This window comes from Eublepharis macularius, chromosome 1 (assembly GCF_028583425.1).
Source record: "Eublepharis macularius isolate TG4126 chromosome 1, MPM_Emac_v1.0, whole genome shotgun sequence".
NCBI lineage: Eukaryota > Metazoa > Chordata > Lepidosauria > Squamata > Eublepharidae > Eublepharis > Eublepharis macularius.
Window position 1 is genome coordinate 206,500,401 of NC_072790.1, and position 144,179 is coordinate 206,644,579.

At 41.6% G+C, this 144,179-nt stretch overlaps 3 protein-coding genes across 4 annotated transcripts; all 3 read left to right on the forward strand.

The window, feature by feature from the left end:
• The first annotated feature begins 5,583 nt into the window (after positions 1 to 5,583).
• Positions 5,584 to 17,076, forward strand: VSX1 (visual system homeobox 1). The gene is made up of 5 exons (XM_054999506.1): positions 5,584 to 5,962; positions 8,340 to 8,418; positions 10,469 to 10,592; positions 14,288 to 14,468; positions 16,805 to 17,076. Exons 1-5 carry the CDS (start codon positions 5,584 to 5,586, stop codon positions 17,074 to 17,076), a joined length of 1,035 nt encoding a protein of 344 aa, XP_054855481.1.
• A 19,980-nt stretch (positions 17,077 to 37,056) lies between these two features.
• ACSS1 (acyl-CoA synthetase short chain family member 1) lies at positions 37,057 to 86,270 on the forward strand. The gene is made up of 14 exons (XM_054997639.1): positions 37,057 to 37,446; positions 46,388 to 46,484; positions 54,970 to 55,169; positions 56,753 to 56,928; positions 61,517 to 61,669; positions 65,458 to 65,605; positions 66,526 to 66,663; positions 68,523 to 68,615; positions 74,896 to 75,008; positions 77,283 to 77,409; positions 79,557 to 79,684; positions 80,594 to 80,657; positions 85,059 to 85,177; positions 85,845 to 86,270. Exons 1-14 carry the CDS (start codon positions 37,104 to 37,106, stop codon positions 86,019 to 86,021), a joined length of 2,076 nt encoding a protein of 691 aa, XP_054853614.1. The 5' UTR covers positions 37,057 to 37,103; the 3' UTR covers positions 86,022 to 86,270.
• A 10,064-nt stretch (positions 86,271 to 96,334) lies between these two features.
• APMAP (adipocyte plasma membrane associated protein) lies at positions 96,335 to 123,482 on the forward strand. Of its 2 annotated transcripts, none has more exons than XM_054985506.1 (9): positions 96,335 to 96,496; positions 99,600 to 99,716; positions 109,065 to 109,180; positions 110,205 to 110,297; positions 114,323 to 114,433; positions 117,962 to 118,136; positions 120,105 to 120,239; positions 120,671 to 120,863; positions 122,125 to 123,482. In XM_054985506.1, the coding sequence occupies exons 1-9, from the start codon at positions 96,405 to 96,407 to the stop codon at positions 122,332 to 122,334; spliced, it is 1,242 nt and encodes a 413-aa protein (XP_054841481.1). In that variant the 5' UTR covers positions 96,335 to 96,404; the 3' UTR covers positions 122,335 to 123,482. The 2 variants fall into 2 exon arrangements, with proteins under 2 accessions (XP_054841481.1, XP_054841473.1); XM_054985498.1 differs by having other exon boundaries at positions 96,336 to 96,496; positions 114,317 to 114,433.
• Positions 123,483 to 144,179: the final 20,697 nt, after the last annotated feature.

Below are 144,179 nucleotides of genomic sequence, written 5' to 3' on the forward strand. Positions count from 1 at the left end.
ACAATTGACATTAGACAACATAGAACTACCCAGTAGGGTCATACTTTTTATTGATATTGACTGTACTAATCTCGCACTGTGTAATCCGCCTGGAGTCTCAGTGAGAAAGGTGGACTGTAAATGACAAATAAAAATACTTAAAGCAACAGATAGTACATAAGGCAACATAGTGGGGAAGTCTATGGTACCTACAAGACCACCTCCCTACAATACAGCCTTCCTCTCTGAGTAAAACGCCGTTTTGAAGATGCCTTGTTTCGATTCTCTATTATTTACTTTTTTAATACCTCGCCTTTCCTCCACGATGGGGGCCCAAAGTCGCCCAGCAAGCTGCAACTGCAGAGCTGGGATTCGAGCGTGGGCCTCCCAGACCCTAGCCCGACGCTCTAACCACTACACTCAGAACAAGTTCACCGCTTCTTCCTTTGAAAAGGTTACGGTTCAAAGGATAACTTGAATAAGATTTTTAACTATAAGGCTGCCAACTTTAACCTGTAACTGAATCAACTAAAATGTAGTTAATTAATTGGTGAAGTCCAACGGGGAAGAGAGGCTATTTAAGTGAAGATATCTTTTCTCCTGAGAAAGTAGTAGTTTATTAAAGTAGTATATTAAAGATTTCCGTTCTTGCTGACAACTGAAAGGTGGTTTTTGTTAAGTGAGTACATCAGCTTCCAGGTCTTTAAAGTACACGTATTTCTGTATTGGTACTGTGCAAATTCATACCGATCCGTGTGAGTCCTGTATTTGAACGCATAGATGCCTGGTAGGAGACTATGGGAAGGCGGGGGGTGGGCTGGTGATCCCTGCCGATCATGCCGTCTCCGCTTTCTCTTCAGGGACCGCTTCTTGCCACCCACCCATCTGCGCTGCTTCTTAAGTAGGCGCTGCGATTTTCTCCGTCTTGGTTTGGGGGTAAGAAGAGCTCTTTGCAAAATCGCCCGCAGCCCTAATAGCCTTGTAGCCAATGAGCCCCCCTGCAAGCCCCTCCCTCTTTCTTTACTTTTACACCTGGATGCCTCACAACCAGACCCCAGCCTTTTCCTTATAAACCAATAATAATTGTGATCCAAAATGTAATAGTCCGGAGCAAAACCGTTCGAATCACACAATTACCCTCAATGAAAGTTATTGTTCTGCTAATCCCAGGAACAGCTTGCAAGGGGAGATTTGGGTCTTTCTTTAATAATGTCAAGTTAATGCGCATCTCTCTTGTAATTATCTTTATCAGAAGACCCTACTTTAATCTGCTTGTTTAGCAGAAGAGGACCAAATCCCCCCCCCCCAAGCGATCTGCTTTTAGAGCACTCAGTGTAAGCGGTTTGTCAATGGTTTGCATAAACAGATAAAGCGGAGAAACGCAATCCCGGCGCAAGAAAGGGAACCCGAGGGACAGCGCTCCCCCTCCCTTATGGTTTCCTTTTTTTCTTTTTACACTTGGAGAGGGGAAACACACCCACGCGATTTCACTGGGGCAGCGACGGAGCCGAACCCTTTCCTGATTCGAGCTGCCCTCTTAGATTCCAGGGAAGCTAAAAATAAAGCTGACCCGGAATCCCGGCTTGAATTCGGCCAAAGAAGTTGCCAGGTGCCCGCGCGTCCAAAAGGGTTGGCTGGCTGTCTTCGATGGGCGGCCAATCCCATCTGCAACGGTTCGCTTCCTCAGTGAAGCTTCAAGCGCCTTTTGCCCTGCTGGTGGGGGTCACTTGGAAGCCCGGCTGGAACGGCAGAGGAAGCGGGAGCGCCAGTTTTCTGAACCAGATGTGCGTTTGATTCTAGCCAAACCAAGTTTCACCGTATACTTTCGGCACGAGGACTTGAATCACCTGTGAAATGACCCCAGAAACAACATCTTCCTCTCTAGAATATATTGATCTATTATTTACATTTACCGTTCGCCTTTCTCACGGAGATTCAAGGCGGATGACATACTGTAAATCACTGTGATCTACACGCTGGGAAGAGAAGAACAGCTAAGGGCCGCTTAAAATGCAGGGACGTCCCAACTTCTGCCTGAGAGCTCGGGTTGCCAACAGGCCTGTAGAGAAAAAGTCTTGTCCCTTTGATAGAGGCGTAATGGGTGGCAATGGACAGCTGAGGCGACTCTTGCTGTAAACGTAAATAATATTGCCTGGTAAATAACATCTCATCAAGCCTCTATTAAATGGACGGGACACTTTTTTTCTGCAGGCGGTTGGCAACTCTGCTGAAAACTCCCCACTAGCCAGGGTTGTGTAGCGGCTAAAGTGAGGATCTGGTTCGATTTTCCGCAGCGCCGTCGAAGCTCGCCGGGTGACCTTAGGGCAGTCACATATTCTCAGCCTAACCTACTTTCTAGGGCTGTTGTGAGGGCAAAATGGAGGATAGGAGAATGATATAACCTGCTTTGGGTCCCCATTGGATAGAAATGAAGTAACATTTTAAAAAATACTCCCTTGTGTGATTACCAGGTGGCAGTATGCAGGTGCTCTTTTTGCCACAATTACATTTGCTTAAAAGATGCTGCGCTCCCCCCTTCATTTAATGAACTCCTGAGCATTGGTCCTGGTTTTCAGCAAGTGGAAGAAGGAAGTGTGCTCATCTTGGTTTCCCCCGATCACACAAATGCAGATGGACACATGAATGAGTTCTTCGCTATCTTTTTTTGAAAGAAGTTTGGCATCCATTAATTAGCTCCAATTCTATTCTTTTCCCCATAAAACGAAAATGGGAAATGGATGGGGAAGGAGAAGGGACAAAGATCCAACAAGGCTGAATGCAAAAAATACTGATGCTTCTACTTAAAAGGGTTTGTAAATCTAAGGCAGGACAAACTGGCTCACCTGGCGCCTGGAATTCTTTTATGGGACTGGGCTGATGGTTGCTGGCCGAAGATAAAAATGCAATGGCACACCAGCTGGGAAGCAAAATCCGCAGTGGTTGCTGGCATTTTCTTGGGGTGCTTTCTGAACCCGTTGAGGCGTTTCCTGATGATGGTTGTTGTGGGTTTTCCGGGCTGTCTTCGATGTTTCCTGATGCTTTGCTGGAAAAGATGAATGCATGAAGCTTCCTTGTCAGACCATTGGTCCACCAGGTCAACCTCGTCTACTCTGACCGGCAGTGGTTTTCCAGGGTCTATTGGAAAGCCTACTGCCTGGTACTTTTTAATAGGAGATACCAGAGATTGAACCTGGGGCCTTCTGCATGCCAAGCAGATGCTCTGCCACGGACCCACCGCCCTTCCCTCCTTTAGTGTTTGAAGAAAGCCTCCAACTCTGAGGCTCTTTTGTGCTGCTCACCATTTCTACAGCAGCTTCAATGGACGTTTTAAATGTACAAAGTCACCCACCACCAGTCCGTCTATACATCTTATCCCATCCTTCCTCCAAGCAGCTCAGGGCAGCGTGCGTGTTTTTCCTTCCCATGTTCTCCTCACAACAACCCTGTGAGGCAGGTTAGGCTGACAGCGTATCTGACAGAAAAGAGCTCCATAGATGGGCAGGGAGGGACCTGAATCCAACTTTCCCATGCTCTTGTCTGACATTGGAACCACACTGCCCCTCAATATTAGAATATTTTCCTCTTCTTCAATTGCTACCATTACTCCCACCTCACAGGTGAAGGCAGAAGAGGGCAATTTAATGGCTGAGGTGACGTTCAAATGCTGGTTTTCCATATCTCAGTTGCGTGCACTATCCGCTTTCTGTTCTGTGAAGGGCAACAGATAGCAAAATGATTGCTGGCATTCTTATACTGCCCAATTCCTTGTGTAAAGATACAGAGTAAGGACCCATTTAGGATCATGTCCGTTATCAGACATTGGGTGCCATTCTACGCAGAATCAAAAAGAGTCCAGTAGCACCTTTAAGACTAACCAATTTTATTGTAGCATAAGCTTTCGAGAATCAAGTTCTCTGTATCAGGCATCTGACGAAGAGAACTTGATTCTCGAAAGCTTATGCTACAATAAAATTGGTTAGTCTTAAAGGTGCTACTGGACTCTTTTTGATTTTGCTACCACAGACTAACACGGCTAACTCCTCTGCATTCTACGCAGAGTCCCTGTTATAGTCACTGGGCTTAACTTGGAGTCAAGTTTGTAACAGTGCTATCCTAAACTGAGTCCCGCTCTTCTAAGTCTTTTGAAGTCAATGGGAGTAATTATGTTGAAGCTTGCCCTGTTAATCTCCTTTGCCTGCAATGCGCTTGTCCTGCTTCCTTGTTACTGGACGTCTTTAGAATTCTCTGTGTTCTTGAAAGTGCCTAACCCTGATAGCATCTGCATCGGGGAAAGCTGGAGAAAAGATCAAACGGCGGGCGGGGCGGGGCGGGGCGGGCACACACATACATCTGAATTGTGGCAAGCCATTTCGAATAAGAAGAGGGTCCTTCACAATTCCCAACCACCCTCATTCATGTTCTATGTATTAAGGACACATATTAAGGCGTTTTATATGACTGTTTCTTCCACCGCAGAAGTTGCCTTTTTTCAGTCTGTTAAACGGAATGGGGAAACGCTCCAGTGAGTTGACACCTCATCATATGGGGGTGGGGGTGGGGGTCACGAAAAAAAATTGCTGTCAGGAAGCAGCAATTCTCAGTCTGATCGAGAAGGGTTCGATTTTGATGCATTCACGGAGACGGTTTGTGCGGAGGATTTCACATCACCCAAATCAGCGCTGCAATATCTACATGTAACATGTACCATGAATTTTACACTGGCTCTCGCTCAGTTTCCTAGACTTCCCTAAAGCAATCCAGACCGGGTGAGAGAGGCTCGAAGGAGCGTTGAGAGGGAACGTTTGGTAAGAGGGGATGGAGCTGAACGCTTCACTGTGGGATGGATCCCGCCCCCCCCCCCGGCTCTTCTGCTGATGAAAAAGGACGAAGGGGAAGCGAAACCGGCTAAACTGGGACTCTTGGCTCCGTTGGACAGAAGGGAACTGGGCCAGAGGGGAGTGAGAAAGCTGGCTGGGCCCACCCCTGCGTAGCTGAAGAGCAAGTTCCGAGTCCAAGGTGCCAGCTTTCGAGCTTTGACTCTGTCATACCCTGGAAACCTCTGTGACGCTAGTGGGCCGGGATCTTGCTCTTTGCCGGCAGGGATGCTCAAGGGAAAGATCTTCCCGTTGTTCTCCCATTGTGGATACACACGCACTGCTAGGGAGACAGAGAACACTTAAGAGCACACGCAAAGTAAGTCCCCTGAACGTCCTGTGTAAGAGGTGTGGAGAGATCGGTGCGTATTTAAGAGGATGTTTGGTTAGGGACACCAAAGCGCGAGAAGGGCTGCGATGCCATGCCATGCCATGCCATGCGAGCAGGTGCCGCCCGCGTATCCCTTTGGTCTAGTTGCCCCCCGAGCCCCGCGCCGACCCCCGTTCCAGGCCGAGGAGCCCGAGAGCCCCGCGCCTGAAGCGGCCGCAGCGCGTGGGAGGGGAGGGGGCGCGTGGCGCGGGCGGGAAAGCGGCGGCGCTGGATTCGTCGCCCCCCAGGCCAGGCCCGCGCCGGGCCGCGCTGATTGGAGCGGGCGGCCGCGGGGCGCGGGATAAAAGGGCGGGCGCGGCGCTGCCCTCCGAGTGCGCCAGCCCGAGCGGCGGTGGCGGCATGACGGGCCGCGAGGAGGGGGCCGAGGGCGGCGCGGGCAGGGGCAAGCTGGCGGCGGCGGCAGCGCCCAGCGCGGAGAAGGCGGCGGCCCGGCCGGCCAGCGGCAGCCTGCGCTCCAAGGGCTTCGCCATCACCGACCTGCTGGGCTTGGAGGCGGAGCTGCAGCCGCCCGGGCCGGCCGCCTCGTCGGGCGGCGAGGGCGGCGGGCCGGCCGGCCTGGGCGGGGGCGCCCTGCCGCTGGGCTTGGGCTTCCTCTGCGGCTTCGCCCCGCAGCAGCCCGCCGGGCCGCATTGCCTGCTGCCGGCTCACCTGCCCTTCCTGCAGCCGCGGCCCGAGCCCTGTGGCCCGGGAGCCGAGAAGCGCCGCGAGAGCCTCTCCGGTAAGAGGAGGGACGGGCGGGGGGGGGGGCCTAGACTGCCTCTGGCCAGGGAGGCTCCACTGGGCGGACGGGCCGGGCCGTGCCGGGGCACTCCTGAGCACAGCTACGCAGACCTGAGTCCGGCCAGCGCCTGGCAGGGAAACCTGCGTGCAGAGAGCCGCGGACAGAAGTGCCCTGATGAAGGCATAGGGCCGAGCCCACAGATCGTGAGAACCGCACACGGGTTGTTGTTTGGGTTGACCCGTAAGGGCAGGCAGGAGAAAAGCGGCGCTCCGCGGCGCCTTAGAGAGGAACTGGATTTGTTTCCGCGCAGCGAGTCTCGAAGGTGCCCCGCGCTGTGCTTTCAGCTGGGCGGCTCCAGTCCGGACTGCAGCGGCTTCGGGTCTGGGAAGAGGTGAACGGCCTGGGCGCCTGTGCTCTCAAGAGCCGCATAGCCGGCAGAAAGCGGCGCAGGAGACTGGCCCGGCTATAGCTGCACCGGCGCTAAGCTGGGAAAACAGGCGCCCCCTTTCGATGCCCGTCGGCGATGCGTCGCTTCCAGATGCTGCGCGGCCTTGCACGCAAAACGGCGGCCGCCTCTTCTTGGATCCCCTTTTGCTCCGCAGCGCGCCGGCTGGGGAAGTCAGTCCGGCTGGGGAGTGGGGGGGCTGCCTTGCCTGCAGAGCCAGAAGGGATTTGCTTGGCGGTTCCGCGTTTTACTGCAGCCTGCTAGCCTCTGCACCGCACGCTCAATTCAAACGAGTATAATGCAGCGCTTCCATTAGAGGAAAATATAGCTTCTGCAGTTGGTGATTTCGATGCCTCCTTAAACCCAGGAGGTGAAAGGACTCTTCAGGGGAAGCAGTGGTGGAAGGGTTACCCTCTCTCTCTCTCTCTCTCATCGCCGCCCTGCTCTGAAAAGTCTTTTCGTTATCACAAGCAACAGTTAAGACTTTGTTACCTGTATTTGCAGTTAAAGTAAAATTTGTAAACAGGAGCTATTTCACGTTCCTTTTTAAATAGATGGCACCGGTATCGTCCCATTTCAGGGCTTAATTAGAGCCATCACTGAGCCATGGTGAGACTAAGTAACTTCTGTATAATTTTGAGTCTCAGCACCCTGTTCCAGCAGTTGCTGATCCGCTTTGCCCTATCCTGACAGGATCTAGAGCTCAGCTTCAAGCTGTGGGCCAAGCCCTCTGACCTAGAACTGAAACTAGGTGGGGGAACTGGCTGAGGGGGTACGGGTGAAGGGAAGACTGAGGTATTCTCTTTTGTCTCGGGGCTCAGGTGTGGCACTGCAAATGGGTACCAGAACTTAATCCCTGCTTTGAATAAATCATTGCCTGGCAAGTGTAAGCAGGCACCTTTTGTTTTAGATGGATTTCATGGTGTGGTAATAGTTAACCACTTCCATGGAGCCTGTGGGCAGCCTCACCAATGACCTTTGGAAAGCTTAACTTTCAAAATGTATCTTCAACATTCGTCTCTGTATATTGGGAGATCATGCAGCTGAGAGCGGTGACCTCTAAACTCATGTTACACTGCTAAGAAAGATGCTGAGGGATTCCAAAATCAGCCCATTAGAACCGTTTGGATCCCATAACTTCTTCCGTGGGAATGGATGTGTCCCAAAGTTCCACACATGAGCAGCCTCTCTCGGGCTCTCTTCATGTGTACACAAAACCAAGTTTAGCAATCACTCTTTTGTGCCTCCCCCTCCAGTGACAATGTGTGAACAACACCATAACCAGATGGGACAGGCTGATCTTGGGTTTGTCCTACCTGAGTGGCATCCTGTGAAAAGGGATGGTGCCAATTTGGTATGAGATTCAAGGTGGTTGAAAATCAGGAATCTGCCTACAACAAGGGACCTCTGGTAACTTTTACAATGGTTCAAAGAAGACTTCTTATTGGGCAAATTAGATTTGCTTTGGCTAATCCTTGCCTGTTCCTATCGGTCCTTCAGTAGATGAATTGGGCTGCCTCCAATTCTCCTCCTGCCCTAGCCTTGCAGAGAGCTGTCCATCTGTTCTAGCTGCTCTCCTGGTGCTGAGAAGTTGGGGTCTGTGCCAGCACTCCTCACTCTTTCTTTGGCTTGACAGAAGAGATGGACAAAGCTGACCTATATTCCTGAGGGCTGGGAAGAGCAGTTTTAATCAACTCTGGCCGCTTGCCAATCCTTCTTGCTCTCCTGGCTGGCCATCATCTGTCCCCTCTCCTTGGTTCCTTTGTATGGCAGGCATCCTTGGGTATGTCCTAGTAACAAGGTTGCTTGGAGGCACAGGTGAACTTCCTGCTGCATCCCCACCCATGTTTGAAGATATCTTTCTTATTAGAATCAAACTGAAAAAAAAGAGATTTGATCAGTTTTCTTTTCCTTCAAAATATTTAACAGATGAAGATAGCTTGTCGGGGGACAAGAGTGACCTGAAGACTTCTGGCTCCCAGATCAAGAGAAAGAAACGACGGCACAGGTAACAATGCAATTAATATAGGATATTACCTGGAGGGAGCCCTACCAACCTCAAGCTGTAATGCTAGATTTCAAATGAATCTTCCTAAGAAAATGCCATGCTCTCTTTGACTGCTATTTAGTGTTTCTGCATTTTTAGGTGTTACTTTAATTTGTAGATACTGAAGAACCAATTACTTGCACGAACTGTCCAGTGCTTAATTTCGACATTGAGTCGTTTTGCAGGCTCAAGATAACACGGCAGCCAAGTCATCTATTTAGGAAGCCTTAAGGGCTAGTTGCATTTAATCAATGACTAACCATATTCAGGGCTGCATTCTAAACAGTGAAAACTGGATCCAGGGCTAAACTTAGTTTGGATTAAATTTCAACTATGCAACTTCCAGTTTCTTAGCAACATGGAATCTGAGTCAGGAGCACCTCAACTTATTTAATCACAAGTCTGGAAAGAAAAGTGGCGTCTTGGTTATGGAAATCCTTCCCACAGCTGCTCACCTGAAATCTATTTAATTTAGTTACCAGGCTGAGGCATTTGGTTGATTGTGGAGTGTGTGCATGTGTGTGTACTCACATGTGCTTGCAGTGTTTTTTAAAATGACATTTTCATTGCTGGGTGTCGATATTTTTATAGTATTGTTTTTAACTGTTGATTTTATGTGGAAATTACTTCAAAAGCCTTTGACGAAGAGGTTAGATATAATGTTTAAAAAATGCAGTTACCCTCTCAGATTTCCCCTTACTTGAGAAATATATTTCAGGCCAGTGAGAGGGAGACAGGGAGAAGGGTACAGTGAATGAGATGAGGAGAATGCTGTAGTTGTGGCAACCAGTATTCCACTGGGTCAGAGCAAAGTTCCATCTAATCCAGCATCCTGTTTCCCATGATTCCCAACAAACTGCCTTGGAATTATGGTTGTTGTGGGTTTTCCGGGCTGTATTGCCGTGGTCTTGGCATTGTAGTTCCTGACGTTTCGCCAGCAGCTGTGGCTGGCATCTTCAGAGGTGTAGCACCAAAAGACAGAGATCTCTCACTGTGACACTGAGAGATCTCTGTCTTTTGGTGCTACACCTCTGAAGATGCCAGCCACAGCTGCTGGCGAAATGTCAGGAACTACAATGCCAAGACCACGGCAATACAGCCCGGAAAACGCACAACAACCATCGTTCTCCGGCCGTGAAAGCCTTCGACAATACATGCCTTGGAATTCACCAGCAGGGCATGCCATTAGCTGCCATTGGTATTCTGAGACATATGGCTGCTGGCTGTAGCATGGGTTAATGATGCTTTCTGTTTCCATGCTGGATACTGGGATCCACTTAGCAGCTGTGTTGCTTGGTGTATCCACTGCTTTGACACCCAATAAAGATGCTGGCTCTCCCTTCCCTACTCAGCAGCATGGAGTGGCAGAAACTGGTAGACATTCAAGGAATCTCCACATGAGCCATCATTAACTGCCAGTCAATCACACTGGGAGACCCCTAATTCTAGTATTATAGGAGAGAAAAATTCCACCTATCTTTCCCCATCCCACTCACAACATTATGCAATTCTATTATATTCTCCAAACCCTAAGCTACAAGTTGCATGAAGGGTTTGGCTGTCTCACCCCTTCTCTCGTTGCCTCAGAATGGGAGGAAACCTATTTGCCAGCCAAGGTTTAAGAGAGGCCTGTATAACGTGTGGCCAAACAAACTGAACATAGCAATGCATGAGGCATGTCCTACCAGGGGATCAATATATCTCCTGCTTTTGCTGCCTTTCTGGAATCGCAAAACCCTGGGGGGCGGTTTGTCAAATGCTTAACAAGCTTTAATACATTTGTCTTGGTTGGCCATTAGTTGTGTAGGTCTTAAACAGTGAGGTTTGTAAGATAGCAGCACAATTCATTCTGCCCGCTCACAAGCTTTTTATGTAGTGGCTATTTGTCATGACCGTGGCTTGTGTGTCCATATGTGCGGACATGTGGAAAATATGTTATTCACTGACACCTTTCTTTTGAAAGATGCAATATGCTACCATGACTGTTTTTTTAAATCTCCTGTACCTTCAGGACAGTATTTACTGCCCACCAATTGGAGGAACTGGAAAAGGCTTTCAATGAAGCTCATTACCCTGATGTGTATGCCAGGGAAATGTTAGCAATGAAAACTGAGCTCCCTGAGGACAGAATTCAGGTATGTTGCTATATACCTCATAAACTACACACAGATGATCATAGGCAATACATTGGCAGCCCTTATTTATAGTTAAAGATTAACAGTAAAGGTAGTCCCCTGTGCAAGTCATTACTGACCCATGGGGGGATGTTGCATCACGACATTTTCTTGGCAAAATTTTTTCAGGATGGTTTGCCATTGCCTTCCCCAGTCATCTATACTTCACCCCCAGGAAACTGGGTACTCATTTTACCGACCTCAGAAGGATGAAAGGCTGAGTCAACCTTGAGCTGGCTACCTGAACCCAGCTTCTGCTGGGATCGAACTCAGATCGCGAGCAGAGCTTGGACTGCCGTGCTGCAGCTTACCACTCTGTGCCATGTATATAATATCAACATTTTCTTTATAGCAGTGGTCAGATATTAGGCCCAGGTGGCTTATTCTGCTTTAGGGGCTTCCTATGTAGACTGTAGTAGCCCTACCATGCATGCCACTCATATAACTGAACCATGCTTTGCACTTGAGAACTAATGCCTTTAGTAGGGATGATTCACCAATGGCTGCTGCAAGCAAATTTATTTATTTATTTATACTCTTTCTCTGTGAGATTCAAGGCAGATTACACAGTGCAATTCAATACAATCAACAGCAGGGACATTCAATAAACAATACAATAAGGTATAGATTGCAGAAATTTGAAAACAAGTAGAAATCTGATACAGAGCTAGAAAAAACAAGCAATTTGACATACTTAGGAACATACTTACAGTAAAAGACAGTGCACTGTAGCATAGTCTACAGTACCTGTCTCCTTATCAAAGCATCCTTTTGAACCATTTCGTTACAGCATGGCCTTTTCTCCAGTAAACAGTGATGGACATGATCCCTGGTAGGATTTTGACCCTTCAACCCATTTGAATTTTACACCCATCAGCTGAGGACTGATTAAGTATTCTAAGGAATTATTTTATCTCAGAAAATCCTGTTACAGCACAGGTGGTTGGCCTGTATAATTATTCTGCCATCTGATTCCAATTCAGTGCTATTAAATTGTTTACATATTGTGATAGGCTACTGAAATAGGTATAGAGAAAGGTTATCTATTTTTAGTTGCAAACTATCACCTCTTTATTCCAAGTCATTTCCAATTTTTTTTAAAAAAAGAATGTAAATGGATTATTGATTGAAGCCTATGTTGCTGCTTTGTTGCTGGGGTGGTGGCCGTGCTGGTCAGATCCCTCTAGACATTCCACAGGGGGAAAAGATAACATGCGCCCCTCCAGAAGGCACAGACTGCAGGCACACAACTATCACTGCTCCAAGCTACACTGCCCCCCAGAAAAGAAAGAGAAATGAGAAAAAAAGAAGCCAGCCTTAAACCCTCAACCCCCACTCCCAAGACTAGCAACCTAACCACTGGGCAACAAGAGCAGATATAAAAGCATGACATCAGGCATTCCATTGTAGCTCTGATGCCACAAAATTGCACAGCTAGGCATGGCTCATTGGAAAGGCACTGGGATAGCATGGCCAGTGCTCCTGGTCTGATACCCACATAGGGAGAGGCTGGAGGGAAAAGTTTTGATGCTGACATTTTGCCCCACAAACAGCAAAAGGGAAAACAAGGCAGTGCCACTGATGGGCCACCTTCACAATCTGTCCATGCTCTGCTCTTGCACCCAGTCCATCCTGAGCCCCCTGTGCATCTGCCCCACCAGCCTGCATGGCTTATCAAATACTAGCAGTGCTTTGAGGAAGTGTGAGACTCGGAGATCTCCCCCTCCCTTGCTAGAGCAGACACATCTCCCCTCAAATCAGCCCCAGCTTGCCCATGGTGGAAGCTGCACATGTGTGGGAAGGGAGCAGGAATTGCAGAGGGGTAACTCTATCAGTCGGTTGAAGAGGTGAGCTGCAATGCATGAAAGCTCACAATGAAGTTCATTTATTCAGTCTTTAAGGTGCAGCTGGATTATGTTGTATCTTGCAGCTAACTGAAAGAGATGTCCAATGGCACCATGATGATTGACAATCTCAATCCCAGCATTAGCTCCCTGAGTCAGAGCTCACCCCTCAGATGTGTGAAAGGGAAATCATTCCAGGAGGCACTAAGGGGGAATCATGGAAGGAAACAAAGAATGGCTTACTGGACACAAATGTTGGTACAGGGACAGGGACTGTAGACTATACTATTACTATACTGTAGGCTATACTACTGCTACCTACTATCTGTTGCTGTAAGTATGCTCCTGCTGGATAGTTCCACATTGTTTAGTATATCATACCAATCTGCTTATGTTTTGTTTCTGCAATGATTTTCAACTCTGTATGGGATTTCTGCTTGTTTTAAAATTTCTACTATCCTTATCGTATTGTTGTTGAATGAACTAGCCCTTGATTGTATTAATTTCTACTATGTAATTTGCCTTGAGTCTCAGTGACAAAGGTGGACTATAAATAACAAATAACCAAACCTCATCTAGTCAGCAACAGACAGGAACAGAATTGTAGATCGCTCCAGACTTCATTAAACAGTCAGGTTTGGTGTGTGTGTGTGTGTGTGTGTGTGTGTGTGTGTCTGTGGGGTTGTTCCCGGGTATAGCTGGCCGAGGGAGCCAACTTACTCCTGCCATGCTCCTAGCCCACCCCTTCCCCAGTGGTATTCTGGCAGGGGTCTGTGGCATTGCCACTCCAGCAGCTGGTTGGCACTCTGAGTGCTTCTGCATCCACCCCCACTTCGGATTTAGCTGCTAGTCTCTATCCATTCTTATAAGTCATTAATATTTCAAAAATGAAATACATTTAGATTCAGTGCCAAAGAGTGACTTCCAATTAATTGATCAGAACCCAGCCTTGGAGCAACAGAAGCCTTGTGGGTGGGCTGCCAGTACACGTACAGTCAAAATGGCCCACTACGCTGTGTAAAAGTTGGTCTTTAAGAATCTGGAGTATAATTGCTCTAATCCCCTACCCCCTTTATTTGTGACTCTGCACTAGATCTTGATTTAATAAGATGGAACAATTTTTCCTAATGTTAGTTACTATAACCAGTGTAAATTTGTACTAACAATGTATTAGCGTGATATAGTACACAGAAGTGTCAAGAAGACTTGTCATCAAAGGGCAGAATGACACCTTACGTGCAGCTCCAAGACTCTCTTCATGAGGTCATTGTCCAGTGCAGATAGGTTGAGGGTGACTGGAGGGCTGGTGTAGGGTGGGGCAAAAGGGCTATTTAACCCTTTCCTATTCAACTGTTGGTCTACCCAGAATTGCCACCCCAACTGTTTTCCTGTCTTTGAGATAAAAGATACAGGTCCTCATATAATTTATCTCTGGGGGATGGGCAGCTTGGGGAGGATTTTGAACCAATGGCTATGAAGAACACTCACAACTTCTCTACTTGCAAAAGAGATTTGGGTCATGAAATTAGCAAGATAATCAGGCCACATGTGAAGGGCTGGATACAGGCTTTAGTCTAATAATGGGAGTGACTGAAAGGAAAAGAAAATGGACTTCAGCAGGATCAAAACTGAGGTGCTGTTAATTTGAAAAAAACTCATGCATCGAGTGCTTCTTTATTACCTTACCTTTATCATCCTTATGCCTTGACTTCTAAAACTAAACATCATCAGTTGATGATCTCTTCATTGTGTCTGTTTCAAACATACAACTGCAAAAACATTGCTGTTATTAAACATGCTCTCCTACAACAGGTCTGGTTTCAAAACCGAAGAGCCAAGTGGCGGAAGCGTGAGAAGTGCTGGGGTCGCAGCAGTGTCATGGCAGAATATGGCCTTTATGGTGCTATGGTGAGACACTCTATCCCACTACCTGAATCCATCATCAATTCTGCCAAAAGTGGGTTAGTGGGCTCCTGTGCTCCTTGGCTGCTTGGTAAGAAAAACATGTAGTGCCAGGTGTGAATTAGATGTGCTAAAACTCCCTTAAGTAACAGGAATGGTTTTAGGCGTGAAGCAGTTATAAATGTCTATTCCCTCTGTCATTGGAGATATGATTGAAGTCACCAATGCAGAGCATAACTTTAGTCCCCACCCTAATCTCTTTAGCTTTCTTCTCTAAGAGAAAATAGTGCTGCACTATGGGATACTGTTTCAGTGATGGAAAAATATGCCACCCCGAACTCCCTGACAGGACCTGCACTTCACTGATAGGCACCCCACAGTGCATTATGTGCATGCACAAATACACGTGTGTGAGCATGAGCAAGCACGTGCGCGTGTGTGTGTGCGCGCGCGCGCGCACGCACGCACGCACACAATTGTAATATTCAAGCCTTTCTTCTACATGTATCCCGTCTATTATGATGGGATATGTAATAAATATATGTAATAACTACATATAAAAATAATTTAAGGATGTCAGCATCTTCATTATTTCTATATTTTAAAATTACGACTTAATATTTATTTGACATTTAGTTTTCATTTTTGAGAAAAAAGAAAATTATTTCACTGCTTTATACATGTCTAGAGAGAAATGTCCGATGTAATTACATAAATCTGAATTTGTCCTTCTGTTAAGTGTAGACTAACCTTTGTGTTGATTTTCTCAGAGCTCATGGGTGGATCCTATCCCTATCCTATCACTCAAATGAACAAAATTTGAAGCCTTCCTCCGACGTATGTCTCTCTTCCTTTGAAGAGGAGCTACTTAAGTTGGAGGAAGGTCCTTTGGAGGATGGTTGAATCTACCCCAATAAAATGACTCCTACTTCAATCCAATGCTCTATGCATGACAGCTATGTTGTAAACATAGAAGAGTTGACCTGCTTATGAAACTTTCAGTGAACATCCCACCTGATATACATAGGTAATGATGTGTCTGAACAGCAGATCTGCTTAGCCATAAAACAAGCTTCTGCATATGCGGAAGTGGGCACAACATCAATTTAGCTTTGGTATCCATGGGGAGGACCCCAAAACAGATGTAATTGTATATCTGCACCCAGGTATTACACTAGTCCTGTACCCAGTGCATTTTGCCCACATTTATGTTTGTACTGTGCCGAATTTAAGGAATAATATAGCACAGTAAATTTAATACATCATGGGACTTAATTGTGGACAACTATTGTTTGAATTTTCATATAATCCCTAAACAGAATTGATTTTTTCAAGTTCCTGTGTAGAATAGTGAACATGGACTTGTGCCAAAATATAGGGTTGGATCTAGACTAAATTTTCCATGCATGCAAGATACTTATAGCAATGAAATAGAATGTTTCTGCCCCCCACCCCCTGCAGCCCATTTTTCTTCTCAAGATGCTGCCCCTTGGGGACAGGGGACCCTCAGGAACAGCATAAGAGGCAAATTGGGCATCCATAGCAGGAAGAAGGAATTGGTAGAAATTACCCATCCTTTGATTAGTAGAAATTTTAGTCTGAATGTAACACATAGAGAACTTTTTGGTATGCAAGTAGTAGGTTGGCTTTGTAATATTTTTGTGGGAGGGGGAGAGATCTCTCGATTGGAGCAGGAAATCGCTTCTTCCTAAAGTTAATAGAGAAAAGGAGGCTAGGTGAGGCATGGTCCTGCTAGTCCGGTGTTACTGCCACCTACTTTGGTTTGCAGCCCTATTTCCAATCCAGCACTGTCCCTATGGATAGAAATAGCACAGCATTGCTCCCCTCCATTAATCTTCACTACATACTGTGATTGTATGTCATGTACAGCATTACTGTTAGGAGAGAAGGAAAAAGATGAATAGAAAGAAAGACCATCAGAGAGGCAATCATATATGAGATAAAAATATTATTAGTGGGCTCCAATTTCACACAGAAATAAATGTGGCCCAGTTCTGGAAAGGCTGAAGAGTATATACAAAACAGGAAAATAAATTATCTCTGATTCTTATTACCAGTTTTTACACAAAATTCAAGGTGAAAGGTTACCGCATCCATTTGTAACAGATGAATTTGCACACAATGTAAGAGGAATACATGGTGATAGAAGACGTACTTAGAAAAAATTCATACCAACAAGAAACCTGGCTTCCCTTCACCAACTCCCAAACCAAAAATTAAGACAATGCAGGCATTTATAGTTGTTTCAGTAGACCTCAGATGTGCCTTTAAAAAAAGAAGTAGAGAAAATGATAAACTACCAATTAACGGTGATGTATTTAATGACGTTGCAATACTAGTATATTCTATCATGGTTTTATCAGTGTTCTTTTTCAAGCTGGCGTCTTTCATTTTTATTTTTTGAAGGGATGCATAAAAAATCAATGGATGTTTCAAGAAAGCCTGAGACTGAGGAAAAGGGGAATGGTGGCTGGAAATATGAATATCCTGAAGAGGAATTCAAATATAAGCAGACAGAGCAGGAGAGAAACTCCAATGACAAATTCCACTCAATGGACAATTCTGAAGATACTGCAATTGACCTCTCAAGTACAGCAAAGCATGAGAAAAAGAGCAGCACTTTGAGACAGTGTCTCAAGGGAGGGCCACAGCCCAAAGTGAAGGACAGTGAGCACTAAATATGGGAAAGAGGGCATGCAAAGCACAGCTGATAAAAATAAACCTTCAATACTCTGGGGAAATATTAATATTTATTTTATATTAATATTTATTAGTATTTTTCAACTAACGATACAGTATTTTACATTAAAATGGGAACTTTCTAAGATGGGGCCCATCCAAGATACTAATTTATTTTTTCAACTTGAAAGTTGTTTATATGTAAATGAGATCATATTTAGGGATAGCGGAAATGTTTTCTTAATATGTTCCACTAAGTCACCTTTTTTTTTTAAGCAGCTCTAGAAAAGTATCAAAAATTTCTGTAACAGAAAAAAGAAAGAGTTTTGCAAGCTAAACAGAGGAAATGATTAAATTGAGCTGGGTTTTTTTTTCTGAAGTGATAATCAAACCTGGTTTCAGGGATCACAAGAACTGTAGAACAAAAATGGATAACATATATATTTGCAGGCATTACATTTTCCAGGGGTGCCAGAACATTCTAACATCATTATAGATTAGGGCTGCCATTCCCCCGCCCGGGGTGGGGGATCCTCTGCTCCCACCTCCTTCCCCCTGACCACACTTACCTGGCCAGTGGGGGGAGTGCCCCCCGGGGCACCCCCCTGGTGGCATGGCATGCTCCTGCGCCCTGTTGCTGTGCATTGCCACACCCCCATGTCCCGCCGTGGCATACTCCTGCACCCCACAACGGGCCTGTTTCTGGCTGAATTGGGCCCACAGGGGGGAGGAGTGCGGGAGAGCACACCAGGCTGCTCTTTGACTCGTGATGATGTCACTTCCTGGAAGTGACATCACCACACACGCTGGGAGCATGAACTCAAGGACAGACTGCAAAGACTGTGGAGGATGAGTTCGAGGTTCCCAGTCCTCTGCCGGGGGTCTCCAGGGACCTAGCAACCCTATTATAGATGGGCAGGCTCTACTGGAGAATAATTTTGCTTAACAAATGATTTTGCTTAACAGGGCTTCACAAATATGGAGTATATTAGCATAACATGCACATGAAGTTTCATTACTTCTTTCTAATAAATGAAATTATGATCATTTTCTTTTGCTATACCACTGTTAACATTTGGTGGGGCCAAGTAAAGATACTTCAGATGCTAGAACTAGCCTACAGGCTACCAGTTGGTTATTTGTCCTATATTAATAGCTCTATACCAAACATTAATAATAATAACATTCAATTTATATACTGTCCTTCAGGACAACTTAACACCCACTCAGAGCGGTTTACAAAGTATGCTATTATTATCCCCACAACAACAAACACCCTGTGAGGTGGGTGGGGCTGAGAGAGCTCCTAGAAGCTATGACCTAAGGTCACCCAGCTGTCTTCAAGTGGAGGAGTGGGGAATCAAACCTGGTTCTCCAGATTAGAGTCCCACACTCTTAACCACTACACCAAACTGTTTGCAAGCCATCAGACAGTAGATGGATATAATTTAATTTCAGGGACTTTTGCCCACCATGGCACCACTGAAATGAATCGTCTTACTCATATTCAAAAACTCTTAAGTACACACTAAGCTAGATTTTTATGTGTGCCAGAGAATGTTGTGTGCAGCTCTAGAAGACATATGTTCTATGTATGTTTCCTATTGCACATCTGAACTGTTTCTTGACCTTGTGGAAAATGGAAGATCTGCATGTACAGAGCTTTGTGTTTATATCAAACTCCCTTGGTTTGCATAGGAGATACATGCTGCATTGATCCAGAGGAGTTAGCCGTGTTAGTCTGTAGTAGCAAAATCAAAAAGAGTCCAGTAGCACCTTTAAGACTAACTAATTTTATTGTAGCTGATTCTCGAAAGCTTATGCTACAATAAAATTAGTTAGTCTTAAAGGTGCTACTGGACTCTTTTTGATTATGCTGCATTGAGGTTCACATGTTTAAAATATGCAACCACTCAGCTGCCTGACAGAAGCAGAAGGCTTCCAGAGTGTGGCCTATATCCTTAGCCACTGTAAATTGTTACAGATGTCTCTAGAGCTGTAGCACATTACGCTGGATAAGGAGTTTGTCCTTCTAAATATTTATATCAGCCTGAGAAATTATACCGTTTTTCTTACTACAAATTTGTATTTGGGAAAAATATGCAATACCTTTACATTTTGAATGTTATTTGGCTTGCTATGCATAATAGAATGCAAATCTGTAAAAAAATATCGAGCCATAGAGCCCAGAACTATAATGTTGCAGTTTTGTAAAATGCCATAGTAAAATATTTTGTGATTATTATGTCTGTAAAAGTATTAAAGTTTGACCTTTCTCTTGGTCTTTTTCTATCTGTCTGAAGGCACTTTAGATACCTGCATTTTTCTGAATGTTACCTGACCGATTTGGTTTGTCTCTATTTTGTGTTCATAAATAAAAGGTCTGTGTTTCTTTGTAAGTTTCTTTTTGTTTAGGGGTTAAAGTAGCAACTTTATGATCACACAGTCATTTGTATTACAAATGCTTGTGCTGGTGTAGAACTTTGAGATGTGGCACTTTGGGGGCCTGCCTTTTTGTGAGACTCTTCCTGCCATCTTTTGGCTGAGCTGCTATGAGGTCATGGAAAGTTTACAAACATGCTAAAATTTTAAGTTGACTCTGATGGAAATTTTTGATAAACAGTACTATTTCTGCAAAGAAAATGAAAGATTGGGTGGGCTGAGAAAAACTCACAAATGCCTTAGAAACCAGAGGAGCTCTATGAGCAAGATGAAAGCTGGAAGCAATAAAACCAGAAGAAAGACCAGAAGCAGACATGCTAAGTGACAGATACATCAACTGCAGAACACCTTTAAAAACCTGTGGAGTTGGCAGAAGGTTGAGAAATGGGAACAATGCAGATGTCTAGGGGCAAGAAGGTCAGAGAGCAAAAGGAGCTGAATTAAGGAGGGTTTAATGCAGTTTCCGAACATTTTTTCCCCATGGAGGAGCTCCTAAATTAATTTTTTAAATCCTGAGAGACCTCTACTTGATGATGTGTGCATACACACACACACCTATCAAGTAGCCAGATATTGTTTGGTGATATTCAGGTCTTGGAAATCATATTGTACTGTAAACTATTTTTTTTATTTGTTCCATTCTATGCTTTGAACTTTCTTTTTAGTGCAATGGTGTTACATGATTGGTCAAATGACTGTAAATAAAGAAATGAAATGGGAGACCCTTAGTTAGAGTCCAAAAGACAGGCAAGTAGTTTCTCAGTGCATCAACAGCTTCCAAAAATGATTTTTTTTACACAAAATTAATATGATTAATAACTTCCTCCCCAAAGGGCTGAATGTCTAAACATGACCAAAGTACAGGCTTGAGATATGCATTTTGTGAATTACACCGCCAACAGTTAGACACTGTGCTTAAACTGTTAGTAAAAAGACACTGTGGTGTCCAATAAACCGTAAACATATTTTTTTTGCTGAATAATTTGTAACTTTAGATCTATAGTAGCAACTGATATATGGCTCAAGGCCTTATCACATTGCTTTAGCAAAATGGGATGCTCCAAATCATTAGTCCATTAGTCTGTGTAACATATTTATTAACTGACCTCAGATATTTATATACAAATATTGTAGATTTTGCTTTCTGTATTGATTCAATGAGAATCTCCAAAAGTAGGGGAGATTCTGAAGCACTCAAAGCTGCCAGACCATATTTGGACACCAACAAATTTTGCAATTGTAAATATTGCCATTTGGCAGAAATTAGCAAATCATATTTAGACCTCAATTGGAAAAATGACAAGAATTCATCATCATTATCTATTGATCTAAAGTAAAAATTCCCTTGTACAAGCCTTCTATAAGAAAGATTTCTTCCCAGTTTTTAAATCTGAATTTGACCATAATGTTAGTTTAGCATGTTAGAATGGGTCAAATTGATAGTGTCATCATGATATTATGTGCCATACTTCTCTAGCTGCAGAAATTGTTGGAGGAACAAAATCCATTTTAACATAAATATACTCAAATGCATTCCACTTAAAAAGTTGTTCCAAAAAAGAGACCTCCAAAAGAGCCCAAGATGGATACTCCAAATGAGGGGAGGGATCCTAATATGCTAACAAATACGCCTAATGATTACTAAGGTCCAGAAAGCCAAGTCCTCCTTTATTAATTAAAAGTTGCATCCTCTTTAAAGAAATCTTGGATGGTGTTGAACCCCACGTAATTAATGTTTTGAGTATATCTATTAGGTATATAAAAAGGGATTGTACACATAACAATATATAATACAAGGTATAATATTCATATAATATTCATTTTAAGTGCATTTACTTTACACCATAATGACAGGTTTAGGGTTGCCCATCTATCCAAATCCAAGGATATATCTGAGATCAATTTATTAAAATTCAACAAATTCATGTCCTTAATATTCCTTTGAATCAATATTCCAAGATAATTAATAGCATCTGGGCACCATTGAAAATGTCCTTCAGTAATTACTCTCTATGATATATTGTCTCCCAATGGCATCAGTTCTGAATTTGTCCAATTAATTGAATAACCAGACAGATCACCAAAATTAATAATCAAATCCATTAATTCAGGAATGGAAGACTGTTCTGAAATAAATAATAAAAGATCACCTGCATATAAAATAATTTTAAACTCTAAAGACTTATGTATAAAGCCATGTTTATTATTTTGTCTAATAGCGCATGCCAGAGGTTCCGAACATAAATAAAAAATGAGAAGAGAAAGAGGACAACCTTGCCTAGTACCTTTTTCAGTAGGAAATGGTACAGAAAAATAGTTCTACAGAATGAATACAGAATTCTAATCCATTTCAAAAATTCATAAGGGAAGCCAAATTTAATCATTGTAGAGAAAATAGATTTCCAATGTATGTTGTGAAATGCTTTTTCAGCATCAAGTGAAAGAATAGCAACTTGATCAGATACCTTTCTATGTAATGCAATCAGATCAGCAACCAATCTAAGATTATCAGATCCTTGCCTACTTTGTGTAAATCCTACCTGGTTTACATGTACCAAAATTATAATAACCTTTTGAAGTCTGCTAGCAAGAATGGCAGTCAATATCTTAGCATCCACATTCATCAAAGAAATAAGTTAAAAATTTGCACATTGAGTGTGGTCTTTGTCTGGCTTTGAGATGACAGTAATATAAGCATCCTGCAATGATTAAAAATCTCATTGTACAATTGATATCATTTTCAAATTTTAAAAAATCTGAAAAGGTTTTATAACATTTAATAGGGAACCTATCCAATCCTGGAGATTTGCCAGTGCTCATATTCATTATCACAGCCTTAATTTCATCAGTATGCAAAGGCTCAGCAAGTCGCTGTTGCTGAACCATATTTAAATATGGAAGATCAAGGTGAGAGAAAAATCTTTCCAAGTCTTCTGATGGTTCTTTCCCCATACTATACAATTTAGAGTAAAATCTTTGAAACTGCAAATTTATTTCAGTCAAGGTAGTATGCATTACATTCTCTTCATCTTCAGTCATAGAAATATATTTTTTATTTTTTCGCTGCCTTACACAATGGGCCAAAAATCTGCCAGCTCACTCTCCTCGTTCCCAATATGACTGATGCAAGCATGTCAAAGCGTGTTCTGCTTTCATTGACAATATATTATTAACTAATATTTAACCTTTTGCAACTCTAGATAGAGATCTGGATTGAGAGAAGTAGCAAATTGAGTTCTCAAATATTTCAACTTATTTTTCATGTTCATTTCTTCCTTTTCTCTGAGCTTTTTCTTGTGAGATGCATATGCAATAATTCTTCCTCTGATAAAAGCTTTACAAGTTTCCCATGAGTATTCGCAGTTCCTTGGTTAATATTAAAATATTCTGCAAGTATTTCCCCTGTCCTTCTTTGCATTATCTTATCTTTCCCCCTAAATATCAAAATCAAATAAAGTTCACATCCAAAGTATAAGTTTTACTTTCAGTGCAATATTTGGGCACACACCTGAAGAAGGGAGCTCTGACTCTTGAAAGCTTACACTCTGAAAATCTTACTGGTTTCTAAGGAGCCACTGGATGAAAATCCTCATATATCATGTGTATGTTTTCTTTCCATATCAGATAAAAATAGTCCGCAATCATGTTCTACAAGACAAACTGAAATATTTCCATTTTTTTCATACCAGACAAATTTTATCTGTAAACAATTTAAAGGTTTTATTAAAATGTAGGAAATTCCACTTTTGAAAGATTCCTAATAGAGTTTACCATGTGAACAAAAAGATAATGATGTCCTTATCTGGCCTTGATGTAACAGGAATTGCAGTGGTATACATAAGCAAACACATGTACAGAGAATTCTAAATGACCTCAGCCAGGAAAGTAACAGATGATAATATTCAGAACATAATAGTTAAAATACTCTGACAAACAGATTTTTCTCATCTCTATCCTAGTACAAATTTTTAAAATACTTAAAAAAAACCTGATTGGAGTATGCAAGAAAAAAATATAGTGATTAGGGAGAAAGTATTTGTGGGAGACTCAGATGCTGATTTCCTGAAATTGTGAACATGATACATAATAATTGCTTAGTGCTTATTTAATCTGAAATTAGGCTTCATGGGAGCCGAGGTTTGGCACATTTAAAGCCTAATCCTGATTCAGCAGCATTTGCAAACAAATTTATCTGGGCTGTGGCACTAGCATTTTGTTGCATTTATGACTATCTCTTGAATGGCACAGATGTTAATATATCTCTTTAGTGATCACATTAAATAACAGCAGCCAGCTATTACCCAAAAAATAAAAGTGAATAAAATGTAAATATAAAATGCAGAAATCCCCTTTTAAGTATCCTAAATCATCCCGACTGAAACCTATCCTACTATTCGATTTTCCTGCTTGCCCTATCATGTTCCCTTTACTTTTCTGTTGCTTGATTCTCTCATTTCTCTGAACCAACCTTCACACACGTAGAAATTATCAACTTTCCACTCTGCAGAAGACCTTCCTTTCCCTTTCCCCAAGCATCATCTCTGTTACATATCTTGTCACTTTATTGAAGCTTAAGGCAAGACTCAGCCTTCTTCTCATCACCATTTGTATGAGTTTACATAGACGCGTCTATCATTTGTTTACTGCAGCAAGTAGTGACTTGCACATTTCAACGAGCCATTACAGATTGATCACCACAGACAGAACAATCCTGTCACCCAACAGCCAGTACAACTCTCTTCTATGAAGATACATGCTTGGCTTAGAGTCACTATGCTAACTAATGATGTGATAGTTGTGCATATCACTGCCTTTGTTTTATACGGATTGTTTTTGCATTTTTTTCTGTCTACCAAACATTTAAACAGCCCTTCCATATGGTAGCAACTGATCAGTTTGAAATATATTTCAGAATAAATTAGTATATGCAGATGAGTCATGGGTTTTTTCCTTTCTGTAAAGAAGTATCTGACAATGTGGTATGTTAGGTAATAATTCCACTGAAGAATGTTGTATGACAGCTTTTAAGAATGGATGATGTTTCCATCAGATACAGCTCCCAGATGTGATGCTGTGTCCACGTTCCTGGCTAAGGGCCAGCTCTGGCTGATTTAGGTTCTCCCAGGCACATGCTGCACAGAGGAAAGCCAAGCAACCAAGTGGCTACTCTGGACCAAATGAGAATTCAGAAGGCTCCTACTGCCATAGCCACTTGAGCGCGATTAACAGCAAAACAACACTACCACAGTAGCTCCTCCACACTTCTATTAAAACATGTTTATTTGGACTCTTCCCAGAGAGGGATAATTAACATTCTATTGTTCTGTTCTATTGGACAGAATTGCCATCATTTAGGGTAGCTATGATTCACCTGTCACAGGAAGTAGCTCAATCCCTTAGTCCAGGGTGGACAGACTGTGGTTAATATTTTGCACCTTTGAAGAGGAAACCTAGAAAAGGTTAGTTGGCAGGCAATCACTAACCTCTTAGCAAAAAAGCACCGGAACCATAGACAATCCATACCAGGTCATAAATTTGGAACATAAGAATACTTTGAAGCTGTAGTGCCTGATATGACATCCACGAAGTCCTACTGAAGTGTGATGTGTGGAGATACACATTGGTGCTCCAGAATAAGGAAAAACTCTTGTCTATGCTCTGTTTCAACATTGTTAAATCTTTAAACCTTTCTTTTCATTCTTGTAGTGATGTTAGGGTTGCCAGCTGCAGGATGGAAAATTCCTGGAGATTTGGTTGTTGAGAGCCTGGGGAGGGACCTCAGCAGAGTATAATGCCATTGAGTCTACCCTCCAAAGCTGCCATTTTCTCCAGGGGAAATGATTTATGTAGTCTGGAGATCAGTTGTAATTCCGGCAGATCATCAGGCCCCACCTGGAGGTTGGCAACCATAAGTGATGTTGACTGATGACTCTTGCTTGGGTGATTAATGTGAGTAGGATGGCTCTAGTAAACAGTAAGAATAAATGGCACAAGCTGATTCCAGAAACCACTGCTGCTGGAAATAGATGCATGCATAATTCAGTACGTAATTCCACATTCTTTTTAATTTATCTGGGTTACCACAACATTTTCTGTCATAGTTACATCTTTTCACTTTTGCCATATGGACAGTTAGATCCTAGGATTTAAAAGTATTTACAGAATTAATAATTTAAGATAGGAAGGGGTGTGTGAATGTTAAACAATGAGATTATTTATATTTTAATTTGGAGAAAGGGAAAATTCCAAGACTGACTGGCTTGTGTTTTTCTTTAGCTTTCATAAAAAAGACTTCTCCTGTCTTTTTAATAATGAGTGACTTCTGTGTCTGAGTTAGTATTTTCTGAAAGGGAAGGCTGCTTGTTTTAGAAACATCTGTATTCTGCCATTACTGAATGGCTTAGTGATATTAATTTTTAACTGGCATTTTATCTAGGTTTATCCCATCTTGTTGCTTGATGGAGTTTTAGATTGAAAGATTAAGCAAATGGAAGTTTTAAGAGATTGCCCTCCAGAGGATAATATAGGTTATTGCACTTGAGAATGTGGGGCATTATTACTAAGAAACCTGCTGAAAAACATGTGATCTGTTTTTTTCTACAGATCCAAGTATGAGCTCTAGGATTTTATCCAGGTGCCTTTTCCTTGAACTGATATTTGCACTGCTTGCAGCAAATTTGCCTCAACTTTCATGCTCTTCTTATGCTCCTATATCTGATGTGGATTTTCTTTTCCATATGTTCACATAAGCAATTCACTCTACTGAAGGCATATGTGTATATGGACAGGCATGGTTTATAATTTGTATTTCATTTTCCTTTTGCTGACTTCTGGGAAACTGAGAATAAACTTCATAGAGTCAGTCTCCTTCAAAGAAGAGTACACCTCTTATTTATTTATTATATTTGTTTCCTGCTCTTATATCTATATATAGCATCCTCAGAGTGGATATCTTTGGTTTCCAGCAGTTATTATTATTTATGTCATTTATAGTCCACCTTTCTCACTGAGACTCAAAGCAGATTACATAGAGTGAGATTAGCACAGTCAATATCAAGGACATTTCAATAAACAATGCCATAGGATAAATAAATGCAAGTTTACAAAGACATAAAAATCCAATACAAAGTTGAAGAAATGTTGAAACAGAGCATAAGCAATTCTACACAGAACTACCCAGTAGGGTCATACTTAAAGCAACAGGTAGTACATAGGAGCACACAGTTAATGCAATAGTACGTACAGCAACATAGTGATGAAGTCTATTTATTCCACTAGGACATCCTCAGGCAGGATGCATGCTTCTTTTTGGCTAGTGGGTGCTCACAGAAAGCATCACAGAACTGTAAATCAGCCTAGATGTTAATTAACCTAGAAAATGGCATCTCAGGGTCATTTGGATAGGTTGGTAGCTCTGTTGTTTCTTTTGGCACATGGAAGTGACCTTCATTATTATATTTTTTAATTTTTCACCACTGCTGCACTTCTGAACATGCTTTCTATATTAGAACAAAAAACAGTGAGGCAAGAAACATGCTAGAAACCTTTTTGAAAGGAACAAGGGGCAGCCCCCCCCAAGCATATATGATCAGATGTAACTGGCTCTGCTTACAAGCAAAAAAGTTACAATTTTCCACCTACATTTTTATACTGCACTGTAGCTTATTTTAAGTCAGAGCAGTGCAGCAGATAGCACAGCAATACCTACACAATTCCTGAAACTGTTTAGTTCAAGAATATGTTTTGGTGTTTTCATTGGTATAACAGCATGTTAATGAAGTATTTATTATGGAACACATTTATAATGTTTAATGTTTACTAGCTGTCATGGGTGCCCTAATGCAAAAAAAAAAAAAAAGGACTGGAAATGAAGGAGGCTGGATTTTAAAAAAGTTCCTAAAAGGGTTTTCTCTTGTGCTACTGTTTTAAATGTTGTTTAATGATCATTGCTGTGATGGTTTATAGCTTATAGTGCGTTATACAGTGTAGAGGCAGTGTGTGCACTGGTTAGAGTATTGGCCTAGGACCTGGGAGATCCAGCTTCAAATCCCCACTATGTTCCAAAGCTTGTTGAGTTATCTCACACCAGTCACACCCTCTCAGTCTAACCTACATCGCACAATTGTCATGAAAATGGAGGAGGGAGAATGATGCATGTCAGTTTAAGCTTTTTAGAGATTGGGTGGAATAAAAATGCAACTAGTAAATAGTACATTATTTAAACTTTTAAATTTTTATTGTGAGCTGCTTTGAATGCCCATCGGGCAGAGAGGTATAGTACAATTTTAAAATAAATAAAAGAGAAGTGCAAAACACTTGCTGCAAATGGTCACAGAACTCTCTGACATCACGAAGACAGACCCTGTATTGCCTTGGGAGCCCTCATTCCTCCAGCCTCAAGAAATGTTGAAAGTCTGGTCCAATTTTCAATGTGATTGTTCTCCATGTATGTAATTAGCACAATGAGACATTGTTTGCGCAAACAGGTGCTGCATGCACAATTAACCTTTCCAGTCCAACAGCTTGAGATGTGCATGTGAAAGACTTTCAGAGATACTATTTATTGGCGGCTTGGGAGGAGGAGAGGAGGGCGGGGTTTTGAGAGGGGTATTCCCCCCCTCAAACAGACGATTGGTAGGATTTTTTAAAAAATGGTTCTGTAGGGACAGCTCCATTTGCTTTGGATTCATAGTGTCATAAACATACATTTAACATTCACACAATTGGCAAGGGTCATCATAACCAGTCTTTCCTGCTAGGTTTTTTTTTCTGCCAAATTTCCAGATGAACCTTTAAGACAAGAACAGCAAATCAGTAACTTACTGTAACCAATAAAAATTTATACAGACTTTACACAAATCTTGTAGAAGTTACTTTCTATACACTGTTAGCATCAAAAACTTCAAAGAATCATTTTTTTAAAATTCAAAAGCTTTTATCTAATAATGAATCCCTCTTGTAAACTGGCAAAAACTTTACATTACCCCTTGCCTGTTTAAGGCACCCTGCCATGTTCATAATCATTGTAGCTAAATGAGGATTTCTCCCCCTGCCCTGATGAGTGTGATCATGATCTTGAAAAATTCACCCTGAACCAAAAGGAATTTGGGTGAGCAGAAGTGAGTGGGTCATGAGGTGGGCTGGGGAGAGAGGAGCATCATCTATCAATTACTGCTTTTACCCAGAATTTTTAAATTCTAAAAACAGACTTTTGTTCTTTAAATGGAAGTTCTCCTGCCATGAGTTAAAGAGCAATACCTTCTTCTTCTGAAATTAGGTGGGGCAAACCAGTGTTCCATGTGGAGCAGCTGCACCCAATGGGTCTACCCTGGTTACTGCCCGGTTAAGTGGAGTTTACTCTGTATGCCCTTTAATTGTGCCTCTACCAGATCAATTTATCCTTCACTGTACTGCAGCACTTACCTGTCTCCTCCTCCTCTCACTTCATGCATCTGATGAATTCTTTTACACAAACCAGCACATTTTTTGTCTTCTGGTTAAATTGTTCTCAGAATTTCAGAAGCAATATTGCTCACTAAATATGTAATACAGAATAATGAACACAAGAGGGCAGAATTCTATTTGTCATTTCTTAGAAGGAAATTGCTGAAGATTGCATATTCTGGCAGAGGGCAGACTCCAATAATGGATTCTGGGCCAATTTCCTTCATCAGCAAAATAATGCTGCCTGTGCCACTAGTATGAGCATTTAGGCCACCTGTGTTGGTAAACAGTGGTGGTTAAAAAGGACTTAAACTGCAGGCAAAATACACTCTTAGTATAGACTCTAAAGACTCTTGGCATGTACTCTTCAGAGCGATGGTGTCTAATCCCAGATATGTTGGATTGAGTTTGTGGTGAAGAAATAGCACTCTTTCATCTGTTCAGAGAATCATTATCATTATTACTTCACATCTTCCTGCTGTATTGAGCCAATGAAATTCATGGATACATGCATCATACTGAACTAATTAAGCCTTATTTATTTTTTTAAGAATTTCAGGGACAGGGTTTATTGTAACATACTGTATTGTATTGTGCTTTTAAAAATTATACTCAGCCTTTCCAATAGTTCAGGGCAGTTTACAAGAAATTTTTAAAGATACAACAACAAATTTTAATCAACAGCAGGCAAAAACAGCCTAAGATCAAAACAGATCACATATTTTATGCAGAAGCTCTCACAAAAAAGAAATTATTTGCAAGCCTTCCTGAAGGCTAGTAGAAATGGAGTCCACATCACTCTTTCCCTCCCAGGGTATGAATTATGACAAAGAAATCCTGGAGTGAATTAATGCCACAGACGCCAACTGCAATGAAGGCACCACCAAAAGAACTGACTTGCTAATCAAAGCTAACATAGGGGCTGATATAGGAATTGATACTCACCCTTCAAATACACACGTGATATTTGATAGTCTGATGACAATACGTTTGAATAATCTAGTCAAAGAGAATACAATAAATACACGTTACTACAAACCAGACTTCTTGAAGTTCTCAGGAGATGGAAATAAATCATGTCTAAATAATTAACAAGGCAATAGCAACTAGAAGTGAGCCATGTTCCTACAGGAATCATCAAAGAAAAGCAACGTATGAAAATATCTGCAAAATTTACTATGGTTGCTATGTATTTACATTATATTTATACTGTTCTGAAGGTCTGGGGATGGTTACAGACATTTAAAAATCAAAAGATTAAACTGCAAAGTATTTATATCATTTAGAGCCCACCTTTCTCACTAGGACTCAAGGTGGATTACACAGAGTAAGTCAATATAATCAACAGGATGGGACATCCAATAGACAGTGCAATAGGATTTGGATAATGATGATGATGATCTCTCCAAGATCCAAGGCAGATTACACAGTGCAAGTGATTGTAGGAATCAGGAACCAATCAGAAATATCAACAAGATAAGATTGCAACCATCTCCTCTTGGGCAACTGGCTGCTGCGGTGCCTTGAGGAGCTGGTAACAATGGAGTAGCCAAATAGTGGCTGTAGCATATACTGCATTGGATTTACTGATATGCTACAGTCACAGGTACATTAAAAGGAAAGTATATTTATAATGCTGTGAGACTCTTTTTAATGAATGTTTGTATACAGCCTCTTATAATAGTATGGGAGCTGACTGGCTCCCAGAAAGTTTGGTTCCAGTATGCTGAACTTTTTACCAAACATTTGGTACTCAGAACTTGTGATAGAAAGGGAAATCCAAGCCTGAGTGGTTGAAAACAGTAAATTAGGCCTCTATGGACAAAATGGACATGATACTGGGAGAATGGTCAACTGATGTTCCCAGCATTTAAAGAAAAGCGAATAGCAGCCACAAAGGGAGCAATCTGGACCTGTCTGAGGAAACCCAGGTATTCATTGGGATACATATGAGTTTCCCCAACAGGCCCAATAGCACCCACAGGGAACATTTCAGGCTAGGAAAGAACACAGGCAGGAAGGCTGAAGCCCCTTTTCCATATGCACTATAGGATCCTACTTGAATACCACATACATAGGAGTTAAAGTGAACCCACAACTCACACATGACCTCTGACACAGACCAAAGCTGTATACTCTGTGTTGTGTACAGTGGAACCAGCTGCTAACCTGGGCAGAAATCCTGGAGTTTAGGGCTTCAAGAATAACTGGAATAAAATTAGACCTTGGTTAAAGACAAAGGATCAGATATTATAGCTGAGTTGAAAAATGTTCAGCTTTTTAAGAGGCCTGGAACCCCGGGAAGAGAATGTACTGGAGCAAGAGACAGAATAAACAAATTGTGGTTAAACTGGTTAGAGTTCAGTAGTGGTGGGGGGTCTCTCTGCACAAAATGTGGGGAAATTCGGAGACACTCTTTATTAATTTTCTGGTCAATGCAGTAAATAACAGCTGACTAAGCGACATATACAAGATAGGAACAGGAGATGTCCTAAGTTACCAGTCACAATGAAGCTAGTTAGGAGTATAAAACTTACTGGTTCTACTGCAAGAAAGCTTACTTCAGAAAAATGGTGCAAGGGAACTTTTGACATGCTCACTGAAAACTGTAGAAACATGTCACTTTAAAAATTTGCAGTGAGCAACTAAGGGAAGCTCAGGAAACACTGTTAGCATTTTGGGCTGCAGTTGGAGGAGGAAGGTGAGAAAGTAATGTAATGTTCTGTAGGCAAAAACCGGTCTGTGGAAAAGCTCTGATGTAATTAGGGACAGGGGCATAGACTTTCCAATTTCTCGGGGGGGGGCTGGGGCTGGGCCAGAGGTGTTGTATATCCGGTCCTTAAAAGGGGGGGCAGTGACATCATAGGGAGGAGCAAATGACATCACAGAGAGGGGCTTCCATTGCCACCATCTATAGAGGGGGGGCCATGGGGGATTTAGGGAGGGGCTCTCCACAAATTTAGGGGGACCCAGGCACCCATGGGAACCTCCTTAACAATGACCCTGGGCTGTGCCAAGCTTAGGAAAAGGTGGGAGTTGGCCAGTGGTTATAGTGGTATCTCAGTGATCTCCTGCTGTGTCCTGTTTTTGAAATTCACTTTTAGGACAGTCACTTTAAGATCTACAAATATACATACCATGTGTACAGGACAAACTAATGGTCACAAATTTGACACTAAAAAAGGCATCACAAAAGCCTGTAGGGGAACATTTTTAAAGTTTTCCTGGACATTCATTTACAGGAGTCTTGATTCTGCCTTATTCATAAGGGTGACTTAGTACTGAAATTTACTAAATTGTGGCATCGCAGATGCCTTCATTTGGTAAATGTGTGGTTGAAATCTGAACTAGGGAAGAATACAAAACAGTTGCTGTGCACTCGATTTCTGAGCAATGTACAGAGTTCAGAGTAGTAGCAATCTCCTTCTTCTTATTTCAAACGAATATCCTATAAGTGAGTACAAGCACATTTTGAGGCAACTCAGAACAGTGCTAGTCATGACCCCAAAGAAAACTCACAGTTATACTACCTAGGATTGTATATACCTTGCTTTCTTAGCACACTGCTTAAAAATTCCATCTTAAAAACACAGGCATTCAGAACACATTATTAACAAAACCACATAATTGAGTGCATATTCCTTGGCAATGTTCTCTCTGGGCTGTACACAGGGCAAAAGGAAATTTTTAAAAGTCCTCTGATCTGCATCCCCCCCGCAGTCTTGTTCATGCAGATGGCCTTTCTCATTGTTTCAGAGAGACAGCGCTCAGGCTGCCATTTTAGGAATTGGCCTTTTCTGCAATAGATACCACCTCTCCATTTAAAAATGGAATGGAAATTGAAAGAGGAGCTTAGGAGTGGCTGAAGCAGCTCCCCTACCCCCACTACCATGAAAAAAACTTAACTGTTCTCCTGCACCCAGCCCCCCCCCAAACAGCAAGCAAGCAAATAAACAAAGCTATTTCAACAAGGAAACATAGGGTCTACCCTTTCCCAGTGTTCCATTTCCAAAATACAATGTAATGATGAAGTAACTGAAAAGTAAAATAAAACAGAGAGACACCTTTTCCCTATTAAAAAGAACAGAAACTGTTCCTTAACAGAGTAGCATTGATTGCAGAGAAAACATGATGATGGGTGGTTGAAGCATGCTGGCTGGTGTGAATAACAAACTTAAACTTGCCTTAGTTTTAGAAGAGAAGAGTTCTTTACTATAGGCACTCCATACTTTGATAGGAAAGTGGAGAGATAGATTCCTATCTACTGATCTATTCCTGAGAAGGAAGTTCTGAGATTAACAATCTACACACCAAGGGATAGTTCAGGGCAGTAAAGGAGTAAACAGTAAACAGATGCCCCGACCTGTCGTTATCTTTCTAACTCTCTGGTTTCTCCTGTTCTGAAACCTGAGGAAAGGGACAGCATTAGCAGTGGAGTCTTGTTGTTGTTATGTGCCGTCAAATTGCCTCCAAATCTATGGCGACCCTATGAATGAAAGATCTCCAAAAAGTCCTATTGTTAACAGACTTGCTCAGATCCTGCAAACTGGAGGACATGGCTTCTTTTAATTGAGTCAAGCCATCTCATTTTATGTCTTCCTCTTTTCCTATTGCCTTCTACTTTTTCTAGCATTGTTGACTTTTCTAGAGAATCTTGTCTTCTCACAATGTGACCAAAGTAAGCCTCAGTTTTGTCATTTTAAGATTCTAGGGAGAATTCAGGCTTAATTTGATGTAGTGCCCACTTATTTGTCTTTCTGGCTGTCCATGATACCTGCAAAACTCTCCTCCAGCACATTTCAAATGAATCCATTTTCTTCCTGTCAGCTTTCTTCACTCTCCAACTTTCACATCCATACAAAGTAATGGGGAATACCACCATTTGGATTGTCTTGATCTTGGTTCCCAGAAAGACATCTTTATCTTTAGGGATCTTATCTAGCTCCCTCACAGCTGCTCTTCCAAATCTCAGTCTTCTGATTTCTTCATTGCAGTCTCCCTTTTGGTTGATGATAGAGCCAAGGAATAGAAAATCTTGGACAATTTCAATTTCCTCATTGTCAACTTTAAAATTGTGTAATTCCTCAGTAGTCATTACTTTTGTCTTCTTGATGTTCAGCTGTAATCCTGCTTCAGCGCTTTCTCCTTTAACCTTCACCAGTAGTCATTTCAAGTCTTCACTATTTTCTGCCAGAAACATGGGGTCATCTGCATATCTCAAATTGTTAATGTTCCTTCCATCAATGTTCACCCCACCTTCTTCTAGATCAAATACAGCTTTCCTTATGATATACTCTGCATAGAGGTTGAACAGGTAGGGAGATGATATGAATCCTTGTCTGACACCTTTGCCAATTGGAAACCATTCTGGTTTCCCATGTTCTGTCCTGACAGTAGCCTCTTATCCAGAGTACAGGTTGCGCATCAAAACAATCAGATGTTGTGGCACCCCCATTTCTTTTAACAGTCTCCTTAGCTTTTCATGATCCACACAGACAAAAGCTTTGCTGTAATCTATAAAATAGGCTGATTTTCTTCAGAAATTCCCTGATATGTTCCATTAGTCATTGTAAATTTTCAATGTGATCTCTGGTGCCTCTTCCTTTTCTGAATCCAGCTTGAAATTTGGTATTTCTCATTCCATATATGGTAAGAGTCTTTGCTTTAGAATTTTGAGCATCACTTTGCATGGGAAATTAACGCGATAGTTCAATAGTTGCTGCACTCTTTGGCATCTCCTTTTGGGGGAATTGTAATGTAGACTGATTGTTTCCAGTCTATGGGCCATTGTTTTGTTTTCCAAATGTAAATTGGAGCCAAGCAATTATGTTGCAATTATGCCCAACAGAGGCTTTGCAATCTGACTGTTGCTACATTGAAAGTGGGTGCAGCCAGCCATGGTTAAGGACAAAGCTACTTTGTGTGGGCCACAGCCATATTTTAAGGCAGTGTATAAATTCTTTTTTATATAAAATTTATTTTTATAAATATAAGCCGAACAGAAAAAGAAAATAAAAATGATAGCAGAATTATAATAACATCAAAAGAAAAAGAAAAAAAGAGTAAACATATAATAAACAATATAAATAACTCAGGTTTTTTTTATATCCAGCATATATCAATCCTTGAATTTGTTTGGTCTCTGTTAGAAAAGAAAGTATAGTCTCCAGTATTCAGATTTTTGATCCTCCAAGCATCTTCCAATTGTAACATTTCCATATAATTAAACACATTTTGGGAAGTTTGCCTTCTTTGGTTTTTTCCCCACCTATCTTTTTTTTAGATCCATTGCCCCATTCATGTTTCCAAAGATCATTATCTTCTTGAAAATCAAAAATGGATTGGAAAACATTTTCATAATTTTTTTTCTCTTGTATTGTTTGACACATATATTGTTGCTAGTGTGTAAATCTTGACTTCCAGGAACCTGATTTTCAAAATCATATATCTTCCGTCAGAGTCTCTTAACTCTTCTGTAACGTTTATTTGTAAATTGTTTATATAAATTGCAACTCCTTTTCAAAATGATAAAGTCTTAATAAACACAGAAATACATAAGAGCAAAAAACAGGAAAAAATCCCAAAGAATCATGGAAATTGTAATGTGATACAACAGAAAGGGTGGACAGTCCTGTGTTTCATCTGCCATTATAATTGAGTCCCTCGTGTGAGTTTGTCACTGCTTGCCCCTCCTGGTCAAATCCAAGGGGGCTTGAGCCCCTCAGCCCCCATGTAGTTCACTGGTTGCCTGGGGGGGGGCTCAGCCCCCCCCCCGGCCAAATACCGGGGGGCTTGAGCCCCTCAGCCCCCCCTCGTAGTTTACACCTATGATTAGGGAGTAGGATTGTACTAAACTGTATAACAATAGTGGAAAGCTGTTGGGTTTTAGCAAGTGTTTCCGTTTCAGTCATGACTATTTGTGTTACTTAATTAATAAACTTACTTTGCATGTAACCACTAGGAGCTCGAGCAAGGATTCCCGCCATAAAAGGGGAGTCTCTAAGCATAATGGGGGGGGGCAATTAAGTGATGCTATGTACTGAAGTTTTATTTCCCTTTGTTCAGTCTTTAGTTGTTATTGTTCAGTTCAGTTCTCTCTATATACTAGCAAGATGTAGTCTATTTAGCATTTATTATTTTCTTCCAAAGTAACCCTATTTTTATCCTTTTAGTAAAGTATTCTTACAGAGCTAAACCGGAGTGTGTGTCTATTCTCGTTACTTCCAACGCGCAATCACTGCATAACTCTACAATTTCCTACAAAAGCAACCTGAAGCAGCCGCTTCTTTGGGCATGTCCCCTTGCTCCTCCTTGCCCTATGGACACTGTGCCATTGGCGGGATTCTGACTGGCAAAAACAGCAAGGAGGAAAGTGTTAAATCTCCTGATCGAAAGAAGTTCTTAGAAGCAACCACTTTTCCTGTAAAACAAACACAAAATCCAAAGCGCAAAAAGAAAAGAAATGACAGTTAATGGACCTGACATCCAAAACCGGAAACCATTTTTAGAATACTTTTACTTTAACTCGTGCCTGCTGGCTTACTTGTTCAGCCGCTCTTGCCCGTTTATTTCTAGTTCCCCTTTTGTGTCTCAATGTGTAGCTTGCCTCTCTTTTTATCTAGTATACATGCAACCCTTAAAAATATGTCAGTGATACCCAATACTGCTGCTATGGTATGAGGGAAAAAAAAAGATTACTGGCTTGGACATATAGAATGGTAAATGGGCTTGGAGTGAGGTGGGTATTTTCATGGCGCTGACTTGACATTCTTTCTTATTCTGAAGTACTTGTGAAGCGTCAAAACGTCATGAATCAACAACAAACAGGCGGTTAGCGAGTGACTTCTCACTTTCCTTCTGTTTTTCAAGAACAAAATCGCCCAGCAAATACAGTCTCTGACTTCCTCATAACCGCCGACAGCCTCTTAGTTCCCCGCCATTCAACGGCCGCTTCACTTCCCTCTGCTCAGGTGAGCCGAAGGGCGGGAAAAGCGGGGCGAGGCAGAGCTCGGGTCCCGCCTAGCCGAAGCCGCCTCAGGCAGCGCGGGCGAGCGGTTGCCAAGACACTTCCCGTTCTGGCAGGCAGAGGCGGCGCTTCCTCCCGGCCAAGAATCCCCGCAGAGAACTTCGCGGTGGTCCGATGGCAACAGCCGCCGCGCGCAGCCCCCTGCTGCGCGCCCTGAGCAGGCAGCCTCAGAGGCTCTGGAGCCGGCCAGGCGCCCCCTGCGAGCCTCCTTTCGCCCGCCTCGCCAGCAGCGGCGGCGGCGGCGAGGGAGGAGGGTCCCGGGGTCTGCCGAGCGCCCCCTGCCTGACGGGAGACTACCGGGAGCTGCGCGAGCGGGCGCTCCGGCAGCCCGGGCCCTTCTGGGGGGCTCTGGCGCGGGAGGCTCTGCTGTGGGACGCCCCGCACCACACCGACTGTGAGTGGGACTTCGCTCGGGGCCACGTCCGCTGGTTCTTGGGCGGCCGCTTAAATGTGGCGGGTAAGAAGAGCTCCTTTCCTTGGCTGAGGGCAAGAAACGCCCTGACCGCACCCCCCTCCACCCCACCCCCCGCCTTGTCTCTTCTCTCCCCACTTCTTTCCTTCCTTCCAGTTTGCCCCCTTTAGGCTCCTCAGAGAGTCTTGCCAAGCCCTCCCAAGCAGTTACACTCTTCTCATTTCACCAAAGTCCACCCGCTTGGAAGGAGGTAACTGGGCTTAGGATAACGCTGTGAACTACCTAGTATGGTAAAAACTGCTACAGTAGTCAAGAAAGCGCAAGAGAGTGAAAGCGGCTGAGTCAAGCTACAAGTGACGCCTGACACAGGTTGGACATTTGTCAGCTTCCCTCAAATTTTGATGGGAAATGTAGGCGTCCTGGTCTTGCAGCTGTAATGGAGAGCCAAGCTGTAAAACCAGGACGCCTACATTTCCCATCAAAACTTGAGGTAAACTGACAAGTGTCCAACCTGTGTAAGGTGTCACTTGTAGCTTGGCTCTCAGTCTAGAAGTCCAACTTGATTCATGTGAATCTCTGCTCTCAAAGTTCTTCATTGCCTGCAGGATGATTGTCTGGTTGCTTGGTAGTAAGGACTGCTTGTCCTCCTCCCTTGCGGAATGATATTCAAAATATGAAAACTGCACAAGTAAATCAAGTGTGATCAATAAAACGATTATTTCTAATCTTGCTTCAGTTTAGGAAGAGTTATAAAGCTGAATACCATTCATCCTCCAAGGTATGCCCTTCATAGAAAAACTGTAAGGAGGGCTCATCTTTTTTTGTAACTGAAGTACTAATCACTGGAGATGTCACAGGCATTATCTAACACATGCCCTGTGACACTTGTGTAACTAGTACAATTACAAAATTATTGTACTAACTATGTATCCCATTTCAGACAACCAGCCATAGGGGTGCTTCTACTATGGAATACTGTTCAGATGCCATATAATATATTTTCATATGCTCATTTGTTGACCCTCCCATTGCTTGTGTAAGTCACAGGAGTCAGTGAGATCATGTAGTTAGAAACATGCTGGAAATGAAGTTCAAATCTATGTTCAAATATAAACTTTAATTGAGTAGTTTCTGGTAAGTTATCTTTTCTGTTAATTGCTTTTCCTTGTACAATTGATACGTAGTTATTAGTGGTGGATCTTTTGGTGGATCCATATGTTTATTGAAGATGCATTTGCAAGGAAAGTATATTTAAATGCCCCCATTTAAGAGTTCATTAACTTTATCATCATGGTTCTTTTTGCCATTTGATGATTCTTCCATTTTAATACTGTTTTTGACCTGATGTTGTTTGCTTTGGATTCATACGATAAGAGAAATTGCAATAAAATATTATGAATAACTAAAAACTGAATTTTCCCAACACACAAACCACAACACTGTGTCACTATGTAAAACAATATTTTACCCAGCTGGCATTTATATTGTTGTTTGGAATGCTATGTGCGCACAAGCATCACAGGACACTGGTTAGATAATGCCTATGATATCACCAGTGATTAGTAAGACAACATTCACTTTCCATGCCTATGGCATGTATTTATTTATGTGGTGATATTAGCATACATGAGCAAGATTTGAGTCCAGCAGCACTTTAAAGACCAAAGAGATTTTCCAGGGTATAAGCTTTCAAGAGTCCAGCTCCCTTCATCAGATACAAGTAAGAATGGAGATACCTGAGCCCCTATATCACAGTCAGAAGGTAAGAAGGAAGTTGCGAAGAAGGATGTTGGGATGTAAGTGTACAATACAAAATGTAACCCTCTTGATTAGAGCATACATGGTGGTTTATAGAATGGCATAAGCAAAAGGAAAATCTCTGCCCCATATTTCATAAAATCTAATTTTTGACATTTTGGGTAGAGGGGAAAATGGGACAGGAAGAGGGTGAGGTGATGATGAAAAAGAGCAAGAGGGGATAAGATGAGCTTAGGCTTTGCATGCATTCAAATGTCATGATCATTTGTGGTTAATAAACCATGGTTTTGTTAAACCCTGTTTAGCTGTGATGTCTAAATGAAGGCAATCCAGGTGCCAACCTAGGGTTTGTCACCTATTTGTTAGAGGGTGGGGGGAGGGGCAGAGTTAGGGAAGAAGAGGCAAGAAGCAGACAAACCAGGGTTTACAAACTGGAACACCATTTCACATCAGTCAATCATCTTTTCATACATTAGACTGTACAGTTATTAACAAATTTATAGCTATTCTAGTAGTTAGTGTTAGATGTGTGAGGCAGGTCAGACAGAGTACTGTAGTACAAGTCAGGTCACAGATCAGGCAGCCAGAGGATCAGAAACAGACACAAAGTTGACGGGCACAGTGAAAACAGAATACATGGGGACCTGAAGTCAGAATACACGGGGACCAGCCCAAGGTTTAACAGAAGCATGCTTGGGGCTGAGCAAGGAATCAGAATCTATAGGACTATCCACAGTGAAGGGAAGACAGCAGGTCAGTTACAGGCAGGGTCAGGTACCTTGGTCCAGTCAAGCTAGCACCATGTTTGTATTTCTGACTAGGTTTGAGTCCAATGGAGTCCGATAGTTACTTGCATAATTTTGGACTTGCTTGTCATACCCATGCTACATTGAAAAGATTCATCCACATACCCAGTTTTAGCATTATACAAACCTTTTAAAAATCTGAAAATTGTGAGAGCAGTATAAATGTATTGGCTCAACATTTCTTTAATCTTCTGCTTCACTTTCCTCAAGGATGTTTAAACACACAGCAGCCCACATACCCCTTCCTTCTTCTAGTCCCAACTTTCTTCATCTAACCCATAACTCCATTAACCACCTGACTATTTACAAATCCACTAGCTAATAATGTCTGTTTTAAAAGCTAGTTGTACTAGTTTTTCTTGCTGAGCTTGAGTCTTCCTTAACACTTTAATTTGTAAGCTAAATATAGGATGGGCTTGATATAAAGATCAGATTGGTGGAAAAGGAGGAGGAGTATTACCACAAAGCCCTACCTTACAGCACAAGAACATAAATAAAAATGGTTACCGGAAGCTTGGCCTAGTAATGGTATCAACTTTCAAATTAAACAAAAAAAGCATGACTGTTTCTTAAGGGGAAAAAAGCTCTTCCCACCAAGTATATTCTTCAATGAGTAAATGCATCATTATTGAAGGGTAGAAGCAGATCTTAATTCATCTAGTTAATTCAGTGCTGTATTTTTCTGGCACATGGGGTGCTTGTTGGCTGGGAAGTTTCATCTGTGGAAATGGAACTTTCCTTTGTGGTAAAAGAACTTTTGAAATGTATGCAATAAATGGTGTAAGCTGTACTTTCTTATGAGGCTTTGGCTTCCTCTTTATGATTGGGCTTCTCTGTTGTCCGAAACATTGCAAAATAATTTGTGTCTGTTTACTAGCAATTTACTATTCAACATAGTTCGCAGGGGGGAAAATTCACATACACACATTGCCCATTATGATGAATTTATCCTAAGTCTATTCCTTAGTTCTTTGCTTGCAGTGCCATAATGGAAGACTGTAAACTTTATTTCAGGATAGGCTATATTTATAGAGGTCTAAATGTAAAATAAACCTCATATCACATAAGAACATAAGAAGAACCCTGTTGAATCAGGCCAGTCCATCTGTTCCACTGTCTCACACAGTGGCTAACCAGTTACTCTGAACGGCCAACAACAAGGTAGAGAACACGTTTTATGGGATTCATCTGTCTTTATTTGCAGACCTCCTAAAGCTTATTCAAGTATGAAAAGTAACAAACACTCCCAAATGCATATAATATTTAAGATGTTGTAGAGGTTGCAACTGTGTAAAGTTTACATAAAGAACATGGAACGTTTATTAGAACAAATACCAGAGAAAACAGTTAAGTGAATTTTAAAATGTGCTATATTGCTTTATTTTTATTGGATGAATAACCTTTCTAAATTAGAACTGGATGTTTCTGTCACATTGCCTAGGTCTGTAGGTTCTGGGCAATATTTTGTTTTTTGTTTCATTTTTCACAGAGTTTGGAGAGGCTTATTCAAAGTAGTGCAGTTAGAGAACAATCCTGAGCAGGTCTACTCAGAATCTTACTCAGGTTTATTCATTGGGGCTTACCTTCAGGAAAGAGTTTTTAAGATTTTTAATGGCAGATGGAATGAACCTGGGAATGATGTCACTTAAACAAATGATGAATTGACAAAAAATTTATTCTCCTACAACATTCTGTTTAAGAGGTTTACATAATAATTTTCTCAATCATCTTAGACCATAATTTAGAGATATCTATGAGCAGATCTCCCACTTTAAAAAGATGTTAACTGCAGCTGAGGGGGAAGGTGTGATTTGGGCTGGAGCCACACCACAGAGGAAGGTTTTAAAAAACAAAATTCTCCTGTGCCATTTTCCCTTAGCATATTCCCCATCCCGTTGCTGTATGTCCTGTAGCAACAAGTAGATAGTTGTATGTTTTCTCTCATGGGACAAATAACAACTTGATGTGGGGGAGGGGGACTTGCATTGAGAATATGACACTGGGAAAGGGTTAAAAATCTCCTATCATAATTTCCCCTTCTTCTGAGGCTATTATCATTAAACAAAAATCAACAAACTGGAGATGTGCTGTCACATCCAGTTGGGACCTAAACCAACCTAGCCTGCTTTTTTACAGCATATTTTCATAGCAAAAAATTAATTTGTGTAATAATGCTGAATGCTCCTGAGAGGGAAAGGTTATTTTAGATAGCTACAATATTATACTGCATTTAAAAAAATGTTCCAGTATATTTAAGGGCCAAACTAGACTGATGGTAGCAGATCCATGTTAGCAAATTTGATAATGTATCATGTATGGGCAGGAGGGGTGAACCCGTCTTTAGCCTGCATGAAAGATGTTTTCTTTCTGAATGGAAGAACTTCCCACACCCACTAAGAAAAGAAATGACAAATAAGTGGTTTCAAGTAAAAATTATTGGTAGGCGGAAGACTCAAGTCCCCATGCTATTCATCCCACATTATCAATCAGTGACCCCAAAAGCAGGTTTTAAGGACCCTATACATGATTTTTTTTAATGCTAGGATTTTTAATGCTTTGAATTCTATAGTACAAATCATAATAGATGAAACATCCTCTGAGCATGTGCAGTGACTTTCTTCACTGTTATGTAACCAAACTGAGTTTGTACACTTGAAGAATTGGGTAAGATTCCAACTCTGCCAAAAGACTTTCAGCAACCTTTAGCCCCAGAACTTTTCTTTTTCAAAATTAATTGCTGTTCAACAAGAAATAAAGAGGTGATAAAGTTTTAGATCCACAGTGATTCATTATAAGGTAAATTGCTCTTAATTCCTCCCAAAGGAGATAGTGTCCTGAAGTCTGTGTTAGTTGTTGCGGCAACAAGAACATCAGCTTTCACCATCACAACCGAAGTGATGCTTTAATTGGCAAACAGAACAGAGCTATCTGAGCAGATCTACATATTCAGCAAAAGCACAGACTACAATCCTTTCTGTTATGTAATGCAGGTGAGGTGTTGCATGGTTGATACCAGTGCAATTGACACAGCACTGGAATTATACGTTCTGTATGACTAACCTAAGACATAGCTCAGTTTCCATTGCAATTATCTTAAGCTAGAAAAAGCTACAATAAAATACTAGGTGACATTTTCTAGAAATGTCACACCGTCTTCTGCATTTTCTGCCTTTTACAAGTTAATGTTCTACAGGGTAGGGGCCTTAAATAGTTACACATAGGTGGTTCATTATGAGAATCCAGTGAAATAAAGTAACCACATCACCAGTGCAATCCTATGGAGAGTTACTCCAGTCTAAGGCCATTGACTTCAATGAGCTTAGACTGGAGTAACTCTCCATAGGATTGCACTGTAAAAGTTATTGGTTATGACCTATTGCATCAGGCAGTACTGCTGGCAACTTGTTTGTTTTAATTGAGTTTATGGTGCAGCAATACCTCATGGATTACACCTACGTTTGTTAATATTCACAGCTGTTGTGTTAGTCCCACTTATAACACAAGCCAATGCACACCCAACAGGAACAAGATATAGCAGATTCTAACAGGCCTTACTTGCAAGTTAATGACAAAGTAATGAAAAAGTATACTGAAAATAAACCTCCATCAATTTTTATATTCAGTCTAATTTATGAAAAACTGTTATATTTTGGTTCTTAAATATATAATTTAGTTTAAAGGGAAATGAGTATGAAAATCTTTTACAAGGAAGTCTTTGTCTTCATTATTTGTTCAAAAATAATATTAAAACCATTTAAATATTAAATAATTAGGGTAGAAAAAACTAATGGATTCAGTTCAACTGCCATGGGCATATAAATTGGGAGATAATGTATATAAAAGTTTAAAGGTTATTTTCCGTACTAAGTAGGACTAAAACGATTAAAGGAATTCACTGCCACTGTTTGCTGAAGAAGCTTTTATTCTTAAGGACAGCCTATTTGGAATCATAAACCATATATAGTGAAATATTCACTGCAGATTCCCCACAAAAGTAATGCATGTCTTGTTAAGTAAACATATACTTGTTGTATTTCTGATACTACTTTTTAAGTCCTTGTAATGGAAAAATCAGGGAAAGTATTGTGTGAAGACCATGTTAGTTTCAAGAGCATAATTTCATGTTTATACAACAGTCTCTTGCTCTGACCTGGATAGCCCAGGTGAGCCTGACCTTGACTGGTCTATAAGTAGGGTTGGCTTTGGTTAGTAATTGGATGGGAGACCTCCAGTGAAGACCAGGGTTGCAGAGGTAGGCAATGGCATACCACCTCTGTTAGTTTCTTGCCATGAAAACCCTGTGAGAGGTTGCAATGTTCACTCCACAACAGTCTCTCAGTGGAAAAAGTATGAGTTCATAGCTGTTTTGTAGTTGCATATAGGTGAATTGCCCGCTATCATACTGTGGAGTCTGGTGGCCAAACCTCAACCTTGATTTTATAGCCGTCGAGAGAATTTAGAAAACATTAAGGGCTTTTCTACGCCTGGTTTTTGATGCAGCTCAGAATGCATGGGCAGGGCTTTTTTTCAGCTGGAACGCGGTGGAACAGAGTTCCGGCACCTCTTGAAAATGGTCATATGGCTGGTGGCAATCTAAACTCCCCTCTGCCTGGAGATCAGGGGGTGGGGCCACCAGCCATGTGACCATAGCGTGCACACACTTTGCGCACGCGCATGTGGTACCAGGGGCACCACCTCCCGCCAGGAGTTGCCCCTGTGCTGGCAACCCACTGAGTTCCACCACCTCTTTTCCCAGAAAAAAAGCCTTGTGCATGGGCAGGGCTCATTTCGAGGGGGAACGTGCAAGAACGCAGTTCCGGCAGTTCCCCAAAGAGGTCACATGTCAGGTGGCCCCACCCACCTGACTCTAGGCCATTTTGGGCCTGTTTTGTCCTGGATTGGGGCCGAAACGGCCCGGATTGGGCCTCTGACAGGTGGTGGATCACTCTCTCACTCAGCAGCGGCCCAGTCCTGACCATTTTGGGCCCCTTTTCGGCCATTTTCAGCCCCTTTTTGCCATTTTGGGCCCAATTTTGGCCCTGAAAAGCCAGGATTGGGTCCAGAACAGCCAGGATAGGTGATGCCAGTGGGTGTGGCATATGCAAATCAGTTATACTAATGAAAAATTTCCGGTGATGTCAAGGGGCATGGCATATGCTGATGAGTTATGCTGATGAGTTATGCTAATAAGTTCCTCCAGCTCTTTTTCTATGAAATGACCCCTGTGCATGGGTATTCCAAAGACAAGAAATAGGTGAGAGAGCAGCAGTCAGCATGATAGGTAGGGGGGAAACCTGTATGGTTAAGAAGCTGTATTAAGGTACAGCAAAAGCTATAGAGTAATTCTGCTAAGAAACCATAGGGGAATTGCATATGTCTTCCTATACCAAAAGAGCAGAACTTCCTTCAGCATGCTATTCATATTCTCTCTCAACAAAGTGTTCAAAATGCTTCCACATGACTCTCACTTCCTTTCTGTTCTTGTGTAAGTTTTGTCCTCCACTGTCTGTTTGCACTCCTCTCCCTCTATCAAGCAAAGGTCTCTGTCAGATCTTATATTTGTCAAATGGTAAATAAATTAGGTAGATGTCACATTAGCCAGGTTTGCTTCTGGATAATAGAAAAATTTTAGTTTTCCAGTTTTAGAATGTTAGATATTATTTTAAATGACAAAGGTCATCAACAGACCCTTACTGGAAGCTGGTCAGTTTGGGATGTCTGTTTTGTAAACAGCATTGTATTGACAGATAATACGTATGTTTACTGATTCTAATGGAACCATCTGGCGCTTACCTGAGAATTCATGTAGATTTCTCATTACCTGTATGGTGCAATCTCATTTATTTTAATGACTTCTGAAATACTGAAAGCATCTGGATTATCAGAGTTTAGATGAATAGGATTGCTGTGTTTATTCAGGTTCATGTTGACCTAGACAGTTATAGATGTACAGGAGCTTTGGAAGGTCTATGACAGGACAATAAATGTTCTACTACGTTAAATGCTGCACATCATTACAAGCAGCTGAAAGCAAACCTTCCAAACAATAAAAAATTGTGATTATGTAACTGCTTTCTAAAAGGAGGAACTTGAGAGTGTGAAGAGTGGACAGCTGTAAGTTCTGAGGGCAGTTTGCCCCGGAATCCTCTCTCTCCTCTCTCAATTTCTCTTCCCCACTGCAGTCACCACCACAGCACCCCCTGCATGGTGTCACTAGTTACATGCTGCACCTTGTTGCCTTGACTAGACCTTGATTGGGCCTATATATTTAAAAATGTATCTTGTTAAACAAAATTTATTTGTATATGACTTTCTTTTTTGAATTTTATGCTGCCTTTTCCTAACAGCACACTGTAATCCGAAACCCTTTACCTCATTAACATATCTGATGCTGCAATTTCTTTATCCTTTTTTATGTGTAGTTAACTGTTTGGACCAGCATACGCATCATTCTCCAGACAGAGTGGCTTTAATTTGGGAAAAAGATGAGCCCGGCACTGAAGAGCGAGTCACTTACAGGTATAGTGTGTCTTCCTCTCACTTTACTACAAAACACATCATGTACAGCAATTGATACTGCTAGTTTGAAGAGCTGGTTCACTTTTCATATAAAATCTTTTGTCTTTCTTGATAACGGCCAGGCCAAAGAATACACACAATTCCAAAACAATGGTAAGTGCAGCTAATGTTTTATCAGAGTAATTCCCAAAAGGATAGACTAGAAACTGCCTGTGGAATGATGGGAAGTTTGCAAATAGTTTGATAAGATCGCCCCAGGCAGTCTCTTTTGCTTTTCTGAGGGCTGAATCACAGGGTATAAAGTCCTCTTGTCTACCTTGATCAAATTTATGCTGGGAGTTCCATGCTCAGAACTTAATTGCCAGGCTCATGTGGGACAATTCAGATTAGGAGGACAGGGACGGGTGTGTGTGTGTTGTTTCAGGTTGGGAAAATGGCATGGGGGAAAGGCTTAATTTCCCTAGGCCTGCCCCCTTGAGTTTTCAGTTGGCCTCATATTGGTACTTATGTACAAGATCTGAAGGATAAAAGATCTTTGCTCCTGCTAGTGACTTACTCCCACCACTCTCCATTATCTCTCATCATTACACTCAGGTGAAGTTTTGACCCTAAGAATTTTCTGCTCCATTCTCTGCTTTTTCTGTCATGGCTCTTATATCACTGTCACTGCAGCCAGTTTGGGGAACTGCTTTGATTTTGTTTTGCCTGACCAATCTCTATTACTGACCAAAGAATATCTCCTGTAAAACCTAGTAATCCTTAACTATGGTAAATATTGGTGGTTGTTGTGGATTTTCCGGGCTGTATAGCCGTGGTCTTGGCATTGTAGTTCCAGACGTTTCGCCAGCAGCTGTGACTGGCATCTTCAGAGGTGTAGCACCAAAAGACAGGGATCTCTCAGTGTCACTATGGTAAATATTGTAACGTATGTCACTACTAGCTATATCCTTGAAAGTAAGCTTCACAATAACCGTGCTTTTTGGAGAGGATGTGTGTAACTTCTAAGGCTCTAATAATATGCATACTTGTTTGGAAATATGTCACATTCAGGTCACTAACTTCTCAGTATTAATATATAGAGAACTGGAAATTTTAAGCTTGGTTTCACTGCCAGAGCTCAGGTCAAGAATAGTTTAATTAATAGCTGGCTCCCAAGCTTTATTTGCTTTCCAGGAAACTGTAAATCTTGTATTGTCCTCAAACACCATACAAAAGCAGTTTTCAGATTGTTCTGTTTTAATATATCTGCACCGTACACCACAAATACAAACTATTAATTAGAGTTCATTTCACATTTTGTCTTTACTTAGCCTCAGGGTATTGAGAAGGTAAATAGAAGATCAAATAAAAGTTTTCCAAAGACATAGACTGGATAATATGCTAATTCTGCTTCCTTATTTATTGGATCTTGATGGGATACAAAATGATACAAACAACAGAGCTGTGTAAAACAAATCTTGTGGTACAAATACACTGGTTCAGTATCAAAAAGAGTCCAGTAGCACCTTTAAGACTAACCAATTTTATTGTAGCATAAGCTTTCGAGAATCACGTTCTCTTCATCAGATGCATGGAGAGCAGAAGGAAACTGGTCAAATATAGAGGAGGAGGGGGGGAGGGGGGAGGAGAGGGGGGATGTAAACAACTCCTTTGATATGGAGATGCAGACAGCTCCTTTTGGTGTGGGGATCAGTTTGCTTGTGTAAAGGTTCAAAGGAGTTTGCCCTGTTAGTCTGTAGTAGCAAAATCAAAAAGAGTTCAGCAGCAGCACCTAGACTATCCAATTCCACTGCAGCACAAGCCTTCAATAACCACAGTCCTCCCTGCCAGATGCATCTGACAAAGACAACTGTGGTCCCCGAAAGCCCACACCAGGTGCCACTGAACTCCCCCTGACCCCGCCTCTGTAAAGGAAATCAGTTACCTGTGATAATGAGATAACCATTCATAGTCCCTATTCAGTCCCAGCTTGACAGAGTCAAATTTGCATATGAATTCCAATTCAGCAGCTTCCCATTGGATTTTGTTTTTGAAAGGTTTCTATTGAACTACAGCGACCTTTAAGTCTTTGATGGAATGTCCTGGTAGATTGAAGTGTTCTCCCACTGGTTTCTGGACGTTGCCATTTCTAATGTCAGATTTGTGTCCATTTATTCTTTTGCGTAGAGGTTGGCTGGTTTGTCCAATGTACAGAGCATAAGGACATTGTTGGCACATGAGGGCATATATCAGATTGGAGGATGAGCAGCTGTAAGAGCCAGAGACAGTGTAGTTGATGCCATTGGGCCCTGTAATTGTATTCCCTGGGTAGATATAGGGGCAGAGCTGGCATCTGGGTCTGAACTACTGGTTCAGTAGTTCAGTTAGCAACATGTCCAGTTATTTTACTCTTAAAGTCTTAGATTTAAAAAAAAATAATCTCATGTCTAGAATGTCCTGGAAATCAGGAGCTCTGAGTCTCCATCTCGTTATGTGGAGATGACTTCTAATTACCTATAGTGACCAAGGACAATGGCCTTGACCCTTAGTCTCCGTTACCTCTTAACTAGAAAATGTACATTTTTGTTTGGGGCTGATAATTTTTGGTTTGGGCTGATAACTTTTCTGCTTTGCCTCTGGAAATATTTCATTTGTTTCTCAGGAAATTAGGGTTGCACATGTAGGTACTGTTCACATATGCCTCTTTCTTGACCATGGTGTTGGAATCCTTTTAAATCTGTGTGTACAAAGGCATGTCTTAGACCAGTGGTTCCCAGCTTTCTCCATATGGTAACCCTTGTCCAAATTTACTTTGTACAGTGAACCATCCAAGGCTGGCAGAAGAGATTAAGAAGGTGTTGGGGAGGTGTCCAGGTTGAAGAGATGTGGAAAGATGGCACATGTTGGCAAAGAAGTGGGTGGCAAGTGGCTCAGTGCAGTACATCTCACAACAGATAGAGAGCGGTGAGACACTTTGGGGGGGGGGTTGGACAAGAGGTCGGGCTGTTGAAGGAGCAGAGCTAAGACAGAGCCTACGCTCACACACACCTCTTTCCCACCTACTTTCCAGCCTTTCCCCCCTTCTTCCAGCTACTATCATAAAGTTACTAGTTACCAGACTGCTTTTCCTCCCTCATTATTGTTGCGAAGGGCAAGGTGAGCGTGTGAGAAACTGGCCAGGAAGAAGAGGAAAGAAAGAGAAGGGTGTAAAGGGCGGGCCCACCATTAGGGCTGGCTGGCCTGTGGCCCACTTTCAGAGGCTTTTGGGTCTGACTCCTGACACACAGGATGGGAGACACTGTCTTAGACTGATATTTAGGAAATTAAGAGGAGATGTTTGAAAGTGAAAGGTTTACTTTATTAAGCAGAAAAGAGATTTAAAAAGGCATGAAAAGAGACAAATTTTAAAAATACATTCAAAAAGCAGTATTGGTGCCCAGGTTTGTTTATTATGTAATATGGGCATGGCGAAGGATGCATAGCAAACTATGGAAAAGGAGGGGCATTGTAGGGGAGAAGGAGATGGAGGGAGGGAAGGAAGGAGGCTTGCAGGAGAAGGGCAGCTGTGGTAAATGGAAATGAGAGAGGGTAGGATGTTATTAGCTGCTTGTCCTGAGGAATGAGCATTGTCTCAATGTAGTGGTGGAGGGCAACTGCCTGTATGTTCTAATGTGGCAACTTATGGCATCTGATTCTCATGTGGCAACTTTGTTCTTCTCACCAAAGCCTACTGTCAGTCCCCCCTGTCTAAGACACCTCCAGCAAAAGTCTGGGTTCAAGCTTTTAACGTGTTTGCCGTGATCCTCTGGGAACAGCTTCCCAGGAGAGGTCAGGGGGACCTCTTAAACAGAGCTGTTCTGAAGAGCTTTGTGGGCAACCTGGGCAAAGGGAGAATACCCTGCAAGTGGGCATAAGTTTCTTTTTCTTTCTTTCTTTCTTTCTTTCTTTCTTTCTTTCTTTCTTTCTTTCTTTCTTTCTTTCTTTCTTTCTTTCTTTCTTTCTTTCTTTCTTTCTTTCTTTCTTTCTTTCTTTCTTTCTTTCTTTCTTTCTTTCAATAAAGTAATACATCTGATAAGCAATGTAATAGAACTAGAAACTGCAGAACTTTGAAAGATAGCTATTGTTAGGACAAAGCATAAATATTAAACATGACTTGTTAAAACAATGCAGAACATGATATTACATCAGTGGATTTTTCCTGGAACAATCTGTTATGAGGTTGTTCTGTTTCCTTTGTAAACATGCCCTCCTAAACAATTCTATTTTGCCTGGTTTGCATCAATCCTTCTCTTACTTTACGTCACTCTGTTTTTCTCTATCTTTCTCCCTTCCCCCACCCCTACTATCACTTTCTCTTTCTGTCTTCCTCCATTTCAATATGCCTCTTGTCACTCCTTCTCTCTTTCCAGATAAGATTACTATAACTCGCTGTATGCAGGACTTCCCTTCGATCTGATCCGGAAATTACAGTGCATAGCAGAATGCGGCTGCACATGTCCTGATGGACGTACCATACAGGGCACACGTTATTTTGATCTTACAGCAGTTACACTGGCTTCCTGTAGAGTTCTGGATCAGGTTCATGGTTTTAGTTTTAACCTTTAAAACCCTAAATGGACTGGGACCAACATACCTGAGCCTCTCCCCGTATGCACCCCGGAGAGCGCTTAGATCAGTGGGAAAACATCTACTGGTGGTCCCTGGCCCCGAGGAGGCTCGGCTGGCCTCGAACAGGGCCAGGGCCTTTTCAGTCCTGGCCCCTATCTGTCGGAGGACACTCGGGCCAACCAGGCCCTTATGTCTTTTCGGTGGGTCTGCAAGATGGAGATGTTCCTCCAGGCATATGGTTGAGGCCAGTCTTAGGTGTTTCAGAAAAGCATCCCAATTGGTTTGTCAAGGGGGAGCTACATAAGATCTGCCCCCCATATGCAAAGTCACAGTATGACATCAGTTCGTACTCCCTCCCCCATGCTTATATCTGGCTGGGATGAGTGGAGGGAGCCACCATTATGGGACTTTAAATGTATTTATTGTTGACTCTGGTTTTTAATGTATCTAAATGGTTTGTTTTTGTATTATTATATTGTTGTAAACCACCCTGAGCCTGGTTGCAGGGAGGGCAGGCTAGAAATCAATCGATCGATCGATCGAACGAACGAACGAACGAATGAATGAACGAACGAACGAACGAACGAACGAACGAACAATTCTCTCCCCCCCCTTTACCCTTTTTTTCCTTTCTCCCCCCAATCACTTACTTGGCTCATACCTGCTGACACTATGCCACTGTCCCCCTCACGTGGCTGCAGGAGAGGGGATACTGCGTTGGGTGGTGGGAGGAGTTCTTGTAGTGGGAGCAGCTCCTCTTTTGTTGGCATGGTGGGCAGTGGTTCCTCCTTCCTGCAGCTGACCTCTCCCTTGCACACAATTCCACGGCCTCAGAGGCTGGTGAGAAGAGGGAGCAATGATGGGATTGTGGCAGTGGCGGATCTTCCTCCCCTGTCAGCAACAGCAGCAGCACCAGCTCCTCCTGCCCTCAGACATGTTGTCTCATTGCTTCAGAGGCAGTGGTGATTCTGTGCAGGCATAGAGAGGTTCATTTGTGGGGGAGACTGACCATCTATTTTTGGTACGCATTTAGATTTTTCTGTAAATCTGGCGGGGGGCGGCGGGGGTTCCACTATGTTTGGGAAAAAGTCTCCCTTTTCTCAATGTGGCCATGAGCTGCAAAGTTAAGTATTAGCAGATTAGGCCATGAGAATTAGATATATTTATAAATGAAGGGGGAAAGCCAGTTTTTAGAGATGTGTATTCTACATTGTCAGAGAATTACACAAATAAACTTTTCAGATGTATATAAAAGTTTGCTTCATGTGTTATAAAATGTGAAATAACTGACTTTTGATCTATAGATCATAAAACGTATAGTGACACGAATCCAACAACATAATTAAGAAAACCTAAGTTTTCTAAAGAGGTGCAACAATTTCCACAGACTCCCACCTCCAATTGCAGTCCACTGAGCCTCCCAGCATTTAGTTCCTGGAGATCAGCAAACTCTCTGTTACAGCTTAGTGGGGTGGGTCTGTATTGGGAGGGCAGAACCCAAGGAAGTTATTGCCTCCTTTTAAGAAAACACAAGTGCTCTGTGTCTTTAGAATGTGATTGGATACAGGCCAATGACAGCTATATCATAAAATATATAATGACACCTTTTCACCTGGGACAACCTTGCAAGTTTGTGCAGACCCAATGCTTGAAACTAGCAGTGCAATCCTAAACAGAGTTATGCCTGCTAAGTCCTTTGAAGTCAATGGGCATAGAAGGGTATAACTCTGCTTACGATTTTACTGTAAATTTCTAACATCAAGATACCTAATGTTACTTGCATGTTATGTTGGCAGCAGGTCAACTTTATATTGACATATGACAGGTTGATTCCATCTGTGCCAGGTACTTCTTAGCCCAAGGCCATGAGAAAGAACATATTTATTCAGTGCCACATGGGAATTGTTACATGAGGTTTATTACCATGCATACCATATGCCTGTAACTGGGGTAATTCAGAAAGATGAAGGCTGAATAGGTAGTAAGGAACATTTTAAATGTTCCCTATATGCAGGGCTTTTTTTCTGGGAAAAAAGGTGGTGGAATTCAGTGGGTTGAACCTCGGAGAAAATGGTCACATGGCTGGTGGCCCCGCCCCTGATCTCCAGACAGAGGGGAGTTTAGATTGCCCTCCACGCCACTTGGAGGTGTGGAGGGCAATCTAAATATCCCTCTGTCTGGAGATCAGGGGGCGGGGCCACCAGCCATGTGACCATTTTCAAGAGGTTCTGGAACTCCGTTCTACCACGTTCCAGCTGAAAAAAAACCCTGCCTATATGTCACCATGAGTAGGAACATCAAGATGATTAAAATCTTTCCTGTGACTTGTGCTAAGAATAAATGGCATCTAAATATACTTTTGGCTAGAGTCAGATTCCTATCCCTTGCTTAGAGAATACATATTTTCTAGAAGTTAAAGCTTTTTGAGTATTTTGAAGCCCAGTATTTTATAGAAGACTAAGAAGAAATCAAGCTTTGAGAACATTATAGTTGTTGCTGGTTGGAAATTTCCTAAATAAAATAAATAAATTCTAATCTCTCTCTTTTTATAGCAGATTTTTAATAATGACTGTCATCTAATCAACCAAAGTGTTGTAAAAATAAATTGACTCCTCTAAGGAGTCCACTTCACACTTAGCCACTGTTAGACAGATAGCAGTTATCAGAAAGAGCAAGAGAGAACAAACAGATCAGTTGGATGAAACAAGTTGGTGGGGGGGAGCAGAGGTGGGGGAGAGGCAAGGCAAGTCTACCTTAACAACAAAGCTAGATGTAAACAATCAGAACATGTTATTTTAATTTTTACTTGTCTATACACACATATTTGCATGTTTGAAAAATAAATAATCCTTACATTCTGCTTGTGACATGCAGCTGCCATGAAGAGTGGGCCCTTTAAACTCACAACTGAATGGAGATACTGGGCCCCTTAAGGATCCACCATTAGCCAACCAGCTGTGTTCAGTGTTGCATTCATAAGGGGGGAGAAAGGAGGACTGTGAATGAAGGGATGTGATGGCTAGAAATGACATCACTGCAGCATGGCCATTCTCTGGGATTCACCCAAAATTATTTTAAAAATTGAATAATTGACTTCTTTATAAAATTGTTCTCTTACCATGATTTAACATTGCACTGTTTGTCATATACAAAGCAAATATAAAATCTGTGCACATTAAACAGGCTTCAGATTTTGAGTTTAAGCAGGAGAAGTCAAGGCTCACTGGAAAAGACAACAATGCCAGGAAAAATTGAAGGCAGTAGGAAAAGAGGAAGACCCAATTTGAGATGCATCAACTCAATAAAGGAAGCCACAGCTTTCATTTGCAAGGCTGTCAGTGATAGGATGTTTTGGAGGTTCTTAATTCATAGGGTTGCCATAAGTCAAAAGTGACCTGATGACACGTAACACAAACAGAAGGATGCATGCTTCCCACAAACTATTTTATATATTTGGACTGAACCAGTGTCTAAAACCAAATGCATCCCATTATGTCAAAACACAGTAGGTTCTCATAGTGCAGAGATGTTGGATTTTTTTGAGGTGCACATAATTGAGAGTTGTTATGTCAATTTATATATAACAGAAGAAAAATTTAATCAAATTTTAGATTATATTCTAAGTTCTTATTTGCTTTTACAATAAAGTGTGTATTTTATAATTTTTGTTGATTTCTGTAGACCTAACCTACTTCAGTCTTTATAGTATTATTTAAGAATCAATAGAAGGAAATCGATACAGAGCAGAGATAAATATTGCACAGGCAAGAACCACAATAGATGTTTGGGCTAGCATTTATATATTTTTCTTTGTAGTTCTAAATCTTTTTCACTGAAACATTATTTAACACACACAAAATAAAACACAAACAAGACAGTTTCTTTTTATATCTCTCAGGGAGCTTCTGGACATGACCTGCCGTCTTGCTAATACCTTGAAGAAAAATGATATAAAAAAGGGTGACCGAGTTGCTATCTATATGTCTGTATCGCCACTGGCAGTGGCTGCTATGTTGGCTTGTGCAAGAATTGGTGCTGTTCACACAGTTGTTTTTGCTGGATTCAGTGCAGACTCCTTAGCAGGAAGGATCAATGACTGTAAGTAATTTTCACAGTGCTGGAAGGGCTGGATGGTCAACACTTACAGTATGACTTCTTCCCATGCTGCAGAGCAAATGAACCTTCTTCCTGGAAAGTAATTGAAGCATCTTTTGTGTGTTTTCCTGGTGGCATATGCCACAGTCCAACAGCTTTAGTTTGTATATGAGAGCTTTAATGTACATATCAAATGCTGTTATGTGTGCTGGGTAATACTCCATGATTACATGGTGCATTTCTATTAAGTATGTGGAATGTTCTTCAACATGGACAAAAATTTGCTAGTCTTGGGGAACTGAGAAATCTATGGGTATGCACCCCAAAAATTGGATTTCAGGAATATTGGACTCCGTGGGACAATTAATGGGTCCCTGAACAAGGTGCCCCCCAGTCACTCCATTGTTTCTTATGGGGAAGAAGTCAAAGCTGACTCCCACTGCAGAAACACACTGTGGCAAGGCTGTCATAGCCAAGGCACAATCCCAAATACAAACTTATCTCAGAGAAAGACCAACAGAACCAAACTGAAGCATGGGAATGGAATCCCCCCAGAACCAAAGTGAAGCTAGGGGATCAACACACCAGAGAATCATATCCATTCCATCCGAACCAAACTGAAGCAAGGGACACTGTTGAGGAGTTGAGGGGAGACCCATCCTTAGAGATATTCAGAAGGGGCTGCAAGCCTTGCTTATTTGCCAGGACTTTTGAGTGGGTTTGAAGGGCAGCTATCTTTTAAGGGGGTGGGGAGAGAGAGATTTTATCTTGGTTTTTAAATTTTGAATTTTTTAATCATTTTATAACCCTTCTTGAACTATTGGTAAGGGGAGGTATAAATGTTTTATTAAATTAATACAATAAATAAGTGTAGAATACAACAGAGGTTTCAGGGTGGGAGATCAGAAGAACCTGCCTTTCAGCTGATCCCTGCATTCAGCTGAGAGTTGGCTCTTGTTTTCCATTGCCTTTTAAAAACATTTCTGGGTACAGAGCAACATTTCCCCAGCAGTAAGTCAGAAACCAGCCTATTGGCTTGGAGTTGGCTTTTGATGGCTTCAAGTAGCCTGTGTCTGCATATAGCTGTGAACAGGTTGCAAACATTTGAACAGCTTGGTGATTAACTGGCTGCTGGATTGCCACTAGTGAACATGATGTGAGCTGAACTGGCAGGTGTTTGAGCATTCTCAATCAGCATAGAAAATTTGATTAGACCCTTTAATAGACATGTCCAAAAATGCATGCATTTGGAAAACAGTGAGGTCATGGCCTCATATTATTTTCACAGAGAAATGATCTTGCTAAAAGTGACATCAGAATGACTCTCAGTCATGGCCTTTACTGCTTCTTTTTTCTGAAGTAAAGCAGTATGCTAGGTCTGGTGTGTGTGTGTGTGTGTGTAAATAGATAAACTTAGTGTATAATTGTCTGCGAGAAAGGCAAGTAAATAAATAAATATAGCCTAGTATTTGATACAAAGTTTGGAAGTTTTGTGATATATTATTGCTAATTACGTTATAGCAAGCAACAAAATGTACATAGAGAGAAAACAATATGCTAACTATACAAATGTTTTCCGTTACTAGCTGAATGCAAAGCAGTCATCACCTTTAACCAGGGACTCAGAGGAGGACGGATTATAGAGCTGAAGAAGACTGTGGATGAAGCTGTAAAGAACTGTCCAAGTGTTAAGTGTGTCTTTGTGGCTCAGAGAACAACCAACAAAATCCACTTGCGGAGTCATGATATTCCCCTTGAAGAAGTATGTTGATGATGTTCAGTGTACCCCTTTAAATCAGGTATTCTTATAGGGCATGATGCTATTTTCTCTCAGTAAGTTTTTTGTTGAGTTCGATAGATAAACTGAAACGTGGGATTGGATTTTCAAGTTAGGCATGTACAGAAGGCAGCTTTTTATCCTCCCTGTTAAAAACACTAGGGATGTGGAATTAGAAAAAAAATGTTATAATTTCAGATCTGGAGGTGGATTTTTACTGTGATTGCTTATTTCTGGGTAGAACATTACTGGTTTTGGAGTAAAATCAGAGGTTTTTTTTATTATTCTGGAGTTTCTGGACCATTATTTTCGATGGGGATGCTATCTATTCAAGAGTCTAGGACAGCTGTTTATAAAGAGTGGGTGCCAGATTTGGACAGAACACAGTCCTCCTTCTAATCTAAAGACTGCCTAAGTTGCAAACAGATTGAACAAAGGAGTTTGATTTTACAGTCCCTTGAAGGAGTCGCCTCTCTGTGTAGCCTCCCTTATTTCTACTGATTTCTAAAATGGCAGCCTAGTAGAACTCCAGCCAGCCACCAACAGTTAAAAAAAAAAGAGTTTGCATTCATTTCATTTCCGTACTCTTACAGTGACAGAGAATTTTTTTTAGCCTTTGCACTGAAAACTGCATTTGCCAGCCTTTGTTGTTGTGGTATGTTTGTTTCCTTCCAGAAAGTGAGGAACGTGTAGGTCTGCCATTATTCCCTATAGGAGAATTTTTCAGGATTGCTGAAATGGCTCCTTGTCAGTCAAATGACACAAAAATTGCAGTGGTGCTTCTGCTGCTTTCCCACTAAATATCCCCCCAAGTTTCAAGTAAATTGGACAAAAGGGAGCAGTTCCACAGGCCCCTGAATAAAGAACCCCAGGCATTGTAATTGCACTTTCCATTATTCCCCATGGAAAACTTTTTGGGGAGTGCAGGGGTTGCTGTTTTTCAACTAAATTACACCAAAATTGCAGTGGAGTGAGTGCTGCCTGTCCACTAAAGAACATCCAAGTTTCAAGTAAATAGGGTCAAGGGTCTCAATTCTATGGGCTTCTGAACAAGGTTCCCTCGGGCTCTCTATTTTCAGAGGGAAAAAGCCCTCTCCACGCCCACAGGAGGGAGAAAGAAGAATGGTAGCTTTCTACAGTGATTGGCTGGGAGTGCTCTGTGCTTCCTTGCAAGGACCTGATTGGAAGGGAGAAATGCCATTGTCCAGGAAATCAGTAGAATTTTAAAAAAAATCATGCTGCATGACTGGTAGGCAGCCAAACTCAGGAAAAAATGGGTTTGTAGTAGTTGTGTTACCATCCAGGGAAATTAAGATAATGACCTGAAACAGCAATATCTTTGTATATCTTCAGCTTGGGATTTTCATAACGCACACCCCTAAAAATGCAACTAGAAGTTCAGGAAGTGTCCCAGAAAGAAACAGCAACCTATTCTCCAGAATGCTTCTGTTTGTTGCAGAAACCCAGTTTTGCACATTGCAGAGGAATGCTAGTGCCAGAGTGCTCATAAGCTTTGTAGTCTGTTGAACGACCAGCAATCTTATTTGTGTATGCTATCTATCTACCTTTTCTCCAAGGAACCCGGAGTGCTTTAGACTCAAAACAACCTTATGAGGTTCACTAGGCTGAGGGAGACTTGCTCAAAACAAGTCTGCTTAATGGCTAAGCAGGGGATTTAAACCTTCGTTTCCCATATCCAAGTCCAATAATTTATCCATCATAGCTGCGAATCAGTGTTAAAGTGTCTCCTAAATTAGAGCTCTCTGGTGTCTCTATAATACACCAGTTTTTTAAAAAAAACAACTAAGTAGATTTTCAAGTGACTGATAGTAATTTGAAACAATATCATACTCTTTGTTTTGATGTTTTCAAAACTGAACCTCCTGTCTGGATGCCACTGGTGCTATCTACAAAAGACTACAAAATGTAGCTAATAAATCTTACTTGTTTTCATTTATTTCTAGTGCTATTGAAGTATTCATCTCCCTGTCTGTGCCTCGTAGGCATTTATGTAAACTAAACTAGATTTATATTTGAACAAGTTGTAATTCTATGATGTCTTGGAAAACTGACAGACCACAAGGCAATTTGGACAGAAAGAAAAAGTGCCCCACCCCCCCGCCCTTTACAAGAGTTGGGAGTCCATGCTTCTTTCTTTATGACATGCATCTGGACTATTCAGCCTTGCTTTCATATGCCATCCTGCAAAGACTTGAGGGGGGGAAGACAGCAGATTTCATATGTAGTATTTTGCACAAGAACTGCTAAAATTCTTGAAACTATTTTTGGATCCCATTCTTCAATAAGACTGAACTAAAAGTGAATTTGCAGGTGAAAAGAACAAAAGGAGTTTAACATTATAGGCCTCTGAGATAAAAAGCTAAAAAGCAAGCATAATACAGGACGGGAGAGATGCGATTTAACATTGTAAATTGGATCATGTGGACTGCATGGCTTAGGCTCAAACTAGACACTACCTGTTACATGGGTAGGGATATGAGTGCCCGTCCCAAGTTGCTGCCACACGGAATAATAGAGTATCTTACCTTAGCAGTGCTCCGTTGTTCTGTTCTTGGGGGGCAAATAGCCTCTGTCTGTGCCGTTTTTTCTGGCAAAAATGATGTGTATGGGGGGGGGGTGCTCCAGAACTGAATGGAGTGCTGTTAAGGTAAGATACCCTGTTCTTCTGTGTGACAGCGTGTTGAGATAGGCACCCATGTCCCCACCCATGTGAGATGTAATGTCTAGTTTGAACCTAATGCTTGATCTGCAACTACCCATCTGTGCTGCAGGTGGTTGATAAACTATGGAGGTTGGATGTGCTTTGCTCATCCGAATTCCTAAAAAAACCTCTGTGTAAACATATCCTAAAGCTGCAAACAACAAACCATTGTCTTGGAGATATTGCACTACAGAAGCTTGTAAACATCCTTATATTAAGGCAGCTGTGAATGTTTCTTTATCAGTAGTGGATAAAAATGCCCCTTATCTATGAGGTCAGGGAAACAATTGTCATGTCTCAGAGCAAATATGGCTATGGGGTCTGCAAATTGACTGTATTCTGTACAGAAGCAAACATTTATAGGTGTTATCAACTGTGTTTCACTTACATTGAAAGAGACTGTTGGTGTCTGTTTTTCTGAGCTGTTTTGTTTTCATAGTTGGGTACATAATGTTCCCCTTTTACTTTACTTTGTCTTGTTCTTTTGAGTAAATTAAAGCAAATGAAGTATTATAGTATCTGCTAGGCTTGGGCTGAAAACTTTTAATAGGGCATTTATTATGAAATTATAAGTAAGTGCCCTGAGCTCTGGTATGAGATCGGTTGGCCACATCATCCTCCAGCACCAGTGCAGCCAGCAAAGTCCCATTAAACCCTAGGCATACATGGGCATACCCATAAGTGTGTGACTCCTGGAAACGGTAGGGTTGCCAGGCCCCCTCAACCTCCAGGCAGGCGATTGAGGCCTGGCACTTACCTGTGTTGACATGCGCTCCCGCAAATGTCATGATGTCATCATGCGGCCTATTCTGGAAGCAGCTGGGAAAGATGCTGGCTTCCAGATAGTTATAACGAATTTACTGTCGCATCCTTGCTTGAGGAGCAGCGTCCCAAACAAAGGGAGGAAGAGGACAATCAAGTTTTTAACACCTTCACAGGAAGCCTACAATAAACTTCTATATTGAAGGGGGACTACAATTCCCATGAGTACCAATTGTTAAAGGGACAGTACATAGTTCTGACTACACAGATACTGAGGCTTTCTAAGCTGTGGTTACAGTACACGGCCCCTGGGAGCATGCCCATGCTTCACAGGGGCCCGGATTGGGGATGCTGCGGAGAGCGGAAGCGCTCCTGCCCTCCAAAGCGGCCCCAAACGCGCCCATTTTGGCCCAGATTGGGCTCGTTTCTGGCCCATTTTGGCATGGATTGGGCTCGTTTTGAGCCGCTGCAGAGGACGGGAGCACTCCTGTGCTCCACAGTGGCTTGAAATGGGCCTGATGGGCTCTACAGCAGCTCAAAACGGGCCCGAAAGGATCCCGATCTGGGCAGAAATGGGCACGTTTTGGGCCACTGTGGAGGGCAGGAGCCCTCCTGCGCTCCGCAGGGGCCCCAATCTGGGCCTGATCTGATCCAAAATAGGCCCAATTCAGGCGGCTGCAGCTCATGGGAGTGCCCAGAGCCACAGGGGAGCACGCACGGAAGGTGCGCTCCCCCTGCTGGCCAGGTAAGCGGGGGTGGGGGGTGGGGGGTGGGGGCGGGGGCAGTGGATCCCCACCCCCAGTGGGGGTCTGGCATCCCTAGGAAACGGGCATCATGACTGAGCCAGCTAGTCACAGCAGCAGTGGTAGCTGTTGCTCAGCTTGTACTGTGTTTGGGGTTTGCTGGTCCTGAGGAAGCTGGGAGCTGTCAGCAGAGTTGCACAGCAGGTTTGTTTTTATCATGATCGCCACAAAGGCAAGACAGAGACCAAAGAAATCAAACAGTAACTCTGAAGCTAGTCTTTGCTTTAATTTTGCTGGAGTAACAGATGGAAAGAAAGTACTTTTCATATTCCTTATTTCTTTTTAGGAGATGGCTAAGGAGTCTTCAGTTTGCCCCCCGGAAATCATGGATAGTGAAGACATGCTTTTTATGCTTTATACCTCAGGGAGCACAGGGAAACCTAAAGGGATTGTTCACAGCCAGGCTGGCTATCTGCTTTATGCTGCCTTAACACACAAGGTAATCATATCTGTATGTGAAGGAAGAACATTGGGTTTTTTATTATATCAGTTGTAGTTGTGGAGAAAAAACAGTAAAAAAATGTTGTATTAGTCACCTTCGGAAGATGGAAAAAGTTCTCTGATTCTGAAACTCAAGGCTTAAAATCACATACACCCCAACTTCTATCTGGCCTAGGTTGAAGCCAAGCCCCCACAGAGGCCCAAGCCAAAATATCTACAGTGGAGTTTTATGATTGAAAATTATTACTGATGGATGATGTTTGTGGCCTGGCAGCTTCCTATGAGTGTTGATAGAAAACTACATCACAGTGTTGATAGAAAACTACATCACTGCTTCACAGTCTTCCCTCTGATTCTGCTGAGGCATCTTTGGAGTTGCCAATTCTGGGTTGGGAAACTCCTGGTGATTTGAGGGTTGGAGCCTAGGGTGGGCAGGGTTTGGGGAGGGGAGGGACTTCAGCAGAGTATAATGCCAGAGTCCACTCATCAAAATCTTTTCTTCTGGGAAGTTAATTTTTGTAGTCTAGAGATCAATTGTAATTTGGGGACAGCTCCAGGACCTATCTGGAGGTTGGCAAGCCTAGGCATTCTTCCAATCTGTTTGCACAGATGCAGACATACAGCCAAGCTACATGTGATGCCTTACACAGGTTGGACACTTGTCAGTTTCCCTCAAGTTTTGATGGGAAATGTAGGCATCCTATTTTTACATCTTGGCTCTCCATTACAGCTGCAAGACCAGGATGCCTACATTTCCCATCAAAACTTGAGGGAAGCTGACAAGTGTCCAACCTGTGTCAGGTGTCACTTGTAGCTTGGCTCATAGTTCTTCTAGCCTCTTCCTAGGCTACTTGTGCACTTCCTCCTGCATTCTTTTTAATGATGAATCCTTCAGCCTCTCACTTATCCAGCTCTTGGAAGGCCTCAGCCAGTATCTGTCTTCACTTTTTTCTCCTCCTGAAGATCATCTGTGTTCCAACCACTTCTCTGGTACCTCTAGGGTTGCCAACCTCCAGGTGGGGCCTGGAAGTCTCCTGGAATTACAACTGATCAGTTTCCCTGGCAAAAATGGCCACTATTATGACTGGTGGGGGGAGGGCCTCTCACTCACTCCCAGCCCATTGGTTCCTCTGGTATGCTGCCACCACGCAAACTGGAACAGGCTTGACTTTGCCAGCTGTTTGGGAAGCCTCTGTTCATGTGCAGACTTCTAGAAAATGGCTGAGCAGAAGGCTCATGGGTGAAGGTCGGACACAGCTTGACTTAACCAAAGAAAGATTTTTATTGTACTATAACAGAATAAAATACAAAGCACATAGTATCTAGGAAGTTACCATGCCTTAATGTTGCAGCTAATAGAGGAAAGAAAAGATGAAAGTCTGATCTCTAACTATCGCTTGAGAGTTTCCAAACAGTACCTGAAACATCCCCCTGCAGAGATGGGGTGGAGGGGATAGGGGATAAAAGCAAGCCCTCCTCTATCACCTTTGCTTCTCCATCCTGGTGAACCACACTGCAAAAGGAGTAAGTGAGAATCCTAATAAGTTAAAACCAGTCTGATGTATTGTCGAAGGCTTTCACGGCCGGAGAACGATGGTTGTTGGGGGTTTTCCGGGCTGTATTGCCGTGGTCTTGGCATTGTAGTTCCTGACGTTTCGCCAGCAGCTGTGGCTGGCATCTTCAGAGGTGTAGCACCAAAAGACAGAGATCTCTCAGTGTCACAGTGTGGAAAAGATGTAGGTCATTTGTATCTACTCAGGAGGGGTGGGGTTGAGCTGAGTCATTCTGTAAGAGTTTCCCAGGGTGTGGAATGCTAATGGCGGGAGGCTTCACTGTATCCTGAGGAGGTTCTTTTGCATATGGATTGGTGCTTGATGTGCTAATCTTCTCTGCAGGGCTATTGTCGGGTGTGGAGAACCTCCTCAGGATACAGTGAAGCCTCCCGCCATTAGCATTCCACACCCTGGGAAACTCTTACAGAATGACTCAGCTCAACCCCACCCCTCCTGAGTAGATACAAATGACCTACATCTTTTCCACACTGTGACACTGAGAGATCTCTGTCTTTTGGTGCTACACCTCTGAAGATGCCAGCCACAGCTGCTGGCGAAACGTCAGGAACTACAATGCCAAGACCACGGCAATACAGCCCGGAAAACCCCCAACAACCATAAAACCAGTCTCTCCCTGACTCCATGCCATAGCTGGCCAGGCTGGTTTTATGATGGCACGCCAAAAGCTAGAACACCATCCATTTATCCCTCACTGGATGTCAGTTTATAACAAACATCCCAAAGAGGTGTCAGAGCAAATGGTGTACTGTCCTGCCGGGTTTATTGCTCCTTCCATGCTGAAACCAGATGCTTTCCCATGCTGGATTTGTGAAGATGAAGCCCAGGCCAGTTTGATATCTAAAAGGCCTGCAGATATATGCACTTATCATGACACCCTCTTCTTTAAGCTGGATGATGGGGCGAAAATACTTGCAATTGGCTTTTCTGCCGACCAGCACTCCAGCTCCACAACAAAATTGGAGTAGACAATATAAAACATCCTTAAATAGTATACTGTATACTGCTTCAAAGCATTTCTAGAACAGTTACAAAAACACAGCATAAAATGAACAAGGAAAAGGGTTTCTGGAGCATAGTACATAGGCACATTTCAGAATACGAGAGACAAGCAGCCTAGAGTACAGAGAACAGGCAATTATAAGGTTAAATCAGCCTTCCGGAACCATGGACAGCATTTCAGTAAATTCTCTAAACAAAGCATCAGCTGTCACATTCTCTCTGCTAGGAATGTGTTGAGTGTCAAACTCAAAATCATGTAGCTCAATAGCCCACCTCATAAGCTCCTGATTTTTATTTTTTATGTGTTGCGACTACACTAGAGGGGAATGATCTGTTAGGAGTAAGAAGGGCCTCTTCCATAAATAAGGCCTCTAACAGTTGGTCACCCAGACGATTGCTGAACACTCCTTCTCCACGGTTGCATAATTCTGCTCCCAGGGCAAAACCTTCCTACTCAGAAACACCACAGGACGGGAGAAAGAAACCATCCTCCCCCTTCCAAGAGACCCCCCCCCTGCCCAGTTCCCTCTCAGAAGCATCAGTTGTAAGGACAAAAAGCTTCTAGAAATCAGGCACATGGAGAACAGGCTTAGCCATCAGCTTGGCTCTAAGAGCACTGACAGCAGCTCTCCAGGGTCTTCCTGCTATCTGATCTTTTAAGCGGAGATGCTGGAGATTATACCTGGGATCTTCTGGATGCTAAGCAGATGCTTGGCTACTGATCATCTACCGCTGATCTGTGTTTCCTCCAGGTGGGGCCTGGAGATCTCCTGGAAGTCCAGATGGGCTCCAGATGACAGGGATCAGCTTGCCTGGAGAAAATGACTGCTTTTGAGGGTGGACTTTATGGTATTATATCTTGCCAAAGCCTCTCTCCAAGCTCCACCCACTCCAGGTTCCACCCTCAAATCTCCAGGAATTTCCTAACCTGGAACTGGCAACCTTAGCCAAGTGTCCAATATGAGTTTATTGCTATGGGGGGAGGGCAGTAAATGAAATTACAGTGGTTTGTATAAGTAGTGGCTGCTAGCAGAAAACCTGTAATTCCCAACCATGAATTTGCTAGATTGAGAAATTAAATGGCTGAAAATCTATGGCTGTACCACTTTTTCACCACATGGGGGATGTAACTGTCCACTAAAGAAGGTCAGAAACATCTGTCAAGAACAAACACGTACACTTACTCTTATTGTCTTTGCCTTCATCTTTGCAGCATGTGTTTGACTACAAGCAAGATGATGTTTTTGGTTGTGTGGCTGATATTGGTTGGATCACAGGACATAGCTATGTTGTATATGGACCCCTCTGTAATGGAGGCACCACAGTTCTGTTTGAAAGCACACCAATTTATCCTGATCCAGGTGACTTCAGAAGAAATTGCATATATGTGGAAATAGTACTGGATAAAAGAAAGCTGCATGTTCTGAGCCAAAGTTGTTTGCTGTGGCTAGAGTGAATATTCAGAAAGGGACTTGTTAATTTTGAGATGTTCACTGTATTTGTGATTGCTGCATGCAGAATTTACAAAGCCAAAGGGGTAATAGGAAATGTGTGGGTGGTGAAGTATGAGAAAGGAACATATTTATTTATGTTATTTATAATCTACTTTTCTCACTTGAGTGGAACAGCCATCCTGAATAATTCAGTTTTCATAGTTTGAGGAAACCGAGGAGGATGAAAGCCTTCTTCAGATAGGCCGTTCTATAGGGGGGGGGGCACAACAGAGAATATGTACTGAAGAACCACATATTTTACTTCACTATAGAGTAATGGATTTAGTGCTTGGCCTTGTTCTATCACCAAGGGTTTAGGATGGAGTGTACTACTGACTGCTGCTTTAGCTCAACAACCCAAAGCAAAATGATGAACTGGCATTTGCAAGTGGAGAAAGCAAGCAAGTATTTGATTTGGGTTTCCAGCTTGGCTCAGTCGGTTCTGTTGTAAAAGAGCTAACTGTTGTCAAACCCATTGTGACCGATTATGGAGGTCTGAATCTCAGTATTCATCAACATAAATTCATTTGTTCAGTCCTTTTGAAAAACCTAGATTGTTTCAAATGCATTGGCTAGATGAATTTCTCCTATTTCCTCTGGCCCCAGCTGTAATTGCTTTTGCCTTTGTTTCTATAAAAAGCAGATGTTTTTGTGTCACTTTTACAATAGGTACCTTTGAACAGTATTACAGAAAAGTATATTCTCTCAGCACATGAAATATTCTGAGTTGGAATGCTAAGAAGTTCATTTCACAGACAAATTAAAGATCATTATTTGGAATTTTGCAGGTCGCTATTGGGAAACTGTACAGAGGTTAAAAATTAATCAATTTTATTGTGCCCCCACTGCATTGCGATTGCTGCTAAAGTATGGAGATGAATTTGTGAAGAAATATGACCGATCTTCCTTAACTACTCTTGGATCAGGTGAGGATAGGAATTCTAAGCTTGCTGCCCCCTTTGAAGTTGGCAACATGAGTTTGTTGATTTCTGTGAAAGCAGAATTTCTGGAATGCTGCTTGAATTCTGTTAGCAGGTGAGTGCTAAGTTGGGGAGGAGAGTGAGGAGGGGGCTCGGCAACAAAAACACACCGTCACAGTGCTGGAGGTAAAGAAGGCCACAGCTTTATTGAGATTACAGCTCAGGGAGCAAATGTGTGCATAGGGCACGGATCCAAGCATCAGCTGACCCGCCTGCCAAGCCGATGACCCACATGCCCCCTCAGACCCCTGCTGAGGGGGGGAACAATGGGATGACAGTCAGTGGGATGCCCGTGGATATACACCACTGTGTGAAACTTCCCCTGCCACCTGGGAGTGAGGCGGACTGACAGCCCCCGACTGGGCATGCACCGGCCATTCCTCACTCCCCAGACCCCTTATGGGGATCCCCATAATAGGGAAACTGAGCCTGCGGGCCCTGTTACCCCCCAAACAGATCGGTGCTGAATGCCAATACGCAGCCTACTAACCCCAAAGTTGTAACGGAAGGGAAGGTTGGGCAGGATGCCATCACGGGCCAAGTGCTGAGGTGTGGGGGCTAGCCTCCTAGACCAGGGGCCCACACCAGATATGCCTCAGTGTGCTCCCCAGGCCCCTGTTCATTCCCCCACCCCTCCACAACATGGCAGCTGCCATCTCCCCGCCCGCCTCCCCCACATCGCCAGCAATCTATCACGTGAGTCTGGGAGCCGTTGCTTTTAAGTGATGGGGAAAAGACTTGTATCATGTCATTGACAAAGACAGGTAAATTTTGACTGGAAATCTCTCAGATTAGTCAGTGTGCAAACATAGTCCAGCATCAGGACCAGGCTGTGCTATGGGTGAACTAATCTGGAATCTTGTCAGGAGCAAATGGCGCGGCATCTGGAATCTTTTGTAGATATCTAAAGAGAGCTCTGATGGTTGATCCTACCCCATCCCCCACAGTCTTGGGCTGCTTAAGCAGTTAAAACTTTGGGAGAGGAACCTGGGAAACTCTGCTCTTGAGGTTATTTTTTAATAGTATAAGATGCTTTCCTTGTGTTGCTCAACACAACTTCCCTAGTGTTTCACTTAAATATACCTTCCTGTATTTCATCCTTTTGCTTCATATCATATTCTTTAGGGACAGATGGAACAACTCTGACAACTCTCAGGCTGTTGTCTCTCCTACCCCCAGCTCAAGCCTATGCATGTTTAGTCAAAAATAAGCCCCTTTGTGCTCATAAGGCTTAGTCTCAAGTACACCCTAGTTTACACCTGAAGGGGAGTTGAGGTTGCCAAACTCCAGTTGGGTCCTGGAGAGCTTCCAGAGTTACAACTGATCTCCTGAATACACAGATCATTTCCCCTGGAGAAAATGACTCTATGTCATTACACCCTCCTAAGGTCCCTCCTCTCCCCAAGCCTCACCCTCCATCGGCTTCACCCCCAAATCTCCAAGAATTTATCATTTCAGACTGCAGATTCTAGCTTTGAACGTTCCTTTGTGTGGAACAATTTCATTCAAATAGAACATTAGGACAGCATCAAGAAAGGTTTTATATCCTTTCTTTGCTTGCTGTGCTGGTTTTGTTTCCATAGAGCTTTTTTAATGTAAGGGGCATTCCAAAATGTGATCTTTCATGTGGTGCATTCTACCACCTCAGCATTCTGCTACTTCATTCTCCTGCTCTTATTTTTTTAGACTAAAATATGCCTCGTTCTTTTAGCAGTTCCTCATATGAGGCTTTGTAGAGTCTTTACCAAACATAAAATATTTTTGCTGCAAATCACAATTCTTTGATCACTGATTTTGGATTTTAGTGGGAGAACCGATAAACCACGAAGCTTGGCAGTGGTTCTATGATGTGGTAGGAGATGGACGGTGCTCTCTTGTGGACACTTGGTGGCAAACAGGTAAAAGCTCGGGAGTGAGTAACGTTCAGAAAAAAGTATCATGCAGTGTCTTGTATAGTTGCTTCTATATCATAGGATGAATAATTAATACAATGTTCCTTTGTCAAAGTAGTTATAGAATTTTGACTAAGCTGAGATATAAGCATAGTCATCATTCAAAATTTTGGGATGCTGTGTTTCATGTCTCCAGGATTTTTCAAGTAATATGCTTCTTTGGAGGGTGGACTTTATGGTATTATAGGTATGGTATTTATGGTATTACATGCTATGCTGTTATGAACTATTTAGGTAAAGAGAGAGAAGTTAGTATAGATTAACTATTATACTTCCCCATGACAATCTTTTTCTAGTTTTAGAAAAAATTAGTGGTGGTAAGAAATGAAAGAATTTTGTTAATTACTCAAAACATTAGATTATTTCATTATTATCTCTTAAGTCAAACTTCATAACTTATAACTGAAGATTTTTACTGTGGAGCAGATGTAAACTTATAAACTTTGAAATTCATGTTATTTCCTGATATTCTTGTCTGGGATATTTGCTTCTGGTGTCCTTAGTTGCCTGATGGAGTCATACCATCTTAAATCAACTTACTTATTTTTGCTTGCTGCTTCTAATGTTTTGGAATCCTTCTCTGAAGACCTGTCTGTCTATTCCTTCTCTCCTTTCCTTCTAACATGCAGTGTTTCCATTACACCTTTGGCTTAATCCTCATTCCCAACCTAAATTAAATCTAAATATATGTGTGTTCCTCTCATTCATCCCATGTTACCTTTGCCTATTCCTACTATCCAGTTGTCATCCTCTGTTGTTTTCTCTCATTGCTGAAATTTAAGAGATCCTTTTCACCGATTTTTTTTTCTTTTACAAAATGTGACTAGCGGGGCTGCAATTTAAAGGGGAAAGCTGACGGGAGGGAGAGGTTTTTTTTAAAAAAATTCATTTCCTATGTACCATTATCCTGTTAAAAATGCCCTCTCCCACTGTTTTTGCTGCTATTGAAGAAAATTAGCATGCAAATGTAATAAACTTGAGGTTTCTCTGGCTACAGGGGTGTAAGGATTAGAAGAGTTAAAAAGCTCCTCCCACAGCCTTCCTTGCCAGTGGCCTTCAAATTGTAGTCCCAGCAGCTGAATTTTGTAAAAAAACAAAAGTTTCTTTTAAGGAATCATAGAATTATAAATAATATGGCTTCCTTCAATTTGATTGTAAGTTATTTAGGGAAGGGTCCTTTATCTTTTTTGCTTATGTCATTATATAAAGAAATGCTTGGGGCGTTGTTGTGAATGAAAAAAGACGGGGGTATGCTCTTCCCACTAGACCAAGGTAAGAAAAGGGGGAGGGAAGGCAGCGAAAACCATACCAAACAATTATGGAAAACTGTTTATATATGCTGGTAATAGTGTAATGTAAATACAAAATAAATTGCTTGTACAAAAATTAATTCCTCCAATTATTAGTCAAATGAACATATGTTGCAAGATAAATACAAGGTCAGAGACCAAAAGAATGCAATAAATACAATGAAAAGGATGCAATAAATACAATAAATGTCAATTAATAATAAGGATACAATAAATACAATGCATGTTAATCAGTAATGTGCAAGGTACCAGGACCAATAGCCAATAAACTCAAAAGTAAGTTGGTTTAGAACACACCTTTAAGGGGATGGCTATATATCTACCTTTATGCAACCCAGTATTGCTGAGTCATTGTGCTGCCGGACCCTTCCCATTGTTAAAGGAAAATCCACGGGGGTTATAGTCAATGCTATATGCAATATACAATGTATTACTTGCAAAAAGGTTATTTAATCACAATTTAACATCAGCAAAATTCATAACACAAATCAGGAATTTACAAACATTCAATGTGTATTTACAAACATTCAATGTATCCAGAATGAACCTTCAAAATAAATTCAAGTTAACCAGTGTCCAACACCGTATCTTCTTAAAAGTCACTCAACACACCAAGTCTAAACAATATCTTCTTTTGGATGTAATATATCAATTAATAACTGTGGGGGTAAAATTCCCCCATAAATTTGTTTCACCGCAAGTCGCTCGTCCAGGAAAAAAGAAGAAAATAGAGACGCACCCAATCTGGGGCCGGCTGAAGCTCAGATTTCGTTAATGCCTCGTCAGGAGCGTCCTTTGCGTTGGACCCTTCCCATTGTGGCTGTGATTTGACATGTTGGTTTGGTACTGGAGTGTGACTAGTTTTTCTTTTGTGCGTGGAACCTGGTAAGACCATGTCTGTGAAGGTTTAATTTTTGTTATTTTGAGTGTAGTTATCTGCAATGTATGTTAATTTCCTGCAGATTAACGCCCTGAGGAAGCAATGAATAGTGAAACGGGGGAAATGGAATAATATGCAGGCATAATCCCATTGGCGTTTGCATCAGAACCTTCAGCCTTCCAGTGTACCACCCACATATGGACATTTATTTTGATCATCATGGTTCTTCTGTATACATTGTGTTCTAAACCAACTTACTTTTGAGTTTATTGGCTATTGGTCCTGGTACCTTGCACATTACTAATTGACATTCATTGTATTTATTGTATCCTTATTATTAATTGACTTTATTGTATTTATTGCATCCTTTTCATTGTATTTATTGCATTCTTTTGGTCTCTGACCTTGTATTTATCTTGCAACATATGTTCATTTGACTAATAATTGGAGGAATTAATTTTTGTACAAGCAATTTATTTTGTATTTATATTACACTATTACCAGCATATATAAACAGTTTTCCATAATTGTTTAGTATGGTTTTCGCTGCCTTCCCTCCCCCTTTTCTTACCTGGGGCGTTGTTGTGATCAGCAACAACATTGGTTAACATTTTCAACCTAAAAACAATTTTATAGTTGCCAAAAACAGGGTGATTTTGATACAATTAGGTTTTTTTAAAAAGCAAAGGCCATAATAGCCTCTCAAAAGCTGATTACTCAGTGTAAAAAAACAAATGTGTATGTCCCTGTGCAAGGATTTATTATTCTAGATACAAAGGCACATGGAAAAATAATATAAGGAGTGCAGGATGTGAACTGATTTGCCACAGTGTTAGCTCAATTGCACCTCTCACAATCTATTTAAAAATAGCTCATTAATTGCTCTTTATCCTCTCTGGAACATTGCTCTCTGAAGCAGCAGTATGCCACAAGATAATCAACTTGCAGGCATAAAGATTAGCAAATCAGGCTTACTGAATCCATTTGAAAGCATTTGGATGAGTGGATAAGTGACAGGGAGATTAGAGAGAGAGTTAGTGTGGTTTGTATATTACATGTGATGGAGAACTTATTGTATGAAAAAGTGTTAGTATGTTTGGAAAGTTACATCTGGCTCTATGGAACAGTGTAGTCTTCAGACCTACATGTCTCAGTGGTCCCTGAGCCCTCAGTGTTAGCAGTGTAGCCCTCTTGAATAAATTACTTAGCATTTAAGACTCAAAACTACTACCAAATAATTAAAACATGTTCACACACCATCCCAACCCTTCTCCAAAAACAATGCAGGAAAAAATGAACTTCTCATGGAATGCTGGTTATGCCAAAAATTTCAAGAGTTCAAAGCACATCAGTAACCCATGTAACATTCTATGAAGTATAATTTTTTCCCATTTTGTAGTTGTGGGCCTACAGTGAGAGACCACAAGACCATTTTTAGGCATGTGGTTTATGGACTAGCTACATGTTATGTACAGAACCCCAACTTCAAAAGAGGGCTGTTTATAGTGCTCAGCTCTCCCCCCTTTGACATTTCTTTGCTCCAGATCATATGCTTTATCCGCAGGTCAAAAAGGAAGAACAGTTTACTTTTCACAAACATGCTTCTCATACTTCCCCAAAAGAGGGCAAATTTGGAGTGGAGAAACAGCAGATGGTGGAGGGGTGGCTCTTTGAGCCCACCCTGCTTTTAAAAAATGGCATTAGATCTCAAAACACCTTTGTCATAACATGTACTTAAGCCCCTCAGTGAGTATGCTTCAATGGTTTGTAATGTAACTGTAAAAACTACATTGGCCACAATGTTGATTTCTTTTCAAGTACATCTACCTCATATAGTTGACAATAAAAGCACAGCAATATTTAGACTGTAATTTTCCAAGAAGCATTTTTTAGATAAACAGCAAACCAATTGTGATGGTTGTTCCAATGTTAGAGTCCAGTAGCATCTTAAAGACCAGCAAGATTTTTAGAGTATAAGCTTTTGAGAGTCAAAGCTCCCTTCAGGGTATCTGGCAAAGGGAGCTTTGACTCTTGAAAAGCTTATACCCTGAAAATTCTGTTGATCTTAAAGGTGCTACTAGACCCAAATCTTGCTGTTCTATGCAGACCGACATGGCCACCCACCTGAAACTTTACGTTGCTCTGATATTACCTTAAAAAATAACTGTATGCATATCTGTATGCATATGAATGCAGGCAATGGTGGTAGTTGTTTCTAAGAGAAGATGCATGAAAGGGCAAAAAAAAATTGTTTTTCTTTGAAATGGGCATGTTTGCTATTCTTCCTGTGTGGCATGTGCCTGGGTTTTTAATATGACCTAAAATAGAAGTACAGTGTATGTGTTCATTAGATTGTTATGAAGACAAGACAATGAGGTCAATGTCCTAAATGTGCTATATAAATAATAAATAGAAACAATGGCTTTAAGATATTTTGCAAAGATCTGTAATTAGAGCAAACAGCCATTAATTCTGGGTTCCTAAATAACTTTCCCGATAGCTAGTTATTAGCCATGATTGAGCCTTGATCTCCGTAAATGAAAAAGATGGTGCATTGTTGTTTCATGCCAAGTAGGGCAGCCCTTCCCTCTGCTTCAGCCTTCAGAAGACAAGCAAGAGGCAAAATCCGTTGATTGCACACAAATAAATTAGACATTTAAGCATTAGATCTTCATGTAAATCCTTGCTTTCAAAGAAACTGCACACATTCATGTCAGCCTTGAGATATGGTTTATATTAGTAGTTGAGTTTATTGTTCCTGTAGTTTTACTGCTGCTTCTTGTTTTTCTTTATCTGAATTAGTGTTTATCTATAAAGGGTCTGATTAAGGATGAAATCTCTGATCTGATTTAACATTTATCCTGAATCAAAATGAGGAAAGAATGATTAAGAGGCTCAGTCCTGAATGGAAAATAATCGCAGAATGCCCATAATGGGTGGGAAGGTCTAATCCTATATAATAATAGTATTTTAGTCTCATAAACCGCTTTTCGGGCAAACCATTCAAAGTACTGTGAAAACGGCATAAGGAAGCACATTCCATAATATCGTTGCACTTCTGTCATTGCTGCTGAAATCACTTGTTAACTGCATGAAATTGGGATGGATATCATTGTCTGGTTAGCTTTATGTAGAAGGTGAAGATTAGAATGAGGAGCTTCCCTGTCTTGCTACACAGGAATTGATGCCTCCCTTTCAAGTCCTTCAGCAGCACTGCAGCGATGCAATTTTGCTGCTCCACATAGAGCATTCTGTACACACGGAGCAGTAAAAACAAGGAAATACTCTCCCACCCATGCTATTTCAACACAGGGAAAAGTTTGGAAGGGAAGACAGGAACCCTTCCTCCCTCCATGGTAGCATTGTGAGGCTGTTTGGGCTTTCTTTTACTTTTTAACAGCTATTTCCCACAGCTGTTGTGTGGCTGCAGCAAACATGAGTTGGATCTTAAAAACTTGCATGTATGCTTTCATTTGTTCTATTTTTTTACATTTAGATTGCTTCCACATGTGGCTTTTGCTCCACTATCCCTACCCCCCCCCCATAACAGCAGCTTTTCTTTGGGATTCTGTGCAACATTTATGTTGCCTATTAATTTGCATTTTCTCTTGCTCCTCTAGAGGTTTACCCAACCTGCTTTGGTACAATCTTTCTGAGAAGTGGGTTTGAGTAAAATGTGGATAGAAGGTGCCAATTTCTGCATCTCCCTGCCCACACTTGGTGCTATTACCCCTTGTGCCCAACCTTCCCCTCGTATATGGAGGAGAAGATACTGGCAAAAAGTCCACCAGAGGCAAAGGAGATAGTGGCTGTGAGGGGGAAGCACAAAGAAAATCTCCATGCAGGGGTTTCATGGCTTTTGCATTTGCAGCATCAATGAGAGCAGAATGTGGAATGTGTGTGAGTGGAAGTAACTTAGGTGACCGTCTACCTTTTTCTGTATGTGGTAGCAAATCTACTACAGTTTTAATGGGTCTGGCTTGCACCTTTTGTCAGGCTGCATGAATTTCAACTTCTTTCCCTATTTTTCTTCCAGAAACTGGTGGCATTTGCATTGCTCCACGGCCCTCAGAAAAAGGAGCTGAGATTGTTCCAGCTATAGCAATGCGGCCTTTCTATGGGATTACCCCAATACTGATGGATGAGAAGGTAAAAGTTAAGACGCTGTAAAATTCTAGGTAACAAAAAACCTTCTGTGTTTATGTGACTAATTTCTTCCCAGATCTCTAAAACATTTTAAAAATAATTTCTCACACATTATGATTAGCATCAATCAAATACTGAATATGCCATTGACCGTCTAACTCATTATTGTTTACTCTCAGCTGCTTGCAAACACTTTAGCCAGCAATCTTTGCCAGCTGAAATATCTGAGATTCTTCAGCTGAGGATATTGGGACTTAAATTTAGGCCCCTGACATGGGAAATCCCTGCACCAAGAGTCATGCAGACAGCGAGGCCCATTGTCAGATACACCTTAGTATGTCTGCCATGTTTGTCTCAATATAGATCTCTCCAAGATCAATATACTTTCATAAACTTGTTCTAGGTTCTACTACCTTGTGACAGTAGCAACCATTTGAAAAGGAAGACAATTTGTCCGGTCATTAGAGAATGTGAACTCTGTACTTTAATTGCCCTTGAAAAAGCATACGCGTGGGCGCAGGCGAAACAAACCAAAAAGCTAGCAGTTTGTTAGGCAGATTTTGCATTCCCCCCTCCCCCCCGTGGAGAGAGAGGGCTGGAAGAGGAAATTTAGAGCAACAAAGCTCTGTTTGTCTAATCCAGCAACCCTCAAGAGAAGGAAATCACGGGCAAGTGCAATCAGCAAAATGTGTGTTGGAACTGTTTGAAATTAGAAGCACCATATTGAAGAGAACTGTAATTCAAAAGACTGCGCTTTGAAAGAATTACCGGACTTCTTAGAAATGGATATTACTTACATGTTTATGGTTGCATATTTATTTGAATGTTATTGTGACAAGTGACATATATAAGAGGATTATAACTTTGTGACTAATAGTTTACAGTAACTATTACTGTAAACTATATAAATTTGATATTTATTAACTTGTTTGTATTGCACAATAAGAGCACAGAGCATTTTACATTAAATAGTTTATAAAGTAAAAACCTAGAACAAGTTTATGAAAGTATATTGATCTTGGAGAGAGCTTGTGGTAGGGCGTTTGAGAACAGTTACTCTCTCTTTAAGAAGCCTCTTTCGTTTTGTAAACTGTTGGTCGGTGAGGCTTTGAGTCATTTTCAATATAGATCTGCCATGTCTGTCTTAATGCCTGTTGTTCTGAACCTCTGAGAATATGCAAAGGGAACATGTTTGCTTGCTTGACTGTTAGCTGCTTATCTTGCAGGTGTCTGGTTTTTATTTCCCAGCCACCTTGACAGCGTGGCCTTGACATTCCAGTCGGAGCTGTATCACCCTCCTCAAAGGACTGGGATGAGCTCATCCTTCCCTTTCCCCCTCCTCTCTGAGATCCTAGACCCTTTGCGCCAAAACCCTAACGGACTTTTTACCCAGGGGCAGGAACGTTCCCCTGTAATTAACCTTGCTTTGCCACCCTGCATCACTTCTGCCAATGCTCCTGTCTGAATATCTTGATACTGGCATATCTCATCAATAAAGTACCTTTAACTCATACCTTGAGGCAATGCAGTGACGTGCTTGGGGATTTACCTGGCAAGACCTGACACCCATATTGTTGCCACTGTTATCTTTGCTCAAGGCCAATGCAAGCTCAGCTCAGGGAACAAGTAGTTGTGAGGATTGAGTAATGTATGTATCTAATTCTGAAAGCAAAACTAGTATCCAGACATGTTCAGATGCTTTCCTAGCTTTTATTACATCTTCTTACTGTTACACCCATTTTATGGTAATGGCTGAGTAGGAATTTGAAGCCTGGTCTCTCAAGTCCAAGCCAACACTCTGATCACACTAGCTCTTCATTCCTCGGAGTGTGATATTGTTATCAATTAGGGCTAATGTTACAGGAGCTGAGCCAGCTGTCTATCAGCAGTAGGAAGTTGAGGGTGCGAGTCTCCTTATCTTTCTGCATGTTACAAAATAAATTTAGTATTTGCAGAGGCAGGGGAGTTAGAGGTGAAGTGGAATTTCACATGTTTTATACATTCTTTGTATCAAGATGTCATTTTTCCTCCCCACCCCCACCCCACTTCCCCTCATATAAAAAAGGCTTTTGTTCTTGACTGTGTGTGCAAGCATTTCTGTTAATTTCTGTGGCTCCCTTGCCAGTTCTTTGTGTTGATGTTGCTGATATGCCTAGTTATTGGAAGAAATAGAATGCAGACAATAGACCATATAGACCAGCTTCTGAGATATTTCTGGTCTCTGATATATCTATTTTATAGCCTTTTTGAAATTCATTCCTATGTTTGGGCCCACAGGGAAAAGTTGTAGAAGGCAACAATGTCTCTGGTGCTCTCTGCATTGCACAGCCATGGCCTGGTATAGCAAGGACCATCTATGGAGACCATCAGAGATTTATAAAAGCTTATTTCAAAACTTATCCAGGTGAGAATGATGAAATGTTGGTGCAGTGGGCTCAAATCAATCCTTTACATAAAGGCAGTGATGGTTTAGAAGTGTGAAAATCTGGGCCGTTTCCACACGGCTTACCTTATTCTGCAAAATAGTGAAATCTCGTGCGAAATTTCGCAAGAAGACGCTGTTATAGCGTCTTCTCGCGCAATAACAGCGTCTTCTCACGTGATAACAGCGTTTTCTCATGAGATTTCACGCGAGATTTCGCTATTTTGCAGAATAAGGCAAGTTGTGTGGAAACAGCCCTGGATGAACTTGCCTTTATGGATAGTTCATATGAGAGTCTGATGCTCCCTTTCCTAATGACAGCACATCTTAGAGCCAAACTACAAGTGACGCCTGACACAGGTTGGACACTTGTCAGCTTCCCTCAAGTTTTGATGGGAAATGTAGGCGCCCTGGTTTTACAGCTTGGCTCTCCATTACAGCTGCAAGACCAGGATGCCTACGTTTCCCATCAAAACTTGAGGGAAGCCGACTAGTGTCCAACCTGTGTCAGGCGTCACTTGTAGTTTGGCTCTTAGAGTGCAGAGTGGCACTACAGGGTTAACATGCAAGTAGGGATATCTTCTTATATATACTGGAAACATGACACTTAAGGATCATAAAGAGGCATTACAACTACTAAATAAATGAACAGAGTAGACCCAAACAAATAAGAACTGGAACATGGTTTCACCACAAGCAGCTAAATAAACAGCAAAATTGTAATTGAATTGAAACAGCAGCTAAATAAACAGCACAAATCATGAGAAACACAATGAAAAATACATAGGCAAATGGGGGAATATCATAAGCATCTATAGATCTGGGCCTCCCATACACCAGAGATTGTAAAGTTTGATGAGAATGATGAAGTGCAAATCCCCTGGGTATGCTGGTATATGTTTAAGTGACAGTGCATAAGAAAAACCATACAACCTCTCCTGAAGAGGGTTGCTATTTGAGATGACCTCCACTGGAACTCTGACAGGATGCGTGGGGGTCATCATAGTTGTGTGCTGTCTCTCTGTACCCCCATGGCTACATTGTTGAAAGAGCTATCATTGGGGTATCAGCTTCCCCATGGCACAACTTTCTAGCTTCAGGACAGGTTATGGTGTTAGCAGATAGGGATGCTGTGTGGTCACGAAGAAAGTGATTACAACAGCACTCGAGGAGGGGTGGAGAGGTACTATAAATTGCTTGGAGAATGATAGGTCACTCCTGAGTGACCTTCTGCTTGACCTTGGCATAGATTATTGCTCAGCATCAGAAGTTCCTGACTGGACAGAGATAGGTGCCAAGCTGGTTTCATTTTATTGACACTCCATCCTCCAGTTCGTTTCCAGCAGTTTCTGCATTCCTTTCCCCTCTTTCCTTCTGCAGTCATCACAAGTTTCTGGGTTAGTCCTGTCCCCCTGCATTGTAGGTCCAATCCAAATTGAGACCACTCTTAGCATCTATTGACAATTAAAAAGATCCCAAGAGACCTGTGATTCATTGTCACATCCAGGGCTTTTTTTCTGGGAAAAGAGGTGATGGAACTCAGTGGGTTTCCCTCGGAGAAAATGGTCACATGGCTGGCGGCCCCACCCCCTGATCTTCAGACAGAGGGGAGTTTAGATTGCCCTCTGCGCCGCCGAGCAGCACGGAGGGCAATCTAAACACCCCTCTGTCTGGGGCTCAGGGGGTGGAGCCACCAGCCATGTGACCATTTTCAAGAGGTTCCAGAACTCTGTTCCATTGCATTCCTGCTGAAAAAAAGCCCTGGTCACATCTAATTTGTCTGCAAGACACCTGGATCCCACTGCCAGGACTACTATTTCAAGAGCCTGACTCCTTTCTGTTCCCTGGTGTATGTACCTATATTATGCACACGTTAAATATTATTATAAATATATCATTGCTATTCTTGAACATTAAATTGTTAGATGCATACACAATAAATCATAATGCATGAACCTGGTCTAAAGTTCATATAATGCCATTATAATTACAAATAAGTTGTAATAATTTCTGTGCATGATAACAACATTACCCTGGCCATTGGAGCAGTGCTATTAAGAGTGTTGTGATCTTGAATTATAGTGCTAGCACACTGGTATTCTCTAAGAATCTCTATTGTTATTTCACAGGTTACTATTTCACAGGAGATGGTGCTCACAGAACCCTTGAAGGCTATTACCAGATAACAGGGCGAATGGATGATGTTCTAAACATCAGTGGACATAGACTTGGAACTGCAGAGATTGAAGATGCCATGGTAATTACTGGGGCACGGAAGAGATTCTTCTGGGTTTCCAATAATTTACTGACTGAGCTTTATTAACTACCAAGGAACAGAACTGATTTTTAAAATTTTTGATTTTCAGGCTGAGCTCTCATATGTAAGTTTATCAGTTTTGTATTGTATACATGAACGAGCCATTAAGTATTAGTTACCTTAGGGGAGATTTCTATTACTCCACATCAACTCCAGTACTATGTTTGTCAATTAAGCCAGTATGCACATCATCAAATCATCAAGATTAAGACCTGGTTTTCACAAACTGCTGAGGTGGAATTCCTGTGTTTGGGTTGTACTAGCTTAGAGTCTGCAACTGGGAACTCACAAGATCAAACACACCTCCATATAAAGAGACATTTCTGCACAACAATAGGAAGAACTATTTAGCCCCACTCCATGCTAGTTTCCATGGACCCCTCACCTGCTGTCTGAAATGATAGTACTGTTAAGCCCCTTCACTCATCCTTTCTCTCTTTGCATGTTCAAACTTCTTGGTTTCATTAGTTCCAGTTTGTAATGAGGTTTGAATGCAGGTGCTTGGGTGAAGTGGATTGTGCTTACATCTCACAAGCTGAGATTCAGAATTGTTCCTGCATTGAGATGTCATGGCAAACTGGAACTCTATCAAGCCAAGAGTTCTGGGAGGTGGATGGAGTGAGGACAAAGAGCACACCAATAAAATCTGCTCATGTCCATTGTTGACAGATCTCTAGACTGTTTGATGTGATGTTTGAATGCAGTCCAGTTTGCTATTTCATATACTGTTTGAGAGAGTAAAGCCCTTTTGGCTTCTATTTGTATAGGTTTGAAAGTAAGGTGTAAAATTAAAATCCAATACAGATACATTGCCTTATTTAAAATTTATTTTCTTAATGTGTTTAAAAGGATACACATCCTGAAGTACCAGAAACAGCTGTGATTGGTTATCCCCATGAGCTCAAAGGGGAGGGTAAGTGGATAATATGTTTAAAATCCATCTTCAAAATTAATTTCCTTTTAAAATTATTACCAGGTATGATCATGTATTTATTCACTTCTCCCTACAGAAAGGGAAGCATGTAAACACAAGACTTGATTGTCCTGGGGATTCTATCTGAGTTAAAGGATTGCCTGAACATTTGATTAATTTTGGTGGACTAACCATGCATATGTACAGTTGAGAAAAACAGAACCTTTGATGTTAAGCCTTGCTTCCACTTGCATCTGCATAGTCTTGTTGCAAAGGTGGCCCTCCAGCGCAAAGAATTCCTTGGTGTTAGGCAGTACTCAACTCATTGAAAGACATTAACTTTGCCTGAGCAGAAGCTACCAGTATCAGAAGGAGCATGGTCCACAGCGGAGGACTGCCTCCAAAAATGAACAAAGAGGAAGTGAAACAAGGCTTAAGATCCAAGCCAGCACTCCGTTAATATTGCAGATTCCCCCTTTGCCTCCTAGAATCTGGCGCAAGGCAGCATGAACAGAAATTTTGGAGTTCCTCCTAGATAGTATAATGATCATAAGTCATGTCTATTTATCAGTCTTCTGTTCAGAAAATATGTGAAGTACAGAGGGAAATCTTGATTTACCTCTGTAATTAAAAAATGTTCACATTAAATGTAATTAAATATGCTCCTACTCTCTTGGCTTTCTGCAAACTATGCAAGACTGAATTATTCAGGAGGGCTTTATACTCAGATTATAGGGTTGTGTCATAAGAAATACCTCAATGAGATACCTTAGTAAGGGGCAGGGTCTGTAGACTAGGTAAATACAATCCTACTGGGCAGTTCAACATTGCTAAAGATGTCATGTTAATTACTTACATTTTAATTCAGAAAGATTTCATCTAGGTGTTCAGTTTCCTGCTACTTTTCAAATTTGTGGCTACCATACCCTGTTGTATTTGTTTTCATTGAATGTCCCAACTGTTGATCATATTATATTTTTGCTGTGAATGTCCTAGCTATTGATTTTATTGTATTCACTTGCAGTATGTTATCTGCCCTGGATTTCAGTGAGAAAGGCAGACTATAAATAAAGAACAACAACAGTAATAAAGGAGAAACAAATAAATTGATCCCATTTGGATTGCCTGTGTTCCTAGTTTGATCATATCTGTAAAATCAGGACTAGCAGATTAATATTATTTTAGTACATAAAAATACCTTTCCTTCAAAGAATGTGTAGAAAGAAACAGTACCTAGAAATGAAGCTTCATGGGAACAATTTATGAGCTTATTGGATTCCAGTTGACTTGACAATGTGGTCCAAGAATTGTTGTCCAAAAAGCAGTCATCCTTTAGACTTCTGATTTTTCTCTCCCCACCCACCAATTAAAGAAGTACGAGGTGTGAAAAAAAATTGGTAAATACAGCTCAGAATACTGAATTAGAGAAAAAAATCCAGTAATTCTTGATTACGAAACTGATTCTCTAGTTTGGTTAAGTAATATAGAGCAAATCAGGTAAAGTTCAGCCATTGTTTCCTATAGGAAAATTAATCGGGGGGGGGGGAGCTCTCTGGTGGGTGGGGGAGGGGGTCATTTTTCAAACAAACCTCACCAAATTTGGCAGGTATCTACTTGTGACTGTTCTCTAAAGACCCCCCCAAGTTTCATGAAGATTGGACCCCAAGGGTCAATTTCATGGACCACCAAAGAAGCAAGGGAATGCCTTGTGCCTGTGGGTACTGCTTGGTTCTGTTCTGTGATCTCTTCCCACTGGCTGAACCCAGGGTCTGGCTGCTGTGAATGACACTGGTTCTGTTGGGCTAAATTGCATCAGTGTCCCTTCCTTCAGTTTGGTTTGGGTGGAATGGATGTGCTTCTCTGGCGTGACGTTGGCCCTCTTTCTTCACTTTGGTTCTGAGGGGATTCCATTCCTGTGCTTCAGTTTGCTTCTGTTGGGCTTACTCTGGGATGAGCTCAGCTTGCATTTGGGAGTGTGCCTTGACCATGACAGCCTTACCTCAGCATGTTTCTGCAGCAGAAGTCTGTTTTGACTTTTTTCCTATAGGAACTGGAGTGGCTAGGGCACCTTCTTTGGGGACCCGCAGAATTAGTCTCCAGGGTCCAATCCTCCTGAAAATTGGAGAATCTTTAGAGCACAATGAGGATTAGGTCCTTGACAAATTTGGTGGAGTTTTCTTGAAAAATGCCACCTGGATAGTCCTCAGATAGATTACCCCATAGGGAATAAAGGAGGGGGTTGGGGGCACCTTCTTTGGGGGCCATAAAATTGGCCCCTGGGGTTCAATATTCATGAATTATTGAGGATCTTTAGAGAACAGTCAGAAGTAGGTTCTCTTCAAATTTGGTGTGGTTGAAAAATGACCCCTATTCCACCAAATAGCCCCCAGATTGATTTTTCCATCGGAAACTGGCTGAATTTGCTTAATTTTACCAAATTAATTTGGTAAAAAACCCAGAATACCAAATCTTATTTGGTATTCAGGATTTTGATTCTGCACAGCCAGATTCTACCAAATCAGCCCAAATTTGGTATTTTAAACTGAATTCTGAACCAAACTGCACATCCCTAATTATAGCTTTTGTTTCTGAGGGTATTTTCAAGAAACTTTCTTAGCATCATTTGTGAATTTTACACATTTTAAATCAGGACTTCATTAATAAGAACATCTATTCACTTCTGACTTTCTGTTTTGCATTAACAACATTTAGAAGTTATGCCTTGGGAATGAAACACCATTCTTAGCTACTCATTAGTATTTTGAAAATACCATTACAGTCAAAGATGTTGAGATAAGATTATGTCATCCTTCATTGCTCTGAGGGCCAAGCTAGATGTGACAGCTGGCACAGGATTATACCTGTATCCAGTGAAGCCATTTTAATTGATTTGTAGTTTTTAAACACAGAGCTGCAAGGCCCCATTCAGAATAGGTGCATAGCCTGGCAGCCCAGGGCATGCAAGCTTGATGGTTGGCCAGCTTGCCGAGAGGCATGGTGAGGCCAGGAAGAAGACAGGCAGTGGGGCTGTGTGAACTCACTAGACCAGGTTGCTGTCTTCCTGCCAAAAAAGGCAAGAGCAGGAGGAAGGTGATGGTGGTGCGTCACTGCCTGCATTCCCAGGTGCATGGCTACCGCTGACATCTGGAGTGTGGGGGGAGGGGAGCCAGGTAAACCACCCTCCCCCTCAGTATGCCATCACTGTCTTCTTCCTGGTCTTGCTTGGCTTTGCCATGCCTCCAGATGAGCTGGCCAGCCAGCAAGCCCGTGTACCTAGGGCCACCTCACTGCATGTCTGTTCTGGATGGGGCTTTGCAGTTCTATGTTAAAAAATGCAAATCAATTAAAAATGACATCAGTGGACATGGGTATAAACCCATGCTCACCACCACATCTAGTTGGGTCCTCAGTAATGATTATTCTGTATCTGTTCCCTTGGGCAAAAAACCTGTCCCACACTTCTTGAAAAGCAGTTTAAGGTAAAGTGATAGCCCATTACTAGAAGAAAACAGCGAATACTTGAAACAACTACTGATGAAGATTAAAGAAGAAAGTGCTAAAACAGGATTACAGCTGAGCATTAGAAAGACAATAATTCTAGGAAAGGTAGAAGGTAGTAGGAGAAGAGGAAGACCCAAGCTAAGATGGCTTAAATGAATAAAGGAATCCACAGCCTTCAGTTTGCAAGATCTGAGCAAGGCTGTTAATGATAGGAAATGTTGGAGGTCATTAATTCATAGGCAGGGCCGGCACGCCCATGGAGGCCAGGTAGGCGGTGGCCGCGGGCGCGCAGGCTTTGGAGGGGCGCCGGAGGGGGTGTTGGGGGCGGAGACGCGCACAGCGAAGCTGGCATGACTGGCATGACTGGGATGCAGCTACTGCTGCAGCCAGTCAGCCAGCTCCGTGCTGCTGCTGCCGCCGCTGCCGACACACTCCCCAGCCTCCAGGCGCTGCCCCAGCAGCGGCTCGCGGCTTGTGCGCCCAGCTGGGGTGCGTGGCGGTGGCGGCACGGAGCTGGTTGGCTGGCTGCAGCAGCAGCAGCAGCTGCAGCCAGCCACGCCAGCTCCGCTGCGTGCTCCTCCACCCCAGCCGGTCGCAGAAGCTGTGAGCTGTTGCTGGGGCGGCGCACGGAGCAGCCTCAGCGCGCTGCCCCAGCAGCAGCTTGAAGCTTCTCTGCTTGGGGCTCCGCGAGCTGCCCAGCTCCCCTGTGGCGTGTGATGACATCTGTGATGATGTCATCACACAGTCTGTGGCGTGTGCGCGCGCGCAGAGTGCGCGCACTGCCTCGGGCACCAGAACCTCTGGCACCGGCCCTGTTCATAGGGTCACCATAATCTGGAAGCAACTTGATGGCACATAACACACACACACACACGTGAATTCTGGTTTCCTTTCTTTCAGCTGCATTTGCTTTCATAGTACTAAGGGATGACACCGCTCTTCCAGAAATGGTTACTCAAGAGCTTAAAGCAATAGTTGCTTCTAAGATAGCCAAGTATGCTGTGCCTGATCATGTTCTGGTAAGTTCTTCAAGATAATAACCAAAATGAGAACAATCACACAACCATTTGCTAATTATAATGTCATGTTCTAACTTCATTATAGGTACTAGAGGGGATTGGATAAACATACGGAGCAGAGGTCCATCAGTGGCTATTAGCCACAAGGTATAGATGGAACTCTCTGTCTAGGGCAGTGATGCTCTGTATTCTTGGTGTTGGGGGGGGCAGTCAGTGGGAGGGATTCTACTTCCCTTCCCCACTGGTAGACCTCCTGAGGACACCTGGTTTTTTGGCCACTGTGTGACAGAGTGTTGGACTGGATGGGCTGTTGGCCTGATCCAACATGGCTTCTCTTATGTTCTTAAGTTCTTACTAATTCACAAAATATCAGCTGAACCTGTTAGTTTAACTGCAGAAAGTTCCAAGGACAGGAACCAAACATTTCCCTGATTCTTACAAAACCAGTTTTTATATGTCCCTCAGTTGGGTCCAGAGTCCTAGTTCCTACTTATTTTACTTATCTTACTTATCTTACTACTTATGTTTTTTTTATGTAAGATGGGTTCTGTTTTGTCTATGTGCTATATTTAAAGTATGTGGTAATGACTATGGGTGGTAAGAAAGGATTTTGTCCAAATTGTTAATGATGACAGTGAAACATACTTCTTTCTTTCTGGTCAACCAGGTGGTAAAACGCCTTCCCAAAACTCGATCTGGAAAAATCATGAGACGATTGCTACGGAAAATAGTGACAGATAATGCCGGTGACCTGGGAGATATCACCACACTGGATGACCCCAGTGTCATCAAAGAAATACTTGATGCATATGAGGAATACAAAGTAAAGCATTCTACTTTATAACAAAGAACCAGGGAGATTTTTCTGTTAGAAATCAGAGTCACAAAAGTAACCACCAAGTGTACTTATGCTGTCATGGGAAGACCAGAAGATTATCCTCCTAAAACTATCCGGTAGATTAGAATTGTCTGTCTCTTATCACATACTTCCCTGCACTTTGCCTGTCTTTGTTCAATGATTACCATACTGTTTAGATCACAATATTTTAGAAACTTATGGAATCCTTAATGTATTAAAACTGCTTTAAAATCATAGTTGTGGAACTTCTAGGCAGCAAGCATGAATTAAGCATTAATATTTGTGCGTCAAAGAAAATAGGAAGCACTTTTCCAGAGCTCTCTGAAGAAGTTAGCTGTGATTCATGAAAGCTCATACCCTACCATAAATGTTGTTAGTCTTATAGGCGCTACTAGAAACATAACTGGAAACTAGAAACGTAATGATGCTACTTCTCAGGGTATTACATTTGATAATAGGACTCTGCTGTCAGAGGATATGTGTCATTTCTCCTATTCTGAGAAAGAGAGTTTTCACTGAAAGAGATTGTTTTGTTGGAATAGTCCATGAAAAAGACAACTTGTCAGTTTTTAAACAGATACTATTCCTGCTGATAATAAAATGGCTTATCACCTTATGTTTATGAAAGCAGCAAAATGAGGCAGCTCACAAAGTGATTCTTCACTTGTCACTGTATCTAATAGTAAAGGGGCTAATCCCAATATTGATAATGAAAGCAATAAATCTGAATCACCTATAAAAATGGTAGGCATTTCGTTTCTACATATTTGGAATAATCAGCAAGGTTGTGGAGTAATATGACTCTGTGAATTATTTTTTTTAAAAAATCAGAAGATCCCAATGAAAACTGAATATGTACCAGGAGGCACAGAACATTCAGGGGAGTTAAAGGAAAGAAAAAAAAACAGGTGGGAAGGAGAAATTGGCCTTTAAAAGTTCGGGAGATCTTACCTCTTACAGAATCTTGGAAGAAGACTTGTGTGGCTGAGTGAGGGGAGATTTTTAAAGCATTAACCCCCCCCCCCCCACACACACACCTATGATTCCTTATTGGCCCTCAACTGGTGAAATTTACATATGCCCATACATATAGCAGTAGAAAAGAGCAAAAGTCCAGTAGCACCTATAACAAATTTGTGGTAGGGTATGAGCTTTCGTGAGTCACAGCTCACTTCTTCAGATACCTGATTCTGATACCTTCAGATTCTGAAGAAGTTAGCTGTGATTCATGAAAGCTCATACCCTACCATAAATGTTGTTAGTCTTATAGGTGCTACTGGACTCTTGCTCTTTTCTACTGCTACAGATGCACAGCTACCTATCTTGATACATATAGTAGGAGTACCCTCTAGTGGACAACTGTAATATAACAATGAGCACAAAAAGAGATGAAGTTATTTGATGGGTTAAGTTCATATGCACTTATTCTACATATTCAACTGCTGCACATTTTGCCACTCACCAGGGGATTAGTCTACTAGTCTATTGGATGGGAAGACTGATCCCATGGCCTCACTAAAATCATTATCTGAACGGAGGCTTTGTGAGGCATGACTCAGAATTCTTTAAGCAGAAATTCAGCACCATTCCTTATGAGACATTTTGTACTCAGGCTTTGGAGCCAGAACACAGAATGTATGCATATTGTGTCAGACACATGAGTATTCTTATTAAACTTTTTTGTTCAAAATACATAGGATTCAGAGGCTTGATCCTTTCCCCCGTATATTTTAAGTAAGAAGCTACAATTTATATGCACTTCATAACTGATGTAAGATGTGGGTGTTCTATACCTGTGTATCAGACCTGAGAGTACAAATATAGCCTAGGAAGTGGCCCTCAGAATATCCTCTACTGTCTTTTTCACAGCTACCATCTAAGTAAAGAATGTAGCAACTGGGGTTCATTCATGCTTCACCCTCTTAATTTCGAAGTGTGTTGAACCAGTGTCCTCCTGATTTAGCTGCCAGAAGAAAGCAGTTTCCTTCCAAGAATCTAGAATGATATAGATACAATATAAAGTACCAACTGAAGTGTACAGAGTACCTGTTTTTAATTAATTTGATTGTTAGAAATGCTAACAGAAAGAACCAGCATACTTTCCTACTTTGTATATGTCAACATCTTTTATATCAGTCCTTCCCCTTTTTGCAAATTGGTGTTGTATTGTTAGCTGGAGAAATAATTGTATTAATAATACTTTGAGAGGCTTTTGGGGAGATGGTGAATTTTATAAAATATAACACTCTGCATGTTTTGTATTCTTGGAAGTCATAGTTGCAGAGATCTGATTATTTAACAAAGTGCCTTAAAAACAATAACAGAACTATGAACATTTTCATTAAAGGTCTTATACTTGTATTTTTAAAGCTGCTATTACTTCAGCAAGTAACTTATTGTTTGACTGAAGCTACTTAAGGCAGGAGTAGGCATCTTGATCAGAACCATATCCTGAGAGAAATGCATTAGCTATACTTTCCATCAAGATAACAAGGGTAATGACTACCAAGGAATTACTTAATTTTAAGGTTGACAATGAAGAAATTGAAATAGGTAAAGGTTTTCTATTCCTCGGCTCAATCATCAACCAAAAGGGAGATTGCAATCAAGAAGTCAGGAGGAGATTGAGACTTGGAAGGGCAGCCATGAAGGAACTAGAAAAGATCTTTAAGGGTAAGGAGGATGCCTCACTGGGAACCAAGATCATAATAATTCATACCACGGTATTTTCCGTTTTGTATGGATGTAAAAGTTGGACAACGAAGAAAGCTGACAGGAGGAAAATTGATTCATTTGAAATGTGGTGCTGTAGAAGATTTTTACAGATAACATGGAGGGCCAAAAAGACAAATAAGAGGATTCTGTATCAAATCAAGCCTGAATTCTCCTTAGAAACTAAAATGACAGAACTGAGGCTTTCTTACTTTGGTCACATGATGAGAAAACAACTCACTGGAAAATAATGCTAGGAAAGATGGTAGACCCAAAATGAGGAGGCTTAATTCAATAAAGGAAGGTACAGCCTCCAGTTTGCAAGATCTGAGCAAGGCTGTTAATGATAGGATAGGGTCACCATAAGTTGAGAGCAACTTCACAGGACGTAATGCACACTTTCCACATGAGCATTGGAAATTGATGATTGACAGCTATGATGGAGAATGGATATTTGCAGGGATTGGCACAGATGCGTACAAGGAGCTGATTGTTATGGCTTTTGAATTATTGTCACATTATTTGGTCCTCTTTCCAATGCATGAAGTAAGTGTACCTCTTATGTAGAGGGCATCAAGCTGTCAATAGTGCAGGTAGGCTTAGTATCGGAAAGTTTATAGGAAATAAGAATGTGATATTTTGAGTCTGTGGTAAATAAATAAAATAAAATCTAACAAGACTACAATTTCAATAAAACAGTTCAAGATGCAGAGCTCAATATTGCACAACCCAGTAGACTTAGGAGAAGAGTTCACCCCCCTTCCCCCAACATGAGGCCAGCTGGATAGTTGGCCCTCCTCAACCACCATAAACCTGGTGGAACATCTCTGTCAGACCCAGTGGAACAATAGCAGGTGCAACTCGGCCATCGTTTCCACAGAGAGAGAGGTCCACCAGGCTGGTGCCAGAGCTGAAAAAGGCCTGGCCCTGGTTGAGGCTAGGCAAACATCCTTGGGGCCAGGGATCACTGGCAGATGTTTATCGGCTGAATGGAGCACCCTCGGGGGAACATATAGTGAGAGGTGGTCCTGCAGATATGTTGGTCCCAGTCTGCTAAGGGCCTTGTAGGTTAAGACTAGAGATGGGCACGAACAGAAAAAAAAATGAACATGATGTTCGTTGTTCATTGCCATCCATGAACAGGGACTCATAAACAACCATGAACATGACCCTGTTCATGAACATGTTTGTGGTTGGCTGTTCATGGGGGCCAGCAGGCTCTCTTCCACCCATCGTCCAAGTCAAGATCCCTACCGCACCACTCCCAGAAACCTTACCTGAGCAGGCATCAGGAAAGGTACCAATAATAAATAATAGCTTGGCCCAGAGCCTGGCAGCAGCTCTGGAACTTGAAGGGGTAGATCCCTATCCTACCACACACACAGAAAATTCAAGCTCCAATGCACTCTATCAAAATGCCAACAGCAACTGTTTCTCTCCCTCTACACTGTCTGCAAAGTCAGAGCTGGGAGCCCCCCTCCCCCCTGCTCTTTGCTCCCTTGTTGTAACAAATTTGGAGCTCCACACTTGAAAGGAAGACCTGCCTATCAAGCTAAATTGGGCTTAGATTGGGGTTTCCAGGGCAACAGCAGGAGTTCAGGCAGAGTTCAGAGAATCCCTGCCTAAGTTGCCAAGGGAATTGATTGCACGTTCCAGACTGTCTGGCTTGATGAACAGCAAGATGAACAGCAACGAACGAGGCTTGCAATGACCACTTGTTCGTTTAGAATGGGGCCTCGTGAACAGCTTGTTCACGAACAGCAGATTGGGCTGTTGGTGGCTTTTTCCCCCCGTATTGCTGTTTGTGCCCATCTCTAGTTAAGACCAAGACCTTGAACCTTATCTGGAATTCCACTGGAAGCCAATGGAGCTGGTGCAAAACAGGTGTTATATGTGACTGAAACAGAACTCCTGTAAGGACACATGCTGCTGCATTTTGAACCAGTTGCAATTTCCAGACCAGACCTATTGCAATTTCTGGACCAGTATGGTATATTGTAACAATTCTTGTGTTTGTTTAGCTATGTTTGGGCTTCATTGACTAACCTAATAACTGGATATCAAAATTAAGGTACTTCACAACAAATAGGTGAAGGTGCCCACCTTAATTACTAGATAAGTTTAAACTGATCATCTCTCAATTGCTCAAAACTTGGAAGAGGAGGTCTGCCTGATAACAGTACCCATCACAGACAAGCCAAGGCACTGGATGGCACAGAATGTTGGGCTACAAGAGTCCTTTCCACAAGACAGAGGGAAGAGGGATTTATATTGCTAGCCAGGAATATATCTATGCTTACATAATGCTCCTGTATAGATCTATTGTGAGACCTCATTTGGAATACTGTGTGCAGTTCTGGTCACCATATCTCAAAAAGGACATTGCAGAATTGGAAAAAGTACAGAAGATGGACAACCAAGATTATTAGGGGGCTGGAACCCCTTTCCTATGAGGAAAGGCTGAAGAGTCTCTGTCTTTTCAGTTTAGAAAAGAGATGACTAAGGAGGGACATGATAAAGGTTTATACAATTGTGCATGTCATAGAGAGAACGGACAGAGAGAGCTTTTTTCTCTTCTCCCATCATACTAGAATTTGATGGCATCCAATGAAGTTGATGGGCAGTAGAGTCAGGACTGACAAAAGGAAAAATTTCTTTACAAAATGTGTAAGATGTGGAATTCAGTGCCAGAGACGGTAGCGATGGCCACAGGCAAAGACAGCTTTAAAAGGGAATTAAGCAGAACAACAACAACAAAAACATTTGATTTATATACAACAAAACATCCTGTGAGGTGGGTGGGGCTGAGAGAGCTCCCTGAAGCTGTGACTAACCCAAGGTCACCCAGCTGGCTACAAGTGGAGGAGTGGGGAATCAAACCCAGTTTGACTAATCCTCATAGAGGATTGGTCTATCAATGACTACTAGCATGATGACTAAAGGGAACCTCCACATTCAGAGATGCAGAGGAGTTAGCCGTGTTAGTCTGTAGTAGCAAAATCAAAAAGAGTCCAGTAGCACCTTTAAGACTAACCAACTTTATTGTAGCATAAGCTTTCGAGAATCACTGTTTCTTCTTGCCCTCCACATTCACAAGCAGTGAACCTTTGAAGACCAGTGCCAGGAGGCAACTTCAGGGGAAGGCCTCCGTCTCTATGCCCTGTTTTGGCCCTCCATAGCAACTGTGTGAGACAGGATGCTGGACTGGATGGATCACTAGTCTGATCTAGCAGAACTCTTCTCACGTTCTTATGTAAAATCTTCCTAAAGACACTGAAGAACAGCCAAAAATGCATTTTTAAAAAACTATGTGATTTGAAACTTAGACAAGCTCTTCCTTGATGTTCCACTCCAGACATCTAAATCCATTTTAAGGGTATAATAGTGTAGATTTCCAATTACCTGCTTGCATTTTATTAGCCCATATAATCCAAGTGTCTTAGAACAGATTATATTAATGCCACTGCTTATTAGAATGACAAATATTAGTATTATTGTCTTTTCTTAGATAGGAAATGGTGGCTGAAGAACAACCATCTTCTCAAGTCCATAAATCTCCCAGGTCCAATCCTGGATTTTACAAAGCTTCTGAAAAGTCCTCTGATTTAAACCTTTGACGAAGTTAAAGGACACCACCAATAACACCTCTCCAATGCTCTTGCTATTTGAACCAAATACATAGAAATATAAAAAGTTAATGGAGTTTGGAAATTTCAGTGGAGCACCTGAGAGATGCTCTGTAAAGTGTACTTGGTCTAAGCAAATGTATCTGGTGCCATTCTGGTCCAAATGGGCTCTGAAGGCAATGCACATTTAAAAAAAAAAGAAATGTTTGTTGTACCAATGCAGTCCCCCTGAGTGTATATAGCTCTTTCCTGTTAGTGAAGCTAATAATAATGCAGGTCCCATATAAATGTTGATGGGGGAGAGGAGATGATGAGAGAGTTGGTAATGTGTGAGGAAGTGCAGTTAGGTTGAAGAATGTAATAACAGGCCTGCTGCATCAGACCAGTGGTCCATCTAATCCTGTTTTACACAGCAGTCAATCATTTGCCCTGGAGGGTAAACAAAGAGGGCACAGAGACCAAGGCCTTCCTCTGATGTTGCCTAGCACTAGGTTTCAGAAGTTTACTGCCTCTGAATATGGAGGCTCTCCTTACCAGGGGTTATTTTGTAGAAAAAGAGCTGGAGGAACTCATTAGCATAACTCATTAGCATATGCCATGCCCCTTGACATCACCAGAAGTGTGTCATTAGCATAACTGATTTGCATATGCCACACCCCCTGACATCACCTATCCTGGCTGTTTTGGACCCAATCCTGGACATTCAGGGCCAAAATTGGGCCCAAAATGGCAAAAAGGGGCTGAAAATGGCTGAAAAGGGGCCCAAAATGGTCAGTATCGGGCCGCTGCTGAGCGGGAGAGTGATCCACCACCCATCAGAGGCCCAATCCGGGCTGTTTCGACCTCAATCCAGGCCAAAACGTGCCCAAATGGCCAAGTCAGGTAGGCGGGGCCACCTGACATGTGACCTCTTTGGGGAACTGCCGGAACTGCATTCCTGTGTGTTACCCCTCAAAATTGGCCCTGCTCCTTACCATCACTAGTAGCTGGTGATGGATCTATCCTCAATGAATCTGTGTAACCTACTTTTAAATCCATCTATGCACGTGGCCATCACTACATCCACTGGCAGTGAATCCCACAGTTTAGTTACTCATTCTAGAAAGAAGTATTTCCTTTTGTTTATCTTGAATGTTTCCCCCATCAACTGCATTGGGTGCCCTAGTGTTCTATTATGGGAGAGTGAGAAACACTCTGATTTCTCCAACCCATATATAATTTTATAAATCTCTAATCATGTCCCCCTTTAGCCTTTTTTCTAAATTAAAAAAAAATCCTGGACTCTTCAGCCTGGAAGAGTGCTCTGACTCCTTGATTGTTTTGGCTGCCTTCTTCTGTAATTTTTCTAGCTCTGCAATATCCTTTTTGAGATATGGTGCCAGAACTGTCTCTGATATTCCAAGCAAGAGTGGATGGCTCTATCAACATGCTCTTTTATTCTCAATCTTTTCCCTAAAAACCCTCTGCATGGAGTTTGCCTTTTTCACCACTGCCACACACTGGGTTGACATTTTCATTGTATAACCCCAACATCTCTTTCAGTCTTTGTCTCAGCCAGTTCAAAACCCATCTGAATATATTTAAAATTAGGATTTTTTGTTGCACAAGAGAAAAAACTATACTTTATTAAATATTTCCCTTTGGCACAGGAACAGATTAGCAGCAAAGGAGAGAAAATATTTTGTCAGTTTCATCCTACAATCTCATTTCATTTTCCTATTAAGTGCAAGTGGGGGTACAAAATACTGATTTCATTACAGTTGAGTAAAAATATGGAGTATAATAATGTAGAAGTCTGAAAAGGAAGTTAACAATTTACCCCCACTGCTCAAGGTCAATTTGGCTCCCTTTTGGGACCAAAGCCTTGTTCATTATATAGTGATAACTTGGGGCGTTGCAATAAAATAATGGCTGTTTTTAGCAATTTTTTTGTGGACCAGTGCAGCTACCTAAAATATTTTTCTGTTTTGGTAAGAAGAGAGTCTTTGCAGGTGGGTATAACTATGCGGGCATGATATTCATGTCAGTTCTCCTTTGTGAGAGGGATATCTTTTTCTCACCATAAAACAGCTCTGAAGAGTGCACATTGCAAAAATGAGAGTAGCCAACTTTTTTTTGGCATGGCTCCTGTGCCTTTAACATTCCTGTGACAGAAGCAGAAATTTAGTGAGGAAAAAAATTTGTATCCTTAGCTTTAGCTTCTTGTCAAGTAGTTTTGAAAAACACAGGAGCCAAGCCAGAAAAAAGTTGGCAAATGTAGAGAATGGGAAGTCTTGTTTACTGCCAACATTAGCTTCACAGTCTTACATTGAGGCAAGTGTGCTGACACAACATTCAAGCTTGGGTTATGCAAAGTTAAGGTGTTCTGTGCAGGATGAAGTCATAAAGCCCTGAAGCAGCCAGAAGATTAATATGGGTATGAATTTTCATAAGAGGATTCTTGAAAAAAGAAGAGGAAGGTGGGAGATACATGTTTTAAATAAACAAACTTCCAAATGTAGTTCTCAGAACAAAATTTCTATATTTATTTATGATCCTAAAAACAGTAGGAGGGTGTAGGACAGGGAGAGGGAACAGAATATTATTGCTGAGACACATGGATCTGGGTATATTACACCATGTATTCCGGTATGATGTTTGGATTAGGCCTGGGTGCTAGAAAGCCAGAAAATCTGGCGGCTCTTGGCAGCCTTGGTTTAAGTAGGGAGGAAATCCAATTGAGCTGTGTGGAAATCACTCTGGAACAAAACCCTAAAGCTGCGATCCTTTCCACGCGGTTTGGGACTTTACTAGATGCCTACTGCCATTGCATGAAGAAATCAATGGAGTTCGTCATTCTCTGTCCGTTTTGATACGCTCTTTTTGGGAGGCGAATCTCAATGATCTCAGCAGTTTTGCTCAGATCGGGAGAGAAGGTGGCAGGGTCCGCAGGGTCGGTATTTGCCTGGGCGGCCACCAAGGAAGGCTCAGCAGAGGAAGGCAATGGTAAAACACCTCTGCTTCTCACCTGCCTTGAAAGCCCCTCGCTGGGGTCGCCCTAAGCAGTTGCGCGCACACGCACAAACGCTGCTTAGATCGGTGCTTCAAGTGAAAGAGACTCCATCTCTTTCAAGCAAGTCTCAAGTTCATCAGTGGCAAAGGAAACGCACTCTGCTTACGCTCAGGAGATGCTGCCGCCATAACTATCAGACCGACAACCACTCATTTGCCAAACGCGCTCAACTGTCATTCTCCCAAGTTTCTGTACTATGCATCTGACGAAGAGAACTGTGATTCTCGAAAGCTTATGCTACAATAAAATTGGTTAGTCTTAAAGGTGCTACTGGACTCTTTTTGATTTTGCTACTACAGACTAACACGGCTAACTCCTCTGGATCTATTCTCCCAAGAGAAGGCATTTTTTCGATTCTACCCCAAGGAGGCAGCTCCGACGCCGATTGGCCAATAAGGAGCGGTCGAAAGCACACAATAGAGCCGTGGTCGGTCCGCTGACCTTCGGCACTGACGGGAAGGGCTAGACTTGCGGGAAGAAGAGGGCCTATTGTGTAACAGAGGAACGGGCGCCAGGGGCTGATAACAACCGGGAGGGGGAAGACCCAGCCCCGCACTACTTCCCAGTCACCACCCCCAGAGCAAAGGGCCAAAGGCTTGGCGGAGGCTGCAGTTGGGCAATCGTGAGGGGTGGGGCTCGTTTCTCTGGGCGGCGGTTGGGTGGCCTCGGAAGAGGGGGCGGTACTCGATAGCGCCAATTGGCTCGCCCTGGAGGACGGGGCGGTGCTCCGGGGTGGCGGTTGGTTTGCCGCTGGGAGACAAAGCAGTAGGAGGCGGAGTTTTGCGGCGGCCCTTGAGCAAGAGCGCGGCAGGGGCGGGGTGGTGGAGCGGCCGTTGGGTAGGGGATGGGGAAGGGGGCGGGGCCCTGGGACGCCCGTTGGCCGAGTGCAGGAGGAGGGGGCGGGGCCGCGCGGGCTTGTGCGGCGGAGGCGGGCAGGCGCGTTCCCCGTCTGGCACACCGCGGGGGAGTCCGGGCAAGATGAATGAGGCTGAGGGCCTGCGGCAGCGGCGGCCCCTCCGGCCGCAGGTGATCACAGAGGACAACGCGGCTCAGGAAAGCAAGGGCGGCAGGTGAGTGGCCTCCTCTTCGGCTTGTGCCGCTGATTCTCTCTCTTCGGTGCTGTCACTCGCGCGCGCGCCTCTTCTCGCGGAGGAAGAGCCCCCCTCCCCCCTCCCTTTCTCCGAAGGGCAACCTCAAGCTGAGGCGCGACTCATGACTTTCTGCTTGGCAGTGCGGGGCGTGGAAGGCCGCTGCTTCCTTCTAGGGCTGGGGCTGTCCTGATGGGAAGATTTGTCTGAAAGGGCGTCCTGGTTACTTAGGATGGAGGAAAAATGCTTCAGCGCTCCCCCGGCGTCCTTTCGGGTTTAAGCCTGGTTTGGCAGGCCTCCTCCGCGGTCATTAAGCCTCTCGAGGCTCCTGAGACAGTTGGCAATGCAACTGTAGAGCAGCCTCAGACAAAACCCCAGAATGTGTTGCTGTAGTTGCCTCTCTCGTGTCTCCCCACTGCCAAAACGTGCACTGTAAGCTGCGAAGAGGCAAGGAACTGCCTCCCTCTTTCTGTTATGTATGTCGGATGCGTTGATGGCATCCCAAATGGCATGCAGTATATAAAAGCAGAGCAGGCAATACAACCACAGTAACTACAGCAAAGCCAGTAAAATAGCAATAGTAAAAAGCAGAAAGTTAGACTGATGCCTTTTAGTACCAGATGCAGAGGAGTTAGCCATGTTAGTCTGTAGTAGCAAAGTCAAAAAGAGTCCAGTAGCACCTTTAAGACTAACCAACTTTATTGTAGCATAAGCTTTCAAGAATCACAGTTCTCTTTGTCAGATGCATCTGATGAAGAGAACTGTGATTCTTGAAAGCTTATGCTACAATAAAGTTGGTTAGTCTTAAAGGTGCTACTGGACTCTTTTAGTACCAGGCATATGAGATCTAGCTGTATGTGTCTTTTTTAGAGGAGGAGGGGAGCGACATCTGTGATAGTAATGCTTTGTATTCTGGTTAGTGTTATAAAGGTATCCCAGCATTAAGCTCTGCTGAACTTTAGCACAGATGGATGGAGGGATCATTAGCGAAGAGGTTGGTAGAGAAGAGTTGTCTTTGTTGCGCAGAGAAATTCACTCTCGTTTGGCAGAGTCACAGAGTGATACAGTTGGTGTAAATGGTTAGAGTATTGGATTTAAGACTAGGGATTTAAGACTAGGGAGACATTCCCTTGCATGCCACCCTGAGATCCTTTGAAGAAGAGTGGCGTGAAATTCCTGGCCACATAACACTGCCTTCCCCTTCCCCATCTTTTCTACTTTGGATGTTGCATTTGCTGTTAATCTGAATCCATCCACTCATATTTTGAATGTATGCTGTAGGTAAGCTTGTGAACTGTTTATATAGTACTGTTCTGTGGGGATAGAGATTTGAGTGGCGAACCAGGGAGACTCGAATTTGCATCCCAATTCAGCCATGAATTATAGTTAAAATTTACTTTCTTGAAAACTTTTTTAATTTTTAAAATTGATTTTATCCACCTCAGTAGTATTAGCTGTTCTAACATGAACTGTAAAGACTACAGATGTGTTATACTCTAGTATTTGGTTTCTGCCCACTCTTTCTTCACTTGTATAGCTCCCCACATCCTTTGCAGAACATGCAGTGTTGAAAAAGGAGTAATTGTGAAACATCTTTGAGTAACAAGATCCCTTTTGTCAGTGTTCAGAATTCCTTTACTGATTAAAAGAGTACCATTGACATTGGGATCTTGTCAATTCCTTTGGTTTTTAAGTCCTCTAATCTTTCATAGACACTATAAAAGCACACTACATACAGATGGGCAAACATAATCTGCTGTTTAGAGGTTTTGTGTGGGTTTTATGTAGTGCTCCATGGGTGTTCTGTATCTCAGGAGATATGTTTCATAATATTCAAGGCTCCCACTAATAAAACCCCCAAGTGAGCATACCTTTCAAATGTCCCTATTGCACACTTGCAACATAAAGATCTAGTGCAACTGGGTTGGTGGGGAGGGGTAAGACAAAGGTCCTTTCATTCTCCAAAGTTCTATTCCATTCAGAGAAATGGACTTATTAACCGTTTTTTGTGCGTGTGGATGATTAGCCTTAAACAGTTCATGGCAATCTAGTTCATCACATGAAGCTTTCCCTGAAATGGGAATGCTGGATGAAATTCTTACTGAATGTTTTTTGTCATGTGAATGGTGTATGTTGCAGGCCTGGCTTGGATCTAGCAACTCATGCACAAACCTTAACTGACTTGGTGTAGTTTTGCTTTGCAAGACCTAGCACTTTATATTATATGGCTCAGAAATTGGTAGCACAAGATCTTGTATAAGTGGAGATAAAATAAGAGCAAATGGCTACTGTGGCCTTTTTTTCTGTTTCTATTTGCACAGGAGCTCTAGTGCAAGTGAAAATTTGGCACTGGATCCATCCAACTATGTTGAAGAGAATTTGATAGACTTGTGCCACATAGTAATTTGTTTGCATTCTAGATTTTAAAACAAAAAGATTTAGAGTTGATCAGAAGATTTAACTATCTTAGGACTGGAACACTTCAAAATGAAGTTGGTAGTTGTACGATTAAAAAAACCCATTTTTAAAAATAATAATAATGTGGCAATGGAAAGCTAGTATGGTGAAAAGGGAAGCTACACTAGAATACTTTCTTGTGTACTAGCTTCTGTGTGGATTTTTATATTGGGAAGCATTTGAATGTGCAGTCCCCATCTGTACTTGGAAGTGGTGCAGCTCCTGGAATGTTGTGACATATTACCTGCTTGTAATTATTATTGTAAGTTTTAAAAAGGTAGTTTCAGAGTTAAGTACTTACTTGGAGAGATTTACTTGGAGAGATTGTGGAATACTAATTATGTTCCTATTTCATGCTTCTCTGTAGAAATGACAGTATACCTTGATCCATAATTGATACGCGTTCCACCATTATGATTTTTACACATTTGTAAAATACTTTGAGATTTGTTGGTGCAGTTTTATTCTTACTAACAGATTTGGTTGCCTATGTTGTAGAAATAACTTGGTTTTCTTCTTTTTAGGGCCAACAGGATTCTTAAGAACCTCCTATGGCTATTAATAAGCTTGAACTTAGCATGGCATGACGTATTAAGGTACTGACTTCAGCTTTGTGTTTTTGTTGCAGTACTTACAGCAACAAGGTGTTCCGTATGACCTTCATGACTCTGGCTGTATCACTGATTATTCCCTTATTTGGAGCAATAGTTTTTCTGGATTCTCCAATAGACCCTCAGCCAATAAGGTGAGTCATTAATTGCTTGTGGTATCACAATATAGCACACATCTTATGCACTTAGTGTTGCCTTGAGTTACCGTTGTATGGTAAGAGAGGTGGGATACAAATGTTTCAATAAATAATTGCAAGTTTCTTTATGACAAGAATTCTCATAATGCTAGTAGTACTCAGTCTTTTTTTGAGGAATATGGATGCTGGATGTAGAAACTGCATTCTATTAGTCCTTGCTTAGCATCATTGTCTATCACCTGAATTTCTGGACAGTACTGCTATTGATATTTAAAGCTCTAAATGGCTCAGTGCCCAGCATGCACATTATGAATCATGTTATGCACCTCAGCTGCTGTCCTGCTCTGTATTCCTTATTAGAGGTGTGCAGTTTGGTTCAGAATTTGGATTAAGATACTGAATTTTGGCTGATTCGGTAAAATCTTGGTATGCCAAATCAAAAATCAGATATCCCAAATGCTTTTGCTTGTGGTTGAGTGCTGCTTGGTTCTATTCTGTGATGTTTCCCCACTGGCTGAACCCAACATCTGGCTGCTGTGAATAACACTGGTTCTGTTGGGCTAAGTTGCAACAGTGTTGCTTGCTTCTGTTTGGTTTGGGTGGAATGGATGTGATTCTATAATGTGATGTTAGTCCTCTTGCTTCATTTTGATTCTGGGGGGATTCATTCCTGTGCTTCAGATTGATTCTGTTGGGCTAAGTTGCAACAGTATCCCTTGCTTCAGTTTGGTTTGGGTGGAATTGATGTGAATCTCTGATGTGGTGCTTTTGTTTAGCTCTGGGGGAATTCTGTTCCTGTGCTTCTGTTTGGTTCTATTGGGGTTTCTCTGGGATGAGCTCAGCTTGCATTTGGGAGTGTGCCTTAGCCATGGTAGCCTTGCCCCTGTGTGTTTCTGCAATAGGAGTCAGCTTTGACATTTTTCCCCACAGGAAACAATGGAGTGGCTGGGCACACCTTGTTTAGGGGCTCGTAGAATTGGCCCCTGGGGTCCAATCTTCCTGAAACCTGGGGGGTCAATAGAGGACAGTCAGGAGTAGCCCCCCCCTGAAAATTTGGTGATGTTTAGTTAAAAAACTAACCTTCTTAGTTAAAAAATGAACCTTCACCCTGGGAGCACCAGATAGCTCCCAGGGTGATTTTCCCATAGAAAACAATGGCTGAATTTTTCAGAAATACCTGAACTGAATTAGAGAATCAATTCAGAATTCGTGGAATTCTAATTTTTTTCTCAGATTCGTAAAAAAAAAATGGATTTACCGATTTTTGGAGCGTGCACACCCTCAGTCCTTATATTAAATCTGCAAGTATGCAGAACAGGGCATGCCTGGTAGGAACCCAACAAAGGATTACCCATCATGCATTGTCAGTTAATATTGTCAAGGGTGTAGTTAAATTTTTTAATTCAAAAGACATTTGCGGATACATCCTGCCTCTTTTGTGGTATTCATTATAGTTATGCACTTTTTGTCTGTAGTACAGTAAAAAAAAATCAAACCTTGAGAATTCACTGGCTGGAAGTGAATAAAATATCTGTTACCCACTTGTCTGGGAGATACCTGTAATCATTCATAAGTACCGATAAATTGCATGCCACTTATTGTTTCTCACTATCCTAAATTTCTTGGTAGATTAAAAAAAAAAAGCAAGGGAAATCTGTCATTTTCTAGATTGCTAGTTTTGCACTATACCATATCGATTCTTTGTCTTCTATGTGGCACCTTCAGACTGGCCTGTATGATTCTAACATTTGGTTTAATATTTTTAACTTGCCTATACTAAAGTATTTGCCTATATACTAAAGCATTTGTATAGACTAAAGTATTTGCCTATACTAAAGCATTTGTTTAACTGTATGGAGAGCTATTTAAGGGTAAACCTCGCATGTGAAATATCAAGTATCTTTGGAACTTAATAGAACTTCAAGTTAGATATCCCTTCAACCATTGGTATGACCACAGCTTTGAAAAAAGCAATAGGGGCACATGCTTCAGGTTTCCAATTTGGGTTTTTAACTCAAATCAGGCCTGATTCGGAATGATTTGGTATTTCTGAATTGGCCCCAACATTGCAGAGCTGATTTGGAAATACCTAAGCAAAGCTTTCTGAAGCACTTCGGAAAGCTTCGGGTAGAGCGGCAGCAGCCACAGCACTTTTCTTGCTGTTTACATGTCTTCTTTATGCTTCCTGGGGTAGGGATCTGGTTGCAGTTCTACCCGTAATGGCAGTCTTTCTCCAGTTAGGAACACACTTGCTTCCTTTGCTGTTACTATTGCATTGGTAACCATCCTGCTACCATAGTGCTGTTGGTTATTTGATAATTGTACAGACATGAGGGGAGGACAGCTTCCATGGAGGGAAAAAGGTCTGTTAATTATTTCTAGTGGCAGCTGCTCTCTCGAGTCCCAAAGGACTCAAAGGAGATGAGAAATTGAACAGTCCAGATTGCATGATGCTTCTCATGCAGCCAATGTTACTCTATGAGGAAGGTTTGTATCTAGAGAAGACATGTGGATATGCTCCCACATATTTACTTGCTAATAAAAATACTTCCAAAACAGTTCTAAATGAGTTGTGAGCAGTTTGGAGACGGGAGAGAAAAATACACTGATTTATTACTACCTAGCATGTAACAACATTCACACTGACGTGTATATATGCTGGTCAAGTTGCTGGAAGGCTTGTTTTGTACAGCATGAAGCATTATTTAAATCTGCAAAACTGGTTGACCTGAGACAGGACTAGTGGGTACTGCAGGCTATGACAGCTTTATAGCATTGTATCCAAATTCTTATACACAGCATTGATTATTACTTGAGATCCACGCATTAAGAGTATTTGTAAGTTTTGATTCGGTTTCGTTTTCTCAGCCATGCCGGACGCTCCTCTCGGCTGGTCCGGGAGGAAACGACCGGGCACCCTGACCGGGCGGCTGATCCGCAAAGATTAGCCCCCAGGACTCCCAGGGAGGGAGCCAGGGTCCGGGACGCGGCGGGAAGAACTCCCCGAAATCAATGCGGGGGGGGGGGAATTGCCCGTTTGTCCCTATGGAGGCCGGCAGATGTGCACGGCGCCTCGAGTGCCGCCGGGCAACGAGAAACGGCAAGTAAAAGAAACAGGCGGAAGCCTGTAAACAAGCGAATCCCTTCTGTTCTACAAGCGTTTGTGAAGGAGAGGTTGATCTGAAGAAGACTCGCTCTTCCCCTTCGTTGAGTTCCAGAATTTTGTTGGCGCCCCCCCCCCCCCAAAATGGCAGCAAAGAAGCAAAGTCCCGCTCTCGGTAAGTCAATCTCGGCTACCTTGCAGAAGGGGGAGTCGCTCGAAGAGTTGGTGCGCAGGGCGGTGGTGGAAGCTATAAAACCCTTTGTTGACAAGCTGAACGAAACTGATCAAAGGGTGGGCTTAATTGAAAGCGAGGTGAAAACCATTAAGGCAGCAGCGGGGGGGGGCAGAAAAGTCTGCTCTGGAAAGTGCATCACTTGTGAAGGCTACAAAAAAGGAGCTGAAGTTGGTGGAGAACCAGCTGATCGGGCTACAGGTGGAACGAACACAGACAATTTTGCGTCTCCAAAACGTGAAAGAGGAGGAAAATGAGGATCTGTGGGATTTGGTCTCGGAACTACTGGCAACACCCGCGAGGACGACTAAAGAAGAGGTTAAAAGCGCCATTTTGGAGGTCCGTCGGGCTTCTTCAAAATATGCAACAAAGCGACAGTTGCCTCGTGAGATCATTATTGACTTTTCATCTAAAAAGATTCGGGACACCATCCTATATAACTCATACAATGCGGATTTGGACTTTATGGGTTTGAAAGTCAAGATTTTGAAGGACGTTCCATTTCTAGTCCGGAAACGGCGTTTTAAATATAAAAAGTTTGCAGCTCTTCTGAGGGACCATGGAATAAAGTACAAATGGTTATTCCCGGAAGGAATATGGTTCAGATATAAAGATCAGGCCTATAAGATATTATCAGAAGATCAACTAAAGGATTTTGAGAATAAAAACCCAGAACTCTGCTGCACCAAGAACGAAGAAAAGGAGGAGCCGGAGGGGGGGGAGGAGGAGGAGAGCATCGCAACAGCAGTTGCACAGAGAGAATTGCGTCCGGGACCTAGAAGGGGGAGGAAAGTTTAATCAGAATTTGAAATGTTTATTCTCTGTATGATTAACCACTCCATCATTATTCTATGGAGCTATTTTTGTATTATGACAGTATGAAGGGAAACATTGAAGTGTAGTGTTTAGTGTTTGTAGTTCATCCCCCCCCCCTTTTCTTTTTCCACCTCCCTTTGTCCCTTCCCTCTCCCCTTTCCTTGTGATAGTCTGGTGTAGTGTTTTGTAGCTATGAAAAATAAAAAAAATTATTTAAAAAAAAGAGTATTTGTAAGTTTTGAGACTGTGCACTTATCTGCACTTACCTGAATACCTTTCTTTATAAAAAGTTGGCATTTTAACAGAACAGTTATTTGTCCCTCCAGGTACTTGAGTGTGTGAGAGCATAAAATTGTTTCAAAACAAGGGTATCGAAGGGAGCTGTGACTCTTGAAAGCTTATACCCTGAACAATGTTGTTGGTCTTTGAGGTGCTACTGGACTTGAATCTTCTTGTTCTACTGCAGACCGACATGGCTACCCAATGGAAACCAAAAGACTGTTATCTCTACTTGAGATTCACAATTTTAAAAACCTATGTATTTAAAAGGTCTTTGCAAATTGTACTCTCTTGCATATACAAAAATGCATACCCTTTTTGTATTTGTATTAGCATTTAATGCTTTTAAAGTTTTGGTGCTTCTAAATAAGTGACAGGTGCTTTGTTCCACAGGATTTTACTCAGCATACCAGCTGAATAACCAGTTACATGAATGAGTCCATGGCAATTTCTAATTTCTCATGGTAAATGCATGCAACTTGCTCATGCTATAGCAAGTAGTCAAACTGGGATTCCTCTAAAACTATAGTTCATGGGTTTCTATGCATTTAGGTTTTCATATATAAAATATCAATGCTTACATAGTCCTCTAAGGCAGTTACTTAAGATGAGGTGAAACTGTACCATACACCATAAAGGACAGCTCATTTCCCTCAGGAATATAGCATTTTGAGAAGTTGAAAGATGCATGATAAATCTTATTAAATTCAAACATCTTCAGCCTTTCAAAACTTCTGTGAGATATTTGCTGCCTTATTGTCCAAAAACTGGTTTGCTTGTGCATTTTAAAATCTCATTCTTTTGAATTGCTGCTCTGCCATGGAAGCTCCCTGGGTGACCTTAGGCCAGTCACACACTCACAGCCTAACCTACCTCATAGGGTTATTGTGAAGATAAAATTGAGGAAAGGAAAATTACATAAGCCACTTTGGGTCCTCATTGGGGAGAAAAGTGGGGTATAAATGATGTAAATAAATCTTGAGGCTTGCTGAAAAACTTACTATATAATACAGATGCCTGGGATAGGTCCTGCATGCTTTGTTTACATATTTGACTTGTTCTCTAAGTATGTAGACTCCTATACAAATTTTGTTGGGCACAGTAAAGGAAGGTGCAGGTGAGCTGTGGGACCCAATTCCTGACCAGTCATAGTTTGAGTGTTTGCACTTTTGAAGCTATCAGGGTTCCAGGGTGAAATATTATTTCACTTCACTGGTTAGCCAAGAAGATGCATAAAATCAAGATACAGTTCATTTAGCTTGAGGCTAGAATGTATTATTTAATTGTTGGATAGACTTTTATTACTTTAGACCATTTATTAATTCTGGTTGGGATTTCTCAATCAAGCAAAATTTAATAGATTTTACAAACCTTATTGATTAAAACAAAATAAGCGCAGTAGTTTCAAAATATATCTCAAGAATGTTTACAGTGAGTTGTAATAAGCTCTTCTGCAGCTATATTGGCGAGAATCTGACCGAAAGGAATGTACTCTGGAGATCTGCTAAAGGGATGTAACTTTTAAATGAACACTACATTGTCTCCATTCTCCTTTCAAAAAGAGCTGTGTTATATGCACAGGTTAGAATTTTGCCAGGTGTTTGTGGTTAAAGTCTTCATAGTTTGGGGACAAAAAAACAGCATTTAAAAACTACTGTTCCTGCTAAATTTGAAGAATCCCACTGAAATGGGGTTATTTTCTATGTAAATTGTTAGATTGGCTGTAATTATAACTACAACTGGTTTAACAATATGTAACAAACAGATGTGGTAATTTCTACTCCATCACCTTTAGTCTATTTAATTTATGCAATCCAAATAGAAAAGCATAGGATTAAGTAGTGCAAAGCCGCCTAAAACTGAAAGAACTACCTACAGCCAACAGTATCCATTGCAGTGTAACTACATTCTGTTATTTTAAGTTTTCTAAGTATTTTTTTTTCATCTACATAAGTGATTTTTTAAAAAACCCACACACACTTGGCAGCTGCTGGCAGGGTGGTTGCCCACCTGCTGGTAAGCTCAGTACTCCTGGTGATTAGGTTTTATTGGTCAAAGTGATTGTGTATTTTGCTGTCATCTGTAAAGCATTGCATAAAGTATGCTTCCCACAAATGCTTTAAATTTTTCTAAGAAGGTTGTGAAACGTTTTGGAAAAGCAGTGGGAATACTGAGAAATAAAGAGAGAATGCTGGAACAATGTGATTAGCTGAGCCCTTGTTGTAATAATATAGATTAAAGCACAGTATACTAATCAATACTAAGCTAATACATAGTAACGGCTTGTATTCTAGGTGAACTTTTAAACTTTTTATGAGTTGTCTGTGCATTTTTTTTAGTGTTAGGTAACTAAAACAGGTGCGCTTTAATCATTTGACAGCTAAATAAAAACAGCGGACTTCATCTAGATTAATGTTTTTTTATCAGAGACTGGGCCAATAGTGATCTAGTATCTTAACTCTTCCTGTCATTTCTCACGGATTTATGGCTTTATTTTGCAAGTTAGCTATAACGCCATTTTTGGCGAATTAGATGGTTATACAATAGAAATTATGAATATTCAATGAAGCATTAAACCAATCATAGTTTGCTTATGCTATTATGTGAAAAGATCTTAGATATTTGCATATGATAACTTATAAAACATGCTAATCTAGATAATGAGTTAGATTTCTGATTGGAAGAGATCTCATGAAGATTAGGTGAGATTCTTATCTTTACAATGTAGGCTATGAAAATCTTAATCTATTTCATAAGAACTTTGATTATTTTAAACTTAAGAGTTAGTTAGGAAATATTAGCAAATTTAATTCTGATTGCCTTTTTGTGTTCTATTTTTGTAGGACTTATATTAATAATCATATATTTTTTAACTACTTGCTTCATTAAAAAATAGAGTGTATTTTCAATAAAAGAAATAAACTCTAACAGGTGTCTGAGTACTTTGATTAGAAACGCAAAGCAATAAAGAACCTTTTACAAATAAATGTACTGATAAGCAAATGGTTCAAAGAACAATTTTGCTTGACAGGTCTTGAACTAATTGCTGAACACTATCCAAAAGAAAAGATAAATCTTTCCTTTCGACTAGTGGAAGCTTAGTTCAGACACAGGCAAAAGAGCCTGTTACATCCCTGCCTAGATGAGTTTCCAGCATACTGGTTGTGCTATTGGTATTATGCCAAAAACAATAATGCAGAAGTGTGTTAGAGTGAGTTTTACCCAACAGCACTTACATAAATAATGCTTAAGATACAGGTTTGAGTAGTGGTTAGTATTGGACTTGGATCTGGGAGATCCATGTTCAAATTCCTGCCGTCCATGAAGATTTTTGTCCCAGAAGTCACTCTTTTGGTCAGCCTAACATACCTTGCAGGGTTGTTATGAAGGTCAAATGGAAAGAGCAAAGTATATGCTCCCCTGTGCTCTTTGGAGAGAAGGTGAAATAAAAATGTACTAAATATGTCCTGTCCATGTTGAATATGAAATCTAATCCTCCTGTTTGCTCTTTTGGAATAAGACAGATCAACAAGATGCTATATGGTTCATAGATCTCCAGTTAAATGCACATAGGTTGCAGGTGTTAGGAAGAATTTTTCTGTATCTATGATTTTGAGAAACCACTGCCAGTAAGGATAAATGATAGTGTAAAGAACGTATGGTGTAAGGAAGGAAGTCAGTTTGGTATACCTTACAGACTGTAAAGGTATACCTTTATCAAGAATTACTGTGATTTGAACTTCCACAACTGTGTAGCATAGAAAGGGGCTGAAACTGACAGGCCCTAGATCCTGCAAACATATAAATACTGCTTACACATGTAAATTGTTTCCATGTAGCCTGTGGCACTACTGGTGTGCACAGCTGCAGCTGTATGCAGATATTTGCATTAGCTTTGACTAGTGTTTCAGCCTCTCCTGTATCACATTAAGTATCCCTTCTTGATACAGGCACTGTGCAATAATTGAGCCAGTTCAGTTAAATAATTAGAGTAAAAAAGTAATTGTAAAATTGCTAAGCTTGAATATGAATTGATTTTAAAATATCCCTGTATTTGAATGGGACTGTGAATAGTGCACTTCCTGTAATCTTTCTGTGGTAATTTTCTATATAGCTGTTTGAACTTGCTGTTCTAACAAGTATGGGGCCACCATTTGAAATATGCTTTGGTCAACTAAAACTTGAAGAATTGTAATTAAATTAGGTAGTATGGAGGCATTGAATTAAAGTTGTATCAGTTAATGTAGACAAGTTCTCTTGAAACTTATAAAATATGTGTACTGAGGCACAAAATGTATACCATTACTATTTAACATGCTTCTCCAAGGAGGATGATTGTGATTAGAACTGCACTTCATGTCTACCCTTCTGAAAATCTGTAATGGCAGACCTCAAAGAGAATTTTAGCAAATGATTTATGTATTGCGCCTCTCCCTCATGGAGATAGTGTACTTAAAACTGCTTGTGTGTGTATTTGTCACCTTGTGAACAATTTTTTTTGAGTTGAGGTATCATGAAGTAACTTAAAGCATGTACAGAACTAACAATTGAACTTCAGGAATTAAGCATTTTGTTCCTCATGGTGTGATGTGGCACACATTGACTTCTGTGTTGTGATGAACTTCTGTTTACTAGAACAGGTCCCTGTTCTCCAGGAATGACAACATGTAATTAACAGGTATTTCAATTATTAAAGGTTAAGGAACCCCCTGTGTAAACTTGCTTCAAGCTGCTGGTGCTCTCTTTCTAAAGCTGATGCACCCACATATCAAACAGTAAACAGTTGCCATTTTGGAAAACAAAATATGCTGTTTTGAATGCTTGCAATGTATTGGCAAATGGAAAAAAAGTTCTACTTGTTGCTCAAGAGTACTCTTTACACACAGCACTGATGAAATTTTCTCTCTTTGCCCAGCTTCAAAGAACCTCCTCCCTTATCTGGCACATTAGAGCCCAATTTCAAGCTCCGACAAGCAGAAAGGCTGTTTGAAAACCAGCTTGTTGGACCAGAATCTATTGCAAATATTGGTGGTAAGTACAGGGAATCAGTGGCGGTTTCAGATGACTGTTTATTCAGTTGCTTCACACAAAGACTTTCTCAGCATTATTAATGCTTGCATTCTGAATTGTGAAGGGCTCCATTTGACTCAAACTCCAAGGATTATAAGGCAGACACATAATTAGCCATTCTGTCCCCCCTACAGTCTCCTGGGTTTTACAAAATATCTGAGCCTCTTCTGGACTTTGTATTTACTCCAAATGATTCTCAGTAAGAATCAGTTACCATAAACCCTTTAGTTAACTTGGTTTATCTAAATTGTTATGGGATGTGAAGGTTTCTCAAAGAATTGCACCTTCTTTCAGTAACAGAATAAAAAACGGTGAAGGAAAATTTTTACACTGAAATTAGCTCAATTTTAGTGCATTTAAGATCAATTAATTTTTAATACTGTACCCCTCTATTTGGAATTTATGAAGTTGCTAGATACATAATCAAATGTTTAATTAATGTAGACAGCACTGGGCTTCATCAAGTGACATTGGTTTCCATGGGTAAAGGCAGAGATCCTTCTCGTTCCGCAGGGGAAGGCATCTTAAACATGAGTGATTCCTGCCAGTTAGTCAAAGAGATAGGACTTAGAAATTAATTTCCTGTTTCCGCTGGTGGTGTCAGCTGAATTATTCAAGATTGCTTTTTTACTCAGATATGAGGGCTGTACTGTGGGGAGGGGGTCTAAAGAGAATTCTTAACTAAAGAGATAGGGTCCATAGACGTCACAACTATGTACTATCTGTTGCTGCTTAAGTATGATCCTACTGGGTAGTTCTAGGTTGTTTAATGTCAGTCTTAGATTTACTTGTGCTGTGTTTCAGTGTTTTTTCAACTCTGCATTGGATTTTTGTTGTTGTTATGTCTTTGAAAATTTTCATGCATATACCCTATGGCGTTGCTTATTGAAATGTCCTTGATAGTGACTGTGCTAATCTCACACTGTAATCCACCTTGAGTCTCAGTGAGAAAGGCGATTATCAGCCAGGCACTTGTCTCTTTCAGATGTGCTGTTCACTGGTACTGCTGATGGAAAAATTCTGAAGATTGAAGATGGGCAAATACAAACTATAGCTCGACTTGGACATGGTCCTTGTGGTAAATGAACACAACTTACTTTGGTAGTTGCTTATACTTTTAGCTGTATCTTGTAGTGATTAACCCATTGCCATTTAGTTTTGCTGTCTTTTTCTTGTGTCTTTTCCTGGACTTTAAACACTCTTTCAAATAGAAATAGTAGCTAAATTGTGTGAAAATGCATATTACTACTTTTTACCAGAGGGTAGCTAAGTTGCATCAAACCCAAAATGGATGCATTGTGCCACAAGCTTTCATGGACTAGACCTATGTTATCAGTTACATATAAAGTGTCCTCCATGGAGATCTAAATACAGATGGGGGTGAGAATTAAAGGTTAAAAGGCAATGAGAACTGCAAGATTAATTTGTATGTACAATATTTAACCATTATGTATTAGATCCCATCTAAAATTTCTGCCGACACCAGTGTGTGTATGCGTTTTCATCAGTTCTCTTGGTAGCATACCTCTGATCCCCTCCAGAGCTATTTCTGGGGGTTCCCTGTCCTCCAGGGACAGTATTTAGGGTGGCATTTCAGACTGCAACAGGATGGTGTTTCCCAGCAAGTCAGGGAAATTGCACTTCCCTGGATGGAAGGATTTGGAAGGATCAAAGCCAATTTCTATCATATTACTGATATGGAAATTGTATACAAATGGTTCTCAAACTTTTTGATGTGGGACTCTCTTATAAACTTCGAACATAAGAGCCCTGCTGGATCAGGCCAGTGGTGGTCCGTCTAATCCAGCATCCTGTTTTTCACAGTGACCAACTAAAGGGCCAACGATCTGGGCATACAGGTCAAGGCCTTCCCCTAATTGCTTCCTAGCAGACTTCCAAATACTAGTTCTGTGTTCATATGTGGAGGCTCTCTTTCCTCACTCTGACCAGTAGCCATTGATGGATCTATCCCCCATGAAGCTGGCTAACCCCCTTTTAAAGCGGTTTCTGGTCATAGCTATGACTATGTCCACTGGCATTACATTCCACAATTTAAGTACTCATCAAGTAAATGTTTAGTCTGTCCTGAACCTGTTGTGGATTATATACATTGGGTGCTTCCAAGTTCTAGTATTATGCAAGAGGAAGTAAAAGCTCTATCACTTTCTCCACCCCACGCATAATTTTATAAACCTCTGCTATGTCATTCTCCTCCATACTTTTTGTGTAAACTGAAAAGTCCTAGAATCTTTGAGCTTTTCCTATGAGATACACAATCCTTTAATCATCTTGATCGTGCTCTTCTATACTTTTTCCAGCTCTGCAATGTCCTTTTTGAAGTACAGTGACCGAAACTACATACAGTATTCCAGATAAGGCCACACCATAGCTGTACACAAGGGTATTATGATGCTGGCTGTTTTATTCTCAGTCCTTTTCCTAACAATCCCCATGGAGTTTGCCTTTTTCATTGCTGCCTCACACAGAGTCAACATTTTCATCGAGCTTTCTACTACCCCAAGATCTCTTTCAGTCTTGCCTCCTCTAGTTTAGATACCATTAGTGTATGCTTAAAGTTAAGATACTTTGTTCCAATATGTATTACATTTAGCCAGCCTTGAACTTCATTTGCCACATTATTGCTCACTCATTAAATTTAGAGAGATCCTCCTGTATCTCTTCATAATCCACCTTGGTTTTTACAATCCAAAATAATTTTGTATCATCCACAAACTTGGTCTCTACGCAGCTCAGCCCCATTTAAGAACAAATTAAATAGCACTGGAACAAATTAAATAGCACTGGTCTTAATAATGATCCTTGTGGGATCTTGCTGTTTGTTTTCCTTCATTGCAGGGACTGTCCATTTATGTATATTTTCTGCATCCTGTTATTAAACCAATTTTTAATCCTTAAGTACACTTTTGGCAATCGATGTCTACAATTATTGTAGTTTTCAGGACTCATTTACAAAGTAATTCTATGCTGTTTCCCCCATCCCCAATATAAAAGGTAAAAATCTTACAACAGTTAACACTAAACTAATTTATTTTTCGTGTGTGTGTTATGTGCTGTCAAGTTGCCTCGCCTCTGGCCTATGGTGACCCTAGGAATGAAAGACTTCTAAAATGTCCTATTATTAACAGGTTTGCTCAGATCTTGCAAACTAGAGGACATGGCTTCTTTTATTGAGTCCAGCCATCTCACTTTGGGTCTTCCTCTTTTCCTACTGCCTTCAACTTTTCTTAGCATTATTGACTTTTCTAGAGAGTCTTGTCTTCTCATGATGTGATAGCCTCAGTTTTGTCATTTTAGCTTCTAGGGAGAATTCAGGCTTGATGTGATCTAGAATTTTTTTATATTTAGTATTAAATATACAGTACTGTTAAGTAACAAGCTTTATTTCATGGCCATTTTGCACAAGAGGCAAATCTGAATTTGCCATTGAGCATTCCAGAGCTGCGTTACTCGAGCCCTATGACCCACTTGTGAGAGAGCTGCAATCTCCTTTTGGGTCCCAACTCACAGTTTGAGAATCACTCAACTATATATAGTTGAGCCTTGAACAGAAATGACATTAATAAATGACATAAAATGCCATATATTGTAACACATGCATTTCTCATTGCTTTTTGACCTCACTATTTAGAATGATTTTCCTATTCAGTGTGTAGAATAATACACTGTAATAATAAACCTCTCATTCTGTTGTAGACATGTTGACTTTTTTTGTGATGTAGGAAAATTTAACATTAGAAAAAGTGGGATATCTGTCACTCACACGAAGAAGTCAGTGCTCTTTTCCAGCATTTAGCTTTGCATTTACATGTATATAGTTTCATTTCTTCAATAATATTCATTGTTTGATTCCTTAATTGTTTTTCCTGTATAGCTTTCTATTTTCTTTAAAAACTGACCGGTGTAATCTAGACCACGCTCTAATAGCTTGAGTTGATGTTGTCATCCTAGTATATGGATAAGCTTTAAGAATTTAGGGTGCAAGAGGTGCAGCTTCCCTGTCCGTTGCAGCCTGAGACAGGTAACTGTCCATAATTCTCTCCTGAAGCTCTTTTCCACACAAAAAAGGTAAAGGTAGTCCCCTGTACAAGCACAGAGTCATTACTGACCCAGTTGGGGGGGGGGGGGGCGCATTGCATCATGATGTTTTCTTGGCAGACTTTTTGTTATGATGCGGTTTGCCATTGCCTTCCCCAGTCATCTACACTTTACCCCCAGGAAACCGGGTACTCATTTTACTGACCTCGGAAGGATGGAAGGCTGAGTCAACTTTGAGCCAGCTAGTTGAACCCAGCTTCCGCCAGGATCGAACTCAGGTTGTGAGCAGAGCTTGGGCTGCAGTACTGCAGCTTACTCTTCCACAAAGTAAAGGAAAAAAACATTCTTAAGAAATGAAACTGATACTCAGGGCATTGGCTGTGCTGCTCTTGTACCTTGCCTTGTGAATTCAGTAAATATGGAGCAAGAAGATGACTGATGTACAAGGGAGTTAACCATTTGGAAATCATTCTATATTAGAGTAGATAGTGCACGACTGACTGGATAGCTTGAAGAAAGATAAAGATTAAGAATATACTTTGCTGCTCTCGAAGCCAGTTTTTTGTCTTCAGAACAGGCAGTAGGGGGCACTGTGAAATTTTAGCTTCAAATATCTGCTGATGCTGTGAATACAGTTTCATTTGTGAAGAAAAGTAACTTATGTTAATCAGTAGCAAAAGCACACATAAAAGTCAGTTTGTAATATTGAAACATTCAAAATTATAAGTCTTGCAGCACTATAATGATTTATTGTGGTTCGGGTTTGTGAACTACAGTGTCTGTCTTTTAGAGGTGTTATAAGATGCTTTCTTGTATTTTATGGCAACTGGCTAATTGTCATCACTCTGGAATTTGTCAGTACAAAAAGGTGTGAACATCTCATTGGGTTAGTAAATAAAAGCTGTCGCCACGTGAACTTCCAAATCCTGCCTTTTACTTTTTATCATCTTTATGAGGGTTAAGTACTAGACTTTTTTTTCTGAAAGCAGAATTTAATGTTTACATACCACCTGTTTTGAACCGGCTAATGTGTCTTAAAAGGAACAGGTGGAGATGAGCCCATGTGTGGTAGACCTCTTGGAATCCGTGTGGGACCAAAGAACTCCCTTTTTGTGGCAGATGCCTACTATGGAATCTTTGAAATTTTTCCTTCCTCAGGTAAATTTTTTCTCTTACTAGTAAGCAAGCCTTGAGGATCTGTTTGATTTCTTTCTTTCAATAGAATAATATATCTGATAAGCAATGAAATAGAATTAGAAATTGCAGAACTTTGAAACATAGCTTTGTCCTTCTTTCTGTTTGTTTTGTTATGTTTTGTCATTTATATATTGTCTGTTTAAATAAAAATAAATTTTAGAAAAGGGAAAAAAGACTCTCTCTTTGATTTTGTAGTTCACTCTGTCCTGTACCTGTCATCTTTTGCAAATCTCATATTTGCTTCCATGGAATGCTAACTGTTCCTTTGGGAAATGGTGTAGCAGGTAGTTCTAGGTTTTTTTTCATTTGGATAGCTAATTCAGAACAAACCTGATCTCTTCTGCTACAAATCTAGTTTTTTAGAACTAATCAGTCATCATCCAAACATATGCAGTGTAATGTTCATTATGCAACCATTGAACATACTATGTAAACACTTAATTTTATCATACCAAAAAGCTTCTGGATGGTTAGGTCTCTTCTGAATAAAATACCATGTATCATGAGAGGTTGCAAAAAGAAGGGGTAACTAGGCAAAATTGTGTCCATAGTGGAGGAAGCCTTAAAGTTAAGCTTCTCTGTGCTTGTTGAAGATTGGGAAGGGGAAATGTTTTCTATTAACCTTTTTTTCTAATTGTAAAAATGTTGATCCTTATAAAAATTAAATTCAGACATTCTGATTTGAGAGACAAGCTACTCTCATCACTCTGGTTAATGATGCTGTTGGTCTTTAAATATCCTGGCAGTGCAATTTGGTTCCATCCTAAACCACCTAAATAAGAAAATCCTTTGAAGTATTCTGTATTCTCTGAAGACATCTTAAGAATATGAAAGCCTGGCAGGCTCAGGCCAGTGAGAATCTTGTCCAGTGTCCTGTTCCCCTGGTAGCGGGCCTAATGTCCTGGAAGGCCTGCAAAGGGGATGCAGAGACCAAAGCCTCTCCCTGTTGTTGCCCCTCCCACCCACTCCTGTTATTCAGAAGAACTGTCGCTGAACACGAATGATCCATTTAACCATCATATTTTTTACTTTTTAAAAATCCAGTTTTTGAAAGAACACTGATCTTTGTTCTTTCCTTAAGAGAAAAATGTTTCAACTCTTTGATCTTTTGGGTTGCCCTTTTCTGCACCTCTCCCAGTGCTGCATTATCCTTTTGGAAATGGGATGACCAGAACTCTACACAGAATTCCCAAATGCAGCCATGCCATAGACATACATACAAGGGCATTAAGGTATCAGCTTTCTTTTCTGTTCCTATTGTAGGTTTTGCCTTTTTTATCATTGCTGTTCACAGTCACCCACCATCACTTTAAGCCCAATTAGCTACAGATTTTTTGTCCCAGTGTGCATCAAATTTATGCCTATGTACATTCAATCTCTTTGTCATTATTATTGCCCATTCACCCAGTTCTGAGAGATTCTGTAGGAGCTCTTTGCAATCTGCTTTGGTTTGAACCATCTTGAATCAGTATCAGTTATATACTTGGCTACTTTAACAGTCACCTGTGGTTCCACATTATTTATGAACAAATTAAATAGCAGAAGCCAGGGGTCATTTTGTAGAAAAAGAGCTGAAGGAACTCATTAGCAGAACTCATTAGCATATGACACACCTCTTGCCATCACTGGAAATGTGTCATTGGTATAACTGATTTGCATATGCCATACCCCCTGACATCACCTATTCTGGCTGTTTTGGACTTAATCCTGGACATTCAGGGTCAAAATTGGGCCCAAAATGGCAAAAGGGGGCTGAAAATGGCTGAAAAGGGGCCCACAATGGTTAGGTTCGGGCCACTGATGAGCGGGAGAGTGATCCACCACCCGTCAAAGGCACGATCCGGGCTGTTTTGGCCCCAATCCAGGCCAAAACAGGCCCCAAATGGCTGAGAGTAAGGTGAGCGAGGCCACCTGACATGTGACCTCTTTGAGGAACTGCTGGGACTGCATTCCTGCATGTTCCCCCTCGAAATGAGCCCTGGCAGAAGCTCTAATACCAATCCTCGGTTACCCTGGATTCTCCTAAAAGTATTTGTAGCCCATCTGCCTGTGATTTTTGGTTCAGATTTAAGTTCCAAAGTGTAGATAGGGCTGCAGTTACACTGCTTACAGGCTAAACTTCTTAGTGTTCCAGGCCCAGAGCAAGAGCAAAAACTCTTTTAATAAACAGACTAAAGTATGTGTGTTGCATGTTGTTTCTGCCAGTAGTGCGCTTTCTGATATTTACGTAGATAGTGGTAATTTAGCTTTTCACTGGCTGTTCTTAAAACAGTTCTCATGACTTTTTTGTAACTTGATGCTGATTATGAAATACCCATTTACAAAAAGAGTTGATGGTTGAGATATAAGTAGAGCTGTGTTTTGATTTTCTTCAACAAATTGGGTTCCCCCCGCCCCCAGTATTAACTATTGATCATGACTGCCTTAATCTCCTGCTGGTCTGGCACTCCCACCAAGTCCTTGTGTCTGGGCAGGCAGAAAACTGGGAGGTAGGAGTGGAAATGACATTGTGCAATTTGTTGACATCGCATCTGGGCAAAATCCTGGACATGATGTCAGTGCATCAGCCCACAATCTGAGATATCTCTGAAAGTCCAGAATGTTGGCTGATGTCACATCTGGGTTTTTGCCCCAGACATGACATAAACACATTGTCTGCCCCTATCTCCACCCCTTAAAGCTCCCAAGGATGCTATTTGGTGGCATGGCAAACCTATCATTACCACTACTGCAAATAAATTCAGTACTGAAAAACAGTACCTCATTAGGGTAGTTTTCTGATAAAGCGTTTTTGATTTTTCAAAAAAACCGGATCCTTCTTTTAAATTCTGGAATTGAAAAATCAGCAAAATACTGAAGAAAAACCCAGGTTACAAACATAACTTTCAGTATAAAAATATGTTGGCCAAATGATTACCGTCAAGGTTATAAATTAATGCGTTACTTGCAGTCTACCAACGGCCAGGTTAGGGAGGAGATTGAGCAAGTTAGAAGTCATGCATCTGATGCTTTCATTGTCAATAATTAGTCCCAAGGCATGGGACATGGTCCTTGCACAGCCTGTACATTGAAAGCATACTTTATTTCTGAAACTTACTTTTCACATCCAAGCTTCTGTACTACACCAACTCTCAAATATTTGCTCTAATGGCCTCAGGCAAAGTGCCTTTTCTCTCATCATTTCCCACCTAACAGACTTATTAGGTGAAAACATTGCTTAGCGTTACTTGAAGAAAGGTAGGATGCCAGCTTGATTTTAGATACAGTAGCTGATGCTTGTAGCTGGGCCAATGGTTAGACTATGATCTGGGAGACCCAGGTTTGAATTTCCACTTGGCCATGGAAACATGTAGTAAATAAATAAACCTTCATGTGCATGTATGTTTTGGAGCCAAAATAAAGAAAAAGTAGTATTCTGATGCAAAATCATTGCTAATCTTAGAACAGGAAAATAAGTGGTTGAAAGAATGGTTCTCTTTCTGTGATCAGGGGAAGTGCAACGACTTGTGTCTTCCAAGACCCCCATTGAGGGGAAGAATTTGTCTTTTGTGAATGATCTTACACTGACTCGAGATGGAAGGAAAATTTATTTTACGGACTCTAGCAGTAAATGGCACAGAAAAGACTATTGTTTATTAATCATGGAGGCTACAGATGATGGGCGGTAAGTACTCTGGTCATGAAATTCTGAAGTAAATTGCACTGAATTTCAAATGTCAATTGGCATAGTTTCAGTTGGCATAGTGAAACACTTCAACAGCATTGCTTGTTGAATGGTTTTCTTGTCTGTGGTTGTGATTAATTGGTGTGGAATTTTTAGAGAGATCCTTGCTTTTAACTTACGTGTTTTTATTCATTACTTGAAAGTCAAAATGTATAGCCCCTATGGGCAAAATGAGGCCTGTGGGTCATGGCTTGACCCTGCACATGTAATCCTTCAGGCAGTGCCTGAGTACTAGTTGTCTTTAATACTGTATGTATGAACTGGATCTTTGGCATCATTGAGAACAAAGCCTGGGTTTGAGTTTGCTGTAGGTGAAGAAACTATTTGTTTAGGCGGCACCTCTGTATCACCCCATGAAACTTGCCAGTTGGCTGGGATGAGTTTTTGTTTCAGTCTTGGCTTGTGGATATCCACATCCTTTAATCACTGGGTTGTATGACACAGTGCCATATGAATCCCAGGGTTACTGGGCTTCAGTATTTTGCTTCTCTTTTTTATTGCAAGATTGGAAATGCCCACTGTTGATATGGCTCCTAACTTGCTTGGTATCATGGTGCCAGGTTTGTACATAAGTTTGTACACAGAAGCCTGCAATTGGTGAAGCCCCTACTGTGTTTAAGCTTGGATTTTATACTTATTTTAAAGTAATACTTCCAGTGTAAGAGTGCATTATGTAGAATGAAGTGTCTTGTGGTCTTTCTCAAATGTGATGACAAAATAACACTGAGGCAGAAGTGTAAATGAATCATCTTATGCAACTTGTAGTGATATGAGGTACCTTGTACTCACTGATATAGCACGGTGGTTAAGTGGTTCGGCTGTGAATAAGCACTCTACTGGTTTGAATTCCACTACTTTCATGAGCTCAGTAGGTGGCCTTGGATAAGCCACTTTTCTCAGCCCCAGCTCCCCAGGTGTATTGTAGGGATAATAATAACACTGACTTGTTCATGCTCTGGGTGAGGCACTAATCTGTCTAGAAGAGCAGTATATAAGTGCTGTTGTTGTTATTACTCATGAATAGCCAAGCAGGGGTTGGGTATCTTAAGGCTCCAGAAAAAGTGGATTAAAACTGCACCCAGTTAGATGTTGATATTGCTTCAAGTTTATTGGCGTGACTAAACAAAATCCCTGCCCATGCAGTGTGATCATGACAGCAGAATTCTAGAGCCAACTGGCAAAAAAATACACACATTCACAAATTTGCCATGACCTCATATTTCCCTTACATTTTAATCTACTCTTCCTCCAGGGAGTTCATGAGTTTCTCTTTTATCCACACAACAGCCTTATGAGGTACGCCAAGAGAATAACTCTTTGAAATGACCCAGTGAGCTGTATGATTAGGATATGTCCAGTCCTAATCTGACACTTGACCACAGTTGCTCTTGCATACTTATGCTGGCTGGCCCTATAATTACTGGACATGATCTCACCTGGAAGGGTTGCATCCGGAGATGATGCTCTCCTTTGTTTTTGGAGATGGTGCTTTGTTTTTGGCTGGAAAACTTGCTGTTTCTTGTGCAAACGTGCACTTTCATCAGAATATTTTGAGAGATCCTTCCCTGACTTGTAATTATTAAAGAGAAAGGTGTTAACTTTTTTCAGTGATATTAAGTGGTGTGTATTGGTCAGCTCAGTAACTCTTGATTTATTGAGGTGCACAGTCCAAGTTCCCAGAACTCACTGGTGACTTGGCCTGTCAAATGACATCTGACTTTTGGCATCAAACAGCAGTTTGCTCCTCTTATAAGGCTGTTAAGATTTGCCTTCCTATTCTTCAAATAAATGAACTGTTATGCTGGATGGCTGTTCAGTATTCTTACGGTCTGTGAAAGTGGGCAGCACAAAATGCTGTTGATCATAATATAGCCTTCCTCATTAATCCCTGTGTAACTATGCCCTTAGCCTGCTTGAGTATGACACAGTGACAAAGGAAGTGAAAGTTTTGATGGGGGGCCTCAGATTTCCAAATGGAGTCCAGCTTTCTCCTGCGGAAGACTTTGTATTGGTGGCTGAAACAACTATGGCAAGAATACGAAGGTAGGTAAACACCTCTGATGTTGCTGCCTGTTACATGGCTATGTATGGAAGATATTACATAAGTATTTGGGTACATGTATATTTTTAACAAACTTTATGCAAAATTTGTTGGGGGGGGGAAGGCATGTTCAGTAGTTGATCAGACAGCTCTGAGCTGTCACATTTGTCAAGATACCATCCCTAGAGAAAGAATAGGAGGCGTTTTGAAATTAGAGTGCTCTATAAGTGGCCTTATTGCATTTGCTATGCAGGTAGCATATTGTTTTACTTGTGTGTCCTATATAAATATACACTTCTGAGTAAATACTGTGAAGATGATGTAAGGGATGTTCTGGAGCCTTGTTTAAGATGATTGTTGAGTGTTTATTAGAAAGAATGAGTCCTACCTTGTGGTCTGTAAGATGCTATGCATTTTTTCTTTCACTTTTCAGGTATTATGTATCTGGCCTAATGAAAGGTGGAGAAGATATGTTTGTTGAAAATATGCCTGGTTTTCCAGACAATATACGTTTAAGTAGCTCTGGAGGTTATTGGGTGGCAATGTCAGCTATTCGTGCCAGTCCTGGGTTTTCTATGGTGGATTTCTTATCTGATAAACCATGGATTAAAAGAATAATATTTAAGGTAAAAAGAGTTCTCACAGTGTTCCGCACCTAGTCTTCTCCAGCTAGAATGAGCTCCAAGATAATCCCATTTTCCACATCTAAGCTCATTGCACTGGTTAGACTCCTGTTCACTACTAGTGCAGTTGATGTTAAATTTAATAATTTAAACCTTCACCTTAGGACCTCTTTGCACCATGTATCTTGGGCATAGTGATACTTTTGACAAGTACTCAGTATTAAGACTAGTAACATGCAAAAACTCCCCTTTTTATTTTTGTGAACTTATTTAGAGGCAGAGGTATTTATTTTTTATTAACATATATATATATGCATGCTTTTCTGTAAGATACTTTTCTTTTTTAAAAAAGGAGAAAGATTTGGGCGTAATAGTAGTAACTGCACTTACAATTAGTGCCCCATTTAGAGCAATGAACAAAGACAGTATTACTATTATCTTCACAATACAGCTGGAGAGCTGGGACTGACTTGCTGAGCTCATAGCAGTAGTGGGATTTGAATCAGCAACGTCTTGAATCTCAGCCCAACTACTTAACCACTATGCTACAGCAACTTTCTGAGTGGGTATGAGCTGAGAAGTGCACCTGTAAATCTGTTCTCTATGTTACAGGGCTAGTAAGCGTTCGTTACCAGTGCTTCTGCTTAACTTTTAAATGATTTTCTTGAACAAAATTTATGTAACATATAACAGTGGCATTCTTTTGAGATTCTACAATAATTGCTGTGGTGCTCTTGGATACTTTCTGGAAGCTGCCAAAATGGAAAAACAATTTGCTGCAAAGACATCTCAGTTGTGACAAATTCCAGAACGGCAGATGGATTAAAAGCTTTAGCTGTAAAAATGGCTCATTATGCAGTTTGCTCTCCAAATGTCCCATGAACTAAGCAGTTTTTTGCTGAAGATATCAGACATCAATTGTATTATGATAGTTTTAAGTGATGCATTGTGACATAGCAAACTGATAAAGTCTGAGCTATACATACAAAATGGTGTTAGTTACTATACTATGGCACAGTTCCATTGATTTCAGTGGACAAGACTTGAGCACATGCTAAACTGCCATAGAAATCAAGTGGTTCCTTTTGTTTGAGTCCTGCTCTTTGTAGATTTGGGTGGTGGTGCATCTCCTAAATACTATAAAACCTTGATTTGTGACTCTGTTTTAGAGTAACAAGTACTACTTGACTATTGGTTTAAAGTTGTGTATTTGTGATGTTCACGGCTAAGACAATTTTCTGCAAAAACAATTCTTCTGTTTCAGCTGCTGAGCCAAGAAACAGTGATGAAATTTGTGCCCAAGAACAGCCTTGTTGTAGAGCTAAGTGAAACTGGATCCTACAGAAGAAGCTTCCATGATCCCAATGGAATGGTGGCAACATACATAAGTGAAGCACATGAACATAATGGACATCTCTACTTGGGCTCTTTCCGATCGCCCTTTATTTGCAGACTGAACCTTAAGGATGTCTAACTCTGTAAGCCAAAAGAAATACCACTGCTGCATTGAATTGTTCTGGAAGGGGAAAAATTAATCACAAGTCTGGCCATGGATGAAGAATGAAAGCACAGTACTATATCACAGGGTACTCAGCTTGACCATGTCTTATTTTTAAGCATGCCATTTTAAAACCAATGGACACAATCCACTATGGCTTTGCGTAGCTTCCATTCAAGTCAGTGGGCCTAGTGTAGAAATTTGTAGTAGATTGTGCCCATTCTGTGGCATCTTTACTTAGATAAGGTAAAGAGCAAATTACCTCATGAAATAAAATTCCATACATTCATCTAATAACCTTTAGAACCAGCTTCTACTAAACTGTTGATCATAGGTATACCTGGTCAACTTCCATTCTTCAAAATATAAATCATTGAATTCAGAGCTGCTAGTCTCAGATGAAGTCTTGCATGCAATTATTTCTAATTTGGATTTCTCTCTCTAAGCATGACTTTCAAAACATGCATGTTGTAAGAACTTACAGCACATTTATAGATATATTAATGAGCTTGACAAGTGCCTGTTCATCTATTTTTAGCACTGCTGTTCGCATGATAAGTTTATAAAGATACAAGATCACTCCATTTTGAGACTCCCAAAGCCTAAAAATGTCATCTCAGACATCTCAGGATGATAAATAAATGCAGGTAACTTTGAGAAGAGTAGAAGTTGCTGTTTGAAGAAATGGGGACATTCCTATACATCCTATAATTTTGTCAGTGATTAAATAACTTACTCAGAGACAGGATAAGATTCTGTGACAGTGTGGGAAATGTTGCTTGAATCGCTAAATCTGATGGGTGTTATAATATACTGTTTGACCAGAAGCTGCATTCATACAACATTAAACACCATATTTATATGAAATTACCTTTCCAAGAAAATATTTTATCTTACAGATTTGACACACAATATTGTGTTTCTGTTGTAATGTGGAGAGTTCAGAGGTTTTCAATTTAAAAAGACTTCAAAAAGATTTAAGTATATGAGTTATTCAAGAGTTGAGTAAAAAGTCTCAGCAGATTTATTGGATTACAGTTGTATGGTATTTAAAAGGACTGAAACAAACAGTGCATTTTTAAAACAATTTGCCAACCAAAACAAAATTAAATTACTGCACCATCTTATAGTGTCATATGTTTGTCTTGTTCAAAGGTATTGAGGATTTTGCTGCCAGCTAAATGCCCTGGATTCTTATGATACAAACTGTGAACACAGTTTATTAAAATGAAATATATTACAGGCATCTGGGGAATAGTTAGGGAAAGCCTTGCTAAAGAAAAACTGGACCATTCTTTTAACCAGACTATCTATAAAGATAGTTTAAGCTTAATCCTGAAGCATTCAGAGTGTAAACCAAATGTTCACAAAGCAAAATGGAAACATTTTTATACAAATACTTGAGGTGTGGTGTTACCACAAAATCCAGTGGAGGTGGAGGGTGCCTTGTGCTCATACCAGCTGCAGAACCTTCCTACAGCTGGCCTGTGCTTGTGCAGTACACATTTGGAGACACAATTCCACCTGTCTGTGCAACATAGATGGTGAGAAAACATGGTGAACAGCATTCTAAAGCCATGGGCTTAATTATATGAGCAATGACATCCAGATGGGAGTGGACCAACCATACACCAGGATTTTGTTCACTGATGCAGCTCATGCTACAGCTGGCAGCTACAATGGAATCCCAGAAGTATTGCTATAGCCTATAGGGCAGTTCCCTCTCTGAACCTTAACTGGGCAAAAGGAACATCTAGATTAAATTCAGGGGTATCCTGAATTTGTAAGGAGGATGCTTGTCCCTTTGGTCTGGAAGCTGACTGGAAAAATGGTGTGAAGTATACTGCTTTTAATTTAGAGGAGGAAAATCTTTTAGGAATCAGAAATGTAGGAAATGCCAGTATAACCCTTCATTGCTTCTGTGCTTGGCATTCTTCCAGGCCTTTTGTCAGCCTACTTTAGAGAAACTGGTGCCTCTTTAACCTGCCTAGTAAGCAAGCATCACAGTTTGCAGTCAATTGCTCCTTCATGATTCATCTGTGGTAGGGATTAATTATTGATAATGCAGCTGCAGTAACAGCTATGCAGGATGGACGAAACTGCTTCAGTAGATAAAAACTACTTTGGCTCCATTGTGTGCTGCCCTTCTTAGCTGTGGTGGAGAAGCCTGCCTTTGAAGTTGGTGCAAATTATGAATTGAGAATTCCATCTTTCACATTTTTCAAAGTATTTTTATAAGGTAAAGTGCATGAATAGGCAAGATACTGTCAGGCCTTTACTAGAACATGCTTGTGATATTGCAAGCTGCCCATACTACAAAGCCAGTGTGGAATAGTAGTGAATAGAATGTTGGGCTTTGGTTGTGGGAGACCTGAGTTCGAATAACTCTTGAACCATCAAACTCACTGGCTGATTTTGAGTCCATTTTATCTCCTCTCTTTCAGACTAATCCACATAAGATATTTGACAAATATATGGAACTGTTATATTAATCCACCTCTCCCAGCGCTGTCTTCCAAGAGGGGGCTTTTCATAGGCAGAGGGCTTTCCAGGCTCTGCCATGTGAGATGTCTGGGGGTGAATCTGGTATTATATGTATACAATGCTGTGTTCTACCAGGTCAGCTATGGGTGGTTGTGAGGATAACATAGGATTGTTGCATATATGCCATTTTGAAATCCTTATAGGAAGGGTGGAATTAAAATATGTGATAAAATTTATTTACAAAATTCATACCTCACCTTTCTGTCCTTATCAGGGCCACTAAGGTGGCTAACAGGTTAGAAATATACATAACAGAAACATCCTAAAAAGCATTAAAATGAAACAAAAACACAAACAGTTCAAACCAAAGCTAAAATCCACATTCCAAAAACTTCAAATAACAAAGTATAAGGCAGGAAGGTGGAATCATAGAGGGAACACCTGATGAAACAAAGTCTTCACCCACAGGTGCAAGACGGCAACAGAAGGGTACAGAGGACTCTGTCTAGGGAAAGAATTCCAGAGTTTTGGTGCCACAGCTGAGAAAACTATCTCCCAGGTTTCCACCTGCCTAATCTCAGAAGGTGGGGGCACCCAAAGCAGGGCCTTGGAAGATGACTGTAGCTGTCTGGTAGGTTTGTAAGGAAGTAGGTGGTCCTTTAGGTTTACTGGTCCCAAACCATATATGGCTTAGAAGTTAGAACCATAAATTGTGCACAGAAAGAGATTGAAAGCCAGTGTAGATGTACCAAGACGAGTGATGCAGCCTCACAACCTACTCCAGTCAATATCCTGGCTGCAGCATTCTGCACCAACTGAAGTTTCTGAAAACCTTGCAACGGTGGCCCTATGCAGGATTTCCAGATCTCCCACTATTGCAGAAGACCTTTGATTGGAAACTTGATGACAACCTGGAGTGGTGGGAGGACAAAATACATTTTAAAAATCTCTGTTGTGCTGAAGGTATGACATCACTTCCTAGAGAAAACAAAGTGATGTCAGTCCTTTCTAGGAATAATTGGAAACTGTGATATTGCCATAGTGCTTCCAGGGATCCCAAGAGAGAGATTTCCCCCCAGAAGTGACATCATGCTGATACTGCCACTCCCTCATGTTGCTACCACCTGACTTCTATCATTGCTAGGCCATGCCTGGCAGCCCTAGCTACATGTAGAGTACATTCTAGTAGTCTAATTTAGAAGTAATCAGGGCACACAGTGGTCAGATCTTTTCTGCCCAAGAAAGGCAGAAAGTTAGCTAACCCACTGAAGCTGGCAAAAGATACTGGCAACAGCTGCTTCCTGCTTATACATAACATATGGATAGTCAATAACTTACATTAGCTCATGTACATCTTGCACAAAACAGCTATGTTGATACTACAACATCTCTTCTGCTATCACCCAGTCTTTCAAACACCCGAAGTCCAGATGCACAATTCCATGTGAAGTGGAAGGATTTTTTTAAAGTAGAGCTTCCCCCCCTCCTTGGTGTGAATTATCAAGGGTTGTGTATCTCCAAAGCACATAACAATGCCTCCCCCTTACATGTTTTCTGGAAAAAATTAATGGGATGTTTTTGGATTCAGTCCTCCTGTGGTGGAACAGCCTTACTGACCTGTGAGTGTAACCCACATGAGCTAATTTGGTTTAGCCGAGTAGGGCAGCGTTAGTATCTGGAGCCAGGCCACTGAGGAAGAGGCTGGCTGCTGGGAGCTTGATAACTCTACATGCTCTTATCACCTTGAACAAGGTAATCAGAAACATGTTATATGTGAACAATAGTAATTAAAGGTGGTATGGTGTTATAATTAATGGGTATTATTATTAGAATTACATTTTTCTCGCAGGGCTGTAATTCCTCAAGAAGAGGACAGAAGCCTGGGTTCCAGTTTCTTCAAATTGGAAGGATTGTGGCAAAGGAATCTATCACTTAGTCGGATCCAACAAGTTGAACGTGCTTACTTTGGGTGGTTTCAAAGACATTGTTGGCTGAAAGTTCTGTTGTTGTTGTTGTTGTTGTTGTTGCACTTATGGATTTGATTAAAGAAAAGAAAAAATAGCTGTATCGTTCTAATTGTTAAAAGGTTTGGTTTAAAAAATTCTTAATTTACATGTGTGTGAAAGTTTGCTTCCTAAATTAGCCCCATAGAACCCATACAATAGAGGTTACATGAGCACTGCCTTGTCTTGTTCTCTGAGGTGTCTGGGGATTAGCCAGTGGCAGTCAAAGTCTCCACCTGGCATGTACTACCCACCTGGTTCCTCCCAACTCTCAGGGGGACTTTTTCCCCTTCTCCCTTGTACCCGCTGCCACGACTTGGCGTTTTAGGGATTACCCATAGGGAGGGCCAAGATTCCCACTTCTGTGTAGGCTTGCCATTCTTGTGCCCGCTCTCCTGCTACCCAGCCCCTGGTTACTTCAGGGACTGCTTGCTGCACTTGTGCACCATTGGGTGATTAGCAAATTGCCACACACTACCCCCTTCCCATGCCCTCTGTTTTAAATAGCACAGTTGAAGCAGTGGAAGTCTATGTGGTATAGAGAACAGTTACCAGTATTTAAGGATTTTAAAAAGCATTTATTTAAAAAGTTCACACAAGCACAGCAACAGATTTTAGCAAGGGTTCCCAAAAGAAATGTGTAAAAACACAATTCCTCTGACCCTCAATATATATGTGCCCTAGCTAGAGCTTCTCCTAAGGCAGGCTTTCTCTTAGAAGGCCCCAGCTGACTGAGAAGTTCCCACACCCTGCAGTCCTGGCTCAGGCCCTCAGCCTCTACTTGGCCAGTGTCTGCCACCTGCAAGGAGTCTGGTATCTGAGCTCCTTCTGCCTCCAGATTAAATGAGCCATAGACTGCCTCCTCCCTATGCCAGGAGATTTTATCATCTCCCATTGCTCATCCACTGGGCAGGTCAGAGGCTTTTCCTGAAGGCTTCAGGAAGAATGCTCTCTGGCATTTTGGACCTCCAAATCTCTGCCCCCCCCTTACTTTTATCAGAAAGTCTTAACTGGCTTCTGCTTTGTCTTCAGGCAGGCAGGGAATCTGCATGACTAAAGACTCAGGCTGGGTGTGGCTTGGAAAGCATTTGGTTTCCTCTCCCCTCTTCTACCTGTTCTCAACTTTTTAAACTGGGGTGAAGATTTTGATACAAGTCCAAACATAAATATAAAGCATTTCTTTATAACTCCCGATGTGTTACAATGTCTAGGACAATAAATTGATTCTGTTGATTTTTGTAGGTTTGTTTTATGCTCGAGGTGCTTTTTAGTTTACTGGAAGAAAACCTTAAGCAACAAGAAGCTGTGCTTTACCAATCTTCTGTCGCCAAGGTACTATAAGGGTAAAGTTGTCTAGATCCACTTTTCTATGCATTTTGCTGAAAAATATCTAACTGGGAAGAACTTTCATCCCAGAACATAAATAAATGGTTGAAAGTGAACTCAACCAATGTTTGTACAGTGTTTAGTGCTGCTTCCCCTCTCTTTCCAAGAACTGAACACACTCTGCTGCTGTTCCTGTCACAACAGATGCACGCTCCATAACCATAAAAAACTGATTCTCACAACAGCCATTGAAATCAAATGTGTAAGGCTAGGTGTGTAAACAGAAATGCAATGGCAGCAAGCAAAGTCCACTCAGTTGCAGTCAAACAGCAAGACAAGTCTGTGATCCCATGACACCTTCTCTTTTTGTCTGTTCCCAAGTTACAGCCACTTGGATTTTGAAAGACAGCAGTTCAAAGTCAGGGCTGGTTTTCATTTCATATAAGAGGACACTCTCCTAAATTACAGCAATCACACTATCCAGTGCCTGCCAAGCGCGTGCCTGTGGTTATTTTAGGAATACTTCCTCTCTCTGCTTCCCTTCCTATTTTCTGTCCTATACTATATCTCTACGCAGTGCTACCAACTCTATTTACAGCTGCTACTATAAAAACTCCACTCACTTAGCAATTTAGATGCTTTAGAATTGCTAATTATTTTAATGCTAATATTTGTGAAAACATAGGTGGCATGTGAAAGCTGAGAAAAGGCATTTTACCACCCCTCTTGTAAAAAAGGGGAATGCCTCTCCCAAGATGGTTTCTGCTGCATCTGCAGCCGGCACATCATCATTAAAAATGATCTGTCTTTAGAATTGTAGGTTTGGATATAAGGTTGGATATCAACCTTATAAGAGCATAAGAACTGAAGAGATGCCCTGCTGATCAGACCAGTGGCCCATCTAGTCCAACACTGTTTCACAGAGTGGCAATCAGTTTCCTAGAACAGAAACAAGCAGGACTCAGATGCTCAAACGTCCCTGATGTTGTGTCCTAGCACTGGTATTCTGAAGTTCTCGTTACTCATTATGGCTATTCTCCATGAATCTAGCTAGTCCCCTTTTAAAGCCATACAGGCTGATGCCCATCACTACAGCTACAGGTATCTGGCAGTGAACACCACAATTTAATTACTCTTCAGCTTCCAGCAGAATGCAATCATTAACACTGTTCTTGCAAATTCTTGCACAAGTACCATTGTGAGACTTTGTGTAGGAATTACTTGTATGACATACCTCCTGGTGTGGCCTACAGCTCTCCTGGAATTACAGCGGAACTCCAAACTACAGAGATCAATTCCTCTAGAGAAAATGGCAGCTTTGGAAGGTGGACTCTATGGTATCACACCCGTGTTGAACTTCCTCCCCTCCCCAAACTCTGCCTTCCCCAGGCATCACCCAAATCGCCAGGAATTTCCCATAGCAACCCTATTGGAACACCACGTATCGGTCTAAGGAGCAGTTTGGGTATACAACTCTGTTCCAGTAAAAAAAAAAACCTTCTGCATGCAGTATATGAGCCAGCCTTGATTTGTGCAGATTGAATTGATTAAAATTCATATTATTACACGATGAAGATTTCTATAATCTTATTATAGCCCTAATAATACATTCCTTTCTGCTATTTTTCCATCCTGAAATGCAGTATTTTACCGTCACCATCTTGAGAAGTTTTATTGTATACAATTGTTTTAATTTTATTGTAATGTTTTATCTGTTTTAAATTGTATTTTATGTAAACTGGAATGTTGTACCCCGCCCTGAGCCTGCCTGGCGGGGAAACATAATACAATAAATACCTATATCTATATTCTCATTTTTCCTTTGGGTTCCCTTTGTCTTAGGGGAGTTCTTGTTGCCATGCTTCTATTAGCTTCTTATTCATAAAGGAGATGGTTGAAAGAGGCTTTCAATAACACAGGTGCCTTTCTCTGCTTTCCTTTTGTGCTCTTTTGCAAGCTTTTATTAGGAATATGCTGCGTGTAATCTTTTAAGCACCATATAGATCAATGATCCAATATAAATAAATAAGAGCTTTAACTTGCCATAGATACCTTATTGGCTATCACCTGTTAAAACCACAGACCAGGTTGATTCAGCTTTTGGCAACTGCCTATCATAGCTTTGCGGAGTTTGTTTTGTATACTCTCTGACAGACACAGTTCAGTCAGCTACCAGTGGTGACTGACTGTGACTTGAGTGCTTTCAGAGACATACAGGGTATTATCAGTTGGGAGGTATTTTTTTGTAGAAATATAAGGCATTATATACTAATTCAAGAACTAGGGCAGTAACTGAAATAGAAGGAATTGATGGTATGGCTGTATGGAAGGCCAAGACCCTTAGCTATGTCAAATTTAAGAGGCCCATACTATTATCACTCCACCTAAGTAATTTTAGTATGTTGTATTTAGGGGCCCCTCATAATTTGAGGCCCTACACTTATAGTGTACTTAGCTTGTGCATAAATCTAACTCTTCTTGTTTAAAAGAACTTTATTAGCACTATGAAGTTTAAAAACATCTTTATGCTCATATACTTTTCCAAAAGATATGAGGGCCAGAATGGAAGCAGGAGCTTTGGACGCATAAATACATAAGCCCTTTGTTATCCCCACCAACGTCTTTTATTTATATCTCTGAATTTAAAATTATGAATCCATTATAATCCACCATAAGCGTGGACAACTTCAGGTATTACCAGAATGATTGCAGTTCAGCAGTGTATAATGTTTTCAGAGGGCGGGCATAAAGTTACAATAGTGGGTTGGTGTTATGACCCTTACTTTCTCTAGGGTAGATTTTGCCTTTAATCTTTCCCTTAACACCCTCTGGGTAGTTTGCTGCCACCAGGAATTATATTCCAAGATATTTAATTTTTCTTTTTGTAACGTGCCTAAGCGTCAGGCTCCTTTGTGGTTCTATGTGGCCCTGAGGATAGGAATGGGATATAGCAATGACAGCTACTCAGGGAAATAACAAAACAAAATAAACTTTTATTTTTCAAGAAGCATATTGGTTTCATAAAAGTAGTTCTTGGTTCTTAAAGTTACTTCCTTTAAACTAATTCACACAGATCTCTTCTAAGGCTTCACACACAGCCTCTTTCTCTGACTCAATATTTCTCACAGACTTGTTCAAAGTTACTCAGGCTGCACACAGCTTGCCTTTCTTTCTCTAACTATTATTCACAGAGGGGGATTCCGCATGATCAATTTTGATCGGACTTTCTGAGCAGTCATGTCGCGGTGGAGTCCTATGAATCCACTTCTCCCTGATTCCACATTAGCCTTTTGTTTTGCATATTTCATCTGCTCAAAGTCCATCATGCGGAATTTTTGACAGGATAAAAATCGATTCCTCATCGCTTTTTCCGGGGGAAGTGTCGAATGATGCACATCTTCATTTTTTTTTATTCCCCCCCCCAAACGTTGTTACACATAAACGTTGCATCAAACCAACACATTAGAAAAAAATTTCTCACAAAAAAACGTTGCTACACATAGACGTTGCATCAAATAAGCATATTGGATAGGCCAGAGCACTTCCCGCTGATATTGTGGAAGAGTTTTGGCTATTGACATTTGGAGGGAAAATTGTTACCAATGACCCCGCGTCTATCTTTCCCGCTTTCTTCGTGAGCAGTGTGGTTTAGTGATAGGTGTTGTGTTGAGGACGGTCTTTTTCTCCCTCCATGAAATGCCTAGACCACTAGTTGAACGCTGAAGTCCCTCCATCACACTTTCACTCTACCTCAGAAGCTGTCAGCTGTCAGCGAGCAACAAGTAACAAATTTGGCGTGTTGTAAAATGGACCCGTTATTGGTCAGCTGTTGTCATGTGACACAGGATATGTTTCTGCATAGACTTGTAGAAACGTTGCAACCGTTTTTTACATTTTTTTTTAAAAAAAAAAAAGAGGGGAAGGGAAAGGGTAGTGGGTGTAGCTTAGAAAACATGATTGGCCAATCAAATTAAGTTGATTCGAAGGGCGAGAGAAAAGGGCAAGGGTGGGGAGAACATCGGATAAAGAATTCCGCATGATTAAAATCCCTAATCTGCTGCGCATGGACAAATAAGTCGGGGGAAAGCAGGATGGAAAAAAAAACAGACAAAACGTGCAGTGACTTCGAATCTTCTGCTAGGATTGCCTTCCCACGTGTGGAAACACAAGAAAAAATCGAGGTCATTTAGAAGCTGAAGCAGGGAAAAACATTTGTGCGGAATCACCCAGAAATAGTAAACCTGCTCAGGCAGCACACAGCTGGCCTCTCTTTCCCTGACTGAGTGTTCTTTCACAAACATGCTCAGTTCAGGTTCCATACAGGTTATATTTCTCTCATAAATACTTCAACATACTCAGGCAGCAAACAGCTAGCCTGCTTTCTTCTGAGTATTTTCTCTCCACTCTCAGTCTAAACTGCATTCACTCCGCCCACACTCTCAGTCATCAACCAAACATATCACTCACTCATCCCTCTCTTTCACCCCCACTCTTCACCTATCTCACCAAACATTTAAAGATACATGCACACATTTACTTGAAATCATTACTGTTGGTTTCAGTACTTCTAACAGGGTAATTTCATTTGTGAAAAGTTGAGAAAAACAACAGCAGTGTCCCTGACAGTTTTATAAAACCTACTATATAATAATAAAAGGTTTACTAAAAACTTTCTATTATAGTCCGACTGAAGCATATATTTAAAAGATGTCAGATCTAGGTAGGTGATCAGAAGCAGTATTAAATACTAAATTGCCCTATACCCTGTAAACTCAAGCTGCATGAATATGAAAGAAAACTTTCATGAGTTGGTATGTATGGTATCTTACTTCCCAGAGATTAAATACATCCTATAAGGTTACTTTTTACAAATGAGGGAAACATAGGTAAGTGTCTGTGTATTATATTCATTGGTGCAAAACATTCAATTTGGCAAAAACTGGGTCAAAAAGTTATTTCAGAAATCAACCCTGTGTTAAATCTTCAACTCCCTAAAGCCATTTTTAAGGTCTTATCTCTGATTATGTAAAAGAAAAAAAGCACTTAACATGGCAATCCTGAGGACTCCTGGGTAGAGGTATCTGGACATCCACTTATTTGTGATGCTGCTTGACCATTCCCTATGGATATTCCGCAGAGGGATATTCCAACGCATGCCCCCTGCCATACACAGACAGAAGAGCAAGTGTGCAGTTTTCTGTAGAAACCATGGCAGCATTCACCAATCATGCAATGGCAGCCGATGACAGCCCTGTGACTGGCACTCACTGGCGCAGCCAATCACTGGCTGCCAATGGAGCCATTGCTCCTCAACACCACTTTCATCTACCTGCCAGGGAGAGCCAGTGGACAGGGAAGAAAGACCTTGCGATGGCAGCACCCCAACAGAGGCACATGGCCCAAGAGGCCTCTAGCCAGCCCAGAGGATTTAAGTATGATTTCAGATCTCATTTTTGGCAGCCAAAATACTAATTGCTTAGGACTGGAAACGTGCAGGAAAAAAAATATTAACAGCAACATTAACAAAGTATGACAAAAAGCACAACTTTTGCAATTGAGTGAAATCAGCTAAAACTTACATTTTTGACAGCTTAGAAATCTGTGTGTGTGCTAAAATTGGAGAGAAAAGTATTCAAGTGTCCCAGTTTTAAAATGAGACCTTTAAACATTCACTTTAAAACATTCACCTTTCTATGCATGGAATTTGGAAGTATCGATTTTTCTTTTTTGGGTTTATTGTTTATAGATGTACATGTTTCTATAGAATAATTATTTTAAAAAGAAAAAGAAAACACAGCACCATGACAGCAGCAGCAGCAAGTGGAAAGGAAAGGAGCAGGAATGGTTTCCACACACACCTGTTCTTGCGTTGTTTGCTGCAGCTACTGAACTGTACCTACTCCTTCCTCCCATCAAACTGCCCTCCATAGCCATGAAATCCTCATTTCCCCTTACCTTCCTTCTCCCTACCAAGCCAAAAATAAAATTACAGAGCAGTTCAGCAGGAAAGGGGGAAAAGGACGAAAGGAGTAGGGAAATGGCAGGCATCAGTGAATTGTCCTGCCGCATTTTGAAAACAGGACTTATCTCTTCAGCCTTTACCTTTTTTTTTTTAAACCCCGATTTTATGCAGCAGCTGAGAATGTTTTTCTCTGCAAGTGTAGGCAGAAGAGCTGAATGATTCTGGGCATGTGCATAGTGCCTTACAATTACTACTGAGTCATGAAAAATTGCATTCCAGCATTCTAGGATAGGTGAAAAGATTCTCAGTAAAGCTAGAGTACTTGTTACCCCCTTCTGATAAATTAAGCAGAGGGTCCAAGTGACATAAGACCCATGTGATATAGAAAGTAATGGAATTCTATAATATTTCAAATGTTTCTTCCCATCTAAAGATATCTACAGAATCAAGCCTTAACTTGCTACATGTTTGGGAAATTTTTGATGCAGTAATGTGTTGTAAATCAGCAATTTCACAAGAAAAGGACATTTTCTCTAACCGGTTTTAGTCAAATATAGTTTCAAAAGAAGAACACTAAAATTCCACCTTTAAAACTCACTGTACACAATGTAGTGTAGTGGTTAGAGTGTCAGACTAGGCTCTGGGAGACTCAGGTTCCAATCTCCACATTGCCATAGAAGCTTGCTGGATAACCTGGATGGGCAACTGACCAACACAGTGTAGCCTACCTCACAAGTTTGTTATGAGGGTAAAATGAAGTGGAGGAGAACGATATAAGCTTCTTTGACCTCCATTGGGGAGAAAGGTGAGGTATAAATGAGGTGAATAAATAAACAAACTGCACAGTATCTTCATGCAAGGGGGGCAGATCAAACATATGCCTTTTAGAGCAGGATAATCAATTTCTGTATTTTCAGTAGCTGCTCTAGGGTTACTAATCTCCAAGTGGGACCTGAAATTCTTTCTGGAATAACAACTGATTACAACCCCCATGTTATGGAATGACCTGCTTGAGGAGGTTAGGAAAGCTTCCACTGTCCTGATTTTCTGCAAACTATGCAAAATTGAATTATTCAGGAGGGCTTTCTACTCAGATTATAGGGCTATATCATAAGAAATTGCTCAGAGTTGCCTAGGGACAGCAACTACACCATTGGGTACTGTCTGCTGATGTAGACATGTTCCTACTAGGGAGTTTCCACATTGCTATATCATACAGGAATTCTGCCCTGAAGTGGGGTCCAATTTCCCAGGACCTACCTCTTAGTTATACCAGGGCTGGTTTGAGATCAAGGTACCAGTAGAAGGGGGGAAAAGAGACAGGACACCAACATGCCTCAAAGTAGCTATAGCTTTTATTAAAGAGATAAAAAAGACAGAATTTCAGTAAGCTTGTATCATATTTACCCAAAGGAAACTTGGAAAAGCTGATGTGAGATATTACTGACCAGTCCAGAGAAATCTAGCAAAGGAGATTTTTCTTGATCTCTTTGGGGTTGCCTTTTATATCCTCTTTCCCTCTTCTTTGAAATCTTATTTGGAGTGGTTGCCAAGGCACCCATGTCTATGTAGGCCTTTCTGATTGGACATTACCGTTGATGAGAGAGAGACTCTCAGTTCCCCTTGATTCAATTCAAGTCACCCAGTAAACAAGCTATTTTTGGTTTCAACTAGGATACCGGAAATCTGTGGCTGACCAGCTGGTTTCTGCTGCAGTTAAAATCAGGATTGAGGTTTATTGAAAACTCAAATTGGAGGGGAACTTTCTCTAAAGGCTTATCAAAGAGCAGAATACCTGGGGGACCACATCCAGACCTATCAGCTAAACATGCCATGTTAACTAGTTATGTTTTGTTTCAGAAAGATTTCACCTTTGTCCTTGGCATTATGGTCGTTTCAAATTTTCTGCTACCATTTCATATTGTATCTGCTCACTGAATATCCTGTTGTTCATTACTTTATTTTGCTCAGTGAATGTCCTAGCTGTTATATTTCGTTTGCACTGTGTAGTCTGCCTTGGGTCTCAGTGAGAAAGGTGGACTATAAATAAAAAACTGATCCCCAGACTACATAGATAAGTTTCCCTGGAAGAAATGACAGCTCTGGGGGGCAGAAATGGAAGTTGTAGAGTGGATACAGATGGTGGATAGACAGGGATACTTAGACATTTCCAAGTCTGTGGGCATCCTTGGAATTCTGAGATGGGGGTTGGGCACAAGTGCAAAATTGCTGCTTCAGGAGGTGTAGCCAACCTCAAAATGGCTGCCACAGGAAGCAGAGGCAAACACACAGAGGAAGCCTAAGTGCAGAAGAGAAGAGGAATAATCTTAAAAATAAAATGGGAAAGAGTATTGAGAGAGAATAAAACAAACACTGTGGTGCAACTGCCATGGAAACATTATTTTAATCTGCATAGCCAACTAGAAGTCCTGGTGGACAACAGCCCCACCTACCTTCTAAACACACTTGGTGGTCACCAAGAAAGGTATCAGCAGGCAGCACGTCGCCCATGGACACCACGATGGGGGACCCCTGCTCTAGGACTGCTTCTTCTTCTATGGTATAGGAGGAGAAATTGATTGATTTTATCTGTCAAGCCACTAAAGGCTAGAAACTGGTCAGAGACTGAAAAGGAACTGCTGTTGGCTGGTGACCTCCTATGGGCTTTCAGAGTAGATTTTTCTTCTTAACACTGAGAAAAACCTGAAGATTTTGACTTTTTTTAGGTTCAATGGAACATAAATGGATAGCAGCCAGGTATACCAGCACAAATATTTAGGATCAAGAACACATATACACAGAAGGCCACAAAAGATATGAGATGGGAAAAAAGAGGAGTTATATGAGGCAAAAAAATTAAAATTTGAACTCTAGTGGAAGGAAGTGACCTAGGGCACCAGATCTCCTCCTTCTTCAGCGGGAGAAGACATCATGCCTCTCACCACCTTTGCCTGGTGCAGCAGTGGGAGAGATTGCAGAGAAAAAGTACCATCAGGGCAATGCTGTGATATCACTTCCAGTTGTTTAATGGAAATGATGTCAGTTCCATTAAACAATCCTCCAAATCTCTATGGCTTTACCCAACCAAAAGTGATGTTGCAGCATCATGTGATGCCAAGCTCTCAGGGGGTTGTCAACTCTAAAGTGACTTAACAAGAAGGGTAGGAAGAACTAACTGGGTGTGACACTACAGGATGTGATATCACATCCCTGCTGAGCATACTTCCCAAACAATGCCCTCCTTAGTCATCAAACTAAATGCAAATCGCTCAACTTTGCCTTAATTAAAATTTCACCCCCCCCACACAAGAGAGCCAGATCAAGGTGAGTTGTTAGGCTAAGGTAGGGCCACAGCCTATTATTTATTGTAACAGTTATTGTGCCAGCACCATTACAGGTTTTCTAGCTCTGAGGCATGATACAAGCCACTAGAAGTTTCGTAACTTTTCAAACAGTAGGCAGCTTTTCCTGATATTACTTTCAAAGCTGTCTTCTATTTCCATATCATTAAATAATGCAAAGTCACTTGGAGAGCCCTAGGAGAAAGGGGAAGTTCCTGCTGCCCTGTGGACTTGGCAACTCAAGAAGGGGACTGCTGTCCAATAGAACTATATAAAAAGAAGCAGGCTAGCCATGTTAATTTTGGAGAGCTAAAACAAAACTAAGCCTTGTGGCACCTTTTGCCCATTTCACATGAAAGTTAACCTTCAAAGAAACTGTATGTTTTCATGATGCCACACCTTATTATAAAACAATACAGCGAGGGATAGCTCAACTTTTTCAGAGCAATCTTATGCAATGTTACTCCAGTCTAAGTCCATTGAAGTCAATGGACTTTGACTGGGGTACTGTTTGTTGTCTGTTTCTTAGGAATTGTGAGCTCGTCTGCAATGCTTCAGGGCAGAAGCAGGGAGGGGCCTCAGTCAAGATATTCAGGTTTGGAGGGAAGCAACAATCTCTTCTCATACACAGCCTGCAAGTACTAGGGTTGCCAGCAAGTTGGGAAATTCTTGGAGATCTGGGGGGGTGAAACCTGGAGAAAGTGGGGTTTGTGGAGGAAAAGGACCTTGGCATGGCATAATTCCAAAGAGTCCACCCCCCAAAGTAGCCATTTTCTCCAGGTAAACTGATCTCTGTGGACTGGAGACCAGCTGTAATTTCAGGAGATCTCCAGTCACTACCTGGAGGCTGGCAATCCTAGCAAGTATGTTTTAAAAAGACCTTACACTAAAAAAAACCCCCGTAACCGGCTTAAGTAATATATGATTGATCACTTATTTGAAAACAGTATTGTAATGCTAGGGGTGGTGGTAATTTAAAGGTTCTTCAGTATGTGTACATGAAGAAAAGGTATTTACTTTTTAGGAGTTTGGCCTTTTTAATGTTGGAGGTTCCCTTTAGTCACTCACCATGGCTAGTAGCCACTGACAGACCTATCTTCCATGACTGTCTAACCCCTTTAAAAGCTGTCTATCCCTGTGGCCATCACTAAGGCAGTGAATTCCACATTGTAATAATTCATTGTGTAAAGAAGTATTTCTTTGTCTGTCCTGAATCTACTGCCTATCAGCTTCACTGGATGCCCCAAGTTCTAGTATTATGGGAGAGGGAGAAAAAGTTTTCTGTCCATCCTCTCTATCCCATGCATAATTTTATAAACCTCTATCATGTCCCCCCTTAGTTGCCTCTTTTCTAAAATTAAACACTCCAGACTCTTAAAACCTTTCCTCAAAGGAAAGGTGTTCCAACTCCCTAATCATCTTGGTTGCCCTATTATGTACTGTTTTCAGCTCTGCAATCTCCTTTTAGAGATACCGTGGCCAGAACTACAAAGAATATATAGATATGTAGAGGGGCATTTTAATATTGGCCATTTTATTTTCAGTCCCTTTCCTAATAATCCCCTGTACAGAGCTTGCCTTTTCACTGCTGTGGAACACTGAGTTTGCAGACGCTGTGCCGATTTCCCCTCAGCAAGCTTTATTAATCTAAGTTCCTAATCATTCCACCTTTGATTACAGTTTCTATTAACTTGCCTGGGAAAGATGTTAGGTTAACAGACCAGTCATTTCCTGGTTTCCCTCTGGACCCCTTTTTAAAAAGCAGTATAACCAGGGCTCATTTGGAGCCGGAATGCACAGGAATGGCGTTCCAGTAGGTCTAAAAAGAGGTCACGTGGGTTTTGGCCCTGCCCACGTGATTCCTTTTCCTCCGAGCGCAAGCTGAGTGATGCTGGGCTCCAAAGGAAGGCAAGCTGCTTGGATTCATTCTGCTCTGCTCCTTTACTTTCATTTGTGCCTGGGGGTGGGGGGAGAGAAATTGAAATCGTTCAAGATTTTCTATTCCTTGGCTCAATCATCAACCAAAAGGGAGACTGAAATGAAGAAATCAGAAGAAGATTAAGACTTGGAAAAGCAGCTGTGAGGGAGCAAGATAAGATCCTTAAAGATAATGATGTCTCTCTAGGAACCAAGGTCAAGATAATTCAAACAATGGTATTCCCCATTACGACGTATGGATGTGAAATGTGGTGCTGGAGGAGTTTTGTGGATACCACAATCAGCCAAAAAGACAAATAACTGGGTACTAGATCAAATCAAGCCTGAATTCTCCCTAGAAGCTAAAATGACCAAACTGAGGCTGTCATACTTGGGTCACATTATGAGAAGACAAGATTCTCTGGAGAAGTCAATAATGCTTGGGAAAGTAGAAGGCAGCAGGAAAAGAGGAAGACCTAAAACGAGATGGCTTGACTCAATAAAAGAAGCCACGTCCTCCAGTTTGCAAGATCTGAGCAAGTCTGTTAATGATAGAATGTTGTGGCGGTCTTTCATTCATAGGCTCGCCATAGGTTGGAGGTGACCTGATGGCACATAACACACACACACACACAGTAGTCTTTATCTCTCATGACCTCAATGACTTTATCTCTCATGACTTCAATTTGATTCAGTTCTTTAGACTCCCTGAAAATTGGGGCTGTGGTGTGGGTACATGCCCTGCACTTTCCACAATTAACACAGATGCAAAGAACTGAGTTTCTCTGCCATCTCCCCATCTTCCTTTACCAGTCCTTTTATTCCTTCATCATCCAAAGGCCCAACTGCTTCTCTGGTATGTTTCCTGCTCTGGACATATTTTTAAAATGTTTAATTTTGTCCTGATGCTTTAAGCAATCCAGTCCTCAAGTTTTCTCTTTGCGTGTCTAATTATTAACGTACACTTCTTTTGTCAGACCCTGTGGTCCCTTCTGTTCACTTCAGACCACTTTTAAATTGAAGCTTTTTTTGCTTTTTATGACTTTCTTGACTTGGTTGTAACTAGGGATGTGCATTTCGGCTTTCTGAAAGCCGAAAGAATGCTGAAACAAAAGTGTTTCGGCTTCTTTCAGGTTAGCCGAAACGTTTCGGGATAAGCCAAAACGTTTCGGCTAGCCGAAAGAAAAAAAGCCGAAACGTTTCGGCTTTAGGCTTTTTCAATGGGAAAATGCCTCCGGCGTCTTCCCGGACGTCTGGGGGAGGCATTTTCCCACCGAATCAGCCCAAAATTGGTGGGGACCTTCCTCTAACCCCTCTCTACAAACCCCCCAAGTTTCAGACCGATTGGACTTTGGGGGGCCATGTTATGGCCCCCCAAATCAGGTCCCCCTATCCTCCCATAAGAAAGCGAAGGAGCAGCATATTGTTAACATGCTGCTGCTCATCTTCTTCATTATTTCCTATGGGGAAAAATGAAGAAGCAGGCTTCCTTTGCCAGGGGTGGCATTTTGCATGCAAAATGCCCCCCAGCCCTCAGGGGCCCTTCTCCCACCCCTCCTCCCACCCCCCACCAAGGCTCAGCCTGCTCCCACTTGGGGGGGCCATTTCATGGCCTCCCCAAGTAGGTGCTCTAATCTCATTCTCTACCACTGACAGCTGGGGGAGGCTTGTCTTGCCAGGGGTGGCATTTTGCATGCAAAATCCCCCCCAACCCTCTGGGGCCCTTCTCCCACCCCCCACCAAGGCTCAGACTGCTCCCACTTGGGGGGGCCATTTCATGGCCTCCCCAAGTAGGTGCTCTCAGCCCCCAAAGTCCATCCCCTACAGCCCCACACAAACCCAATTCCCCCCCAGCTGCCACACACAGACCCAAATCCCCACATTAGCCCCTCACAGACCCAAATCCACCCCCAGCAGCCCCACACCCATAACCCCAGGAACAGGCTGGCAAAGGCCAGCCCTCTCCCTTTGTTCCCTATGCTGGGAACTTGTAAACTCAGAAAAATAACACAACTCACTTAACATCAGAGAATTACAAAGCACGATTCCTGTCAAAAACACTTTATTTCTTGAACAGCTTTAGGTTACACAGCAGGGGGGGGGACACCAAAGGGCATGGCAGCACTATCTTACACAAAAATAACACAACTCACTTCACATTAAAGAATCACCCCAAAAAATTGCTGTCAAAAGCACTTTATTTCTGTAACTGGTTTAGGTTACACAGTAGGAAGGCACAACAGAGCAGGAAAGCAGTGTACTACACAAAAATAACACAACTCACTTCACATCAGAGAATCACACAAACACAATTGCTGTCAAAAACAGTGAAGTGGGTTGTATTATTTTTTGTAGTACATTGCTATCATGCCCTGTTGTGCCCTCCTACTGTGTAACCTAAAGCTGTTCAAGAAATAAAGTGTTTTTGCCAGGAATTGTGTTTTTGTGATTCTCTGATGTTAAGTGAGTTGTGTTATTTTTGTGTAAGATAGTGCTGCCATGCCCTTTGGTGTTCCCCCCTGCTGTGTAACCTAAAGCTGTTCAAGAAATAAAGTGTTTTTGACAGGAATCGTGCTTTGTGATTCTCTGATGTTAAGTGAGTTGTGTTATTTTTGTGTAAGATAGTGCTGCCATGCCCTTTGGTGTTCCCCCCTGCTGTGTAACCTAAAGCTGTTCAAGAAATAAAGTGTTTTTGACAGGAATCGTGCTGTGTGATTCTCTGATGTTAAGTGAGTTGTGTTATTTTTCTGTGTGGGGGACTGCTGGTGTAATGTGTCATAATGCTTTGCTTACTTGTACTTTGGAAGGGAGAAAATAATTTTTTAAAAACTTTATTTTGTGTTGTTCTTGTTTTATTCTTTGTTGTGCAGTTGGTTCCCATCATAGGGAACAATGGGGCTGGCTGGCCAGCCATCTCTGTAGGTGGTGGGGGAATTTGAGGGAGGGTGTCTGTGGTTCAGGTGCTCTTTCACAGGGACCAGCTGGCACTCAGAAGTGTGCCCACCATTGTGGCACCCCTGGGCTGTGCAGAATTGCCCAGGGAAAGAGAGTTTAGAAGTTCCCAGCATAGGGAACAAAGGGAGAGGGCTGGCCTTTGCCAGCCTGTTCCTGGGGTTATGGGTGTGGGGCAGGTGGGGGTGGATTTGGGTCTGTGAGGGGCTAATGTGGGGATTTGGGTCTGTGTGTGGCAGCTGGGGGGGAATTGGGTTTGTGTGGGGCTGTAAGGGGTGGACTTTAGGGGCTGAGAGGACCTACTTGGGGAGGCCATGAAATGCCCCCCCCCAAGTGGGAGCAGTCTGAGCCTTGGTGGGGGGTGGGAGGAAGGGTGGGAGAAGGGCCCCAGAGGGCTGGGGGGCATTTTGCATGCAAAATGTCACCCCTGGCAAGACAAGCCTCCCCCAGCTGTCAGTGGTAGAGAAAAGAGCACCTACTTGGGGAGGCCATGAAATGCCCCCCCAAGTGGGAGCAGGCTGAGCCTTGGTGGGGGTGGGAGGAGGGCCCCAGAGGGTTGGGGGGCATTTTGCATGCAAAATGCCACCCCTGGCAAGACAAGCCTCCCCCAGCTGTCAGTGGTAGAGAATGAGATTAGAGCACCTACTTGGGGAGGCCATGAAATGCCCCCCCCCAAGTGGGAGCAGTCTGAGCCTTGGTGGGGGGTGGGAGGAAGGGTGGGAGAAGGGCCCCAGAGGGCTGGGGGGCATTTTGCATGCAAAATGCCACCCCTGGCAAGACAAGCCTCCCCCAGCTGTCAGTGGTAGAGAAAAGAGCACCTACTTGGGGAGGCCATGAAATGGCCCCCCCAAGTGGGAGCAGGCTGAGCCTTGGTGGGGGTGGGAGGAGGGGTGGGAGAAGGGCCCCTGAGGGCTGGGGGGCATTTTGCATGCAAAATGCCACCCCTGGCAAGACAAGCCTCCCCCAGCTGTCAGTGGTAGAGATGAGAGCACCTACTTGGGGAGGCCATGAAATGGCCCCCCCAAGTGGGAGCAGGCTGAGCCTTGGTGGGGGGTGGGAGGAGGGGTGGGAGAAGGGCCCCTGAGGGTGAGGGGGCATTTTGCATGCAAAATGCCACCCCTGGCAAAGGAAGCCTGCTTCTTCATTTTTCCCCATAGGAAATAATGAAGAAGATGAGCAGCAGCATGCTAACAATATGCTGCTCCTTCGCTTTCTTATGGGAGGATAGGGGGACCTGCTTTGGGGGGCCATAACATGGCCCCCCAAAGTCCAATCGGTCTGAACCTTGGGGGATTTGTAGAGAGGGGTTAGAGGAAGGTCCCCACCAATTTTGGGCTGATTCGGTGGGAAAATGCCTCCCCCAGACGTCCGGGAAGACGCCGGATGCATTTTCCCATTGAAAAAGCCGAAAGCCGAAAGCCGAAAGTAAGCCGAAAGCCGAAACGGCTGGCCGTTTCGGCTTTCGGCTTATATGAAAGAGAATCTTCTTTCGGCTTTCTGCTTTCGGCTTTAGCCGAAAATTTTTGGCTTGCACACCCCTAGTTGTAACCCATGCAAACATTAGACTTGGCAGTACCTTTCCTAAATTGGGGAATGCATTTAGTGTCGTTTTAAACTATTTCCCTCATTTTTGTGAAGTTACCTCTTTTGAAATCAAATGTTCCTGTTTTAAACTATAGGGGTAACTTTCTGTTGTCATGAATGCCAAACTTAATAGCATGTCTATATCTCTCACAAGGTCTTAAACACTGCTCAGAACCAAGTTCAAGATCACTGCTGCTCTGGTTGGTTCTGTGACCAACTGTTCCAGTGCACAGTCATTTACTATGTCTATTA

Excerpts from the sequence above, each read along its gene's own strand:
- VSX1 (XM_054999506.1), top strand. The coding sequence starts at position 5,584 with ATGACGGGCCGCGAGGAGGGGGCCGAGGGCGGCGCGGGCAGGGGCAAG. Across the intron at positions 5,963-8,339 it reads GCGCCGCGAGAGCCTCTCCG|ATGAAGATAGCTTGTCGGGG; the intron begins GTAAGAGGAGGG and ends AATATTTAACAG. Across the intron at positions 8,419-10,468 it reads AGAAAGAAACGACGGCACAG|GACAGTATTTACTGCCCACC; the intron begins GTAACAATGCAA and ends CTGTACCTTCAG.
- ACSS1 (XM_054997639.1), top strand. The coding sequence starts at position 37,104 with ATGGCAACAGCCGCCGCGCGCAGCCCCCTGCTGCGCGCCCTGAGCAGG. Across the intron at positions 56,929-61,516 it reads ATGATATTCCCCTTGAAGAA|GAGATGGCTAAGGAGTCTTC; the intron begins GTATGTTGATGA and ends ATTTCTTTTTAG. Across the intron at positions 68,616-74,895 it reads GGACACTTGGTGGCAAACAG|AAACTGGTGGCATTTGCATT; the intron begins GTAAAAGCTCGG and ends TTTTTCTTCCAG.
- APMAP (XM_054985498.1), top strand. The coding sequence starts at position 96,405 with ATGAATGAGGCTGAGGGCCTGCGGCAGCGGCGGCCCCTCCGGCCGCAG. Across the intron at positions 99,717-109,064 it reads ATAGACCCTCAGCCAATAAG|CTTCAAAGAACCTCCTCCCT; the intron begins GTGAGTCATTAA and ends CTCTTTGCCCAG. Across the intron at positions 110,298-114,316 it reads ACTTGGACATGGTCCTTGTG|GAACAGGTGGAGATGAGCCC; the intron begins GTAAATGAACAC and ends GTGTCTTAAAAG.